General features: G+C 41.6%; 3 long non-coding RNA genes across 4 annotated transcripts; 1 reads left to right on the top strand and 2 right to left on the bottom strand.

The window, feature by feature from the left end:
• Positions 1-24619: 24619 nt before the first annotated feature.
• LOC140508617 (uncharacterized) lies at positions 24620-71280 on the bottom strand. Its single transcript, XR_011968482.1, has 3 exons — positions 71155-71280; positions 60727-60817; positions 24620-25795 (listed from the first exon to the last, which is right to left on the bottom strand). It is a non-coding gene; the product is annotated as an uncharacterized lncRNA (long non-coding RNA).
• Positions 71281-87931: 16651 nt separating this feature from the next.
• Positions 87932-105903, bottom strand: LOC140504691 (uncharacterized). 2 transcript variants are annotated; one of them, XR_011967199.1, is made up of 5 exons: positions 104286-105903; positions 103049-103083; positions 90543-90699; positions 89228-89285; positions 87932-88967 (listed from the first exon to the last, which is right to left on the bottom strand). It is a non-coding gene; the product is annotated as an uncharacterized lncRNA (long non-coding RNA). The 2 variants fall into 2 exon arrangements; XR_011967198.1 differs by lacking the exons at positions 89228-89285; positions 90543-90699 and having other exon boundaries at positions 104286-105893.
• A 13811-nt stretch (positions 105904-119714) lies between these two features.
• On the top strand, positions 119715-121970 carry LOC140508618 (uncharacterized). The gene is made up of 3 exons (XR_011968483.1): positions 119715-119813; positions 121428-121602; positions 121717-121970. It is a non-coding gene; the product is annotated as an uncharacterized lncRNA (long non-coding RNA).
• The last annotated feature ends 22209 nt before the right edge of the window (positions 121971-144179 follow it).

Below are 144179 nucleotides of genomic sequence, written 5' to 3'. Positions count from 1 at the left end.
TAAGCATGTTGTACCCCAAGGTCTTCTGACTCCCATATCAATGATCTTTCCTCAGCAACAGGTTGTTTGTTCCAGGTGTAGGCAGTTATCTCTTTCCCCCCAACTATCCTCCTTCCTTACTTCCCCTTCTCCCCATTCCAGCCAAACTGGATGATTGGCTGTTCCCTACGATTTGCCTTCCACCTCCTTGCTCTGCATGGCTGTTCCTATGGACTATTTGTGCCCAACCTGTGGTAGAGTCTTCCAAATTCATACTGGTCTGATCAGCCTTGACCCCAAAATAGTGACTTCATTTTGGTCCTCTTCAAGAATGAAGGACAACAAACACCTCTGTATGACTGGACAAGGGATCATACAGCCTTTTCTAGAAACCCTTTAAGGGGAGGGAATCTGCTACTCTTTAAGGCTACTCCAGGGCAGCTCTAACCACTAGGATTTTTTTCTTTCCTTCAAAGTCTTAGTCAGCCTCCCTGAAACATATGCCCATAATTCCTAGCTGTATCTCTGGGGCCAAGAAGAACAAGCATAGCTCCTTCTTCACATTAACACAGTCATAGAGTATAGACTCATTATATCTTTAATTAATCATCTCCAGTTCATCCAACTGGTCCTTGTATGGTATAATCACCAGTCTTCCTAATTAATCAATAAGCACAGATGAAGCATCCAGTGTGTGCCAGGAGCATTGTGGTGGAGATTGTATGGGGATGATTGTCCTTCCCTCAAGGAGCTTACATTATGCTCAGCTGATATAACTCTCTGAGATTATCTCCTATTTCCCCGGTATATATCTAGCACATAATAGCTGTTTGGAAGTTGTCTCCCCCTTCACCTCCCACTAGCCTATAAGCTCTTTGAGGGCAGGAAAGATTTTTGCCTTCCTTTGTAGCCCCAGTACTTAGTACCGTACCTAACATCTAGGTATTTAATAAATATTTGTTGACTGATGGACTATATGCAAAATAAATACAAATTTAAGGATGGATAGGGGGATCTATAAAAGGCCCTTTGATAGAGATTGCACTTGTGCTGAACCATGAAGGGAGCTACAGATTCCAAGAGGTGGAGATGAAGAGGCATGGCCTTCCAGGCATGAGGGACAGCTTATCCAAAGGCATGAAAGCAGGAACCTGAGCACTGTGTGCAGGGAGCAGCAAATTGTCCAGGATGGCTGGAATGTAGAATGGGATGGGAAATGATTTATAATCATCCTGGAAAGAAGCTTCTTGATGAAGGGAGTGATATAGTTCAACCGGTGCCTTCAGAATATCAATTAAGCAGCCATGATGTGGAGGTTGTATTAGGGAGGGGATAGCCTGGAAGCAAAGAGACCAACTGGACTCTCTTGTTGCCTTCCTCTGGATGGGAATTCAAGTCATGTCTAAACAGATGCTGGGCATGAACAAGGTGGACTCTTACAGCCAATTAAAAACTGTTTAAAGGTCTGGAGACACGACCTGACCAGGTCAAAGAAAGAAAAGGTTACCATGTCTCTCATTCTGGACTCTAGACCTTATCCGTTGTTTGCCTCATTCTGTTCTCAATGCTAGAATGCTCTGCGTCTCCCTACCTACAGGAATCCTATTCATTCTTCCAGACTAACTCAAATGCCACTTCTTCTATCATCCCCCTACCTCACAAGTTGGCAGTGATCTTTTCCTTCCTCTGAACTATTTGTATATAATGGACAGTGAGCCAGACTGGGAGCCAAGAGGCTCACTAACTGTATAACCCTGGAGGGAGGTGGGGTACAGGTGTCAGGAAAGACCAGTAGCTCTGGTGTGAGAGCTGCTAAGCCCCTTTCAGTATTGCTTTCCACCTTTGGCATCCACCTGATTCACCCACTTCTCAACCGTGGCTCAAAGAAGCTATAGCATGTGCAGCAGTCACAATGCAGTAATCTATTTCAGCAGATGGGCTAAACCAGGTTGAGGGGTTTCAACCTCATTAGTGAATTGGGGTGTATCTACCCCAAGTATGTAAAGTCTTTCTCTGGTGGAATGGGCAGATGAGAACAATTTATTCTAACAGCCATAAAGGCAACTGAGGCAGGCACTGTAGAACACTCAGAGTTTGGTCAGACATTGAAGATGCCAAGGTCATCTACTGCATCCTGAGCCATCACCAGTCATTTTGACTTTTCTCTTGCCACTGGACCCCAGTGATTCTGAAAGACAGAGTGAGACTGTGCAACTCTACTTCACTTAAATTCAATTTATGCACAAATCATAAGATATCATCCTTGTCATTTTACCAAAAGACATGACCCTGGGCAAGTTACTGAATCTTTCAGCCTGAATTTTCTATCTACAAAATGGGAATAATGATGATGATGATACTTAACCTCTCCCAGCCTCAATTTCTTCATCTGTAAAATGGAGACAAACATATACACACATGCAGAGGTTTCCAGACTTATTTGGCCTACTACCCACTTCTCAAAAAAAAAAAAAAATCACTCAGTATACTCTAGGAAATCTACTTTCATTAGCCCTTTGACAGTTTTTTTTAATTTGCATCATTTCAAAAAACTATACGGTATTTTTTTAAATGAAGCATCTTAAAATTGCTGGCATTGTAAATTTGTGGAGCTTTTCCTGCACTGAAATTTTGATAGTATCATATTGTAAACAAGTCATTACATGCATATGTCCCTGCTGGTGTGTGCTGGACTTCCCAACAATGAGCAGCACACTCACCTGCCAACACTTGCTTTTTAGGATCTGTCAGCGGACTTGACCACTGACTGATAGGTTATAACTTGGATTTTGTGTGTTTATTTGGAAAATAGTGTAATCACTACAATTTTAAATCTGTTACGCAATAGATGAAACATGTACAAACAGTTTTTCAAAATTTTCTTCTCTTCTCTTCTTTCCTTATGCTTCCACCACCCCTTTATTTTTATTCAACATTATCCTGTCTGTCGTTCCAGAGAATACTACCACCCCCCTGGATGGTTCCAGCACCCTCCAGGGGATGGAATCGCCTGCTTGGAAACCTATGGATACATGGATATAGACAGTATCTACTTCTCAAGGCCGTTGTAAGAAATAATACGTGCAAAGCACTTTGCAAACCTTAAAGTGCTAGCAAGGAGGAGGAGGAAGCTGTAATCCCTGTCCCAAAGCCCAGGGGTACAGAATTCTCTGTTTATTGATGGAGATGAACACCCTGCTCCACAACAGGGGCACTTTTCATTACAATTATTATCATCATTTTCAAATCCCACCTCCGACACTTACTAGCAAATCGGTTTCTCTGAGATTCCATAAAATGGAGAGAATAACACATTTTCCCTCTGACCCCACAGGGATATTGTGAGGAAAGAGCTTAAAGCATTATCTCAATGTGACTTACTTTCACACTTCCTATGGTACTGTTCATTCATTCAATAAATGTTAAGGGCCTACCATGTGCTGAGTGCTGTGCTAATCGCTCATTACTCCCCCATCTTCTCCTTGTCCTTACTACACTGTGAGCTCCCTGAAGGCAGGGACCAGTTCTTCCTTGGGCCTCTGTCCCTTCAAAGACCTGACACAATAACAGATCTCAGTGAATCTTTTTGAATGATTAGAGGGATGACTATGAACAATATTCAAATACTAGAATGCCAATGCTGGGGGAAAAAACTCTTCTATCATGAAATGTTAGACTATAAAATGTGAAAACTAGAACAGACCTTCTAAGGTAGAATGTTAGAATACAGAATGACAAAGCAAGGAGGGATCTAAGAATATGAATGTCAGAACTGGAAAGGGATCTTAGAACATTAGCACATAAAAAGCCAGTTCTGGGAGGGAGCTTAGAACATAAAATCTAGAATGTCAGAGCAAACAGGGACCATAGATCAACACCTTACTTGTACTAAAGGGAAAAACAAGGCCTGGGTAGAAGTGACTTGTCTGAGGTCACATAGAAGCCACTCACCTACTAGTCACTTTCAGAAGCCAGTCTGTCTTTTTTAAAAGGAGGTGGGGGGCTTTTGAATGTGTGCCTCTCATGCTAAGTGATGCACTTGGCCCAGACTAGGCCTGACATGTGGGGGCTGTCAGACTCCCAGCCATCAGGCTCAGAGACGCCAGCCTTTGATAACTTTATGCAAAGCATGATTATGGGCAGACGGCAGATTTCTCTCCTCCATACATTTGCAATTACTGCAGTTCTTCTCCACATTACATTTTTCAGCGGACGAGTCATGTAGAGTTTGGTTAAACTGATTATGAATCACTTTTTTTCTATGTAGGAGAATAATTTCTTCAGCTTGGTTGTGTATAGAGTAGTTATCGAGACATCAAAAAAAAATCAAAACCCTAAAACTTGGTAATGCAGATGAGGATGGCGCCTGGAAGAGCCTAGGACCCTGCAGGGTGGTGGAAGAGGAAGGGGCTAATAGGGTCTTGGAGCCACCATATTAGTTGTGACTTCTCACTTCTGTTTACAAAGGTTTTGTTGAGTTGGATTGGATATATTGCTGGTAAAGGGCCCATACAGAATGTGCCTGACACAAGAGCTCAACCTAGCCATTCGTAGATGAGAAAGACATGAGTAAACCTAGGGAAATGTGCCAACCTTAGGGGTCATAGGTTACATTCGTCACTTTTGCACAGGCACATACCCCTTCCTCGTCACCACAATGCCTGGCACACAGTAGTAGCAGTCGTTGCTGTTATTTATTTGTTTCAGTCATGCCTGACTCTTTGTGATCCTTTTTGGTGGAGTTTTCTTGGCAGACATACTAGAGCAGTTTTCCATTTCCTTGTCCAGTTCATTTTTACAGATGAGGAAACTGAGTCAAACAGGGTCAAAAGTGACTTGCCCAGCATCTGAGACCAAATTTAAATTCAGGATTGCACCACTGTAGCACACAGTAAGCACTTAATAAATGCTTGACTTCATTCCACCTCCAAGAATGTCAAATTTTCTTCAAAGTTCAGCTCAAGTGACCTTTTCTATGTGAGACCTTTTCTAATAACCCTTAAGTTACTAGGATCTCCACGTACCCACCCATCTACCATGACCATCATCCCACCTCACCCCACCCCATCCAAATTACCCTATATACATGTTGTATCTATTTTTTGTGTGCATGTTGCTTCCCCAAATAAAATATAATCTCCTCAAGGGCAGGGAGTGTTTTGTTTTTGTCTTTTTATTTCCAGATCTTAGCATAGTGCCTGATCCATAGTGGGCATCTGATAAGTGTTTGTTGATTGACTGCTTGATAGTTACAGCTAGAAGGAATCACAGATCACCCCTACAACCCATTCAATTTATACAGGAGGGTATAACTCAGACAGGTTAAAGACTGAAGTGGCAGAACCAGGACTGAAACCGATGCCATACTGACTTCAGGACATCCTGGCTTCTATAACTAGATAGTTCTATGCCTTATGTATTTATCTTATCTTTATCCCCCTTTTTCTCTGAAGTAGCCTTCCTAGGGGAGTCATAGAACATGAAATGTCAGTGCTAGAAGAGCACTTAGCATAGATAATGTCAAATATTAGAATAGAGAATGTCCGAGCTAGAAAGGACTTTAGAACCTAGAAAATCAGAGTTTAAAGGGGCCTTCCAACAGAGAATCTTCCTGAACAGGAAGATCTCTTCAAGGTCACCCAATCCAATCCTAACACCTCATATTACAGACAAGGAAACTGAGACCCAGAAAAACAGATTTGGTCATTGTCACATAGCTAAGAGTCATCATGCTGGACAGTAAGCCTAATTCTGTGTCCCAGTCTGTTTCTCTTCCCAGTGTAACAAATCAGAAGAAGGAAAAAGTCTCTGTCAACCTGTCCAAGCAAAAAAGGAAAAAACTACCTTTACTAAGGTCAGGCAAGGAGTATTCCCAGGCAGGCTGGGAATTCAAGAAAGTACTACAAGGCATTCTTCCCACCCCACTTCCCCCAAACTTTAGAACTGGCCGTTAGTAGAGAAAGAGGAAGGCAAGGGGAGAGTACCAGGTTAAGGGATGTAAAATCTTTCTTTGTTTTCTTCCCTCTTGCAGATAATTGCCTCAGAATCCCCAACTGCAGTCTTCTAGGAATGTCACCAAAGAGCTTCGGAGTTAGAATCAATCAGAAGGCTTGGATTCAAGTCTTGGTCATTTACTAAGAAAAATTGAATGAATCATTTTTTTCTCTTTGAAAACTCAGTTTTTCCATCTGTAAAATTGGTGATTTAGATGATATCGTCTCTAAGATCCCTTCAAGTTCTGACATTTGTGATTTTATTTCAGAAGATCTGGATTCAAATTCTCTTTACTAGCTGCATGACTAAGTAACTTCTCTTTTCTGAATCTGTTTTGCCATCTGAAAGGACTGGAATTGATCTCTAAGGTCTTTTCTGGTTCTAACATTCAATGGCTATGATTTCCCTCACAATCTGAATCCCCAGGTGAATCCAGAGTCTTTGCTGTCTTTAGGTCATCTCCCCCCAAGGCAGGGCTTTCTTCAGCAGCCTTAAGGGGGAAGAACCCTTCCCAGAGAGCCCAAGGAGGTGTCTCCCCACCAAGACCCAAGCCAGGGCTAGGAGGCACCCAGGCAGGAGTTAGCAGGGGGTAAGCTGAGTAGTGCCATCTCTGCTGGTTGAGAAGTGTCTGGGCTGGAGCTTTCAATTAACACCCTCCATTCCCCAGACGCCCTCCTGAATAGTGTCCTGCAGGAATCTGGGCCTGCTTGGTTGGCTGATGAGGGAGGATTAATTGGGTGTCAGGAGCAGGAAGCCCTGAGAGAGGTCTCCTCTCACCTCCCCAATGGGGAGAGCAGAGAGCCTGAGCCTGCTGCTAATTGGTTGGATACCCTCTGCCTTTCTCTGAGTCCTAATGCTCTTGTCATTCAGCCTCCTGTGTCTTCTATTTCAAGACTTCTAAAAAACTGAAAGTGTCCACTGAGAAGGCTACTGTAAACCTGGAGGGATTTTTTTTAATGAGAGACTCTTAGAAAAGATATTTTGGTACATTTTCCAAAACAGATTCCAATTGTCCTAGATGGAGGGGAGGCAGAGGGAAAAATCTATGAGGATGTCTTCTGTCTATGGTCCCATGCTGTCTCTCTCATATTAATGATAATAGATTTATCCCCACCATACCCAGAGTCAGTCACATTTACCCAAGAGACAAAATGTGTCAGTGGAGAGATATAGATGTGCACACATGCTAATAATTCCCATTATTCTAACATTTTAAGGTTTACAAAATGCTTTCATCACAGCTACCCTGCATTATGGGCAGTATAAGTTACAAATGAGAAAACTGAGGGTCAGAAAAGAGTAAGTGACTTGACCACAGTCACACAGCTCAAAAGTAGTAGAATCAGGCTCAAATTTAGGTCTTCTAACTCCAGATCCAGTGCTCTCTCCATTGTTGCTTTTACCTCTTACAATAGCATATTTCAGTGAGAGTCCCTCATTCTATGTAACGCTAATTTTCAAAATTTTGTATTTATGGAATTGACATTTTACAGAACCCTCAGCTTTAACTTTAAGAAATGTGTGAAGTGAATCATAAGTTAAATGGTGGTACCTGCGGGCAAAGTGTGGTACTGCAACTCAGCTCTATTAAATGCTAAATATTTATTTGTCATTATTGGTTATTATTAAGAGTTGGTGATCCTCAACTAAATTCCAATTCTGATGCTTCATTCTATCACAGAGGGCACTCTGGGTTCCCAAAAGTGATGCTAGAAAATCCCAAATTCTGTCAGAACCTCAAGCTGGAAATTCTTCAGGTTTATGACTGACAATCAGCCTAGCCAAGTGCAGAAAGCCATTATACCAGGTTCTCTCCTAAATGATGGATTTTGAGCCACAATAACTCACAAAAATCAACAACTAAGACAAAGAGAAGTTGTGACAGGCATCAGTAGGGTGAGGATCCCCAATGATGAAGTCACAGATTCTCAAAGTATGTGTTATAAAAGTGTTAATATCAGAAAGCATAATAACTTTCATGTAAGTACTTTTAGATTTAAATGTCAATTTTGTCACAACAGCTCTGTGAGTGCAAGGATAATTAACACACAAATCCACTTTACAGATGAAGAAACTGAGGTTCATCAGGTAGCAGTGAATAAATCATAGTTTAAATTTAGACCTTCTGCCTCGAAGTCCAACACATTGTGCAAAATACCAGACTGCTTCCATGCTTAATCAAAAGGAAGTAAGGGCCAAGATGGTGGAATAGAAAGATTCACATACTCTAGTTCTTCCCCTACAGCCCATAAAATACCTCTAAAAAATGACTCTAAACAAATTCTAGAGAAGCAGAAACCACAAAATAACAGAATGAAAGATATTTCCAGCTCAAGGTAGCCTGGAAAGCTAACAGGAAAGGTCTATCACACAGGGCATGGAGCAGAGCACAGCCCACAGAGCCCAGCCCAGCCCTGGACACTCAGCACCAGCAGGAACAGGACCAGAACAGGCCTCAGGGGTGGAATCCTCAGCAGTAGCAGTTGTTCTCAGATCCCTCAACCCACAAATGCCAAAGAAAGCATCAAAGGTCAGTGAGAAATCTTTTTTATCTGGATGAGAAGGGAATGTGGTCTGGCTCTGCCAGCAGCAGTCACTGCAGTGGGATCCGTTTTTTGGAGCCCTCCACCTAAAGCCCCTGGGGGAATTGAGCAGCTGATCAGAACCTCAGCCCTGAGCTGGGCCTTGGGGTGAGGAGGAGGAGTGCTGGCAGAGTTGGAGGAGGCTGTGGAGAGGGAATTCTACTACTCACAGATTCTGGGCACAAAAGTTTTTGGTTGTTCCCAGACCAGTGCGCAGGCCAGGAGAGGAGTAAACTCCTCTCCCTTGATTGTGCCACCTTGGAGGAACTGAGATCTTACAAATGCACAGAGTATACCCTCCTCTTGATAAAAGACCCAAAAGTCAAGTAACCAGATGGGAAAATGCCCCAAAAGGGAAAAAGAATAAGACAATCGAAAGTTATTTTCTTGGTTAGCAGATATTTTCTTCCATCCTTTCAGATGAGGAGGATCGATGCATGCCATCAGAGGAAGACCATAGGGGTAAGGGTCTCTGCATCCAAAACCTCCAAAATGGATGTGCAGTAGTCTCAGGCCATGGAAGACCTAAAAAAGGACTTTGAAAATAAAGTAAGAGAGGTGGAGGAAAAATTGGGAAGAGAAATGAGAGCAATGGAAGAAAATCATGAAAAGCAAGTCAATAGCTTGCTACAGGAGACCCAAAAAAATGCTGAAGAAAATAATACCTTTAAAAATAGGCTAGCTCAATTGGCAAGAGAAGTCCAAAAAGCCATTGAGGAGAAGAATGCTTTAAAAAGCAGAATTAGCCAAATGGAAAATGAGGTTCAAAAGTTCACTGAAGAAAATAGTTCTTTAAAAATTAGAATAGAGCAGATGGAGGCTAACGACTTTATGAGAAACCAAGAAATTACAAAACCAAACTAAAAGAATGAAAAATTAGAAGATAATGTGAAATACCTCATTGGAAAAACAACTGACCTGGAAAATAGATCTAGGAGAAACAATTTTTAAATTATGGGACTATCTAAAAGCCATGATCAAAGAAAGAGCCTAGACATCATCTTTCATGAAATTATCATGGAAAACTGCCCTGATATTCTAGAACCAGAGGGCAAAATAAATATTGAAAGAATCCACCAATCACCTCCTGAAAGAGATATGAAATTCCAGAGTTCTCAAGTCAAGGAGAAAATATTGCAAGCAACTAGAAAGCAACAATTTGAGTATTCTGAAAATACAATTGGTATAACACAAGATCTAGCAGCTTCTACATTAAGGGATTGAAGGGCTTGGAATATACTGTTCCAGAAGTCAAAGGAACTAGGATTAAAACCAAGAATCACCTACCCAGCAAAACTGAGCATAATACTTCAAAGGAAAAAAATGGTCATTCAATGAAACAGAGGACTTTCAAGCATTCTTGATGAAAAGACCTGAACTGAATAGAAAATGTGACTTTCAAACACAAGAATCAAGAGAAGCATAAAAAGGTAAACAGGAAATCATAAGGTACCTTTTAAAGTTGAACTGTTTATATTCCTACATGGAAAGATAATATTTGTAACTCTTGAGACTTTTCTCAATATTTGGGTAGCTGGAGGGATTACACACACACACACACACACACACACACACACACACACACAGCACATGGTGAGTAGAATAAGAAGGAATGATATCTAAAAAAATAAAATTAAGGGGTGAGAGAGGAATATATTGGGAGGAGAAAGGGAGAAATGGAATGGGGAAAATGATCTCTCATAAAACTGGCAAGAAAAAGCTTTTTTAATGGAGGAGAAAAAGGAGGAGGTGAGAGAGGAAAAGTGAATTTGGGTTAAGGAGGGAATAAAATGATCACTCAATTTGGTATGAAAATCTGTCTTACACTACAGGAAAGTAGGGGAGAAGGGGACAAGTGGGGTGGGGGGATGATAGAAGGGAGGGAAAATGGGAGGAGGGAGTAATTAGAAGTAAAAGCTTTTGAGGAGGGACAAGGTCAAAAGAGAGAATAGAATAAATAAGGGGGCAGGATAGGATGGAGGAAAATATAGTCTTACACAACATAAATATTATGAAAGTCTTTTGTAAAACTATGCATATATAGCCTATGTTGAATTGCTTGCCTTCTCAGTGGGGATGAGTGGGGAGGGAGGAAGGGAGATAAGTTGGAACTCAAAGTTTTAGGAACGAATATTGAGAATTGTTTTTGTATACAACTGGGAAATGAGAAATACAAGTAATGGGGTATAGAAATCAATCTTGCCCTACAAGAAAAGAGAGAAGATGGGAATAAGTGAAGGGAGGGGTGTGATAGAAGGGAGGGTATATTGAGGGAAGGGGTAATCAGAATGCAAGGCGTTATGGGGTGGGGGAGGAGAGAGATGGGGAGAAAATTTGGAACTCAAAATTTTGTGGAAATGAATGTTGAAAATTAAAAATAAATAAATAAACATTTAAAAAATAAAAGGAAGTAAGGAGCAACATTCTGGGAGTGTGAAATATCTGTAAGTGGGGAACATCAATGAATCAATAAATGTTTGTTAAGTATCTGCTGTATGCCAGGCACTGAAAATACAAAGAAAGGTGAAAGGTTGACCCTGTTCCCAAGGAGTTCATGGTTTAATGAGGGAGATAACATGCAAACAACTATGTGTAATCAAGCCATATACAAGATAATTTAGAAATAATCAACAAGGAAAACCCTAAGATTAAGGGGAATTGAGAAAGGCTTCCTATAGAAGGTGGGATTTTAGCTATGAGGAGACTCTAATTTCCATAATCTCTTGAGGTGCATTGTCTAGCAATGCATGGGACTTGCTACACACTCTCAGGTGAATTCCACTCAACAAGTTTTCATTAAGGATCTTCTATCCTTGGTCTGAACCTTTGACTTTCTATCAGTCCCAATGAATTAAACTATTCCTATCAATACAAACCCACACCTGACCTGAAACTTTTACTCAATTGCCTAGAGTCTGAGTGGTTAAATTATTTCCCCAAGTCAGGCTAAAAATCTGTCAGAGCTGAACTTGAACCCAACTCTGCCTGACTCTATGCACTATTATTTGATTGATTAACTAATTCAAGCAAGACATCTAGTAATCATTCACCTCTAATCAATAATGCCTCTCCGAGGAGTACTTTCCATCTAGGTACCCAGAAGAATATTGTTATTCTTATATAATATTTTATATATATAATATAACAGTATATGTTATATTATTATATGTTATATTCTTATATTATTTTATTATGTATGCCTGGAATACTAATTCTAGGTACCCAGAGAATATTAGAAATAAAAGATACAGTCAGACTCTGGATGAACTCATTGTCTAAAGCTATCCCAGACAATAGAAGATGAAAGGAGGTAAGGGCATTAGAGTTTTCTTCAAGTATTTTAACTAGAGGGATTATGTTCTGTTTGGGCCTAGAGAGCACAAGAAAAGTAAAGTTGCAAAGAGGTTCATTTCAGTTTCATATAAGTGTACTCCAGCTTCCAGGACTATTTCCTCAACCCTTACTAGCCCTTGTGAGTTGTCTCCCCAGGGGACAATTAACTACTTCTCCTCTCATGGTTCTCGGGATAATCTTGAGAAGGTGGAGGTAGCTCCAATACTGAGTCCCCACCAGTGTATTCCAAAATTGATTATCAATCAGTCAGAGTTAAGTGGCTCTTAGAAATGGGCATTTACTAAGATGCCTTAATAAAAAATCAATTGTACAGAAACATCCCCCCCCCCAAAAAAAAGTCTGAGATATATTATAGCACAAGTACACACAAAGTCTGGAGGAAAGTGGGCTCAAGTTCAGATGTGGGGAAAGAAGAAACCTCCAGCTCCTGATTACAGGAAGTCTATTTCTCACTTTGTGTAGTCCTCATAAAGGACTTTGGTGTGCTTAGCTCTCTGCTGGGCTCTGAGTGTTAAAGCACTCATAGAACCCATAACAGTATTTCTCTTGAGTTCTAACAGATCACCTCCATTAAGCTTCCTTTCCCTGACGTATGTAGTTCATCCTCTTATAGCTCTCAGATGGAGGAAATTTGTTACTGGATTAGTCTCTTCAATGACATGATCAATGACAGGGGAAGGGAGTGTGACATTTCTGGACTCATTCCCTACACCCCTCTGACTGCCAGTTTGGCTCCTTAATGTGTTTCCTTTACACCTTTGATTGATTAATTAATTCAATGGAGGGGGAGGGGTGTCTAGTAATTATTCACACCAAGCTTATACATGTGATCAGTGATTGATCCTGTAATTCAATCTAAGCTAGCAAGGTGTAGAGCATCCTGTGACTTACATTAATTGGGGATGGGGTATGAAACACCCTTTTCACACAAGGAAGAACTGTCCAAAAGTATCTAAAGAGGTAGTGAGTTCTTCATCAATTCAAGCAAAGGCTTGGGTAACTACCTGTCAGATATGTCATAGGGGAGACATATAGCAGGTACAGGTTGAACCAGATGGCCTCTAAGGTGTCTTCCAGATCAGAAATTCTAAGATTCATAGACTGGTAAAGGTAGAATAAACCTTAAAAGCAATCTAGTCAATCTCTCATTTTACTGGGAAGGGAAGAACTAATGACTCCTGACTTCATCCATCAAATGGGTTAACTAGGTGTGAACAGTTCTCAGACAAGGGAATTGATATGCCCACATCAAACAGGCAATGTTAATGTTAGAGCAGTAAAAAGGACCAAGGTGTCCAGACTCCCAGCCCCAGGCTCTTTCCAACTATATACTAACTATACCAACTATATACTATATACTAGCCTAAATATCAGTATAAAACAGAACTAAGCAAAAATAAGTGGTAGAAAAAGTAAATGCTGTAGGAGCTCTAATTAGGGAACCTTGGAGCTAGAAGGGTACATTAGCACTAAATATAGAACACTAATTACCAGAGGTCCAAGACCTTAGGCCATATAGTGTTAGACTTGGAAGGATCCTTAAAACATGGAACATAACATTGTCAGAATTATGAAGAGCATAGAACGTTGGACATCTATTCTGAAAGGTGCCTTAAAGATTATCTGATCCATTATGTTATTTTACAGATTCTTAAGCTGCCACCTAAAGAGAGAAAGGGGCTTGGCCAAGGTCACACAATGAGTCATTGACAGGAGGCCTAAATCCTTCAGATGACAGAGATATCTAATCTCTTCATCTCTACTGGGAAATATTTCCTCAGGGACTCTATTACTCATCTGTAAAAAAGAAAGAGTTGGAACTGGGTGATGCCCTTCATGGTGACCTTCATGGACAAGCTGAATTTATCTCAGTACCATCAGCCTGTGGCCAAGATCAAGCTACTCACCCAAACTGGGAGACACTTGAAACCTCAGCCTCCCTGGCCAGAAGGACTTTCCTAGTACAACCCTGATACTGCTGGGAGATCCCTCTCTTGTCAGGTGGATTTTTTTCTGTGGTCGACCTTTTTTGGATTTTTTATCTGCCTTGTTAACTGTTGAGTTCATCACTTGCACAGTTGGGCATCAGATGTCTCCTCTTTTCATTCTATGTGTGTTGAAATAAAACAACTCAGTGACACTTCAAAATAAAAAGAGAGAATAGATAATATCTTAAGTTGTATCAAGTTCTAACGTTCTAGGATTATTTCATTCTACAAAATCAGTGAAAGGCTAGATGGCATAGTAGATCCAGGATTAATCACAGGACCAGAAAGACCTGGGCTTGAACCCTGCCTCCATCACAGTCATAGCTGTGTGGGGGCCATCTCCAATTGCCCTGATCTTGTCACTGGACCAGATGGCTCTAGAGGAGAAAGTAAGGCTAATGACTTTGCACAGCCCTCCCTCACTGAACTCCAATTCACTTGCATGTCATGACATCACCTTCCTGATGTCATGGTCCTCTTCAAGAACAAAATACAAAAAACTACAAGCATAGCTGTGTGACCCTGCACAAGAATTTAACCTCTCACTGCTCCAGGAAAATTCCTAAGATTGTAAATTGCAATCAAGTTGTTGCTAGTCTGCATTGGAGGACAGAGTTTCTAAGCAAACAAATCACATTGCACTCCCCAGCCCCATAAACACACCCCAAAAACAATGAAATTAGCAAATTAGAATTCATTTCTTTCTAGAGTCAACTTGGTTTGTGGACATGGACATGATTCCAGAAAGCTAGCACTCGCTACACAAATACAGGGGTGTAGAACAAGAAACTTCTGTCACTGCCACTCTTAATACTTGCCCAGATTCATTATCAAACCACTTGTAATTATTATCAAATTGTGCTACCTCCAGTTGACCTTTATCTATGAAACATCTATATTTATAGAAAAACAGCCTTTCATAATTATCCAACTCTGGTCTCTAAAGGTCGGCACTAGACACTGCAGTCTGATGATCATGAAGAGTTCTTTGGAGGATGCTTATTCACTGGATAATCACCTAAGACTAATAACAATTAACAAATGCCAACCCCACCCTCTTTGTCCTGGGTGGTTTGGGCCAAGAGAACCCTGGGACATCATCGAAGGAACTGGTCTGTTTCTACATGTACCAGAAACCCAAGCTTAGTCAAGAATGGGAGGACCTAAGGTGACATCACACCTACACCCCTCACACACATCCCAGAGTAGGGGAATGTTTAATCTGGAAAAGAAAAGAAAACTGGGGGAAAGGGTTAATAATAGCTTTCTTTGAGTATTTCAAATGCTCTTATGAGGAAGGATTACATTTATTTCATCAGAGAAATTTAGGCTTGTTGTAAAGACACTTTCTAACAAGTAGAGTTGCCCCAAGGTAGAATGGGCTTTCTCAGAAGGGAAAGGTTACACCCCTCTGAAAAATCTTGAAAAACTTCAAGTAATGGCTAGATGGCCCCCTTGTCAGATATGGCATAAAGAAGAGTCTTGGTCATGTACAGGTTGAATTAGATGGCCACTAAGATGACTTCCAAACCTGGGATTCTAGGATTCTGGGAACAATTTGGGGATTTTCCAAAAGTTGGCATGGTTCTCACAGTCCCACGTGACACCAGCAGGCTGGGTTGGTGTGTGTGAGCAAGCCTTGGGCTAATGGGCAGGTTTTGTTCCTGAGGAATTCTAGGGAGGGCCAATATCAAATCTAGCTGATCTTTGATGAGAGAAAACAGGGGAGCAAGAATACATTCAAATATCTGAAGAGTTATTGGGAGAGTAGATGACACAATTCATAAAACACTGGGCCTGAGGTCAGGAAGACCTGAGTTCAAATCCAACTTCAGACCCTGGGCCAGTCACTTAATCGCTATTTGCTTCAATTTCTTTAACTATAAAGTGGGGTTAATAGTAGCAACTACCTCCCAAGGATGTTGTGAGGACTAAAGGAGATAATATTTGTAAAGTGCTTAGCATGGTGCCCAGCACATAGTAGGCATATATTAAATGTGTTTCCCTTGTATTTCTTGGCTTCAATAGGCAGAAACAGCATCAGTGTTAGGAAGTTATACTGAGGCAGATTTTCAATCAGTATAATTAAGGACACTCTCTCAGAGCTGTCCAACAATGGAATAAGTTCAATAACACTTCAGAGTTCTCTAAGGTTTCCAAAGCTCTTCCTACAACAACTCCATGAGATTAGTAGTGAGCTCGCTATCACTGGAGGTGTTCAAGAAGAGGATGGATGGCTATTTGTGGGGATGTTGTAGCTGGCATTTCTGCTCCACAAAGAGATTCATTTTAAGGTCTCTTCCAGCTATGAGACACTATGACTCAATGACTTGTTTCATAGAGATGAGGAAGAGGGAAGAGGGTGATACTGTAAGGGTGGGACTTTGTCTCTTGGAGTCATATGGTCATAGATTTAGAAGTAGAAGGGAAATTAGAAGGAATATCCCTGATTTTACAGTTAAGGAAACTGAGGCCAGAGAGATAACATGAGTTATTTAAAGCCACACGTAGAGTAAGTAGCTGAATTAAGAGCTCAGGCCCTCAAAATGCAATCTGCTTTTCACCTTACCTTAGACTTCCCAAGAAAAAAAGGCTAAAGTAACAACCTGATAGGGTAGCTCAATAAATATTTGTAAATTGGATTATATTGAACTGTTAAAATCAGAATGACAGGTGATGAGGCTTGAATAATTCAGCTCATCCCTCCAAGAATTACAGGTCAGAACTGGGAGGACCCTCAGCAGATAGAACACAGAATGAGCCAACAACAGATAGAGCTAAGAAGGCTCTCAAATAGAGAATGAACACCAGAGCTGGGAGGGCCCTTACAACACAGGATGTCAGAGTTGGGAGGATCCTTAGAACACAGAATGTGAAAACCATGAAAGACCTTAAAAACCATCTCTTTCAGCCTCCAAACTCTAAGAATTAGGAAAATGAGAGCCATGCAGGGAAGCATGAGTCTACCCATGTGAGGTCCTGACCCTTTAAACCACAATTCCTCCACCTCACCCCCACCAGTCTATGTACTTTGAAAGGAGAAGGCAGGCAGGAAAAGACATGCTCCTATGTAAATACTTCTCCTATATCTGGCTGACCTCAGTTGGACCTTGCTTAGGAGGTCTTCTGATTGACCTCCAGGCCTCCTCCTGCTCCAGTTTCCAGTCTGCAGGGCTGCACTACAGGGCTTGGATGAGCTGCACCCACTAACCACTTTCCAGCACCTCTCAGGACAATCTTCTTTGGGTCCCACATGACCTCCTTAGCACTTCTATAAGTGTATATAAAGTGTTCTGTAATCATGAAGTACTAGGCAGTGGAGGGGAAGTCAGAGAGTAGGGAGAATGGTTAAGGTGTTGGACTTGAAGCCAGGATGCCCTGGATTCCAATCCTGCCCCAGCCACTTACCAGCCATGTGACCTTAAGTAAAATGCTTCCCCCTTTCTGGTCCTCAGTTTCCTCATCTGTAAAATGAAGGGGTTGGACTCAATGTCCCATAAGGTCCCTTCCAACTCACAATATATGATGCCAAGATCTTCTGATATTATTAAAAACATGAATTGCTTCAGTCTGTCGGTCAACAAGCACTTATCAAATGCCTACTGTGTGCTGCAGCACCAGGCATTGTGCTAAGCATGGGGGATACCAAGAAAGGCAAAAGGCAGTCCCTGTCCTCAAGCTCACAGTCTCATGGGAGACATGACATACAATGATGTACAAACAAGCTATAGAGAGGATAAGTTGGAGATGATCTGATAAGGGCACTCATTTTAGGGGTAGATCAAAGTCCTTCCAAGTAGCTGGGTGACACAACAAATAGAGCACTGGGCTTGGAACCAGCAAGTCTCATCTTCCTGGGTTCAAATCTGGCCTCAAATACCTACTAGCTATGTGACCCTAGGTGGTCACTTCACCCTATTTGCCTCAGTTTCCTCATCTGTAAAATGGATTGGAGAAGGAAATGGCAAACCACTCCATTATCTCTACCAAGAAAACCTCAAATGGGGTCAGGGAGAGTCAGCCATAACTGAAATGACTCAACAACTCCACTAACAAAAACCTTTCTACACTTTCTCGCACAGGACAATTCTTATCTATTTGTCTCCAGAAACCCTCCGTAGAAGCCAGCAGCCGCTTCTTTTACTGTTTCCTGTGGAGAACAGTACGGCGCTCCTCACCGTCACTACTACCTCCTTCTCTGGTCAGATATGTCCACAGTGATATCTTGTATGCCGTTCCTCATTCACAGACCATATTGACACTAGCCTGCAGTTTCTTTACACCCAGACATGTCAGTTCCATTGCCTGTGGGGTCACCTGCAAGCAAATCACATCCGATTCATAGGACGTCAAAGCTGGAAGGGGCTTCAGACATCATTTTTTCCAGACCTCTCATTTTACAGAAGGGGAAACTGAAGCTCATATAAAAGGATGTGTCTTGTTCAAGGTCGGATAGCTATTTAGTGGCAGAACTGAGGCCTGAACCCAGTTCTCCTATACTTACTCTGCTACCTTCTACACAACTTGAAGAATAGTGCCTTACACAGAGTAGGACCCCAATAATCTTGGTTTTTAAGCAAGTAGAATTTATTAAGGAAGCACCTACTATGTGCCAAGCACCATGATGCATTATACCTATTATAATTACATTATAAAGGAGGTTTGGCATGACCAGGCATTTAAAAATTCAAACCTATATAGAATCTGACAAATACGAAAATCATACCTTCAAAAAGTGCCTAGTTAGTGAGTCTTTCACCCAGTGAAACTTTCTTTTAATTAAGCTTCTATTTATCAAGATTTGTGACACTTTGGGCAGCCATTAGTTTAGAAGTTTACCTTTGTTCTATTAGACCAAGGGGAAGAAAGGATTTGCTAAAAAAATAAATAAATAGGTATGGTATAAATAAGAGAAGATTGGACCAGTTCAAGTGAATTTTTCAGGCACTTTAAAAGTCCCAGGGTACAAACAACCAAAGTGTACAGGCAACCTCATCTTGTGTTATTCTGATCCTTTTATTAAAACAGGCTCATGGGATTTAGGCCCTCAGAGTCCTAAGTGGAAGGGACCTCAGAGATTATTAACCCAACTTGGTCGTAATGTATAATCTTAGCAATATATTTCTGTAAATTTTTAGCTAGTATTTTACTTTTACATCCGTATTCATTGATGAAATCCCTAAGGGAAAGCCTTTGAGGGACCAAGTCTGGGACTCAACCAGACACCTGCTGCCCCAAGGCACTCTCTCAGATGGACCAGAAACTGGAAACCCAGAGTAGGATGTGAGGGGTCCATCTAGTGCTCCTGTTTCATTCTCCTTGACTGGGCCAATGCTGGTGCTCATCCATGACTTCCCACCCTGGGCTTCTATCAGACAATCAGCAAGTACTTAACAAGTGGCTACTACCTTGTTTGCCTCAGTTTCCTCATCTGGAAAATGAGCTGGAGAAGGAAATGGTGAACCATTTCAGTATCTTTGCCAAGAGAACCCTTAATGGGATCAGAAAAAGTCAGACATGGTTGAAAAATTGGCAACACAAGAAATATCCTAGGTGCTGGGGATGAAAAGGGCCCTGACCTCAGGAAACTCCCCTTCTATCAGGGGAGACAAACAGGTATGTAGAAATGCACATACAGAAGTACATAAATATATGATTGAAGGTAGGGGAGCACCAGAAACTAAGGGATCAGGAAATGCTTCATGCACTGATTGTGTGAATGATCTGAATATGCTCAATCTACATCCATGGTGTATCCCCCAATAGAAGTGAGCTCCTTGTGCTTTGCTATTTCTAGCTGCAGCACCCTGCAAGGCACCCAGTAGGTGCTTAATAAATGCTTGCTGTTTGGTGTAGAAGGTGTCACGCATGCAATAGCGCTTAGAGGGAAATGAGAGATTGTAAGAGCAGGTGAGAGAGTACATTCTGAAACCAGAAAGCAGCAGGCCCTGACTCTGATTGGCTGGTTCTTACCAGGAGATCCATTGTACATTTACTCCCCTGGGGAAGCCCTAAATTCATTCCTCTCCAGGTGCACACTCCGGACTCCCAGGGTCTTTCCCTTTTATGTGGTCTCTTCCCTCACTAGAGTATACACTCCCCTAAAGGACAGGGACTGCCTTTCTTTCTGCTTATATTTCTATCATCAGGGCTTAGCACAGTGCCTGGCCCATTGCCATTCAGTCGTGTCTCACTCTTTGAGACCCCATGGATTTTCTTGACAAAGATACTGGAGTGGTTTGCCATTTCTCCAGTGTGTCCCCATTTTACAGATGAGGAACTGAGGCAAACGGGGGGTTCAGTGACTGGCTCAGGGTCACACAGTTAGCAAGTATTTGAGACAGAATTTCCACTCAGGTCTTCCTGCCTCCAGTTTGGTGCTCTATCCACTGTACTACCTCCCTGACCCCACACACCTGGCACAGAGTTAGCACTTAATAAATACTTCTTGTCCTGACTCAGCCATGGGTATCTACTTCCCTGGAGACACAAAGGAAAGGACTCATCTCTTCTGGACCAGAGTGTGAAGCATGAAGAGTGTGAAGTGACCAAGAGGGATGCACACATATACACACATAGACACACATATATATACACATAACACATACACCTACATACACACCTACACACACACACACACACACACACACACACACACACACACACACATACACACACACACACCTGAGATGGACCAGCCAGCCCCAAGCTATTCTAGAGCTAGAATTTCTTGGCATGTGAGCTCATGTCCAAGCTCTCCTTCCCTAGTTACACACAGAGACACTGCTCTGTATTCCTGTGTTCATTTCCCATGGAAGCTTCAGATCACCAGCCCCCATATGATTATTGATTGGGAAATGTAGCTCCAGCCACAAATGCTGGAAGTTGGCTTCCAACATGCCATAGGGTGCCATCTTCCTCCCTCCTTCCCATATCCAATCAGTTACTGAGTCTTCTCAGTTTCACCTCCACAGTAGCCCCCCCCCCTTCCATGGCTTTCTCTCCAGTTTTACCACAGCCCCCTGTCCCCTGAACCTCTACAATGGCCTCCTAATTGGTCTCCTTGCATCAAGACTCTCCCCTTCTCCAATCTTACCTCCTCACAGCTGCTAAATTGATATTCTTACAGCACAACTCTGGCCATGTCACTCTTCTGCTTAAAAAAACTCCCCTGATTCCTTGTGTCCTCTAAGACAAAATGCGCACTCCTCAGGTTCTCACTGGAAGCCCTTGGCCAGCAGACTGCGATCTCTCTTTCCAGGCTGATTGCACATTACAACATTTCCTGTGCTTTCTGTCCTAGCTAAACCAGCTGACCTGCTGTTTTCCATACTAAACATTCTATCTCCCACACAGGCCATTCTCCAGAACTGGAGAACTCTCCTTCTGCTTAGAATCCCTGACTGCCTTTGAGGTTCAGCTCCAAAGCTGCCTCCTTCAAGAGACCTTGTGGAACCTTGGACCAATTACTTCCACTCCCTAGGCTCCAGTGTCCTATCTGTAAAGTGCAGGGGTTAGACTGGATGACTTCGAAGGTCCCTCCAGGTGCTAAATCTATGATCCTATGTTCACAGATATGTAGTTACAGAATATATACAAAACTGAAAGAAATTATTTTACTATTATATCAATAACCAATTATTAATTTGGGATCCAGGCTTTTCTCCTTTATTTTCTCTTTTAGGCTCAGCTCAGTCAGTCTCTGAAGGACATGAATGATGGACAAGATTTGTCCTCGCCCACAAGAAACATGCTCTTCAGTCTTGGGAAGGAGACCTACCTGCTGTGTAGAGTGTAAACAGAATCCAGTCTGGATGAGTTCTTACCCCAGAGAAAGGAGCCCCTGTTCTTGTATGCCTCCACTGGAGTTTAGGGTGACCTAGCTCAAAGGAGAAAACCAACCAGCTGAAGGCAGCTGAGTCTCCTGATCAAGCCATGTTCTCAGCAGGAGGAGCTAAAGACTTCTAACTCATCTCCTCATTAAATGTCCACCAATCAAGGCTGGTTTTCACTTGTCAGAGGTATCCCTTTCCAAAAAAATATGTTTAAGGCTTTCAGGATCTCCGTGGGTTTGTCTGTGGTTACAGAGAGAAAACACTGACCATCAATTTATTGATTGCCCATTACCCTAATTAATAAATGTATTTATTAATTACCTAGAAACTCTACCTCTAGGAGTTTTTCATTTGTCAAAAAATAAAATTTTAGGGGAGAATACTAACATTCTCCCCTGGGCAGCTGGCTGGCAAAGTAGGTAGAACTCTGGACCTGGAGTCAGGAAGACTGGAGTTTAAATCTGACTTCAGATACTCCCTAACTGTGTGACCCTGGCGAGTCATTTAACTTCTGTATGCCTCAGTCCACCCCTGTTAAAGGGGGATAGTAATAACACCTACCTCACAGGGTTGTTGTGAGGATCAAATGATATAATATTTGTAAAGCTCTTACCCAGTGCATGGTACATAGTAGGCACTTAATTAATGCTTATTGTCTTCCCCTTTCCAAATTCCTGGGAGAATTGAGAAAGATCTCTTATGGTAGAGAGCTGGACTTGGAGTCAAAACCTGAGTTCAAATCCTGGCTCAGATAATACTAGTAGTGTGACCCTGGGCAAGTCTCTCAACTTCTGTTTGCCTCTATTTTCTCATCTTTAAAATGGGAATTAATAAAAGTACCTACCTGCCACAGTTGTTGTGACGATCCAGTGAGATAAGATATGTGTAAGGCTCCTTACAAACCTAAAAGCACTTTCTCCATGCTAGTGTTATTATTGGTGATGGCATAAAATGAAGGGTGTTGTCAACATTCTCTCTCTTCTAGCTCTAAGTCCTATAAAGTGGGTCCATCGTTTTGCCTCTGATCACAGAATCACCGCAGATCAGAGACAAAAGAGACCATCAAGATTATCTGCCAGGACTCCTGCATTTGATAGGAGAAGAAGAAAATCTCCCCAACATGTCTCTCGTCAGACTGGGCCTTCTGCAGCCAAGGAGGGGCTGACCCGCAGCCTGGCAGCTGAAGCTGCCTAGCTTCCCTGTCACTCGGGCATGACTGGCGGGAAGCCCAGGGCTGAACTCCCTGCCCCCTTTAAAATGCAAAGGCCAAGGATAACGATGCCCCAGCCCTGGCGAAAGCAGGCGGTTTCCTGAACAGAGGCCTTTCCTACCTGCTCCTGATTGGCTGCCTATTTTGGGGGAGTACAAGGGCAAAAGCAGATGTGCCCTTAATTACTGCCTTGCTGGGCTCTGGCCCAGGGGGCCTGCATTATGCAGACAGGTTCCTGTTAACTCTACCAATTATTTTGCCAGGAATGTACCACTACCAGGCTGAGCCCTTTGGGAATTACTCAGAATTCCGTTCTTTCTCAGAGTCCCCCAAATCGGAGAGGCACCATGGAGCTGAAGCTTTCACACTTAGTGAGCTCTCCCCAACAGCCCTGAGTCTCTCCTCTGAAAGGAAATGCTGTGAATCACACCCTGATGCCTCTCATTGACTAAAAATAAGCTGAAGCCAAGCTAGGATGGGGGGGGGGGGGGGGGTCGAGGCTGAGCATCTCTGCCCCGAGTTTGTAGCAAGAGGCTTCCCAACCGATTCCTCCCTGGCAGCTGGACTTTTAGATGGCCCAACTTTAATGAGTCCCTGCTTCCCAATGGGTTTTATGGGAACACAGCCACAAGTTTCACTATGTAGAGAGAAGTGGGAGCTAATAAATATCACACACACACCACACACACACACACACACACACACACACACACACACACACACACACTCCACTGGGAGTACAGTAGACCTTCCTGTAGGAGTCCCCAGGGCACAATGACAGGGTCCTGCTCCTAGCCCACTCTGACTTCTAGACTTAGTGTCCACCCTTCCCCAGAGTATTTGGAGCTCATTGGATGGGGTCCCTCATACGTATTAGATTAGGTAGTAGGACTTGGAGCAAAGCAGAGGAGAGGATGGGTTGCAATTCCTCCCCACCGCCCATTCTTTCCTTGGGATCCTCCAGTGCACCACCTGCCTCATAGAATAACTACCCCGGGATCCTGCAGGTAGAGTTGTACCAATAAAGTAGTCAATATAGCCTGCCCTCCCTTAGGGCCAGGAAAGGGCTATTGCCCCCTCTTCCAGTATTCTATCATGGGAATTCACCTGCCCTCCCCCCCCCATCGTCACAGGAATGAGGACCACATAACCTTTCTCCCATCATGATTACACCCCTGGTTCTTTGCTCCCCTATACACACACTCCAGCTGTTTTGACCCCAGGTGCAAAGGGCCTTAGTTGTGGCTCAGTGATAGAAAAATCAGATGATCAATTAATTTGGAATTATGGTTCCTTCCCTTCCCTCATCCTCAGGTGTAAAATTGGGGGTGGAGTACCTCTCCTGATCCACAGACGGGGTTGTATGCGGGAAGGGCAGTTTATAATGCACGTATACTTGAGGTACCGAACAAATACAATTAACATTCCTAAGGGGAAAGAAAAGACTAGGGTGGAAAAAAGGAAACAGAAGGAGCCCCACCCCCCACCCCAAAAGAACGTAAACTCCTTGGGAGGAAGGACTTTGATTTTTGTCTCTACCCTCAGTGCCTGGCACAAGTACAGTCCAAACAGATTTGTGTTGGATTATTATTTTTATTAACATTATTAAGACTTCTATGACTACAACAATTCTGGCCCTCAAGGAGCTGACACACCACCAAGGGAACATCACTTACAAACACAGAAGTCAGTACAGTATGTACACACAGACTGAAGGAAAGTTATTTCAATAGAGACACAACATTGACCAATGCAGGACTCAGGAGGTGGGTGGGGAGCAGTTAGGAGTTGTCCAAGGAAAGGCAGAGGTGAAGAGAGAGGCCTAAGATGGAATGGTGTGTGCAGGGAATAATTAATGGGTCCATTTGCCAGACCAGAGAGGGAAAGATGAAAGGGTTAAAGGAAGTTAGAGGATTTTAAGTGGCAGGTTAAGTTTTATATTTTATCCCTCAGGTAATGAGGAGTCACTTAAAATTTGGGGGCAGAAGAATGACATGATCCAATTTTTAAAAAAAATATATTAACTTAAAAGCTATTCAGAGGATGGATTGGTTGAGGGCGAAAGCCAGAATCAAGGACAGCACTGATGTCATTGTCATACAATAACCCAGGTGAAAAGTAGCAAAGAGGCTGTAATGATGGGAACAGAAGGGAGGGACGTCAGAGACGGTGAATTGATAAGCCTTCAAGACCCATTTGATATGGACTGAGGGAGAGGCAACAGTTAAGGATGACTCCAGGGTTGCAAACCTCAGTGACTGGAGGGATGGTGGTACCCTCAATAGAAATAGGGAAGTCTGGAGGAGGGATGGGCTTATTAACTCTTGAGAAAGGAGGGAGCACAGGTGCTGATTGATGACCAAGGTGCTCCCCTACTCAGAAATCTTCAGTGGTTCCCAATTACCTCTAGAACTATGTGTCATGGTTTTCCAGATGTTAATACTCAAGCCACAGAATTTTATTTCCAATCAATGCTGCCTTTACAACATCTGAGGTTGACAGGCTTCTGCCTCCCATAATTCCAGTGTTGGCCAAGAGTCAGGATTCTGATCAGGTACAAGCCTTCCTCCAAATTGAGCTGCTCAAAGCTCCCAGCAGATTGGAGTTCTGCGACCAAGTGCTGACTGGTGGCTTTCAGAACCCAGACGTACATGTAACCAGGAATGAGATGAAACCAGAGGACAGATGAGGCGCCTGCTCCACCTCCCCAGCACAGCCTTCATCAGGAAGGGAGGTTCAGGAGCGAGGCCCTGGGAATACAGATGAGCCAGATAGAGAATCCATCAGAAGCTCTTCCTTGTTTTTCATGAGGGAATAATTGCCAGTCCTGAGGTTGCTCTTCCACTGGGGTATCTGGCTTCGAGAAAAACAGTCATCAGGTTTAAGACAAATAGTCACCCCTACCACGCCTGGGATGTGACAATAGTGGGGGCACATATGACCATCTGACTTAAATAATCATTTTCCCTTCTCTCCTTTTCCCATATCTCTTTCCTTACTCAGTTCTATTTGTCTCAAAGGTCATCCATGACTTTCTGGATCCAGTTCAATGATGGATTATATTAATCCATTAAAGTGGACTCTATGTATCAGGTCATGTGCTGGGTGGGTACTAAGTAAACAAAGTATACAGGTTTCACTCTCAAGGATTCTGAAATAATGAACATAGTCATTTATCCCCTTAAATTCATTCTGGGTTTCATTTTCCTCAAATGTAAAATAAGTAGGTTAGATTAAATGACCTCTAAGTTAGTGACCCTGTGACCCTATCACTGTTAATTACCTCCAGTTTATCCCACATAACTATATTCTATCCTATATATAATTTGTTTGTACCTGGGTTATTTGCTTTGGTCTCCCCTACTAGACTATAAGCTCCTTGAGAGCAAGAACTGTCTTTTGCCTTTCTTTCTATCCCCAGCTCTTAGCACAATGACCGGCATACAGTAGGTGCTTAATAAATGTTTATTGACTAACTGACTAAAATGAAGACCCATCTTTTAAAATTTGTCATCCTTCTAATGATGCTGTGTGACTGCTCTTTACAAAACCCTTGTTTCTGTAAAAGTGAAATTGTGCGTTCTGGGTCAAGCCTGACTCACTTCTGGTTGGTGAAATGAAATGAGACGCTCATTGACTTTCTGACATTTAACCAAAGTTGACTTACCAATAGCATGGAAGGGACATTCAGTACTGGTTCATTTAAGCATATTTCATGTGCCTCTGCATTTGCCACAATGGTGAACCTAGTCAGAGGCATTTGTCAAGCCTAAGGCTCCTCTAATGCTTTTTGACCAGAGGACAGCAGGAACCCCTATGCCTTAGTGGTTCGAGCCTTAGTATCCGGAACCAATTAAGTCTTGAAAATAGCTTTGTTACCATTTAGGAGGAAGCTAGCTTAAATTACATTAGAGCCTTTGTTCAAGGCTGTTCCTATCACACTGAGGATTGCCGAAGGGCAATGGAGAGTTCCTTGGTGGGTCTAAGCAAACAGTAACACATTAAAAATAAGGAATGACACAGGAAAAACAGCATAAAGGATGTCTTCAGAGAAATGTATAATGGCTAACACATATATATTGTTTTAAGATTTGCAAAGCACTTTGCAAATATTATCTCACTTGATCCTCACCCTAACCCGGGCAGGTCCCCATCTTACAGATGAAGAAACTGAGACAGGCAGAAGCTAAGTGACTTATGAAGGGTCACCTATCCAATAGGTATGTGGAACCAGATTTGAATTCAGATTCTGACTCATGTCCAACACTGTATTCACTTACTACATGGCACAGCAAGAAAATGCTGGGAGGGGGAAGAAGAGAAAGAGGAGGAGGAGAGGAGGAAGAAGAAAAAGGAAAAGAAGAAGGAAGAGGAGGAAAAGGAGAAGATGAAGAAAAAGAAGGAGGAGGAGCAGATTTATATAGCATTTTAAGATTTGAAAAGTGGTGTAGATCTATCTTATTTGATCCTCCAAATAACTCTGTGAGGAAGGTACTTTTTTATTATTATCTCCATTTTATAGATGAAGAAACCAAGGCTGAGAGATGTTAAGGGACTTGTCCAGGGTCACACATCCATTAAACTATGAGCTCCTTGAGAGCAGAGATGGTCTTTTACCTTTTTTGTATCCCCAGCATTTAGCACAGTGACTGGTACTTAGCAGGCACTTAATAAATATTCATTGACTGACTGTGTGTCTATGACAAGATTAAACTCAACAGAAAATGAGAGATAATGAATTGGGAGACTATGTGTCCCACTGGTATTTATGCGCTGTCAAGAGAACCAGAGGAAGATCCACAGAATGGTGAGCAGACCTCCTGTGGTGGATTCATGGGAAGCTATGAATGAAAATTACCCAGGCTAAGCAAAGTGATGGGGTGGAGAGATTTGAAACAAGTGTTACTAGGGAGATGGTGGTGGGCAGAGCCAATGTCTGAAAAAGCTTCATCTGGAAGGAGCCACCAAGCTGAGTTGGGACTTAACAGAAAATACAGATTTCAACAGAGGGTAAGTGATGGAAAGAGGGGACAGAGAGTCTAGGCCAAGCCTGGGAGACCCAAGAGCAAAAAGACATGGCGGCCAGAGAGGGTAAGATAACAGAGCATTAAACAGTTGTTTCGGCTGGAACAGAGAATACATAAAGAAGAATGTTAGAAAAAGGTTGAAAAGGTAGGTGGAAGCCAGATTATAGAGAGCCTTAAATGTCAGGCTGAGGTGTATATATTTTATTCAGCAGGCAAGAGGGAACCACTGAAGGGTTTTAAGCAGAGGAGTGATGGGATGAATATGAAAGATTAGGGAAAATTACTCAGGCAATGGTTCAAGTTAATTCAATAAGATTTATTCAGTGGCTACTGTGGGCAAGACATTCTACTAGGTACTGGGAATAACAAAGAAAAAGACAAAAACAAAACTGTTCCTGAACTTAAATTCTACTAGAAAAAGACAGTAAATTCACAGACATGGATATGCCGAGAAAAATACAAAGAAATATGGTGGAAGAGAGAAAAAGAGACCCCATGGAATTCTGAAAGGTAGAAGTGAGGATAAAGAGCATTCCGAGCACAGGAGACAGCCTAGGCACAGAACCTGGAGATGGAACCTTGTATACAGAGAGCAGCAAGTAAGCCCATTTGGTCAGAATGTAGGGTATGGGGAAAAGTGATGTAAGGAGTCTAGAAAAAGGCTAGAGTCTGATTGTGAGGTCTATAAATGCCAAAAAGAGGAGTCTGTGCTTTATCTTAGAGCCAGTAGGGAGCCACTGAAGGTTCTTGAGAGAAGATCATGGACAGATATGATCAGAACTGTGTGCTTCAGGAGGATAATTTAGGTATGTGTGTGCAGGATAGATTGGAGAGGGGAGAGACTAGAAGCACAGAAACAAGCTTCAAGGTTACTATAATAGTCCAGGAGCAAGGTTATAAGAGCCTGAACTAGAGGTAGCAGCCAGAGCAGAAAGGTGGGGATGGATATAAGATAAATAGGACTTGAGCTACTCTGTTGCTAACCTGTAAGGCTGTTGCTTGGTAGTGCAGTAGATAGGGTCCCAGGCTTAAAAGCAGAAAGACTTGAGCTCAAAAGCTTCCTAAGATACTTCCTAGATGTGTGACCCTGGGCAAGTCCCTTAACCCTGTTGGTCTCAGTTTCCTCATCTGTAAAATGAGCTGGAGAAGAAAATGGCAAACCACTCCAGTATCTTTTCCAGGAAAACAACAAATGGGGTCAGGAAGAGTCAGAAACAACTCAACAACAAAAGGTCTTTGAAGACAGGAACCTGGGTGTAAAAATCACTCTCTCTCTCCTGCAAGTTCTCACCTGATTTTAAAGACAATGGACAAGGACAGGGGTTTGGGTAGGGATAGAATCAGAAGTTAATGTGATATAAACCCAAAAGATAGAAATAAAAAGTTTGATTTTTTTAAAAAACAGAAACAAATCCTGTTTTGACACAAATCCAGTCAAACTATTCAGAGACCAAGTCTCATGAGTGGCTAGCATCCCAGGAAGATGAGGAGCTCAGGAGCCCTCAGCTTTGTTCTGTCAAAACCACAAAGCCCCATACAATAGCAAGGATACAAGAGACTGAAGACCCAGAGCAAAGTAGACACACCGGTGTATAGGCGATAGAGACTACTATATAAAGGAGCCAAACTCATTGGATAGCAGAGACCAGGCAAACTCCGACTCTGTCCTTGTCCAAATAATGCTTTGCTCTGACTCCCCAGGAAAGCTGGAAAGGAGCTGGGCAGAATCACTTCTGTATAGGGAATATATACATAATCATATAAATGTATATATATATACACATACACAATCACTTGTATGAATGTATATATATGTTTATATATATATGTAATATATATCACTTGGATAGGGAAAGCAGCAATCTGCTTCTGGATGGGGGGATGGAAAGGGAGGGGAGAAGGCAGCTGATCTGAGCTGATGTGATCTGAGGCAGCTGAACCACGTGGGAAGCAGTTTCCAACCTTCCTCTGCTTTGTAGCACAGCCCCAAAGCCCCTCTGCCTGGGATCAACAGTCTCCAGCCACTGGGGCTCCAAGCCATCTCAGAATAAGACCCCGCTATCCTAGCACTTAGAGCAGCAAGGTGCCTTCAGAGGCCATCCTCTTCATTCTACAGGTAGGAAAACTGAAGCTGAGAAAGCTTAAGATGCCCCTTTAGGTAATGTGCTGTTTTGGCATTCATGGAGTTCACAGTCTGGGGGGTGGGGGGTTGACGCAAACCTAAATATTGAGAATACGCAGTACCACACAAATGCATTAGAGAGAAACAAGCAAAGCAGGATTCTGTATGAGGGGGCTCCTAGGGTGGAAGCTGTCCCCTTGTATTTTCGTCTTTGCTCCCCAGGGCTAAAGTGGCCCCACCAGAGAAGCACCAATTTGTCCCACTGCTAGAACCAGTTGAATTAGGACCACTTGAGGCAGCAATGTGAATAAAACAGATCTGAATAAAACAAAACAAATTCCTACATTTTGACAACAAAGGCTTCTCCCCTGGGAAGAACAAGGGATAGGGATCATGTGGTAAATCAACATTCATAATAGGGAGGGGGAAAGGACAAAACCCACGAACAAGATTTATATTTTCAAATGAGATTTATTAAGGATACTCTTGATAGCTGATAGAAGTTTCAACTTGGGAAGGAGATGAAGGGAAAGGGATCTTTTTTACTGTAAATCTCTAAATCTATATCGCAGGTGGGATGGTGATATGGCAACCCTTCCAAAGATGGCTTCCCCTCAAAATTTTACAAAAATGAATGTTGAAAACTATCTGTACATGTAATTGCAGGTAAATGATACTATTAAGAAAAAATACTAAAAATAAACACAAAGATGGCTTCCCAGTTTTCCCCATTCATACAGTAAAAGTCCCATCTTCACTGTGTATTAGGTGTAGCAAGAATGCTCTGGCCTCACTTTCCCAAAGTGAGATTGGGAAATCATTTCCCCTCAGTGCTTCAGAGTACCCTGAGATTCTTGCAGTGTCTTTTCACTAAAGCCCCCACCAGTGATGGCCCCCCTCCCACTGTTAGCCATCAGTGACTCCTCAATTCCATTTAACCACTTAACTCCAATTAGCTTTACAAAGGGATATTTACTTCAAAGCTACACCAAGAACGAAGTCACATGGTTAGCAGACTGTAACTCATTATCAAAAGTCTTAATTATTTCTATCACGTCATCCATCATGACTCTCTTGGAAGCAGGTTCCCCTGGTTCTTCCACGTGGGAAAGAGTATCAGCGACATTCTGTGTGTGCTCCAATCCCTCATTATATAAGCATGCTCCCTTGTTTTTGTCAGTAATTCCAGGGCAGTGATTGGTAAGAAAGGTAAGTATTTTCTGTTACTTCCTTTCCTAGGTCTGTGCTTTGAGATTTTTAAGCATATATTTGTCTAGTGAGGCAAAGGGAAATGAGGAGACACCATGACTCATCCCCTGGCTGAATTTGAGACTGTTCTCACAGAGATAGAGCTCTGTTCTTCCTAGCCTTGGCTGGACTTCCCAGAAACTCTTTCCTGCATAGGTGATCATGAGCTCACATAAAGAATGAAAGTCCCGGATAAGAACTCACTGTTTGACAAAAATTGCTGGGAAAACTGGATAACAATGTGGCAGAAACTGGGCATAGACCAATGCCTGACACCATACACAAGAAAAGTGCACATGGATACATGATCTAGGTATAAAGACTGATACTAAGAATGAAGGTCCCAAAGTTTATTCATGGTCTGAATTTCTGATTTAACTCTTAACTCTCATGCCAATCTCCAGAGTGAAGCAAACTGTGAATATGGTGAACAGCTTAACATTTGCTCAAGGCATTTTGTTCAGTCTTTCATGTGTTGAGATTTTGTGCTTCTATGTCTTACATGAAATGAGCTATCAGGGAATCGTCCAGAGGAAGAATAAATCCTAACACCAGGGGCCACATAATAAGTGCTTAACGTTAGTTAATGTTGTTAGACTATTGTTACCAACCAGGAAGATGTAAGGCTTCTTGGAGGAGAAGGCATTTGAATTAAACTTTAGTGAATGAGCAAATTTAAAATGGAAAGAAGCCAGAGGGCATTCCAGACACATGGAACAGTATGAGCAAAGGTCTAGAGGCAGAAAAGTAGAGGGCATATTAGGGAAACAAAGTCAGCCATAAGGACAAGCTCACTTGAACAATCAAAAAGGAGATGGAAATTTTTTAACTGAAGAACCAGTTGAGCAGGATGAGGATTAGGAAGGAGTCTGGTTGGAGAAAACCAAAAGGCTTTTGAGAACAGAGGTCTGTGGAAAAAATAAAGCTTAGGCTCTCAAGCCTTAGTGCAGCCCGAGGATGTCCTGGGAAGAAGGACTGGGAATTTGTTCACCTCTGTCAGTCAAAAACTAAGCCATCTTTCATGAACTAATCAAACACTGTTTCTCCCTGGTTCCACTACACAGGCTATAAGAGATTTTCTCCTCCTACCTCTCTGCCTTAGTCCTTACAGATTTTCATCTCTATTTCATTTATATACATGTGTGAATGCCTTTTATTCCCCTTTCCTAGATTGTATGCTCCTATTGACACACAGTAGGTGTGCACCTACTGCACAATAGATGATCTATAAACTTTTTTCATGTGAAAACAATTTTCAACATATTTTTTAATTTTTGAGTTCCAGGTTCCCTCTCTGCCTTCCTTCTCTCCACCTTCCCTGAGACAATAAGCAATTTGATAAAGGATATACAGATTCATAAATTTTTGAATGATTCTGGGCAGAGATCACTTTGTTTTCTTCGCATTCCTTCTAGCACTTAGCATGGGATCCTGCATATAACTCTTCTGCAGCTAAGATTTCATGGACAAAGACAATTTCTGATGAGGAAATTCCCTCCACCAATGTAGATCAGCATCTGTTGTGTAAGAGAGAGTTGCCTTGTGGATAATGAAAGGCTAAATAACTTACCCATGGTCACATAGCTAGTGTGCATCAGAGACAGGACTCAAACCCAGGTCTCGCTACCTCAGGATTTCGGCCCTTCTCCACATCGCCTCTCTCCTAGATATAGGCTCTTGATTAATGTTTCTTAAATTTCATGGCTGAGAATGGTTGAGACAACTTGAAACTACATCATGTGAGGAATGATTGTCTTGGGTGAGGGTATGAAAACTGTCTTCAAATAGCGAAAGAGACAATAGTCCTGTTTGGTCCCAAAGGGTAAGAATAAAACCAATGGGTAAAAACTTCATGGAGACAGATGTCTCAGTGTTCGTTAGCATTAATTCAGTTCATGGTTTAATAAATTATGGTACTATACATTAATGAAACAAAATACTATAATACAATTAATATTAACAAGCATGAGGAACACAGAGTTATAGAAAAATCTTTACAAAATGATACCTAAATAAGCAGAACTGGGGGGTGGGGGGAATGGAGTATATTCTAACTGAAATCATATAAGAAGAAAAGCAAATGAGAATAAATGGCAAGGAAAAAAGAGAGAAAGACTCCTGATGAGGATTTAGAGGGAACAACTGGAAAATTGTTATAATACTTTTGGTAAAATTGGTTAATTCAAATGTAAATAGTTACTAAGCAAGTTTATTTAGGGATATTGATATTCCATTCAAAGTTTTTTATTAAATACTTAATTTTTTAAAGAGGAAATTAATTCAATTTCATTCTGTTGAGTGGAATTGAATTGGAAAATAATGGCAGCTTAACTGGAACTGGGTAAGGTGAAGTGAGTATTGAACTTGGGTAGGGGAGGGCTAATTCTGCATGGGTTCAGCCAATATACCAAACACAGTAAGCATTTAATTAAGGTTGGCTAATGACTTCAGCATTTGCAATAGAAGCTTAATAATCCCATATCAAGGAGACTAAACAGTGAATACCTGCCATGGGTGAGAAGTCAGACTCAGTACCTCTTTCTACTTCTAAAAGTCCAAGATTTTTATTATGGCAGGAGTATGGAACCAACATGAATCACTGAGTCTAGGTAACCTGGCTCAATGGGAGTTGGAGTGAGGGAAAGATCTTTGACCTTTGTTAATCATGTGGAAAATAACTCTCAGCTGGAATCAGCCTTACGTAATGTCAAGTTAACAAGCATTTATTAAGCACCTACTTTATGCCAGGTAACTGTGCTCAGTAAGGGAAATAAAAGAAAGGCAAAAAAAATTTTTAAAAACCAGCCACTGCCCTCAAGGAGAGGTCATAGTCTAATGGTAAAGACAAATGCAAACAACCATGTACAAACAAGATACATACAGGATAAATTGGAGATAATCTCAGGAGGAGGATGGATTAGGAAAGGCTTCTTTCAGAAAGTATTATTTTAGCTGGGACCTGAAGGTAGCCAGGGAAGCCAGGAGGCAGAGATGAGGGAGGAGAGAATTTCAGGCATGGGGGACAGCCAATAAAAATGTATGAAGTCAGAAGATATATTGCTGTAGGCAAAAAAACAGCAAGGAGACCATGGTTAGGGGACAGAAGAGGGAGTAATGTGTAAGAAGACTGGAAAAGTAGAAGGGGCTAGCTTATGAAAGGCTTTGGATGCAAAAGAGAACATTTTATATTTGGTCCTGGAGGTAAGATGGAGCCAATGAAGTTTCATTAATGGAAGGGATTAGAAAGGAGCATGGCATAGTCAGATGTATAATTCAGGAAGATCACTTTGGGGGTTTAATAAAGAATGGATTGGAGTAAAGGGAAAGACTTGAGGCAAGCAGACCCAATAGCTTGTTATGGTGGCAATGGTTATTCTTCAGTTGTTTCAATCATGTCCAACTCTTAGTGATCCCATTTGGAATTTTCTTGGCAAAGATACTGCAGTGCTTTGTCACTTCTCTCTCCAGATCATTTTACAGATGAGGAAACCGAAGCAAACAAGGTTAAGTGACTTGCCTGGGGTCACAAAACTAATAAGTGTCTGAGGCCAGATTTGAACTTAGGAAGATGAGCCTTCCTGACCCTAGGCCCAGTGCTCTGTACACTATGATGCCACCTAGCTGCCCTAGACCTCAGCAGACTATTGTCAGAGTCCAGGCATGAGGTGATGGGCATTTATACGAGAGCCATAGCTGTGTCAGTGGAGAGAAGATGTTACAAAGACAGAATCGCCTAGGTAGATGAATGTAAAATTATGTAGTTAGAGGACTCAGCTAATACTGTATAATGAGTCTGTCAGTTTCCAAGAAAGATGAGTAGGTAGAGAAACAGAGATAGACTAGGTCCAAATCACATAGAAAATCACTAATCCAATCTGATTAAATTCATTAAAGTTGAAAAGAAAGGGGGTTAATATTTTGTCAATTTCTTCAAATTCCTAATTTAGCAAATCAGTAATATCATTTAGTACAATTTTGCTCATACAGAGGCCCCACACTTCTTGGCGGTCATTAGGGAATTTTCCAGCTAATGAATGCCATCAAGGGAGAAAACGTACTGTAAGTGAAATAATCCTGGACCAGGCATCAGGAGCCTGGATTCAAGAACTCCCTCTGATGCCTATTAGCCATGTGATCTTGGACAAGTTGCTTTCCTTCACTGGTCTTCAGTGACCCCCTCTACATAGTAAAAGGCTTCATTAAGGTCTCCTCCAGCTCCATGTTTCTTGCTGTTGACTGCTTTAATCACTGAAACTCATTTTTATTAGAACCATTTGGGGTTAATGTTTCCAAATCTTTCTAAATGGATTACACACATTGCTTGCTTCCTAACACAGAGAAAGCCAAGCATAATTTAATCTTCTCTGGCGACTCAGGATTCATATAATGAATATTGGTCATTTTACTGTGCAGGAATACAGTGGGGTACTCAGAGGTTGTTGGAATAAATGGGACCGTTTGCGTTGGCAAAGAATGGTCTCTGGTTGACGGGCTTTTTGAAAGCTCAGGCTCACATTCTATTGTTTTTTTCTCTGTCTTCCTTATTAGTTTACTTGCCAATTCTGCACCGTTATCAAAGAGCTTTCCTCTAACAGACTTTTTTTCCTCCCTTCTCCAAGAACTTCATTCTGATTGGCTACTTCTAATCTTCTGTAGACTGGGAAATCAGATAACCAAGTATGTTTAAACTGTTTGTAAACTAAGAATAAGGAGACTTGAATGAGGGCTTGGGTCACTGCCCTGAAGAGATTATATAAAAACTGGACATGATTTAGAACATAGAAGAGATTTTAAAGTTTTGGCTACACAGAAGGATGGGGACACAAAGGTTGAGCTGGTAAGAATTGGAAACACAGGAGTAACCAGCAAAAGGAAAAAAGGGAAAGGATGGACTTGTGGAAAAGAAGGGAGAGATTTAGGAAGGCTACCTGTTGGAGCAGGAGACCCAGGCCAAAGCCCCCATTTCTACATCTCCTATAATAAAAGGACATGGGTTTAAGTACAGGGATTTTAGGATTTCTATCCTCGTTGCTTACTGGTATCTTTTGCTTCCTCCTGAATCTCAAGTGTGTCTTTAATTATGGAGATGGTCAAGTAAATAATTTCCAAAAATGCTTTTGATGTATAATAATTCACCTTCCCATAGCACTTGAAGGTTTACAAAGCACTTTCTCCACAACCACTCTTTAAATTGGGTCAACATAGAGACAGGCTGTATGATTTTGTTGACATATGGAGCTCTCATAGGAGGAAATTCTCTCTACCAAGGCAGATCAGCACCTACTCCACAATTTACAGTCTTCGAGAGTTGTCTGGGGCTCTGACAGGTTAAAATATTTGTCAGGAGTCACCTTGCAAGCATGTGTCAGCAATGGAACCTTAATCTGGATCTTTTCCTCCCCAAGGTCAACTTTCTATTGACTTTGCCCTGCTGCCTTTGAGGTAAATACAGAACAGAAATGCTCTCAGAGAGCTGAAAGCCCAGATAAGTAGGGAGGTAGTAAGAGATCACCTAGCTACCCACCAAGATCATATCCAGATTAACCATATATATCATAATATAATGCCCTGTCATAATAATTAGCTCATTTTAAGACTTGGGACAACATAAAGTCCCTTCAGGTCCGTATTTCCCTCTTCTGTTGCTTTAGGTAACTTATTTAAGTGAAAAGTTAGGAGTATGATCACAATTGCTCTGAACATGTTCCCAATGTTGGGGAAATTTCAAACATTTAGCAGAGGTTTGACTCTGTATTAATCTGTATATATATGCATATTTATATGTGTATAAAATCTCTGGCTTCTTTGTTGTTGAGGAAAAATTCAGGTTACCAGAAACATTTGAGCAACAAAGCATATTACAGTGCTAGTAGACAAGCATCAGGAGGGTAAATCGAGAAAAGAGCTTATCTTTTCTTAGAATTTCCCTCAGTCCTTGAAGCAGCAGATAGAAGTGGGAGCATTGACCTAGAGCTTCTGCTCCAACACATCTATCTGTAGAGCTGATGGCCCTGTCTCTTTTTGATCTCTCCCTTTTTTCTACAACTGAGTCTTTCTTCCTCTTTTTTCTCTTGCTGGTTGCCGCTGTGTTTCCATTTCTTCCCATCTCATCTCTTAATGTCCCCGCTGCTTCTTCTGTGCAGCCAGAACCTTGAAATCTCTTCTCTGCTCTAACCTATCTTCTGTTTTTATACAGCCTCCCCAGGGCTTAACCAAGTCCCTCTTCCAATCAAAATATACTTCCTGTCACACCTAATTGGAATATCGTTGATTGAATCAAGGAAGAGTCCCGTTGATTACATCTAGCTGTTACAAAGTTGTTAAAGTGGGGTGTCCCTCATCCTTACAACAAAACTGGCAAGTGTGATTACTGAGCCACTGTCAGAGATATCTGGAATATCAAAGAGGATAGAAGAGATGTTACAGAACTGGAAAAAGACAAATGTTCAGGAAAGTCTACAACCTATAGACTACTGACTATGACTTTTATTCCAGGCAAAATTCTAGATTCTATTTATTAAAGGGATGGTTTTTGAAGATCTAAAAAAGCAATGATCTTTAATGCTCAAAATGTCTTTATTTAGACAAGATCATACCAAAACCAACTTCATTTCCTTTTTTTTATAGGGATGCTAAATTATAGATCAGGCAAATCTCTGGCTATAGCTTATTTATATGTTATTTATCTATATTTTATCTAGGGGTAGCTAGGTGGTTCAGTGGATAGAGTACCAAGCCTGGAGTCAGGAAGATGACTCTTCCTGAGTTCAAACCCTACTATAGACACTTACTAGCTGTGTGATCTTGGGCAAGTCACTTAACCCTGTTAGCCTCAATTTACCCATCTATAAAATGAGCCAGAGAAGGAAATGGCAAACCATTCCAATATCTTTGCCAAGAAAACCCCAAATGGGGTCACAAAGAGTCAGACATGACTGAAACAACTGAACAACATTTTATCTAAGTAGACAAAATACACATTTATAGATAGTTATGTAGGTATAAAACTTTATCTCCATATGTTATATATGATATAAAACTATATCTTTATTATACAAAGATATAAAACCATATATAGATTATAAACTACAGATAAATAAAATTTTAGCTGTATTTTAGCAAAGTATTTGACAGAATCTGCTATGTTACTCTTGTGGACAAGACAAATTCATAACAAGTTGAACAGCAGGATCCAAAGAACTATTTAATATTTTTATCAATGACTAGAATAAAGGCATAAATTTCATACTTTTAAATTTTGCAAACGGCACAAATCTGTAAAAAATACTAGCACATTTCATGAGAATCATGATTTTAAAAAGATCTTGACAGGCTAGAACATTGGACTGAAAATAATCAGATAAAATCCAATTAGGCTAAATATAAAGTATTAAACTTGTATTCAAAAATTCATTTTCACAAGTATAAGACAGGTAAGGCAGGGCCATCTGAAAAAGATCTGGGGGGGGGGGGGGGAACAGAGGGAATGGACAGCAAACTCACTGTGAATCATCCATGAGTCACTATGAGTCAGTGAAAGGATGTGATGACCAAAAAAAATTCTAACTCAGTCTTAGGCTACATTAAGAAAGACCAGGATAGATTTTAGAAAAACCTGGAAAGACTTACATAAACTGATGCTGAGTGAAGTGAGTAGAACCAGGAGAACATGTAGTAACAGCAACATTGTACAATGATCAACTTTGACGGACTTAGCTCTTCTCAGTGATGCAATAATCTAAGACAGTTCCAAACACTCATGATGGAAAATGATATCCACATCCACAGAAAGAACTTTGGAGTCTGAATGCAGATTGAAGCATACTATTTTCACTTTTTGGTTTGTTTTTTCCCCTCATGGTTTTTCTCTTTTGTTCTGATTCTTCTTTTACAACATAACTGATGTGGAAATACATTTAATATGATTATACATGTATAATCTACATCAGATTGCTTGCGATCTTGGGGAGGGGAGAGGGAATGGAAGGGGGAGAAAGGGAGAAAAAAATTGGAACTCAAAATCTTATAAAAGTGAATGTTGAAAAATGTCTTTACATGTAATTGGAAAAATAAAATACTATTAAGTTGGGGGGGGGGAGAGGAGAAAGTCCTATAGTCAAGCATTAATAAATAATTGTTCTTCTAGATCCTGACTTGATGATAACCAGTGTTTATAATTGTATTCAGTCCTGGGCATAACATTTTAGGAAGGACAGTGCTAAGCTGCAGAGGAGCCAGTAGACGGTAACCAGGATGACAAAAGATCTCCAGCTCAAATCACATAAGGATCAGAGAAAGGAACTGGGAAGTTGAGGCTAGAAAAGAGAATGCTTGGGGGTATGATAGTTGTCTGCAAGTATTTGAAAAGCTATAACATGGAAGAGGGACTAAGCTTCTTCCACTTGGCCCCAGAAGGCAGAAGTAGGAATAATGGGTAAAAACTGTAAAGAGGAAGATTTAAATTGATGTAAAGAAAAGCTTCCTAAGCAGAAGAGCTCTTCAAGAAAGGGATGAAATTCCTCAGAAACTAGTGGCTTCCCCCTCACAAGAGGTCTTCATGCAAACACTAGATGACCAAGCGTGTCACAGATTGGAGTTTTGGCCGCTGAGGTCTCTTCCAAGTCCAAAGTTCATTGATGCTGAACAAAAATTACTTTCTCATTTTACAGTTAAGGAAATCGAGTCTCATAGAAATTAAGAAACTTGCTCATAACTAACAAGCTACAGAAACTGAATTAGAATCTGAGCCTGCTAACTCCATGTCCAGGACTCTTTGGTTACCCCAAAGTAGACCAGTCTAACCATGTATTTCTATAAGCAAATACTTCTAAATGTTCATCGATGTCTGGGACCCAAATATAGTGTGGTTATCTCTCTTCATTTCTGGAGAGATCTGCAGCCTTGCTTAGAAACTATAATCACCTTCCAGTTTAGATCCCACCTGAATGCACTAAAATTCTTCCTATTAATTAAAGACAAAAGCACCAGGATAGCAGGAGACATGTCCACTGGAGATTATGTAGACCCTTCACTTAAGAGGGTAATCCAAGTCAAAGAACCACAGCTTTGGACTTATGTGTACTGGGTTCAATCTTAGGAACTTCCCACAAATTACCCAGTGGGGCTTATGCTCTCAGTCTCCCCTGACAACATCAGAATTTATCCTATTTCTTCCTGTCCCCCTGCTCCAGACACAGCATTACCCAGGAGCATCAGAATGTAACTCATATCGAGATCCCTACAGAAAAGAATAAAGTGTTCTAAGTTCTCATGCAAATATTCAGATGACCAATGAATCAAATAAAAGTTGACTATTTCAGCCAACAAAAAACACAAGGAGATTGAACTGGAACCCATAAGCCACAGAAACCATTTTTCTTCCTTCTCTGGTCAGCCTGCCTTCTCCCCAGAGATCTATATAGATTCCTATCTGACTTAGCTGGTAGCTGAAGTTTCTCCACTAAGAGAAGTCTAGAAAATTGAACTCCTTTCCTCCAGGGAGCCCCACTTCACTACCTCCCAGAGATCTATGGAGCCCTACAGACTTCAAGTCACACTACAAAGTTGAGGCTCCCTCAAAAGTGAAAACACATGGAGTCAATGAAGGGTCCACCCTTCTTTCCTCCTCTTCCCCTAGTCCTCCACCCAGACCTACACAGCTGCATAACTCATAATGCCAGTGAAGGCAAGGTCCACATGTTCTCTTCTTCATTGTGGTCCTTTCACTTGCTACTCCTCAGCATTAGCCCCTCTTTTTCTCTCTAAGAGATTTGACCCTGGGGCTTCTACTCTGGGTGGTCCTTCCTCTAGTAACTCCTTTGCCTCTCTGCCATTGCCTTTCCACTGCTACCATCCTGGGGGGAGGGGCAGATAAACAGACTTCTCATATGTAACCCCTCTTCCAATCAGTCAGTCAACAAGAATTTATTAAGTATTTACTATGTGCCAGGCACTGTGCTAACAAAGGCTGGGGATACACAGAAAGGTAATAACAATCCCCTTCCCTCAGGGAGTTCACAATCTAACATGGCAAAGGCAACATGCAAACAACCATGCACAAACATAATCTCTGCAGAATAAATTGGAGGTGATCTCTAAAACTGTCTCTTGGTTCTGTTTCCTCTGTGCCAACCTCTGGATCGTTCCCATTTAAAGACCACCAAGGGTAAGGTCCAGATCTACACACACCAAGACTCAATTGTTCATCCCAAAAATGACTTAGTCAGTCATCCTCAGTGGCCAACAACCAGGGAAAGACTATCTCCAGGATAGTCTAAAATGGGGAGTCAATAGGGACATTTAGACCCAGGAAAGGATGCCATCTTCAACAAAGATCACATCCTTCAACCTCATCTGTCGTGGCTAGGCTTCTCTGAATTGCAGCCAATACACAAAGGTCCCCAGAAAGATAGCTGTGGTATAACTAGAAGAGAACTGGTCATGATATTGGGACATTTGAGCCCTGGCTCCAAAGCCTGTGTGGCCTTCTCTCCGCTTCCCATTCCTTGTCTATAAAATGACAGGGGTGAGCGAGGTGTCAGGATCCCCCTGCCCTGATGTCCTCCATGGCTGATTGTGAAAAAAGCATTCTGTAAACCTGGGAGTTCAATAAAAACACCAACTGCTGTTACTGACATGAGGGGGTGCATGAGGAAGGGGGACAGATAACTCAGTCACAGGTAAAGTGCCTTGCTCTGCACTCAGGACAGTTATTAAAGGAAGACATCTCCAATCTCCAGAGCTGCAAACTACCAAACAATAAGGCCCATGGAATAGACATTTTGTACATTTTTAGTGAATTGAAACAGGGTCCTCAAGGAAGGAGATGCACAAATATTTCTAAACCAGCATTTTCCTAACCCCAGCGCTTGGATTCCATAGGCTCTGCAACTGGCAGAGACCCAATGGGACAAAAGCTAAGTCCCTCATGACCAGTTATGCTCTATCTCAGTAAAGATTTTATTAAACACCTACTGCGTGCATATCCCTGTGCTGGGAGCTGGGGGAGATGTGAAGTTTCAACAAGACATAGTCTCTCTCCTCAGGGAACTCATGGTCTATCAGGGGCATTGTGTTTTTTCTTCATTGCCGAAGAAGACCATGCCATCAGAAAAATGATGACATGACTTGTACTTGACTTTGTTCTGAGTGAGGGAGGGCTGTGCACGTCACCAGCCTCACTTCTCCTCCCAGTAGAGGCATTAGGCAAATACACAAAGGACTAAGATGTTGAATGGAACATTACAGAATTACAGGTCTATGACTTCATCAATCTGAGGAGCTCTTTTGATGCCAGTCACAACCTAACTATGATTTCATACCATAGAGCTGGAAAGGATGTCCAAGGCCATTTAGTCCAACTCTCTCACTTTACAGGTGAGGAAACTGAGGCCCAGGAAGATTAAATGACTTTGCCTAAGGAAAACCAGCAAAAGTAGGCTCTGAAGTCAAGTTCTCCTATTCCAGAGCTAGCCCTCTTTCCACTGAGCTGCAGCCTCTTTAGCAGACAAGTCCTAGGAAGTTACCTACTGAATTCAGAGGCTAAACGACTTGCCCATGGTCATATACTCTGTGTTTAATTTGAATCCAAGTCTTCCTGCTTTCAAGTCCAGGACTCTATCCACTCTTCTATGCTGCCTATATAAGTACGTCCATAATCATGTTCATACCTCCCAACCATGTACAATGTGCTGCCCTCACACCATCACTAAAGTAGTAGTTTTTGATCATCATCATTACTATCTGCACTTTATGGGTTAGGACAGAGGAGCAAAGTCCTTTCAGGAAGTTTAAAGAAGGTAGGACCTGCCCAGGGTCAAATGGCTAATAAGTGGCAGAGCCAGCACTTGAACCCAAGTCTCCTGACTCTAAGGTCCTGAAGGTTCTTCCTATTCACAATCCTCAGGCATTCTAGAGGAATGAATCATCAGAAGAATCCTCCCCTACTCCAGTGACCTGGTAGCATCTCAAGGATGCCAGCACTTACCTGCTTGCAAATGAATTTTAAACATCAAAAACTCTCCCTTCCTTTCAGGCCTTCACTCTTCCCAAGCTCTTAATATATCACTTTGCCTAGAAATGTTCCCCATGTATTCCTGGTCTTTAATGAGTTCACCGTCTGGTAATGAAGGTAGTGCATTATGTGTGCAATGCATTAACCTCTCACACAATTGTAAAAATAGTCTTAATAGAATCCAGCTAAATCCTACTTAATAGTAATAAAGCAGGGCCTGCAATGTTCTGGGGGTGATTGTGACCTCTGAGTCATTCTTTTTGATTTTAGAAGTTTGAACATTTAAAGTTTCCCCCACCACCACCTCCTTTTTTATGACGCTTACTCCTGGCTAATGGCTAGGAAATCACAATTAAAGTCAGGTTCCTCTTTGGAGAAAAGTGGAGAGCCAAAAAAGCTAAAATAAACTCTTTTTTAAAAATTCATTCTCCAGAACTACAGAAGTCATATGGAAAAGGAAGTAATAATGTGTAATAATAGGAACTCGGTTCAAGTCAAGAGAGAGACAGAGATAGAGAAAGAAAGACAGAGAGAGAAGGTAGAACAATGAGATTTCTGAGGTCCCTTTCACCTCTAAAGCTATGGTCTGAAAATCCTAAATCTGAGATCTTCCACCATGTAATATGTATTAACACTTTCTTTTTCTGTGCCTCAGTTTTCTCATATACAAAATTAAGGAATTTGATTAAATAATCTCTAAGGTCCTTTCTAGCTCAAAAATAGAATGGGCCTTAATCAAGTCCCTTACTCTGCCTGAGTAATTTCATTTGTCAAATGAAATTGATCTCTAAGTTTCCTTCCTGTTCAATATGGTGGCCAAAATGCAGTCTTGGGCCATCCATAGCGATCATATATCTATAATAGCAGAGTAGTATCCAAGAAGAAGGTGGTGACAGTCCCATTATCCTCTGCCCTGACCAGATCATACCTGGAGTATTGGAGCACCATGATTTAGGAAGAGTATTGATGAGATAGGGATCATACAGATGGCTACCAGAACAGAGAGTGGCTTCAAAATCAAAGGATTTGGGGGAGTTTAGCCTCATAGAAAGTGCTTTATATGACTTAGAATTGGATTCCCCATGACTTCTCCATAGTTGTCATTTATTCATTCAATAAATGTTTACCAATCCTTGCTATGCACAATGTCTTGCCTGGGTTCAGACAAAAGAAGATACAAAATTTAGATGAGATGGTCCCTGCTCTCATGTAGTTCTGTCCAGAAGGGGAATAAGCATACATCCATAACCACAATGAACAACACTACAGAAAAATGATATTAGTACATTAAAGAAATAAGAACAATGTTGTGTATGAGCTCTGAGGGGGAGAGACATTGCAAATCAGGTGAAAGTAGGGAAGTGGAATTGGAGACAGCTTCTTGGAGGAGACGCCACTTGACTTAGGCATGAAAGGTCAGGTAGGAATTCAATAAATAAAAGGGATTGAGAGAGAAAACAGTTATAGGCACAGGGAACAGCATTTGCAAGGGCATGAAGGCAAGACTTAATTATAGTGACTTGCCTCAGAGATTCCATCTGCCCTTTATATATAATTTATATATGTATAGAGTTGTGTACATATTGTCATTAGAATGTGAGTTCTTTGAGGACAGTGACTGTTTTTCCCCTTTCTTTGTGTCCCCAGAATTTTGTCTGGCACACGGTAGGTGCTTAATAAATACTTGTGGACCAATGAGTTGAAAGGACAGAATAGGAAATTTTCTTGAGGGTCAAAGACACCCTTTTTGAGCAACATAGCCTAGAATAGGAGATTTGGGGTCAGGTACGCTTGAGTTGAAATACAGTTTTGGCCACTGACTGTGTGATGTTTGTCATACTTAGTCCATAAAATGGGAATGAAAATAACACCCAACTCACAGTATTATTGAGTATCAAATGAGATAGTGTATGTAAAAAGCTTTGCAAACTTTAAAAGTCTATGTAAGTGTGAGCTACTGCTATTAGTTTGGCCAGGACTTAAAGTAGTTATAAGGGTGTGACGAAGTTAAGGCTAGAAAAGTAGGATGTTACCAAACTCTAGTGGTCTTTGGATGTCTGGGAAAGGTCCTAGTACTGAATCTTAGGGCTAAATAGAAGTTTGTTCCCACAAAGAGCATCTCTGACATAATGAAAGTCAGTGTGAAAGTTAGGTTCAGTTTTCCCAGATTTGATTTACCAGCTTTTTTGGAATACATTCATATTATTTCTTACATAAATTGAGGTACTCTTTTGATGTCAAAGGTCACATAAGGTTAAGAAAGGTTTGCAAGAGGTGGCCCAGAGTGTGTTCTCTCTTGCAAGAGGAACATTAAAATTCACCTAAGGCTCAGAATCCAAAGTCCTTTCCCAACTGCTATCATAAAGATTTGGGAAGAAGGTGTAATTGATCAGAGATCTCAGTTGGGAAGAGCTATTTCCAAATTCCCACACTCACCCCACCCTCATCAAAATTATCCAGCCCTGCAATGAAGTCGGCTCCTCAAATAAATATCCCCTGCAGATCAGTCTGTTTGAATTGCTACTACCTTTAGTCAATATTCTAGGCTCACCCCAGTTCTACCTGCCCCAAACCCCAGCAGATATTCCAGCCACGTCTCCAGACAGGGGAGGCAGTATTGATTCTTCCAGGGCTACCAGACAGAAACAAAGAGAAGAAACATAGAGACACTTTGAAAACAAAAAGGAGCTCTCCCAAGTGCTGAATATTCGGTCAGGGACCTGCTGCAAGTTGCTCTTCCTTCAGTACTAAAGGTCATAGTTTCTGTTAGTGTGTTGATTTGAAGCTTTAGGAAGTATTTTTTTATCAGAGCAGCCCTGTGAGGTAGATAATGATGGAAAAGCAGTGTGGCAAAGAAAATAGAGCGTCAGATTTGGAGTCACAGGCTTTGAGTTTGAATCTGAGCTCTGCTAGCTACCTGTGTGTTCTTAAGAAAGTCACTGAATCTCTTGGATCTAATTTTCTCTTCTGTAAAATGAAGGAGTTCAACCAGATTCTCATAGATTGTGGTTGTGATTATTCATTCTAAGAGCCCATGATTTCATCGACATGTCCTCTCTCCATGGAGGGGACCATCCCATACCTTTGTACATAATCTTCTTTAGGTAATTCAGTTTTTTAAAAAATCACCCAGCAGCCTGTCATCTCTCTGGTAATGAGAATGTATTTATAATGTAATGTAATTATAATTACCAAAACCAAGTCTGGAACCCAAGACTCTAGGAAGTCCCAATTCCTTCCATTATATCAAAGGGGATAGTAGAAATGTTTGCACCTAGATAAAGGGAGAAAAGGGTGGAGAGGGGAGGTCACTGAAGGGATGACTATCAAAGAAGAAACTGGGACCTGGGATATCATGAGGTGTCTGCTGCTAAAAGATCTGCTGCTACAGGATGGGGGAACCTAATGGTAGAACAAGGGCAAGGAAGTCAGCTACTAAGGGGAGAAAGTCCACCCTCAGGATGAGGCCATTACTAAGATCTGATGTGCAGTCACTTTGGGGCGAGGGTAGAGAAACCATATTCCCAAGCCCATTTTGTAGGCATCCACTAAATTTCAGCCCCTTGGGGCAGGGCCCATTATCCCACCCTGATTAAGCTCTGACCATACTAAGCTACATCTGTTCACCAACCTCCCTTCTATTGAGGATCAGAAGACCAGAACCTCAAAGTCCATGGAGGTTACTATTCCCAGGACAGCAGGGGAGTTTCCTGACTCAGTCTAAAGTCTTCCGTTTCCATTCTGTCATCCTTGTCTTTGCTTCCAGAGAGGACTGGCTGATGACTGTGATAGATTTTAAAATTCCATCCTCCCACGGTCCCTGTCAGGCCACCAATTCCCACAAGGCATCTTCCGTCTGCTTCCATCTGGCCACTCGTTTGTGCCGTGCTGAGTCAGCGCTCTGGAGGGCCTGGCTCACCCTCCACCACTGACAGATGGTCCCCCGTCTGTAGTGTCCAGGGCAGCCACAGCAGGGGGCACTGTGCAGTGTGGGAGTGCCAGCCCACACACAGCAGGAGCACCTGAAAGAGAGCAGCCATTTCAGTGCTGCTCTTGGACCAACCTGGCAGGTTCAGCAGGATGGTCCATCTGAAGAGTGGAAGCAGGCAGGCTTCCTCTCATCTGGCTTTCTGCAGAGGCTCTGGTTTAATCTCTAAGCAGCAAGAAAGATTTGAAAAGCTTGTACCCAGCCCTGGCTCTTCCATTACTTCTCAAATGGCACCTACCTCCAACCACTCCACTGGCATTGTATCGTACCATGGTAGGACTCAGAACCAGATGGCCTGGCTTCAAATTCCAACTCTGCTAGCTACTACCTCTGCAACCATAGGCAAAATTACTATGACCCCTCTCTGGGTCTTAATTTCTTCAGCCGTCAAGGAAGGACAGACAACATGAACTCTAATAAGCTCTAAATGTCATTGCACTCATAGAATCAGTTCCAGAACTATATGGCAATTTAGGGGCCATCTTTTTACAGGGGAGGAAGCTGAAGCACTAGGAAGTTAAATAATTTGCCCAAAATCACAGAGATAGTGGCAGAAGTAGAATTAACCTAGGTCCTCTGACTCCAAACCCAGTATTATTCATACTTCCTCCATAGGCCCTTTCTTCTGGCTAATGAAAACTTTATAGTGACTTATTGAATTCCGCATTTGCAGATGAGTAAACTGAGGCCAAGCAAATTTAAGTGACTGGCCCCAGAGTCCCACAGCTAGTAACTGAGGTGGTACAGGGTGTTCAAAAAGTTGTGTTGTTAATGTTTATTCATTCAGTTGTTTCAGATTCTCCATGACCCCATGGACTACAACATTCCAGGCCCTTCTATCCTCTACCATCTCCTGAAGTTTGTGCAAATTCATGTTCATTTGCTGCCATGATTCTATCCATCTTGTTCTCTGCCTTTCTGTTCTCTTTTTGCCTTCAGTCTTTCCCAACATCAGGGTCTTTTCCAATGAGTCCTATGTTCTCATTATGTGGCCAAAGTATTTAAACTTCAGTTTCAGTATTTGTCCTTCCACTAAGTGGTCTTAATTAATTTCTTTAAGTATTGGCTGATTTGATATTCTTGCTGCCCAAAGGACTCTCAAAAAAGATTCCTCCTGCACCACAATTTGAAAGCATTAATTCTTCAGTGCTCAGCTTTCCTGAGAATGCTATTAGAATTTAAAACTGCACTAAGAATTTAGGGACCATTTGCACCTGAACTCAAAGCTTCCTCTTTCTAAGTCCACATTCTATCCACTGCAGACTCTACCACCCAAATGCCTTTGCCATTTACTGAACTCAGAAGACCTGTGTGTGAATTCCAGTTCCATTACTTACCAGCTCGGTGACCTTTGGCATTTAACATCTCTGGATCTCAGTGTGCTTATCTGTTCAAAGAGAATTTATATTTCCAACTCTAAATCTTATGATTCCATGCTTTCACTCTTATTACCTGACCCAGACTTTCTTAGACTCTGTTTTTGCTCCAATGACTCCAGAGTCTGCCTTTGTCCTCCCCTAGAGAATGTAAACTCTTTGAAGACAGGAACGATTCCATTTCTGTCTTTGTGCCTCTAGGGTCTGCCATATAATGGGCACAATAAATATTTGTTGATTAATTTCCCCAGGATCCCAATACAGGATGTCTGACCAGCTTCCATCACTGTCTCATTGCAGTCCAATGATTTAGATTCCAGAATTTCACACACAGTGCCTGATGCATAGTAGGTGCTTAATAATTTGTTGTTGATTGATTGATAGATGTCATCCTCTATGATTTTCCCCAAAATGACCTCCCCCACCTCAGGGATCTTCCCATTTAGCTTCATGCTGATCCTTAACCACCAAAAGGCACATCCCCAGGTGACTGTAGGAGAATCCAAATCTGCAAGGTTAAAGGTCGAAGTGAAAAGTTCTGGGTTCTGTCTCTAAGACTTCCTATGATTTATTATGACTAATTATTATCTCATCGAATCCAATGTGCATACAGTGTTCCAGACACTGTGCTAAGTTCTAGGAATATAATTAACAAAGACAGTTCCTGCCCTTAAGGAGCTTACAATATAAAATGGAGACAACATACAAAGGGAGGCGTAAAAATGGAAGAGGGGGCACCAGGAGGGTATCTTGTTCTATAGAGTTGAAACCAAACATGGCAGCAGATACAGAGTGGGGTGATCTGAGAGTTCCATTTCTGCCTTCTATAAAAGCATTGGGAGGAGTTTGGTACTCTGCCCTCCAGTCTTGCCAACAGAGGGAAGAGAAGGCTGAGGGAGATGGAGTCAATCAAGGCTTGAGTTAGCAGCATGGTGGGTTTAGAAGTGATGAGCTGAGCCTGATTTCATCCCATGAAATTGAAACCAAGTAAAGCAGCAGATGCAAAGTGGAGTTCAAAATTATTAACATTATTATTTTTGTTTTTTCTCGTTACTATGGACCAGATGGGGTGGAATGGGGGGTGGGGGTCGGGGCGCAGATCTACAATGAGAGGACCTGGATTCAAATCCTAGTTCTACCACTTAATACCTGTATGATCTTAGGCAAGTCACATAAGATCTCTGGGCTTCAGTTTCTTCATCTGTAAAAACAAAGGGGTTTGGCTGTTGTCATTTTTCAGTCACATTCAACTCTTCATGCCTCTATTTGGGCATGCTCCCTATTTGGAGTTTTCTTGGCAGAGATTCTGGAGTGGTTTGCCACTTCCTCCTTCAGCTCATTTTGACTAGAATTTGATTAACTAATAACAATATTACAATAGCTAACAAAACCTAATATGTACATATACTTGTGTACATATACATATATGTGTGTATGTACATATACATATGTAACCTATTCTTCGCCAGGCCCTGTGCTAAGCACTTTACAAATATTGCATCATCTGACCCTCACAGCAATCTTGGAGAGAGGTGTTATTATTATCCCCATTTTACAGATTTTACAGGAAATTAAGGCAATCAGTTTATAGTTTACAACTATAAAAAATGAGAATGATAACATTTTCATTAACTGACTCATAGGACTATTTTGAGGAATTTGACCTATAAACCTTCAGGAACTATACAAGTGGGAGATATTATTAATTAGTGACCCCTACCAAAAAAAAATTAAACCTCAATTAATGGTCTTCTGATTCTCTGGAATCCCAGAATTGGCAGAGAGTTTAGAGGGTCTTTTGCTGCTCTCAAGCTCAATGTGAGACAAGGGTGGACCCTGGGAGATGAAAAAAGAAAACCAGACTAATGTAACCAGGAAATGTGTTAATATAATAGAAGCTATGTGACCAAAGAGTAATCAATTCATTTTCCTAGGCCAGAATCTCTTCCTCTTTAATGAGTGATCTGAGTCCCTTCTACCTGTAAGAACGCATCCCAAACCTGGTGCCCCAAAGAATCAAAATGACAGTCATGTCATCCTCTGGTCTAGTGAGACTCCACCTAGAACATTGTATCTAGTTCTGAGGGAAAAAAGGAATGAAGGAAGAAAGGAGGGAGGAAGGAAGGAAGGAAGGAAGGAAGGAAGGAAGGAAGGAAGGAAGGAAGGAAGGAAGGAAGGAAGGAAGGACAAAAGAATGACTTTGTTTCCTCCCTGCCTCAACTCAACCATGAGTGGGCCACGTATCTCTTAGGACCCAACTTCATCCAATAGGGTCTTCCTCTCTCCCACTGCTCTTCCAAGACTACTTCTTTCACTACCTGCTTTCTCCTGGGAGTTGCCCAGGGCACTTGTACTATGAGGGTCTCACCCCTCACCTGCCAAATCCCCACCCCCACTTTTCATTTTCTCCTAAAAGTTTCCCCAGTCAGACTTCACCTGATCTGATGATCTGTCTTCACTATTCCCCATCCCCCACCTTCTCTTACTGACCAGTTAAGACAAGAGGACCAGGAAGAACTTACCCCTGCACCACCTTTCCCTTTCAATTCCTTCCAGCATTGTTTGACATCCATTTTCTGCACCTCTCTCTGTTCTAAGGCCCCTTCCAGCTCTATGTTCTCAGTTTCCTCCCTGTTTTGAGATTTCCCAGCTCTGACAGTCCATATTAGATATGTAGCTCTAACAGTCATGAAAACTTCTTTAAAGATCTTCTTGCCCAATCCCCTCATTTTACACATAAGGAAACTGAGGCCCCAGAAGGAAAAAGTTACACAACCAGGCAACCTATCATTCTTTAATGTAGCTGAACACCAAGTGTGATGCTTTCCAGGACCCCATGAATCAGCCTGTCATTAGGAACACCAGCAATAGCTGGTTCAGTGCCCGAAAGGCAACAGACATCATCTCATGAGAGGATTAATGTGAAGAAGATTGTTCCTCCCCAAAACAAAGTTCAGCCCTACTAATCTACCCAGCATCCTAATCCAGGGTCTAGGTAATGCTGCCACCATCCATCCTCAGATCCTGTTCAGGGAGCCGCTGGCTAGCTTTCTCCACACTGCCATTCTTCATGATAAAAGTCCCATATGATGATGCCCAGGGATATGCTTTCTAAGCCGTGGGTGGGAGTTAGGCCCACAAACCCAGTTAACCAAATCACGTTATGAAAATTTTGCAAGAGAGGGGAATATTAAACCCTCCTGGGAAGATGAACAGAGGCAGCACCAGACGTGTTTGCGTTGGCTACAATTAGAGACTCAGGAAACGTACAACATCTCAGCATCAGCTGTCCTGCCCTCTTACTGAAGGGTGCTGTCTGTGGAGCCATAAATCACTTATCTGTCATCAGAGGAAACATGGGCATGTAATTGACGAGGAGCCATGGTTAATGGGAGCCAGCACTTGGAGGCAGAGAGATAGCAGGAATGACATTCAGTTCTGAAATACCCTTGAGCAAGTCCATTCTTCCTGTAAGCCTCAGTTACCTCATCTGTAAAATGGAACTGTTGACATCAAAAAGTCCTTTCAACTGTGGCAGTTCCCATGATGCCAGCTGCATCAGGCATGCTGCTCCTTTGAGGGAAGATAGCAAAGTGCTTGAAGAATTCTGGAGGATGCTAGATGAATTACAGAAACTTTACAGGAGTTGATGAAGAGGAAGGGGAATGCCCATCTTCTGGGCTGGATGTTTTGCTTGTGTTTTGGGGGTTTTCCCCCCTCAATGGTATTTTCAGGAATGGCTAAAACTGTTAGATATTTACACTGATATCTTGACGGGGACAGGATCTCATCAATGAGAGTACTCAAAGGACTAATAAGGGTCCAATAACTAGGTCTTTGTCTCAAGGCAGTGGTTCTAAGATGGAGCCAACAGCACTTGAAATCCTTCAGCAGCTTAGTTAGAAAGAAAAAATTAGTCAAAATAGGAAATTACCAGATGGCAGCCAAGAGTGAGCTCATCTGCCCACTGCCCACCACCACCCTCCTGTGGGGAACAGTGTCCTGAGGTCTCAGTCTCCCACTCCCCAGTCCTGGTGCCAAAATGCCTAATTATCTCATTGGGTATTCTTCCCACTGACTCTAATACCAAGCCCTCTATCCCCTCTCATCCTATGTGATTCTTGCCCATTTCTTTCTGTAAATCCTCCCCAGAGAATCTGCCCTATATGCCGAGGCTTTCCCTTGATTCTTTAAGCACCATGAACAGCACCAGTGTAGTCTATTTTAGCCTTCCACACCTAACCCACAGGACCACTCCACCTTTTTCTCCAATACGACATCTCATCTCTTTATATACATGTCACTGAGGATATTATATATATTTAATGTATGTATACATATATATTTGCTTCAATTTAATTTCATTCAATAAGTATTAATTACCCAAGAAGGAAGTAGTTCAAGGGTGTCAAGGGATGGGGTTTTCTGGGGTCCTGAGCTTGAGGGGAAGGGTCTCTGCAAAGTTATGCTTGGGAGGGTCTAATTAAATCACTGATCCAGTCAGAATGAGAAGTGAGAAACACTGGTACTGATTTCTTGTCTTGTCTATCACATCACACTGCTTTTTTGGGGGCACAGAATACCTCCTGTCTTCATCACCTATAATCTTAACAACAACCCTGAAACTTACTGAGGTGACCCTTCATCTAGGCAACTACTAAGTGCTGGGCTCAAGTTCAAATCCTGCCTCAGACACTAGCTCTGTGATCCTAGGCAAGTCACTTAATCACTCTCAACCATAGTTTTCTTACCTGTAAAATGGGGGCTGAGGTAGACACAATGACATCTAAGGTCCCATCTTAATCTAGGAACCTATGATCTGTTTCCAACATATCTTCATAGTTTTCCATGTGCTCTATTCCCCCAGTGAAACTAGATGACCCATCATCCCCCAAACATGCCCCATGCTTTTTTCACACCTTCCCCTATACTTAGAATGCCATCTCACTGATCTACAAAATGAGGAAAATAATAGCACCTACCTCCCAAGGTAGTGTGAGGATCAAATGAGATAATGCTATGTAAATACTAGTTATTGTTTTATTTGCATTCATATATGTCATATACATATATGCTATTTTCTACACTAAGATGCAAGTTCTTTAAGAGCTGGGACCATTTCCTTTTTATTTTTGTATCCCCAGCTGCTAGCCCAGTGTCTGACACACAGTAGGCACTTCAGTATTTGTTGATTGATTGATTGACTGATATTCCACCTAATTGGTAACAGTTATTTTGAAATAAACAGCATGCTGGGACATTCTTCAAGTCAAGCCAAGTCAATAAGCAACAATTAAATGTTTGCTCTGTGCCTGGCACCATGCTAAGCACTGAAGATACCAGAAAAGGTTAAGAAAAAAATCTTTCCCTCAAAGGGGCATATTATATTCCTTTGGTGGGGGAATAGTATTGTTCTTTTTCCAACTACATGTAAAGATAATTTTCAACATTAATTTTTTATAAGATTTTAAGTTTCAATTTTTTTTTCCAGTCCAACCCCCCTCCCCAAGATTCCAAGAAATCTGATATAGGTTATACATGTGCAATCATGTAACATATTTCCACGTTAGTCATGTTGTAAAAGAAGAAATATAATAAAAGGGAAAAGCCACAAAAAAGTGAAAATAGTATGCTTCAATCTATATTGAGACTCCATAGCTATTTCTCTGGATGTGGATAGCATTTTCCATCATGAGTCTTTTGAAATTGTCTTAGATCATTGTATTGCTGAGAAGAGCTAAATCAATTATAGTTGATTATCACACAATGTTGCTGCTGTGTACGGTGTTGTCCTGGTTCTGCTCACTTCACTCAGCATTAGTTCATGTAAATCTTTCCAGGTTTTTCAGAAGTCTGTCTGCTCATCATTTCTTATAGCACAATAGTACTCTATTATGTTCATATGCCACAACTTTTTCAGCCATTCCCCAATAGATGAGCATTCCTTCACTTTCAAATTCTTTGCTACCACGAATATCTTTGTACATGTAGGTACTTTCCTCATTTTTATGATCTCTTTGGGATACAGACCTAGTAGTGGTATTGCTGGATCAAAGGGGATGCACAGTTTGATTACCCTGTGGACATAGTTCAAATTGTTCTCCAGAATGATTAGATCAGTTCACAACTCCACCAACAATCCATTAGTGTCCCAATTATCACACATCTTTAACATTTAGCATTTTCCTTCTGTCATATTAGCCAATCTAATAGGTACAAGGTAGTACCCCAGAGTTGTTTTGATTTGCATTTCTGTAATCAATAATGATTTAGAGAATTTTTTATATGACCATAGATAGATTTAATGTCTTCATATGAAAACTGCCTCCTCATATTCTTTGATTATTTGTCAACTGGAGAATGACTTATATACTTATAAATTTGACTCAGTTCTCTATATATTTTAGAAATGAAGCCTGTATCAGAAACATTTGCTGTAAAAATTGGTTTCCATCTTTCTGCTTTTCTTCTAATGTTGCACCAAGGTTTTTTTTTTTTGTAATTCAATATAATCAAAATTACCCATTTTGCATTTCATAATGTTCTCTATCTCTTCTTTGGTCATAAATTCTTCCCTTCTTCACTATTCCTTGCTCTCCTAATTTGCTTATGGTATCACCCTTTATGTCTGAATCATGGACCCATTTGGCTTTATCTTGGTATACAGTACGAGATGTTGGTCTGTGCCTAGTTTCTGCCATACTAATTTCCAGTTTTCCCAGCAGTTTTTGTCAAATAGTGAGTTCTTATCCCAGAAGCTGGAGTTTTGGGGTTCATCAGACAGTGGATTACTATAACCATTTACTGCTGTGTCTTATGTACCTAATCTATTCCACTGACCCACCACTCTATTTTTTAACCAGTACTAAGTAGTTTTGATGACTGCTGATTTACAAAACAATGTAAGGTCTGGTACGACAAGGCCACTTTCCTTTACATTTTTTTTCATTAATTCAAAGGGGACTTACATTCTAATGGGGGAGACAGCATGCAAAAATTTGTACTCACAAAATACATACAGTGTAAGGAATAGATCTAAATCATTTGACAGTTAGCAAATTGTTTATGTGCAAATAAATGTTCTTCAGTCCTTGAAGATTATTCCTCTGTAGATTAACCAACTCCCCCCACGTTTTCAATATAATAATAATAATGCTTTATACTATGAAGGCTTTGCTCACCTCATAATAATGTTTACATTATCATTAGTAGTGCAAACTCAGCCTTCGGCTCAACCGGGCTTCTAGATCATCTCAAATTCCAAAGGAGTGGGGTCTGAATTAATGAGGTTTGACTGTATTCATTTGCATCCCAAATCTATCTCACCTTCCCCTAAACCTGGGTCTGTTTCTTGGAATGCCTCTCTGTGTTAGTGTGAACATCTCCCTTGGGCCTTCAAGGCTGCAATGAATCATGGGAACCCACCTTCAAAAGGTTTTTGAATCCATAGATGGCTTCACAGGAATGGGGCAGAAGGGAGATTTCAGAGTTGGAAGGGATCTCAGAAATCATCTGGTCTGACCAGTTCCTGAAAAAACATCCCCATAAATAACTGTCCCGTTTCTGCTTGGAGATCTGTAGCAAGCAAGAACTCCCATCCTTCCTGGTGGAGTGCCTTCCAGTTTTGGACAGCTCCAGTTGTTAGAAAGGTGTTTCCTTACGTTGGACTGAAACCTCCCTCTCTGCAATTGACCCTTACTCTCGACCCCACTGTTTCCCATTACTCTGAGTTCTGCCCTCTGCCAAACAGAACTACTCTGATGCCTTGTCTGCATGAATACCCTTCCAATATTGAAGAAAACTGTTGTATCCCCTCCATCTTCCCTTCTGGCTAAACCTCCCCAGTTCCAATTTTGATGGTGCCAACAGCACCTGAAACTCTTCAGCAGCTTAATTAACTGCTCCCATGACCTGGTCTAAAGACCTTTCACCATCCTAATCCATCTTCCTACAGCACTTGCTAGTTTACTCACACTCAAATGCCTAGATTTGTGATCTCTGAGCTCATGGATTTGGAAGTTTTCTCTAACAATTCAGATCACAATCCATCCATACCTGCCCATCCTATGGGACTGTTAAACTCCCAGGTCTACCTGGGGTTGCTAGGTAGAAAGAACAGTGGATAGAACACTGGGCCTGGATTTGTTATAGACCAGAGTTCAAAATCAGCCTCAGTCACTCACTAGCTGTGTGACCCTGGGTAAATCATTTATCTACTGACTGCCTAGGTTTCCTCCATTGTAAAATGGGGATAATAATAGTACCTACCTCTCAGGATTATTGTGAGGATCAGATGATATACTATTTGCAAAATACTTAGCAGAGTGCCTGGAGTATAATAGGTCCTATATAAATGCACGTTCCCTTACTTTTCCTCCCCACTCAAGGTCAACTCAGTGCTCAATGTTCTGGAAGCCTTCCTGGCTTTCTTCCAACATCAAGAGAGCACCAAAGGAGCATTTCAGTTGTTTACATGGCATTCGTCCTCCTTACCATGTGGCCAACTGGTCTTCTCTTCCTATCCTATACTTTGATGATGACATTTTATGCCTGTTTGTCAGTTTCTCAGTGGTTAGATGTTGCTGCCTGCTCACAAGCACTGTGAACTTCTCCTTTCTCCCCTGTGTGTGAGCTGATTTTGAAGTCAGGAAGATCTGATAATAGTGGCTAGGTGGTGCAGTGGACAGAGTGCAGAACCTAGACTCAGGAAGTCCTGAGTTCAAATCTAGCCTCTGGCACTTACTGTATGACCCTGGGCAAGGCACTTCACCTCTGTCTGCCTCAGTTTCCACATCTATAAAAATAGGGATATTGATAGTGCCTACCTCACAGGACTATTATATGTAAAGAGTTTTGCAAACCTCAAAGTGCTATATAAATACTAGCTAGTATTTGTTGTTATTGTTACTATTTCTGCATTAAAAATATTATTCTGAAAAGGGGATCCATACGCTCCCTCTGAGTGTCAAGGAGATCCATGACATGAAAATGTTTAAGAACCACTGATATATGGTACATAGTAAGAGATCAGGCTGAAAGATGACTGGGGACCTGCCTGAAAAGGCCTTGAATGGCAGGTTAAGAAGCCTAGAAAGCCAACACTGCCTGCCCTAGGTCATACAGCTAACATGTCATACACAGGAGCCAGGTCTGGAACTCATCTCCTGATGCTAATCCGTTCTTTTTCCTAAGGCTCTCTGACCTCCAGGACCCTGAGAGCTCCCTGCACCCTGTCACCCCCAGGACACACCTTTCCCATCTTCCATAAATGCAGAGCAGTTCCTCTCCAAGCCGACAGGCAGCATGATGGGAACCCCCCACCACCACCACCACCATGCCTTCTGCATCCGTTATTGCACAACTTGCTGGAGATGGAACATCACTAGTAATGACTGCATTTGTAAGCACACAATGCTTTTTCTGTAAATCCCACAGATCACTGCCCATGCTGATAAGCCTCAAGCCATCCCAGGAAGCCCACATGCCCAGCCTGGAATGTTTACACCCAGGTAAACTGCTGCTGCTTTTGTCTCAGCTTCTGCCTTAAATAGAGTGATCAGGCCTTAGCCAACCCTTGAGGCAGCTGGAGACGGTTCAGCATCCCTGCCGTGAAACTGTCAGGTCCAGCCCCAATCTGCACACAAATTGTCCCTTTAAGAGGCAGCAGCTGAAAAAGAATGACAGGCATTTGGAGACTACTGTACTCTGAAAGGCTTGCCACGTACGGTCAAGTGTCCAATCACACCTGCATGGTTCCTCCGGCTTCTCAGTTCAGTTCAATTCAACATTTATTAAACCCCTACTCCATGCAAGAGGACCTTTGCTCAAGACTGAGTATTAAAAAAAAGACATAGGTCCTGCTTTCAAGAAGCTTAGGGGCTAATAGAAGGAAGGACAAACCTCCTAACAATTAGAACCGTCCAAAAAGTGGAGTAGTATTTGGAGGGAGCAGGGTCCTCCTCACTGGAGGTCCTGAAACTAGGCCGGATGAGCCCCCATCGAGGGATTCCTGTACTAGACAGCTGCAGAGGTCCTTCTAACTCCAAGATACTATGATTCTGTAAGGTACAGACTTACTGACACAAGGAAGAGGGAGATAAGGGAGGTCTAATGGGAAGTGTTAGATTTTCAATCAGAAAACATGGGTTCAAATCCCAGCTCTGCCACTTAATATCTGTGTAACTACTGGCAGCTTGGAGATACAGAAGAAAGGACACTGATTTGGGAGGCAGAAACTCTGGGTTCAACTCTTACCTCTCATACTTATGGCCTGAATGACCTTAAATAAGTTGCTAACTCTGAATCTCAGTTTCCCCTCCTTTAAAAGAAAGGGATTCAACCAGATGGCCTCTGAGGTCCCTCCCAGCTCCAGTATAATGATCCTGTGAAATCATTTCACTTGTCTGGATCTCAGTTTACTCCTTTGTAAAGCAAGAGGGCAGCTAGGTGGCATCATGGTGCATAGAACAATGGACCTGGAGTCAGGAAGGCTCATCTTCCTGAGTTCAAATCTGACCTCAGACACTAGCTACGTGGCCATGGGCAAGTCACTTAACCCTGTTTACCTCAGTTTCTTTATCTGTAAAATGAACTGGAAAAGGAAATGGCAAACCACTCCAGTATTCCTTCTAGGAAAACTCCAAATAGAGTCACAAAGAGTCTGATATTGAACAAAAAAAAAGAGGGTTTGAATAAATCAAGCCACATGTGGCCTCAAGACTGCACCCCTGGTTTAATGGCTCCTGTGGTCCCTCCCAAGTCTGATGCAAAGGAGACTCCCAGGCAAAGGACTAATCTAACTTTGAGGCAGGAAAGATTGGTTTTATCTGAGATGGGCTTCGTGGAGTAGAGGTTCCTAAGCTGGGCCTTAGAGGAAGGGAGAGGCATTGCCAGGTGTAGGGTGGGCTGAAGGAGGGAGAAGCGAAGAGGTTCCTTTCCAGGACTAGGGCTGGCATAAACAAAGATCCAAAAATGGGCAGTAAGAAGGTCATAAATAGAGGATGAAGGGGGTCAGTTTGTCCAGAGCTTTGAGTAGGTGAAGACGATTTGTGGGAGACAAGGCTGAAAAAGTAGATTGGAACTGGATTGTAAAGGACCTTGAATGCCAGACTCAGCTGTTTATGTTTTATTCAGTAGACCATGAGGAGTGAAGCCCCTTAGAACTTTTAAGAAGATTTTTCAGGCAGTTTAAAAGAATAGACAAGAGAGAGGATAGCCTAGATTCAGAGCAACCTGTTAGCAGAGTATTAAAGTTATCTAGGGGAGAATAGATGAGGGACTGAATGAGGCAGTTGAGAAGAAATGACAGTGGCCCTGGAGATTGATGGGGCTGTTCCCATTGGATTTGGGCTGCATTTTATGACCACCTTTGTGGCTCCCATAATCCTTTGCCCCCTTGAAATTTCTGGGCTTCTGGCCACACCACCTCATTCACAGCCTCCAGCCTCAGGTTCATTCACATGAATCTCCCAACAACCCTGGAAGATAGGTGCAAATATCTCCATTTTAAAGTTGAGGAAACGGAGGCAGATAGTTTAAGTGACTTTCCCCATGCCAACGATGTGTTCCTTCCTCACCTCTGTACTTTCTTTCAAGCCTCAGCTAATATGCTATCCCCTACAGGAACATTTCCGATTCCCTAATTAGTTGTTAATGCTCTGTCCCAACTCAAATTATCATGGATATAATTATCTGTTTACATATTATGTCCTCCCAGGAGATCACTGGTCTCCACATTCTTTTGTTTATGGATTCTATCAGTAAAACATTTTAGAACACACCTCCATTATGTGAAACTTTAATTATTTATAAGTTATGTAATGTACTATCTAACCAATTATGTACAATATAAAACTTAGAGAAAAAATTTAAAAGGATGAGATAAAGATGGAATCATTTTTCCCCCTTAGAGGTAATAGGGAGCCACTGGAGTTTATAGAACGTGTATATAATTGGGGGAGGGCAAGGAAGGAAGGTGGTCAGACTTGCACCTTAGGAAAGCACCTCTCACCTGTGGGGAGGAAGGATTGGAGCAGGGAAAGTCTAGAGGCAGGAAGGCCAGTTATGTTGCTGTTCAGTCATTTTCCTTGCTGATTGATTATCTAAAAGAGTCAATAATACATGTTCATCAATAATCAGGATATAAAAATAATAGCTAACATTTATATAACACTTTAAGCTACGTTGTTCAATCACATCTGACTCTCTGTGACCCCATTTGGGGTTTTCTTGGCAAAGATACTACAGTGGTTTACCATTTCCTTCTCCAGCTTATCTTATAGATGAGGAAATTGAGGCAAATAGGGTGAAGCCACTTGCCCAGGACCACACAGCTGGGAAGTGTCTGAGATCACATTTGAACTCAGGTCTTCCTGACTCCACTGCACCACCTAGCTGCCTGCATTCATGAGTACTGAGTAGTTTTCTTAGGGCACCTTACCCATCCTGTACTTGGATAGTACATCCTCCATCACAACCCTGACAAACAGCCTTCTAGCGTCCTCAGACTCCAGGAATCTTTTCAGAGTGGGGGGTGGGGAGGGAACAGGACCTGTCATTTTATAAGGAACTGAATGAAGAAATAAAACAGCTTCAGCAAAACCTATTTCTGCTACTTGTCTTGAGTTGAGATTAGCAGTCAAGTTAGCAGCAGCAACAGGAAGGAGCTACCCCAGTTCTCAGGCTGCCAGTGACCACATTTGCCAACCTGTCCCTCCTACATGTCAACAAGCTATTTCTCATTCCCTTATTCCTCCTTTCAGCATTAAATAAACATTTCACAAAATCTCCGCTTTCAGCCTAGTGTCTTACACATACTTAGTTAATGTTTGTTGACTTGACTCAGAGCAGGAAAGGACCTTCAAGGCCATCTACCCCAACCCATATCTGAAGCAGAAATCTCCCTTCAAGGAGTCATTTAGTCTCCGCTTGAATACCTTTAGTGATGGGAACTCACCACCTTGAAATGCAGCTCATTCTTCTTTTCCATAGCACTAATTGTTAAGAAATTTTTCTTGGGCCAAAATCTGTTCTGCTGAAACTCCTCCTCCCACCCTTGTCTTCAATGTGCCTAGTTTATCCCTTTAGGGTCAAGCAGAAGAAATCAAATCTCTCTTCCTTAGCACAGCCCTCCAAGTTCTTGAAAAGAGCTGGCCCACATCCCCTAAGGCTTCTCTTCTCCAGCCCCAATTCTGTGAACTCTTTCCTCAATGGAGTCATCTCAGCCCCCTCATCACCCTAGTCACCCAGAATGCTCTGGAGCTTGTCAATACCACCACCACCACCTCCAAGCTGTGGTAACCAGAATTGAAAACAACACTCCTGGGGCAGTCTAGAGAAGCCAGAAGATAGGAGGCCCTGCACCTCCCCACTCAGAGAGGATGCTTCTCAATTCAGTCTGATTTAATCAGCTTTTCACACCACCACCATCACCTGCATCGCGATTCAATTTAATAAATTCAACAAGGAGATGGCAAAGTAGACAGGACTTAAAATTTGGAGTCAGGGAGACCTGAGTTCAATTTATTGTTGTTCAGTCATGCCCGATTCTATGTGGGGTTTTCTTGGCAGAGACAGTGGAATGGTTTGCCACTTCCTGCTCCAGCTCATTTTACAGAAACTGAGGCTAACACGGTTACATGACCTGTCCAAGGTCACACAGCTAGGAAGTGTCAGGTCACATTTGAACTCAGGAAGAGGAGTGCCTGACTTTGGAGCCAGCCATTCTATCCACTACTGTCTCAGCTTCAGTGCTCAGAAAAGATTTAAAGTAGGATTTGAGCTCAGGGAACAGGCAGGTAGACAGAGTGTTACCTCCTGGAGAAGAAGCCTGCAGTACAACCTTGCTGAGGAGTGAAATTCAGCTTGGTATCATGTACCCAGGAGGTAACACCACAATCCCATCTTTGAATATGGAATATACTTCTGGTCTGTATTCTGAGCACTGAAGCTGAGACACCCCCGACATTTATCTGTGAAACTCCTCTTCCTCTTCCTTCCTAGTACTAAAGAAAGAGACAGAAATAGAGACAGAAAGACTGAGATAAAAAGAGGAAGAAACAGACAGAGGCAAAAAGATAGAAATAGAGAGAAAGAGACAAACAGAGAATAAGAAACAAAGATAGGCAGAGAGGGCAAAGAGACAGAGAAACAGAGAGAGAAATAGAGACAGAAAGACAATGATAGAATCAGGAAGAAAGACACAGAGACAATGTGAAACCAAGAGAAAGAAGCAGAGAAGAGAGAGAGACAGAGAGAGAGAGAGAGAGAGAGAGAAAGAAAGAGAGAAAGAAAGAGAGACAGAGAGAAAGACAGTGATCGAATCAGGAAGAAAGACACAGAGACAATGTGAAACCAAGAGAAAGAAGCAGAGAAGAGAGAGACAGAGAGACAGAGAGAGAGAGAGACAGAGAGAGAGACAGAGAGAGACAGACAGAGAGAGAGACAGAGAGAGAGAGACAGAGAGAGAAAGAGACAGAGAGACAGAGAGAGAGACAGTGATAGAATCAGAAAGACACAGAGACAATGTGAAACAAAGAGAAAGAAACAGAGAGAGAAGAGAGAGGCAGAGAGATAGAGACAGAAAGAGAGACCAAGGTAGAGAGAGAGAGAGACAGACTGAGAGACAGAAGGAAAAACAGGCAGAAAGAGAAAAGAGACAGTGATAGAGTCAGGGAGAGAGAAAAAGAGACACAGAGAGAGAAAGAGAGAGAGAGAGAGAGAGAGGGAGAGAGAGAGAGAGACACTCCTGGAAGGGGCAGTGAAATTGACTTCCTCTCTTGCCAACAGGATGACTTCCTAGGTGAGCGAGGGCAGAGCTGCCTCATTGATTTCTTTGCTAGCACCGCTAACACTTGTCACTAGCTTGGAGGACTAATGTGCTCTCATTTATTATCACACAGCTTTTCTAAAATGCCAGTGTTTTCCTAACAGACTGTTCGTCTGACATTTTCTATGAACTGCTGAGAGTAGTGACTTTCCTCACACTATGTTTCATTATACCACGAAGGAGGAACCATTGTCAGAGAGGATAGAGGGCTGGTCCTGGGGACAGAAAGACCTGAGTTCCAGACCTTACTGTGATACATACTGTGTTACCAGGACAAGTCACAACTTCTCAGGGCTCTGGACAACTCTCTCAGACTAAAAGCTCTGGTCAGAGTTGCCAGCCTGTATCTAATCGATGACACTGATGGGATCTCAACTCTAGAGCAAGGAGAAACAATGAGATTATCTCGTAAGACTACAAACTCTTCTTACCATATACCAGAGACTTGCAGTGAGATTTCTCATTAACACTGGGGCATCTGAGCTGATGTTGAGACAGCTATTATGCCATATAATAGAGATTTGTAGTGCCTTGTTGTCTCCCCCCGTTTACACTGTGAGCTCCTCAGGAACAGACTGATTTTATCTTTCTTTGTATCCCTGTTACTTGGTGTGGTATGGGGAGGGGAGTTCTGGTGTGAGGTTCTGCTAAGCCTTTCTCAGTGCTGCTCATCCACCTTTGGTGTCCACCTTCACCCAGCTCTCACCTGTAACTCCAAGAAGCTGTAGTATGCACCATGGTCTAGGCAGACAGGCTATACCAGACTAAGGGTAACCAACAGGCCTCAAGCCCATTGGTGAGTTAAAGGGGTATCTGCCCCAAGCATGTGAAGACTTCCCCTGGTGCAATGGGTGGATGAGAACAATTTATTCCAACGGCCATGAAAGTAGCTGAAGCCAATGCCGTAGAGTACTTAGAGTTTGGTCAGACGTTAAAGATGCCGAAGTCACCCTCTGCATTCCAGGTCAGTGCCAGTCATCCTGACTTTTGTCCTGCCACTGGACTTTGATGACTCTGGAAGAGAGAGTGAGGCTGATGGCTTTGCACTAATCTGCTTACTTAATCCAATTCCAGAGCAAGTCAAGACAAGACTGTTATGTCATTGGTCCTCTTCAAAAACAAAGGACAAACAAGTTGTAGGCACTTAATAAATGCTTGTTGACTGACTGGCCAACTGCAAGCAAGCTGCGTCATCCGTCTGAGCCTACATTTCCTCCTCGGTGAGATGAAGTTAATGACACTTTCACTATCAATCTCAGAGATTTCCTGTTCATGAAATGAAATGTCAGCTATGAAAATTATGAACATCATCATCAGTGACCAGTTCTACAATTAGACCGATAAGGGCCACAGAGCCAGGGTTCAAGTCCAGTCCAGACTCTGACTCAAACCAGCTCTTGAACTGAGGCAAGCAAGTCTATTCATCTCTCAGTGCCCCCAGACAACTTTCTAAGACTCCAAGTTTCTGAGAAGGTACTGATTTGCATTGGCAGAGAAAGGGCTTCACCAGGAACTCCGTACACCAGTGAAATCGCAGGTCTGAATAACAACAATCAGACCACTATGTGCTAAAGACAGAATGTGGCATCATGGATGGAGTGTTGGCTTTGGAGTTGGAAAGACCTGAGGCCAGATTCTGTCTCTGGCACTTAATTTGCTGGAAGGATGACCAGGGAAAAATCACTTAACCTCTCTGAATCTCATGGAAGAGATGGGAAGTGGTCAGTGTTGATTTAGCTCACTTCCCTGGACTGCAAATCCAGTGCTTTTTCCATTGTACCCAACTGCCTACAGTCTTCCCTTTCCCTAACAACCTCTTCCCTCAGATCCCACATAGCATTTTGCCCCTATATAATCTCCTTATATGAAACCACATATTAGAGCTGTCTGTACTGGTATTTTATCCCTTATACACACACACACACACACACACACACACACACACACACACACACACACACACACACACACACACACACCATAAGTTTCATGAGGGCAGGACTACACACTGCTCTGCACACAACAATCATTTAATAAACATTGTATTCTCTAAGGTATTGGAAGCTAGCAATCCAAATGTCCCATGTCTACCAACCCACCTCCACCCTCACACCTCAGGCTGTCTTTTCTTAGACTTACGGCTTATTCATAAGCTCTACAGCCTGGAGGAACTTTAGATGCCATCTTGTCTAAGCCCTTGCTTTACATATCAAAGGATTATAGATTTAGAGCTGGGAGACCTTAGATGCAATCCAGTCCAACTCTTCTTTTACAGATGTGAAAAATGAGGCTCAGAGAGGTCAAGAGATTTGCTCAAGGTCACACAGGTAGCAAGTGGCAGAACTCAGATGTTCTGACTCCAAACACAGTGTTCTTCCCTATTAATCAGTCTGCCTTCTACATTCTGTACCTGTAGTTAATAAGAAAACAATCCCTAACTTCCAGAGGACAGGGAGTGCCAAAGGGGTGGAGACTGACACTACAAAGCTTCTGTTCCACTATCTTGATGATGTAACTTCTGTAGAACTCAGAGGGAATCTGGTAAGGGGAAAAGGGATGGTCCCTGTACCTCATCTTTAAACCCCAGAGATGCAAACTCAGTCAACGCTTGTTGTTTCTAATAGAGTCAGAGGCAAGAAAGTTTCCCACAGGCTGACATTTTTGGAAGCCCACATAATGGCGAGTTATTCATATCCAATCCCAGCACCCTATGAGAGACTGAAACATATTGTACCCATTACAAAAGAAATGCACAGTAGAAAGTCAGCCATTTGTGTCCATGACAACAGGGATGGGGGGAGACATATTTTGGCAAATCTGAGTTCATTTATATTCAAATAAATATTTCAGTCGATGACTCTGGCAGTTTTTTGCAGGAGAGATTTCTAGAGCCATATTGAACACGTTGCTTTGACTTTAAAAACTTGGGAATTGAAATGCTGGCCAATTCCAAAGTCTACTGGGCGCCGAGCAAGAGGGAGAAGGTATGGTCTTGTTTGGCACATTAGCTATGGAGAAGCAATTCACATACCAGGGAGGGGGTCGGGCTAAATGATCTCAATGGCCCCTTCCAGCTCTGAGAATCTGGAATTCTGTGCTTCTAACATGGGTTACCCACTGTTGTGAAAGGTTATAAGCCATGGGTTTCATAGAATCACAAACACAGAAGAGACCTCAGCAGTCATCTGGTTCTGAATAGAAATCACCTTAATACCATCACCCAGCTGCCATCTAGCCTCCCACCTGAGCCCCTCCAGGAATAGGAAGCTCACTACTTCCCAAAGCATTCCACTTTGGAATGGATGGATGGATGAAATGGCAGTTATTATTAAAGTACCAGGCACCATGCTAGGAGCCAGGCATAAAAATATAAAATGATATGGCCCCTGCCCTAAAGGAGCATATATTCTAACAAAGGAATAATAGTGGTCAGGGAAAAGAATGTTGATATAGGAAGGTGCAGGAACTGTGAGTGGAGCCACAGAGTAGTTCATTGTCATGTCCTTTCTAAAAGTAACGATAGGATTAATTTTTTTTATTGTATCTAGAGCAAAGAAGCAAGCTCTCTTTCCCCCTTTGTCCTCTACTGAGCTACCATTATCTGTGAAATTCAGATATCCAGGCTGTATCTACTTTGGCATGAATAAGAGCTGCAAAATATCAGGGAAAGGAGGGTCTTAAAGGTCATCTAGTGCAACCCTCTCATTTTACAGACAGGGAAACTGAGGCCCAAAGAGAGGACATGAAGTAGTAAATAACTGAATGAAAATCTGACCCCAGATCCCCTGATCCCCAAGCTAGCGTTCTTTCCACCACTTATTGCTGCATTACAATACTCCAACAGCCTTAGTCTTCTCTTCCAAACCACTAGCCACAACATGTCTAGAGCTGCAGAGGAAAGAAAACCTTCCAGTTCTAGAGAAAGTCAATTCTCAGATCCTATATTAAACTCTAGAAAGCTTTGCTCAGAGAATCTACAGGCCCTGGCCTCTGATACATAATCTGTCCAGTCAGAGTATGTGATCATTTAACTATTGCTGAAGACATCCCCTGCATCAATGACCTGTCCAACTATTTACCAAACAAGTATTTATCAAATTCCAGCCTCATCTTTCTGCTCTTTTCTCTTCCAGATCTCTCCTTCAGAGAATTTCTCCTCTCTCTTCATCTTTTTTTTTTTTTTTGGCTTCAAAGAGCACTCATAAGCTAAAGAACTCTTCCTCTTCATTTTCAGCCTCTCGTTCTTGAGCACCAAACATAGGTTTGCCAGCTGCCCACCAGATGTTTCCACTCACATAGCTCATCTTTGAACGCAGAAAATAGGACTCATCATCTCCCTTATGTCTCCAGTTCCCCCTCTAAACGTCCTTATTTCTGTCAACCACGTTCAGTAAAAGTTCTCCCTGGTTCAGAACCATGGAGCTGTCTTTGACTGTCACTTATAAGGTTGGATTTTCACCACCAATTCAGTGTGGGACCACTGGCAAATGGCTTCTTTCCCCCACCTTAGCTTCAGTTTTCTTGTCTGTTAAATGAGAGAGATGGACTACATTCAATTCAATCAACATTTATTAAGTGCCTACCATGTTCAAGGATTGTACTCAATACTGGGAACATGAAATTAAAAAGCAAAATAAAACCAAACCCAGACTAGTCCCAGTCTTTCAGTGGCTTATAATCTAATTGAGGCAGGAAGGTGGGGGATGGCATGCAGGAATCAATATGATAAAGAGAGAGTGGGATAGAAACCAAGGTAAAACAACGAATGCAACAAGACATTTAAGGAGAGGAGAGATAACAACTGGCACACAGTAGGAAGTCAATAAATGTTTGTCAACTGACTTGACCAAATGTCAGTGAGTCTGCATCTTTGAGATTTAATTTAACTGAGGCAATGATAGAGAGCTGGGTCTGGAATCAGGAGGACCTAGTTCAACTCCAAACTCAGAAACTTACTAACTGTGTGACCCTGGGCAAGTCACTTAACCTCTATCTACCTCCATTTCCTCAACTGCAAAATAATACCACCAGGGCTATTGTGAAGAATGAATGAGGTAAGATTTGGAAAGAGCTTAGCACAATACCGAGCACATAGTAACTGTTTAATTAACTGTTTATTTCCTTCCTTTGGAATTGACTGTGTGACATGGGAAACACTGGTGAAAGACTGCCCTGCATGGCATACCCACATGGAAGAAGTCGCTATGTTCTAAAAGCAAAGCAGAATTGCAGTAGCTCAAAAGAAACTCAAGATACATAAATTTAGAAAATCCATCCCAAATATCCATATGGATTATCTGTACCCAGCTTGCAACTGAACATTCCAAGCTCACATTGATCTGATCAGCCACAGTCAGACACACAATAACTTGACTCTAACATAGTGATGTCATGTTGGTCCTTCTCAAAAACAAAGGACAATCACCATTTTCTTTCTTCCAACAAGAACAGACTACACACCAGGCATTGTCCTAAAGTAGGAATACGAAAACAAGAATCCCAGACGGGGGGCACTTTAATAACAGTTCTCATTTCTATGAGGGTAACCAAGCAACCAATTCCACCAGTGAAGCTCCTGCCCTCAGGAACCTTACAATCCAGAGTTTCTGGTTTCTTCATCCTGCGAGAGAAACATTGCTATGAAGTAGAGAAAGCCCAGATCAGGGAAGAAGGAAGGCTATAGAAGAATAATAGTGTTAAAGAAATAAAAGTACAGTCAAAAGAAGGAGTCTTGGACTTAGAATCAGGAAGACTTAAATTTGAATCCTGAGTCTGCCACTTAGTACATGTTATCTCAGAAAAGACATTTAGGTTCCAAAAAATAATCATTAATCTCTGTGGACCTCAGTTTCCTCACCTATAAAAAGAGGACTAGAGGGTCTTTAGCAGTCCCTCCTGCTAGAAATCCTATGACCCTATGACTGGGGTTCAAGTGCCAACCCTGACCATCACTGACCCAGTCATGACTCTTGACTAAGTCATTTCTCTGCTGTACTTCCCCCATCTATAAAAGAGGGATGGGAAGCCCTACCCTGGAGCCTCACTGGAGGTGGTAGGGAAATTGTGTGGCAAACCACCACAGAAATGAGAGCTACTAATAAAGTTGCCCCCTGCTGGGATTCATGGGGCCCTGGGCACTTTGGACATACCCTTCTCCAAGTCTCAAAGGTCCACAGATTTGGGACATAAATGACTTCTACATGGAATTTTTCCACAAGGATTCTTTCTCTATGAGACATTGTTCATAACACGGAAACCTTGATCGATATTAAGCATGGTGACTTCCTACTTTCTATGCCAGGGAGACCATGGGAGCGATACGCAGGGGGTACTAAGACTGCTGAGACTGTACCTACATGGGGTCCCCTCATTCAGTGTTTGGATCAAAGATGTCTTGGGGTGTTACTTTGCATATATATACACACACATAAATACACATATATTTATATTCATATATGTGTGTATGTGTTTATATGTGTATATATTTATATTCATGTATATGTGTATATGAATATGTAAATACCACAATGTATATGGAGCAGATTAAAGTTTTAGGAAGTGACCCTCCTATACCTTAAAATTCAGTGGGACTAGCTCCCCGAAAACCCAGGAAAATAGTTCTGGGTAATTATGCTTTGTGGCATAGAGAATACACAATGCTGAGCCTGGAGTCAGGAAGACTTGGGCTCAAAGACCTCCTCTAACACTTAGTAACTGTGTGACCATGACTGAATTAGTCAATGCTGCATGTGATCCTCTAAAACTGGAAGTTTTCAGGTACTGTACTAGATGCTGGGCATCCAAATCCATGAATGAAACAAACCCTTCACCCAAAGAGCTTACAGTTTGATAGGGCAATAATAAATGATTATGTATAACATATATGTAGTTGCTGATCTGTATTGGTGGAAGGAATTTCCACACTGGGAGCTCCTCTCACTGATAAAATCACAGGTCCAGATCCTCTCCTATCCCTACTGACCCCCCCCCAAAAAGTCAGTTATCATTATTTATAGGATGATAAATTTGGAACTTGAAAAGATCCTAAGAGATCATTTTATGCAATCCCTACCCCCACCCCAGCCATTTTACATATGAGAAAACTGAGGACCAGAGAAGTTAAGTGAGTTGCCCAAGGATGCAGAAGTAGTAGGTATCACAATTAAGATCTGAAGCAAGGTCCTCTAGGTCCAAACATTTACTGTACTATATTGGCAGTGAAAATACTGTTCTGTGACAGTGGATGTATAGTACATCCATATGGTGTATAAGTTTAGTACTATAGTAAATAGTCTATTTTCATATTTTCCACTTCCAATTTGACCAAGTTCCTCTGATGGGGTTCCCAGAACATTTTTGTTGGTGCATCTGCAAAGGAGTCAATATAATGTAAACAAAGCTTCTTTGATATTGAGGAGTGGGGGAGGGCAGAGAGGACAACTGAATCCCTTTCCTAGTCAGAAACTCTTTTAAAGCAAGTAAATCCTAAGACTAAGAGGCAGAATGGCTTCATTGGCTAGAGGTCTGAACTAGATGTCAAGATAATACAGGTTCAAATTCTGCCTCTAACACTAACTGTCAGTGTGACCCTGGATAAGTCACTTAACTTACTTCTGAGTTTTAGAATTAGTCCAGAGTTAGTCTGTAGTCAAGCTGCAGTTGACCTGAAAAAGATGAGAGTTTTAGTAGAACAATACCGTTCATCAGTGGGGTGATACAACAGCTGAGATAGAGAATACCAACTTGGAATGTACTCAGTAAGAAAAAGAATGAGAAGGGAGGTGATGGACCCATTGTTCTCTGCCCTCATGACATCACATTTACAATATGGTATCAGGTTCTGAGAACTGGATTTTTAGAAAGAAGGTGATAAGCTGATGATTATCCAGAGGAGACTAACTGGGATATGGAAGGACCTTGAGACCAAGTCCTGTGAGAATCATCTGAAGGGTGGGGGTATTTAGCCTGGGGAAGGGAAGGTTTGGGGAGCAAGGGTTGCTATCTTCAAATATTTTTAAGAATTGTCTGTGGAAGAGGAAACAGACTTGTTCTGTTTAGACACAGAAGGCACAGCTAATAGCACTGCATAGAAGTTTCAAAGAGACTAATTTAAACTTGACATAAGGTGTGTGGGGGAAGCTTTCTGAGGAGGAGAGCTGGTCAAAAGAAGGTTGAGTCCTTTTTCAGGAGGGAGATTTTAGTTCAGCTAGGTGGCACAGATAGGTGATGCCATGATGCCATAGTGCACAGAGCACCAGGCCTGGAGTCAGGAAGACTCATATTTCTGAGTTCAAATCTGACCTCAGACACTTATTAGCTGGGTGACCCTGGGGATGTTATTTTAGCCTGTTGGCCTCGGTTTCTTCACCTGTCCAATGAATTGAAGAAGGAAATGGCAAACCACTCCAGTATCTCTGCCAAGAAGATCCCAAAATAGGGTCACAAAGAGTATGACTCAATAACAGTCTTCAGCTCAATGGATGTCTTCCCATAAAGATTTGTGACTATTTAGGGGAGAGGGGTATGTTAAAGAAAGGATTCTTTTTAAGTTCTGGTGTTGGACCAGACAGTCACTGAGGTCTCCCAAAGTACATGGGATCTTAGAATAAAAGCTGGAAAAGACCTGAGAGTTCTTCTACTCTAACCCCTTTGTCTTACAAAAAGGAAACTGAGGTACAGCAAGATGAAATTAGTTGCAAATGGTTACACAGGTAATTAATGCAAAGCCAGGATTTGAACTAGAGTCCTCCTATTTCAGAACTAGTGCTCATTTCCCCGCAGCATGTATAGCCAGACTGAATGAGCCCCAGTAAAAAATCAGTTCATCATTTTAGAGGCTGAAAATGAAAAGGATAAATTATGGTACTGGGATTCCGTCTTATTAGCAATGATTGCAAATGTTAGTGTATAATATGTTCTAAAGGGCTGACCAACTCTATTTGGGAGTTCTGCTACTATTCACACATTAGAAATGGGAATAAGAAGGCCATGACTGCAAAGTGACCAGGGTTGGGGGCAGTCCCATTTCCTAAGACAAATGAAAATCATTTATACCAAGCACACAAGGACTTTGCCTCGGAGATGACCTTTCAGTCAATGCTAATAATAATCTGAGTGAAGAAAACATTCAAGATCATTAGAAAAAATTAGAAAAGCCAAATGCTTGCTTTGAAATGATGGAATCTGGGGAATGGTGTTTGCTCTATCTACTTACTCTGTTAGGATAGAAAAACAATGAAACCTGGGAAGAAATTGTCTGCTCAGAAACGCAGGCTACAATTTGTTGAATGTGGTATAGACCACTGGAAAATGTGACTCCTTTGTAAACTAAATTAAAGCTAATTGACTTATTAACTAGGCTCTAAACTCTCCTACCCTAGACCCTGATAGACATTATAAGGAAAGAGAACAACCCACCAGACAGAGGTGTACGCTAAAATTGTCCTAACACCAAACCCTGAATTTAATGAAGTAGCACAGGACAACTAACAGACACAAAGGATTTGGCACTAGACCTAGAGTTAGGAAGACCTGAGTTCAAATGTGGCCTCAAATGCTGTGTGTCTCAGCAAGTCCCTTAACCTCTCTCTGACTCAGTTTCCTCATCAATAAAATGGAGATAATAACAGCATCTACCTTCCAAGGTTACTATGAGGGCATGTAAAGCCCTTTGCAAACCTTAAATCATTATATAAGTGCTAGCTATCATTATCATTACTATGATGATAGAAATAATTCACCATAGAAACTCCCCCACTCTCACCTATTAAGCCTGAATTATACTATCCCACAAATATATGCAACACCAGAGAGAAAAGTAGACAGTCAAAGGGAATACACATAGGGCACACATGTAGAGGGAGTCTACTCTGAAGGAGCAACTCACCCTTTCAGTGCAGAAGGCCTACTAGAGTCCTCTGATGATGTCATCCTGCCACTGTCCTGGGTCCTGAACCTGGGGTGCCATTATTGTGTCTGTTGCTTCTCATCTCCTTCCTCTCCTTCCTCCTCTTTCTTCTCTTTCCTTCATTCTCTCTCTCTCTCTCTCTCTCTCTCTCTCTCTCTCTCTCTCTCTCTCTCTCTCTCTCTCCCTCTCTCTCTCTCCCCTGCATTTCACCTGACACACCCCCAGACCCTAGGCATCAGTTCTTTTTGAAAGGAAGGTCACTCATACACTTAGTCATTAGACTAGGAAAGAAAGGAAGCTTCAGCTATTTTCTTTTGACAAGAGAAAAACATACATCAGGTCTCAGAGTCTTTGTTTCTAAGGGTTAAGGCCTTTTAGAACACAGAACCTCCAGTCAACTAATTAGAGCCTACAGGCATTTAGTCTGCCTTTAAATTCACCTGTTCATGCTGGCAAGATCAAAATCATTGTCCCATGCCTCTATATAACTTAGGGTTAGAAAATTCTCTTTAAGTTCTATCATTTATTGATTGCCAATGTGAATCACCCTGAACTCATCTTGGAAACTGGTTTTCAATATATTGCAAGGAGCTATCTCTATGAAGGACACTGTAGCTTTTCTACAAAATCCTTTGGGTCTTACCATTCAGTTGAATCTAAGCATGAACAAAAGCTAAGCTGAGAGGGCAAGATAGTGACCTTGTCTTCCCCTTCCCTGACTTTGCCTTTATATGTATGTGTGGCCAACAACATTCCTCCTGGCTCTTTTCTAGAACTCCTTGTTATAGAGGATGGATTTCTAAGTGGGGGAGGAGGAAAGAAAATACTGGGAAATGAAGGTGGTATAAAAGCAAAGGATATTAATAAAAATGGTCAAGTAACAGTTGCCCTGAGGTCCTAATAACAGCATTAATAGTTTCCATTTCTATACTATTTTAAAGTTGATAAAATACTTTCCTCACAATAATCCTTGAAAATAGGTAACACAATTATTATCCTTATTTTACAGATTAGAAAATTGAGATTCAGTGGTTACTCAAGACTACAGGTTTCTTCAGTGACAGAATATAAACTCAAACCCAAGTCCTTTGGCTCTAGGTCAGGTACTCTTTACATTGTTCCATGCTGACTCTAAAGCAAAGCACCTCCCAAGTTGAGCCCCCATCATAGGAAGCCACATAAACCAACCAGCCAGAGATGATATCATTGAGAGCCAAGAATGACTTTGTACCCTAAAACCCCCTAGACAAAGGGCGATTCCATCCATTGGGACACACATCCCTCAGTGGAAGGCAGAGGACACATTTATTTCAGACTTGAGGAAACAGTTGGTTCATTCAGACATATGCTGCCAAATCTCCCTCTATATTATCTTCAAACGTAGCTGAGTCAAAGGGCAAACAGGAATCTGAAAGAGATGATTGCTTCCTTTGTGGGGGATAAGGATTCCCACGGAGACGGGAACATATATGAATCCTGATTTGCAATCATTTCCACTATTTATGAGGTCATTGGACTTACTCCTGCTGAGCTCAATTTAGGAAAAGCTTTGGTTGGATCAGTGCAGAGAATATTACAATCACATTGACTTGGTGATGTCCAAAGCATCATGGGTATCAAATGCCAGTGATGTATCAATGAACTGAAAAAGGAGGTGCATGTCTCAGCAACTGGCAAATATCCACTAAGTTTGAATGAGATGAAAAAAACCCATCTTCACAAAGAGATCATCTTTCCCAGACTTCAAAGCAATCTAAATCTGTGACCAGCCCTGAGAGATTTGCAGCACCCCAAAAAAGAGACTTTGGTGAATTTTCTAAAATTAAAAACTTCCAAATCAATAAGCATTTATGAAGTGACTACCATGTGCTAGTCACTGTGCTAGGCACTTAGGAAATAAAGACAAAAACAATCCTGACTTTCAAGGAGCTTGCCTCCTACTTAGGGGATGGAAGGGGTCATAGATATAATATGTATACTAAGTCTAAATCCCAAAAATATACAAGTAAAAAAATTTTAAGTTTGAGGATTTGTATCATTTCTTAATAAGAAGATGGGTCCATGGCAGGCACCTAGCCCAACAGGTGTCTTGTCAGGAATTCCTTCTCTAGAATACCCAAAGTGGTTACACAACCTCTGTTCAAAAATCTCCAATAACCAAGAACTCATAGCCTACCAAGATCCGAGGATTCCATTTTTTGATAACTCTAATTAAAGTTCTTTAGGATGAGCCAAAATCTACGTCTTCTCTCCCACCTCCCATGCCCACTCCCTATTCCTCCTAGTTCCACCCTCAGGAGCCAAGCAGGATAAAGCTAATCCACATGACAGTCTTTCAGATACCTGAAGACAATGAAAATGCCCCAGCTAAGTTTTGTCTTAGGCGGGTCAATCCTTGTATAATGACTCTGAGATCACCCTTCTCCTGCCATCTACTCTTTTCATCTACAGAAACCCATGAAGTTCAATCTTGGATTTATAGTTGACAGAATTTCAGATTCAGGTGCTAGGATGATGCTAAAGATCTGACCTTCTACGATTTATCTCATGTTCTAGATTTGTCTTTCTTTGTTCTGTGTTCTAAGGTCTGCCCCAGCTCTGACATTCTGTTCTAAGCCCCATGTCCTCCAATAAGATGTTTCGAATGAATTCATTGGCATTTCACCAAGACTTAATTAGCTGCAAAAGAATTAGCACAAAGTCACAACACTTCCATCTGAATATCATGGTCATGTCATTCCCATTGTAAATTAAAATGGCAAAATATATGAATGTTAGAGTGAGTGTAGTAAGGATAAATAAAAAGTCTTATGTTTGGATTAAAAAAAATTCCACTTCACAAACAAAAGATGGGGTATGGAGGAGCAGAACATCTGAAAAACAGAACATCTGAAAAAGATGTGTGGGTTTTGGTGACCTATTTAAGTTCAATATATATCACAAAGTCATATAGTGGCAAGAAATCTAATGTTATATTGGGCAGCATTGAGAGCAATAGCATCCCAGAAGGAATATCCCACTGTGCTCTGCTCTAATCAGAGGTTCAGGTCTGGGCACTAAACCTTAGGAAGGACTTTGATAAACTGCAGAGTTTCCATGAGTTGGCTACCAGGAAGGTAAAGGGGCTGAATTTCATGCCAGACAAGGATGAATTGAAGGAACTAGGAATGTTGATCCTGGAGAAGAAAAGACTTCAAAGAGCTTGATAGCTTTCTTTAAATGTCTTGAAGGCTGCTCTATGGAACAGGGATTAGACATTCCATTTGTCCCCAAAAGATAGAACAGGAACAATCCATAAAAAATTGCAAGGAGGCAAAGTTTGGCTAGATGGAATCATTAGAGTTGTCCAAAATTAGAATGGAATGTTTCAGAAGGTAATTGGTTCCCTCTCACTGGGAAGGAAGGAAGGGTGCCTGGTGCTGTGCTAAGCACTTTGCAAATATTATCTCATTTGATCCTCACAACAATCCTAGGAGGTAGGCGCTATTATTATCTTATTTTACAGATAAGTAAACTGAGATAAAGAATGACTTGGTCAGTGTAACCCAGCTAGTAAGTTCCTGAAGCCAGATTTGGCCTAGGTTCTTCCTGATTTCAGTCCCAGAGTCCTAGCTACTATACTACCCAGCTACCTCTGAAGCAAGGAATGGTTAATTAGCCTCTTATCTAGTACTTCCTATAGAGAATTCTTTCTCAGGTATGAGTTGGGCTAGATGGCCAGTGACATCAAATTCTGCATTTCTAATGATCAGTTCTTAAAAGTTCATTAGGTAAAAAACAGCTTTGACTTTCTATATCCTTTACTCTAAGGTTCCTTCTAGGCCTAACATGCTATAGCTCTGTCCTTAACAATTCAGGACCTTGCAGATTCTTGAGGATACTATTATGATCCTCAATTTTTGATGTGTCTCATATTCATGAGAATTCCAGTAACTGGGGAGCATCAGGTGGTCCCTTTGACTATACATATGTATGCTATACATTGCTACAGTTTCTCCACATTCCTCAGTTTCCCTCTGGATTTGAGGAAAAATCCTACCTTTAATTCTCTTTATTTATTTATTTTTAACATTCTTTTTTTTTATTTGGAGCTCCCAATTCTCTACCTCCCTTCAGCCCTCCCCCACTCCTTTAGAAGGCAAGCAATATGATATCCATTATACATGTGAAGTCATGCGAAACACATTTCCATATTAGCCATGTTGCAAAAAAATAAAAGCAAGAAAAATAAAGCAAGTGAAAAAAAGGATGCTTCACTCTGCACTCAGAGTTCATCAGTTTCCTCTGAACATGGGAAACATTTTCCATCATGGGTCCTTTGGAACTGTGCTGGATCGTTGTACTGGATCATTGATTAGACCTACCTTTGATTCTTACTAACTGATAATGGGCAAGTCACGTAGCTTCTCTGAAATCTACACTGATGCCTAGAGTGCCTCAACAAAGTTGTTAGGAAGATCAAATTAAATGAATAATAATAATAACCAGCGACAAATATCTTAATGTGTTACATAAATATAAAGATGTTTTAGGATAATAATAAAATGATAGCTGGCATTTCTATAGTCCTTTAAGGTTTGCAAAGAACTTTACAAATACTAACCCATTTTACCCTCACAACAACCCTAGGAGGTAGGTTTTATTAGCTCCCCCATTTCACAGATGAAGAAACTGTGGCTGAGAGAGGCTAAATAACTTGCCCCTGTTCACACAGCTTAGTTCTTTCTATTTTTGCCTGATAGGAGTGCTTGATGTTGGACTTCTAAATGGTCCTTTCCATTGGCAACTAATATTCATCTGGTATTTGGACTTCAATAGTATCTTCTAATGACTTATTGAAGGAAAATATGCTCTTCTTCTTGAAAATAGTGTCTAATGACTCAGACAGCTGGGGCGCGTCTAGGCAAAACTGGCTGAAATCTGGTATGTTGGCTTGTCTGCAAACATGGTCTCCCATACTTAGCCTCCCTGGGTTCATAAAAATCTCTTTGGAAGGTAGGCACAAATTATAGTCAGAAAAGGCTTCACACCTCCCCCTGAAAACCTGCCAGAAGCCTGCCTGCCTCCCCCACCCCCTTCTGGGAGGAGCTTAGTGATCATCCTAGCACAGACTTCATTTAAATCCAATTCACTTGAGAGTCAAGACATCACCCTCCTGATGTCACTGGTCCTCTTTCAGAATTAAGGACAAGTAACCAAAGAGCCTGTTGCACCTCCTCGATGATGAATGTGACTCTTGTCCATGGGGGACCTTGTTGGGCACAGCCTATGCTTTGTCACAGTGATCTCCTATAAACATCATATGGACAGCACTCCATCATTTGCAGAGCACTCTCCATACAGAGTCTCATTTGAGCCTGACAGTCTTGTGAGATTAACTGAGTCATATACCCATTTTAAAGATAGGGAAAACTGATGCTTATATGGTGATGTAAGGAACAGATTTAGAGTCAGAAAGTCTGAGTTTAAATCCCAGCTCTCACCATATTTTAATTGTGAACTGGAGCAAAACAGTTCATGGGGATGGGGAGGGGAAGGGATTCACTTTCATCTACAAAATTCATCTACTAAATTCTCCTCTGGCTCTAAACCCCACAACTTGTCAAAAGTCACATATGTCTTGAATATCCAGTTCTTTACCAGAGCTCTGCATATATCTGCCCTAGTGTGAGCACAACTGGAGTTTGGTTCTAGATGTTACATTTTAGGAAAGGTTCAAAATCATTCAAAGGACAGTGATTCAGATGGTGAAGGGAAGGAAATGCAGATGCTTTGCCTAGAGGAGAAAAAATTAGAATGGACATTCTCTTCAAGAATTTGAAAAGCTGTCATGTTAAAAGGAGAAGAGAATGGTCCTGCTTGGTCCCAGCTCAGGGTAGAAGATGCAATAAGGTGGGTTGAAGTTCAAGATCAGAAAAACATGCCTAACAGTAAGGCTAAATGTGGAATGGACTGCCTCAGGGGGTAATGAGCTCCCCATCACCCCAAGTTTTCAATCTACTTCTGGCCACTGGACACAGATGGTTCCAGAGGAGAAAGTGAGGCTGGTGATTTTGCACAGCCCTCTCTCATTTAAATCCAATTCACTGGCAAGTCATGGCATCACCTTCCTGATGTCATGGTCCTCTTTGAGAACAAAGGACAAACACAAGTTTTCGAGCAGAGGCTGGATGACCCTTGTTGAGAATGCCATAGAGCAAGCTTCTATCCTGGGATGTCTTCCAACATTGCCTTTCTTTGGTGTAATGAAGCATTGAGAAGTAGCACCAGCCCAAGATCTTCTTGCCCACATGTGGAAGGGCAAGGGATGAAAGCCAGGTGTTACATAGCTATTGTAACAAGCAGAGAAAGTTTTTTCTTGTGTTCACTTTCAAGGTTCCTCCCCTCTAACAATTTTATTGGATTTTCCAATGGACTCATCCCTCACACCCTGCTGGCACTCTCCAACATACTTTTAAGATTCTCACAATCTCATTGGAGCCTAACAACAGTCCTGTGACTCAGGTGGGACCAAGATAAGTATGTGTACGTAGATGTTTAACAACCAGCTCTCTGAGGGGAAATTATACACATGACATTTTAAATTTAATCTGAATTATTAACATTTTGTCCATCACTTTCTTAAATCTAAATAATCAACAAAACAATAAATCAAGTCCTAATTTGTAGCATTGGCTGATTTCTAAGAAGTAAGTGCTCACATTGAAAATTTAACTCTTGGTTCTTGGAAACCAATTACAGTTAGCTCCAGCACACCTCTGGATAGGGAAGTTATTCCAATTTTGCTGTTTTTCTTGTTCAGTAGTTTCATAGGTATCCATCCCCCTCTTTGTCACCCCACTTGGGGTCTTCTTGGCAAAGATACTGGAGCGCTTTCCCATTTTCTTCTCCAGTTCATTTATTTACCCCATGTCACACAACTAGTAAATGTTGGAGGCCATATTTGAACTCAAGATGATGAGTCTTCCTGACTTAGGGTCCACCACTCTATCCACTGTACCAGACAGCTGCCCATCATGTGTTTTAGACATGGCCAAGGGGAATCATTTTACTTGACTATGTATATTTGTTACAAGGATTTCATTTTTATTTTTTCCCAGTAGAAGAGTTGAAAAAGGACAGAAGGGAGGAAAATACTTTTGTTCATTAAAAAAATAAAATTATATTAATTTCCTAAAAAGGAAAAAAAAAGGCTTCAAGTGATGGAGTATTCACTAACTCCTGAGGCAGCCCATTCTACTACTGTACAGCTCTAACAGAAGTTTTTCTTTACACTGAATGGAATCTATCTGCATTTTTCATCCAGTATTTCATCCAGCTTCTAGTTTAATCCCTTGGAGTCGAGTAAGACAACCCTTCTTCCATATGACATGTCTTGAGTTACTTGAGAATAGGAATCAAATTCCCCTGAATCAGGCAAATCATCCCCAATTCCCTTACTTGTTCCTTGGATGGATGGTACATCCCCTAGTCCTTTCACCATCCTAGCAACTCTATCTGGACAGGCTCCAGCTTGTGAATGCCATTCCCTAAATGGACATGGTACCTCATAGCTTCTAAAATTATCTACAGAGACATGAGGGTGAAGGAGACTTTCTGGATCATCCAGACTGGCACAAGACCTAAACATTCTGTTCATTTGTGTGCTTTAAATAACCTTGTCACCCCATCAGTCAACAAGCATTTATTAAGCACCTATTATATGTCAGGCACTGTGCTGGGCACTGAGGATATAATTTTTTTCAGTGAAATTCTCAGCTATTAAGGCACTCGAGTTCTCTCATTGGTGGAGACAACGTATATTTGTGTGTTTAAGAATAGTTGCATACAATAAAATGCAAAATGAATACTAGTTAGTTTGGGAAAGAGGGAGAGCACCAGCAACTGGAGGGAGGATTAGGAAAGACTTCATGTAAAAAAGCAGTGCTTGGTCTGTGCCTTATAGGAAAAATAGGGGATACATTTAGGAGATACAGGGCAGCTAGGTGGCACAGGGCATAGAACTGGGACCTGGAATCAGGAAGACCTGTGTTCAAATATGGCCTCAGATGTTTACTAGCTGGATGACCCTAAACAAGTCACTTACCCTCTCCCAGCTTTAGTCCATTCGTATAAAATGAGGATAAAGAAAGCCCCTCCCTCCCAGGTTTCATGTAAGGACCAAATGAGATAACATGTAAAATACTTTTGCAACTCTTCAAGAGTATAGCCATTACTATTATTATTATTAACCAAAGTATTTAAATAATCATATCGTTTAATCTGGGTCACACCCTACCACCATGTATAGGAATCATCAGATTTCCAGTTGGAGATCATCTAATCCAAGTCCTTTATTTTATAGCTGAGAAATCTGAGGCCCAGAGAGAGGGGATGGCGTTTGTCCAAAATCTCACAGGCTGCAGCAGACATAGGATTAAAACCCAAGTATCCTACTTCCTTATCCAGAGCTCATTCCGCAGTATTATGCAGCCCTCATTTCCACTCTTTGCTCAGAAAAATAGCAAAGCCCTGTTTCAAACATGGCTGTAGGATCATAGATTTAGAATTTAAAGAGGTCATTCGTCTTTTATGGATGAAACCCAGGAGGTCAAGTGAATTTTCTGAAGTCACATGGGTAGTCAATGTCAGAGCCAGAATTTGAACTCAGGTTCTGTTGAGTCACAATCTAGTGTTCCTAGGGCAGCTAGGTGGTGCAGCTCTGGAGTCAGGAGGATTTGAGTTCAAATCCAGCCTTAGACACACACTAGCTGTGTGACCCTGGGCAAGTCAGGTGACCATGACTACCTCCACCCAAAAAAAAAATCCAATATTCTTTCTAGCCCATCAAGCACTGAATGTCATCCCTGGAAACATCTTGCCAAAAAGGGCAAATGACTTATCTAGGTGTTATATTCAGGAACAGATCTGGGTTGGGGAAGAGGGAGTGACTCCTGACTCATAGTTAGGGTTTCTTCTTCTGGTATTCAGGAAACTCTTAGCAGGTAGCTGCAAATATCCCCAAGTCGTCATGTCCCCACGGTTTGGTGCCATCCCTGGCTTTCCTATAAACCTGTCCATCAGAGCCCTGATTGACATGGAAATCGAGTCAAGGTGGTCATGCTTACTGTGTTTGCATCTTTCCCCTCCAAATCCCCCCCCCCCACTCCGTCTCCCATTGGTCTCCAGTTTCATTATATTTAGGTATTTCTTTTATTCATCTTTGCACTAACAAAAAAAAAGGGGGGAAGGTGCCTCTTTAAGCCAAGTGTGAAAAGCATTAAGAACCTACAGTGGAGAACAATATCCCTTCTCCCTCCTGGAAATGCAGCCTATGGGGAGAAAAAAAAATCCATTCAAATAATTTGGTTTAGCTCTAAGTATAGAATAACCGGAGTCAAGGTGCCTGGGCTGTTATTATTTTTTCTGATGTTTTTGACACCGACGCTCGGAGTTCTCCGGCATTCGAGGCTCCCCCGCACCATGAGCCCCCACTTGGTCGAGCCGTAATACTCCTTAATATTTTCGTCTTGATGTAATTTGCGGCCCCAGCTTTTTAAATATCCGCTCTGTAATAATGTTTAATTTCAGGGGTCACTCCGCCAAGGAGTATATTAAAGCTTATAAAACTCATTTCCAAAGCTCAAATATCAAGCTGTGATCAGGTTAGGAAGGGCAGCATCTGTGAATATTTCATCTTTTATCATGCTGATAATAAGGAGATGACAGAGGCACATTATTACAATGAGAAAGAAAACTGCTCGTTTCGGGCCCGGCTGCTGGAAGCCAGGGTCTGCAGCGTGTGGGACTCAATAAGAGTAATTCGGATATGGAAAGCAAGTTTACCGAGCCACCACTGTGTCTTATTTGATTGTGATGAATAATATATGGATCTGCCGCTCTCCTCGGATCTCGGGTGGGGGCGGAGAGTGGCAGGGGGAGGGTAAAGCCATAAGTTTCGAGGTGCATTTGGGGAGAGATGGCAAAATAATTTATCAGAGGATGTGTTTGATTGTTGGGAAATCAAGTTCCGATCACCACGGTTTATTAGAATCATTATTTTGGGAATCCATATTTGGAAAATCGTGAGAATCCAGAGGCTTCAGCACTAAAAGATTCGAGATTCATGCCTCCACTCGGAAACTGCCTAGCAATTATCTACATGAACCCATGTCCTGAATGAATTGGATGCACATATCGATTCCTTGCGTATTTTTCATCGACAGCGTAGGCTATTTCTTTACGTCATACTGACTTTATGACACAAAGCAGGGATCACAGATAATGCTAACACACCCAAGGAGGCCCCCACACCCTCCCTGCAGATGCTATCCCCTTGAGAACAGCCCCCCCTCCTCACCGTGGGCCCTTTCTGTGTTTTCTTTTGGGTGGTTTTTTCCCCCGCACTTGCTTATGCTGATGAGATTCGCTCCCTTGGTTTTCATCAACTTTCCTTAAGGCCCTTGATCCTTGGATTACAGCGCACGCTATACATATGGTTGAGTGCGTACCTTAATATACAGCGGTGCTGGCTGGCTGGCCATTGCAAGGCCCTGGCCACGCAGAGGTGTGCACACAGAATGTGAACATAACTGGTCAGTTCCGTAAAAGGAAAAAAAAATCGGTTTAGGCTAATTTCTGAACAAAATGCTTTTTTCTCCTTCCTCGACCCCACAAATACTGCCTTCAAATATTGTCTGTCTAACTGATGTGTTCAATTTTTCATTGTTTGTGCCTAGAGAGTCACACGAATGTTCTGAGGGACTTTCCTCTTTCTCATTTCTCTCTTTTGCATTGGGAGGGCTTTATTAAGAAAGGATAGGACCTCACTCAGGTGAATCCAATTGATTTCACAGCTTTGATGTCACAGGCTGCAGGACCAAGTTTTGGTGATATCAAGGGGAAAAAAATAAATATACATAAGTGCACAGAGATTCTCCCCAAGAAAATTTCAGGCCCCATCTGGATGAGGACATCCAAACAACCACATTTCAATTGATGCCGTGGTTTTCTGGGTCTCTGTACACATATTGCTTTGAATTCAAAGGGGTTATTTTCAGATTTAATTAATCAACAAACATTTATTAAGTCCTTACCATGTTCTAGGCACTGCAGCAAAAGATGGGGGTGCAAACAAAAAGCAAAAATAGAACCTGCCCTCAAGGAGATTGTCTTCTAATGAGGAAGACAACATATGCATACAACAGGGCGGAAACTAGAAATACAGATTAGATGGAAGGAAACCTTAGCAAGGAAGACACTCACAGCTGGAGAGAGGGTTACCTAGAAAGGTCTCCTGCAGGAGGTGGTATTTGAGCAGCATCTTAATGGATGTCAGGCATTATACAAGGCAGAAGCTGCAAAGGATCCTGTTCCAGGCAGAGGAGACAGCCAGTGGAAAGGCACAGAGATGAAGCATACAGCAGCATGTAGGCATGTCCAGCTGACCACAGAGTCCATGGGGACAAGAATGTGTTAAAAGACTAGAAAGATAGAAAGGGCCCAGGCTGGGAGGATTTTTCAAAACACCTTCTCCATTTTAAAAATATTTAATGAAAAAACCTTTTTCTGTAAATGGTTGTCCTAAGTGGTCAAAAAAGCTTGGGTTTGGAAATGCAGCTTTAATGTCTCAAAGGAACCATGGTTCATTCTGTATGAACAGAGAGGACTGTCAGTCATCATAGTGAGAGGGTTTGTGTTGTGCATGGTTAGGTCACATATTTATTATTCTCAAATATAAGATTTATATTTGGTGTAATTTTCTGAGGTCACCAATAAAATATTATAATGAAAAGGGCCCTGGGCTTTGACCCAGAAGATGGGGCCTCAGCATGGTGCAGTGGGAAAGTACACTAGCCTTGAAACCAGAAGACTTAGGCTCAAATTCCAGCTTTTTACTATACGACCTTAGGCAACTGGGCCTCAGTTCCCTTCTCTATAAAATGAGAGTCCCCTCCATCTATAGATCTATGATCCTAAGTCACTTCTTTCTGAGCCTTAATTCCCTCATCTAGAAAATAAAGAGGCTAGACTACTAGATGAACTTACAATTAGAACATCCAAACATGGTCTGATATGCTTGAGGTATTTCTCTTCTGCAGAAGTCTTCAAGCAACTATGCCCAAACGGCTACAAAAATGTGCATACCCTTTGACCCAGAAACATCACTTCTAGGACTGTATCCCCAATAGATCATAAAAATGGGAAAGAGTCCCACATGTACAAAAATATTTATAGCAGCACTCTTTGTGGTGGCCAAAAACCGGAAATCAAGGGGATGTCCATCAACTGGGAAATGGCTGAATAAATTATGGTATATGAACGTAATGGAATACTATTATGCTATAAGAAATGATGAACAGGAAGACTTCAGAGAGGTCTGATAAGACTTATATGATCTGATGCTGAGCAAAAAGAGCAGAACCAGGAGAACTTTGTGCACAGCAACAACCACAGTGTGCGAGAGTTTTTCTGGTAGACTTGGATCTTCATAGCAATGCAAGGACATAAAAAAAAATCCCAATGGTCTTCTAAAGCAAGGTGCCTTCCACATCCAGAGAAGAACTATGGAATTCATTTGCAGAATGTAGCAGATCATTGTGTGTGTGTGTGTGTGTGTGTGTGTGTGTGTGTTATGTTTTGGTTTGTTATATGATTTCTCTCATTTATTTTAGTTCTTCTACACAGCATGACTATAGTGAAAATGTATTCAATAGGAATGTATATGTAGATCCTATATAGAATTATATGCTGTCTTGGGGAGGGAGAGGGGTGGGGTGGTAGGTAGGAGGAAAAAATCTAAGTTTTATGGTAGTTGTAGAACATTAAAAATAAATAAAATTAATAAAAAGAAAGAAGTCTTCATGTAAATGTAGATGATCACTAGTACAGCGTATTGTAGAAGAGACCTTTTTTCCATAAGCACAGATCTGACGATGTCACTCTTCTATTCAATAAATTCCAATGGCTCCCCATTGTCTCTGGGATCTAATACAAATTCTTGCCACCTAAAGATTTTTGCAACTTAATTCTTTAACTCCTTTCTGCCTTTCCATTCTGCCCTTTCCACAGTGCTTAATACTACCCTATTTGCAGTCCCTCATATACAAAGTTCTAACTTCCATGTCTGTCTTTGTCCTGGCTGTTGTCTGTGCCTGGACTTCTCTTCCTCCCCACCTCTACCTTGTACAATGGCAGGTTTCCTTCAAGTCGGCTTAAATTCCATATACTTTGAAAAACCTTTCCTGGTCTCTAGCTACAAGTGCCTTACCCTCAAATGGTTACTTTTGTATTTGATTTGTCTATGTCTTATATACACCAATATGTGTGTGTGTGTGTGTGTGTGTGTGTGTGTGTTGTCTTCTCCCTTGGAATGGAAACTCCTTAAGGGTAGGAACTGTTTCTCTTTTGTCCTTGCAATTTCAATGCCTGGAACATAATCAATACTTAATAAATATTGATTGATTGTTTCTATGATTCAGGAGTTGCCGTTTTCTGGTCATGTAAATTTAGATGCGTCATTTGTCCTGTCTGAGCCACAGGACTTCAAGGATTCCTTAATATCACACTGTGATATCTTATGTAAGTCCATCTGGGTGGTTTCATAGCTTGCTGCAGCTAAAGAATTCATCACCAATTAATCAAACAATAAACACCATGAAACAATGGATGGAAAGCTGGCCTAAGAACCAGAAAGACCTACTCAAGTCTCACCTCTAACACATACTGATCATGTGACCCTGGGCAAGTGCCTTTATCCCTCAGTGGTCTCAGAAACTCTCTTCATATTCTCAGTTGCAGAAAAGGTGCTGAGCTGCATTGGTGGAGGGTGTTTTCTCACCAAGAACTCCCTATATCAAGGCTTGTTGTCAAAAAGTCAACTCAGTCTTTTGCCAGGTCCTTGCTGGAAGCCTTCTCATCTGGCAGAGCCTGCCAACACTTGTGTTATAATAGCAGAGCCTTCAAGAAGCCGGGTTCACCACCATACCATGATAAGGCACTGAACTAGAATGGAATTCAAGTAATATGCCCCAGTGAACCATCCATCTTATAGAATCCATCCCACTGGCACATTCCCTAGCACATTGTTTTCAGCAAAAGAACTTCTTTCCCTCTCTGGGTGCTATAAAACTGATTATGGAACTTTATACCTGCTAAGTGAAAGGAATTATTGCTCAACAGGGAACACATCACCTGGCCCAGCAGCCATTGGGATCCATTAGTCTAATGTACTACCCTTGCCCTGAAATTGACAGGGAATATTTGAATATACCTGAAGAGGAATAAACATGCCAACTGGCTATACCATCTATTCACAGGAGCATACCTCTGGAACTGGAAGGACCTCAAATATCATCTAGTCCAACCCCCTCATTTTAAAGATGGGGAAATTGATTCCCAAAGCAGCCAAGTGACTTGTCCCATGTCGCTGGGATTCAAACCCAGGCTTGAGTACAGCTCCCTTTCCACTACATCTTCTTTATGACACCTCTGCCAATGACATTGAATAAATTATCCTCCTTTATTTTGTTCATATCAAATCAAACTTTGATGTTAAGCTTTATGGGAGTTGTCTCTTGGTGACTTCTTTGGTCACACATTTCCTCGACTCATTGAGCTCCCTACTGGCTCTCTGGAAGCACCTCTGAGCCATGCACCTTCCCTCATGTGTCATTGGAGCATATTGTCAGGTCCTTGTTATACCACATGATGAATCCTTGAAGAGTCATGGTTAGTTGTGAATACCATGCTAATGTGTAAAGAGACTTTGGCCCCCTCCCATGTCACTCAACAACCTGATTCTAAGGTGCCTCAGCTTCATGAAGCCATATCTAATTTTCTTGTAGTCCTGGCCCAGGTGTCTTGGTATTAAAGCTCTATATTCCCTGGTTTTCTGGGCTCTATCACTGCCTCACAGGACTGATTGGATTACTACCTTCTAATTACCTCTAACAGCAACTAGGCACTGTCTGTGGTCCTGAACCACCCAAGGCTAAAAACTTTTAATTCCTAAAACTGTCAGATGACCAAAATGTCTATAGTGTTTTATGATTTTCAATACCCTTTTCTCACAAAACACTGTGAGAAGCAATGAAACTATTCTTATCCTCATTTGACAGATGAGAAAACTGAGGCACAGAGATCAATTTGCCAAGGTCATAAAATAAGTGATAAAGTCAGAATAGAATTTGAACCCAAATGCCCTGACTCCAAATTCAGTGTTCTTTCCACAAGACCACTCTGCTTCTCAACAATGACCTCACTTTTGCCTCATGAGAGATGCAGACAGTTCAGTGAAGCTATAACCCTCCACCCAATCCCACATAACAACTCTGTTCAACTTGCCTAATAGAGCTCCAGTGAAAAACTGCTGCATCTCTTGAACCACATCTTGACGCTGGCTACCCTCTCAATGCTGAGGAGTTGTTCTCTGAGGTATAATGCTGGACAATGCTGCTGTAAATGAACTTCCCAGGGAACCTGGCTCCATTTTGCCCATGGTGACCTATTCCTTCCTCATACTGTAAGAGCATATGTCCTGTTGAAGAAGAGGTGAATGAAGGAAAGAAGTTATTAAGGACTTATTGTACCAAGTACCATGCTAAACCCTTGGTATATAGATAGGAGACTAAGGCAGTCCCTCCCCTCAAGATTACATTCTAATAAGAGGATGGAACAGACATAAGAGAATGGTGATTAGGGAAGGGTATTTTGATCTGGGAAGTCACAAGGATGGTGATTCTCCTAGGGGAGCAATTGATATGCCCTTTCGGGGAAGCAATGACAATACTAACTTACATAAACTAAATCAGATCCAGACCTGGAAAGGACCTCAGAAACCATTTGATTATTTTACCTAGAATAAGAGACAAAGAGTGTGGGAGAGGGAGGAGGATATGCATAGTGGAGAGGTAGGTGGGAAGAAGATGGCTGGGTAGACAGCTGGGTTGGATATTAGACATAGGTCTCATGATTTGTCCAAGACAATAGGACTGTCTAGATATAGCAGGCTACAGGAGTTTGTGCTCACAAATCAAAACAATTCAGCTCCAGGATGAGAAGTCTGAAGTTGAGTGGATAAAGTTCCCCAATGCACAGTCTCTAGCAAGTACACTTGCTGACTAGATGAAAGAAAGATGGCCAGGATGGATAGCTAGATGGGATATGATGCCTGAAGTGAAGCAAGTCTTCTTCATCCCTTGGGAAGGCAGAATTTTAGAGGCACCTTGGGGTTGGAGGAGAGTAGGGTTCACTCATCTATGTCTTTAGGATGAGGGATCCTAAAGCCCATCCCAAGTAGGCCAAATCACAATGTGATTGAGTCAGTGACGAGAAATGGCCCCACACTAACCCATCCCAGAATTATGAATGAATCCTACCCCATCTGAGGGACCACCTGTAACTCTGGCTCTGTCATTTACTGCTTTTGGAACTTTATGCAAGTCACATTCATTTTCCGAGCCTTGATTTTCTCTTCTCTAAAATAAATGGGTTAGACTAGATGATTTCTAAGGCCCCTTCCAGCACTAAATTCCATGATCACCATTAAAGAAAGCCATCTCAAGGGAGAAGCACAACCTGTCACATTCTACTGCATTCTGCTCCCTTGATTATTGACTTAAGCTCCCTTGCTCAACCGCATTACTTGGTCTGACCTACTATGGAAGACCTCAGCTCACAATGGCAACTTCCAATAACCCACTTGCACCCCAACCTCAGCCAAAGCAGCTCCCGTTTAACCTCTCACCTCCCACTGTGCCTGGGCCAGGCTCTGGCACAGGCAACACACCTCAGCAAGGCAGTTTCTCAATTAAGAGACCCAGACAGCCTTATTAGCAAGTCTATAACCTTAGGTGCTCACGAAAAAGTGCTGTTCGGTCCATTATTAGGAAGTATTATTCTAGTCAGCGGCTTTTAAAGGATTTGTTAATGGCTTGGTGACTCCATCCACCATCAAAATTAAGACACTGCTAATAAATTCAAGTTTTATGAACATAAATCAGTGGATATGCTTATTCAGCTGTTATACCTCACTTAGAAGTGGGTTTTGCACCTTAAGATAAAGTATATTTCTATTCAGTTGTAATGGCCTCGTTAATGGAATATTAACTACCTTCGTCTTTGGCTGGCAAGACGTCAATTACTGCTTTCACTTCTTGATGAGGTCTTGAGTGTTCTTGGGGAAAAACATTTTTTCCAGTGACTCTCAGCCTAGACCCCCTTCTCTCACTCCCATTTCATTTCAGAACGAAATTTGGCCCCAAATGTTCCTGCATTATATGGAAGTCAGTTATGTCAAGACTCAGGTTATTGCCGTAATAAAGTAGCATCCATCCTTTCCAAAGATGAGGCTCCTGATCCCCCAACTTTAGGACTTGGGACCATGGAATCTGAGAGTCACTGAAGCTCAGGATATAACCTCAGAGATTCCACAATCCAACCTCTTTCTGTATGCACTATTCCCTTTACAAAATGCCTGACAAGAGGTCAAGGAAATCTCAAACCTTAAAACAGCTCATTCTACTGTAGGAAAGCTCTTATTTCTGCTAAGTTATTTAAAATGAGACAAAACCTACCTCTCCATAGCTTTCCTCAATTGGAGGCATTGCCTCTAGGATAAAATACAAACTCCTCTGACTTTTGGATCCCATCACATTTTAGTTACCACTTGTATTTGGAAAGTTATTGCATATTGCTCTGTTTTATGCACTCTACATTCCAATCAGACTGGTCAACTTGCTGTACCCCATGCATCCTCCATCTCTGTGCCTTTACACTGTCATCCCCTGTACCTGGAATGCACTCCCTCTTGACTTCTACGTCCTAACCTGGCTTCCTTTGAGACACAGCTCCCAATAGGAAAGTTATCCTAATCCCCCTAATTCCCAGTACTTACCTACCCACCTACCCACCCCAGAATGTAACTTTGAATCAAATTTTTATGTATTTAATACTTCATTTCTGGGTGTATGTTATTTTTCCTGGTAGAATATAATTTCTTGGAGGGCAAAGACCATTTTTTGTCTTGGCATCCCAAGCATTAAGTCCAGTAACTGACATAGACACTTAAGAAATACCGGCTGAATGGATGAATGAACAAAGGATGGATGGATGGATGGATAGATGGATGGATGGATGGATGGATGGGTAGATCAGTGAATAAATGGATGGATGGATTATCACAGAATTTGAAGCCAGCTCAAATTGATTCAAGGGGTCAACAACTTCTTCATTTCACAGATGAGGTCAATAAAGCCTAAACAGTCAAATTGCCTCATTCATGCTTACACAGCTAAGAAGTGGCAAAGCTGAAACTTGAGAGTCCAATCAGTGGTATAGTGGATACAGCACTAGATCTAGAGTCAGGGAAATGAGATCAAATATGGCCTTAGACACTTACTAGCTGAATGACCCTGGGCAAGTCACTTTACCTCAGTTTGATTAACTGTAAAATGGGAATAATAACTGCACCAGCCTTATATGGTTGTTGTGGGGATTAAATGAGATCATGAAAAGTGTTTAGCACAGTGCCTGGCACAATAAATAAATGCTGGTTTCCTTGCTTCCAGTAGGAAGCCCTGGAGTTTAGAGCACTAGAACCTTAGAGTTGGAAGATGACCTTAGATATCACCTAATTCAACATCTGATGCTTGAAGTCAGAAGATCTGAGCCTAGAGGCAAAAACGCTTAATCTGGGATTTATGGATTTATTTTTTTAATTTGGGTAATTGTATTTCTATATAATTGGTTTCCTTCATGATCTTGTATATTTTATTATATGTATTTAACATATCCTCAAAATGGTCCACAGGCTTCCCCAGACTCCCAAAAGAGTTCATAACAAAAAAAGGTTAAGAATCCTTGAACTGGAGAAACTCTGGCTATACGTATGAAGCCAAAAGCAGGGGGACTTGGGCATAATGGAGGTAGAACATGGGCTCAGCTGCTGAGTCGAGAGTATGAGATGGGCAGAAAGGGAAAAGGTCAGTCAAAGAGGAACAAGGTTACAGAAACCAAGGTCCAAGGAAGCAGGGCCAGAATCCAGGGTGATCCAGGGCTGGAAATGTCTCCCCATATCCTCTCTGCCTATAGAGTGACAAGCTTGGTCCCTGAGATTGAGGTGAGTCTAAGAGTCCAGGCTGGGGTTGGGTAGAAGGGGCACAGTGGCTGCAGTGGACAAGATTAGAGGGAGAGCATGTCAGGTTAGTACCCTGAAGTCCAGAACAGGAACCAAGACTTGGCTTAGCTCATCAAGTTCTTTGCCCAACCATGAGAACTGATATGTTAAATGCATGCAAAGAAGAGAATTCAAAAGAGCAGGTATCCTGGACTGTCAGCTTTCCCCCCACAGACAAGAAAAAAGAAAAGAGTTGTCAGAAGGTCATTTGTTCTTCAATCAGGGAAAGTCACTTGGCTGTAATGCCCAATCAAGAGTCAGATCATTCTCTGGTTTTAACCCAGTTAGGGAATACAATGGAGAGGGGAAACCATGGAGAGAAGGGGAGGGGGGATTTTGAGGACCTAATGTCTCCATCATGCTCATTATAGATAAAAAGTACTTTAGTCTTTCTCTGGCACTTTTCTTTCTCCACCTCGGTTTCCCTACTTGGGAAATGAGGGGGGTTGGGTTAAATGACCCCTTCTAGATCTAGCAGCCCTTTAGTCTATGAGGCATAGCTAAGTTGATCCCTTCCTTCTGCCAGACAGACAGACACCCTTTTAAAAGAGCAAGAGTCAGCCAAAGTGCTTTCCACTCTTGATTTATGAAATGGATGTTGGCAAATAGAGCTGGCTGAGGAGCCAAACCTAGCACAGTTCCTCTGACCCCAGCTAGTTTCGATGAGCTTTTACTTCTCTTTTAGATTAAGAAATACTCATCCATCCTTCTAAAGAGAAGGGGACTAACACCAAGAAATAGGGAAGCCTATATAGATTATTAACCCAGAGAATTTCACTGCTGAAATTAATCTTAGATACTATCTAATCCGTAATCCTAAAGGGGGAAAGTGAGGATCTGAGAGAAGAATTGATTTGCCCAATTCAATTCATAAAAGATTTGTTAAGCACTTACTATGTACTAGGTACTCTGCCATGCACTGGAGATACAAAGATATAAACAAAACAGGTAAAGAGATAAGTAAATACAGGATAATTTCATGAGAAAGAGAACACCAAAAGTTAGAGAGAATGAGAAAGGCTTCCCATCAGAAGTGGAACTGAATTGAACTGAGCTGAACCAAGTCTTGAAGGAAGTTAAAGATTCTTAGGTCATACAGCAAGTCAGTGATGGAGTCAAAAATAGTCCCCAAGTCTCACACCTCCCAGTCTGAGCTCTTCCACTGACCTCACCTCAGTGCCCCTATGTGACCTCCTGCAGGCACGTTCACAAGGGGCTCAGATTAAGAATTAGTATACTTTCAAAATCTTGGTGGCTCAATAAAAATACAAACAAGTTTAGTCATGAAGGCAGATTGGCACCAGTTTGGTTTGCCTAGAGATTATCAAGTGCTTAGAACACTGGACAAAACACAATTTCTGGTCCTCAAGACTAGAAGGATTCGACTAAAACTTGGAAGCTCAAATTTGGAAACTCTCAAGGCAATGAGACAAGTGAGGTACTTCTCGGGCTTCCCAAAGAAAATCAGTGGGCTTAGAGTCTGAAGGCTTGGTTTCAAGTCTTGCCTCTAACAAGCTCTGTGATAGTGGATAGGTCACATCCCTCTCTGCATCTCATGTTCCTCATCTGAAAGATGGATGATAGTTGTCCTCCCTAATTCAGCGAACAAGTGTGAGAAATAGAGGAGAGAATGAAGGTAAAGATGCTTTAGGGAATCATTTGTTGTTGATATAAAGTTGGTGATCTCATCAGGGTTAAGAGTTCTGGATGACTAGCTTCCCCCACTGAGGCATATGGGTAATCCACCTGCAATTTATAGTCTTAGAGAATTGCCTGCAGTCTTTGAGAGTTTAAGTAATTTGCCCAGGCTCACTCAGTCAGTATATGTTAGAGGCAGAACTGGAACCCAGGTCTTCCTGACTCCAAAGCCTAGCCTCTACTCATTAGACTTCAATGTCTCTTTTCTGTCACTATAAAGTTTTATTGTTATTATGTTAATTTGTACCATGTAGGGCCACAGCCACGCCCTCACCCAACCAATGAAAGAAGAAATGGTCAGACAAAAGGGTCAAAATTCTGTGATTCCCAGGAGCTTTGGACAAACTAAAAACTGGTCCCTTTGAGGTCACTATGGAACACTAAGGAAATGTGGTGTAGTGCAAAGAACATTGTATTTGGAGTCAGAAGACCTGGGTTTGAATCTCAGCTCTGCTACTCTGTTTGGGTTGGTAGTTTGGAGGTGGTTGTTTTGGGTTTTTTTAATCACAGAAGTTTTGAGATAGAAGAGACCTTAGAGACCACCTAGTCCAATGCTCACTCGAGCTGGAACCCTTTTGATAATATGCCCAACTTCAATCATCCACTTCAGCGATGAGGCTGAGCTGTTTTTGTCGTGCGGAACACCCAAAAAGTTTTTAAGAGAGCAGAGATGGGCAATTTAGCTAGAACAGAGAATTTGTGGAGGGAATGAAAAGTCTTTATTTGGCAACAAGGAGGAGCTCCTAAAGATTTTTAAGCAGGAAAGGGACATGACCATATCATTGCATTAGGAAGATGAATAGAAATTCTGAACCCCCGTAGATCATCATCGAAACCCCATTCCTCACTACCCAGTTCCTTGTTCCCATCCCTCTCTCATCCATCCCAAAGACAATCAAACGCGATTTGCCCCTCCACTGTGCCCTGTGAAATGCCTATGCCATAGGCAACAAACTGGGTTTCATCTTAATCCTTTTCCTTTCCCATTCGTTCAATCTTTTGGCTCTCAACTTCTGATGCTGCAGCCTCCCTGGCCACCCTTTCCAGCACTAAATGCACTTTCATTCCTTTACACTCAGTGGTCAAGGTGGGATAATTGGGATACTCCTTGCTCTTCACTGCACTGCTAGTTTCTCCCCCTACCACTATCACTCAATAATCTCTCTTGCTTCGAGGTCCATAAAATTCATATCTATCACCCAATCAAAATCCTGCTATATGACCTCTAAGATATACAGCTTCCTTTTTCAATGAGTTCAGTACCTGGCTCATAAGCTTTCTCTCATCCCCAACTCCCTCCCTCCTTCTAGGGGACTTCAATATACATACTGGGGGCAGCTAGGTGGTACAGTAGATAGAGAACCAGTGCAGGAGTCAGGAAGACCTGAGTTCAAATATCACCTCAGACACTTGACACTCACTAGCTGTGTGACTTTGGGCAACTCACTTAACCCCAATTGCCTCATTCTGGGTCATCTCCAGTCATCCTGATGAATATCTAGTCAGTGGATTCAGATGGCTCTGGAAAAGAAGTGAGGCTGGTGACCTGCACAGTCCTCCCTCACTCAAAACGAAGTCAAGTGCAAGTCATGTCATTATTTCTCTGATGGCATGGTCTTCTTCGGCAATGAAGGATGAACACACAATATACACACTAATATGGTCTCAAACACCCTATCTCCTCATTCCTCAAACTATTCATTTCTCTTGACTTACTCCTCCAACCCATCTCAGTTCTACACAGAAATACCCTTGATCTTACCATCACCCACAAATGCACCACTTCCATGTTCATGAACTCTTGGAATTTCCTCATCTGATCAAAATCTGTTGTCATTTCATCTCTTCCTCTGCCTTACAACTCTATACCCTGTTCATCCTCACCACAACTTCCAATCCCTCATCCTCACAGTTCTCTTCCAGTCTACCATCCCTATACTGGCTATGCTCTCCCCTTTTCCCCATCTTGCCTTCTTGATGAACCAGTTCAACTGGACATCGTCTTCTTCTCTTGAATCCCTTGTCGCCTTCTCGCATCACTTACTGTGCCTTTCCAAGTCTCATGCTTGGATTACTCCTACCAGCTGTTACCTTGCTGCTGAACAAAGGTGGAGAAAATCATGTGACCATTCTGACTGGGACCATAACAGATTTATGTTACATAACCTTAACTGAGCCCTTACTCCTGCTAGACAATCCTACTCTATACCTCTTTTATCAACTCACTAGAGCAACCTCCAAACCCTTTCAATCTCTTCAAACCAGTCATGGCTCTCCCTCCCCTCTGCCCTCAACTCTCTCAGGTAAGAACTTTGTCTCACACAGTGTTTCACTGAAAAAATTAAGATTATTCACTTCAATCTTCCTCTTCTCCCTCTGCCTTCAGCTCATATCACTCAGATGACTTCTTCTACTCTCTTCTCTCCTGGAGGATGTAGGTCCCTAGCATAGGGGCATGATTAAAATCCAGAGAAAGTCAAAGACAGGGATAGAAGGGAAATAAAGCAAGGATAGTCAGACTTCTCCTCAAAATGGAGGATCCAGAAGGAACTCATTAATGGGAGAAGTGGGGTAGGCCTTGAGGAAAGAAATTCTACATTGAGTGGGCCACAAGCATAGTAAGCTGCTCCACGGTAAGGAGACCTCAAGCACTGAAGGAAGTTCTAGGAGGAGACAGCAGAAGAAATGACATGGTTTTATTTTGTCCAGAGAAAACCAGGAACAGGGCCCAGAGTAGAAATTAAAACGTCTTCTCAACTTTCACTGGGCATCCATTTTGTGTCCAGTTTCGGCTTGGTATTGGTTTGCTTTGGTATTTGGTTTTGTTTCCATTCCTGCCCCAAAGTAGTGTGAGCATTACTGCTATTAATATTTTTTTTCCATTTCCTTTCCATTTCCAACCCTCTGCCTCCAGCCTTCATCCTCTCTTGTCTTCTTTATCAAACTCCCAGGCTCATACCTATGACTATGCCTATGTGGAAATAAGATAGCTATTTAGATGTTCCCTTGATTGGTTGGTCTATAAAACAGACCATATGAGACTGGTTCCCACTGTTCAAAATAACTATTTTGGTCTGATAGTAGGATTCCCCCAGCCTCTCTGATATATGTGGTGGTATGCACTTTACAAAATGCTTTCATATCTAGCATGTCATTTGATGAGCAGCTAAGTTGTACAGTAGATAGAGTGCTGGACCTGGAGTCAGGTTGACTCTTCCTCCTGAGTTCAAATCCAGCTTCAGATACTTACTAGCTGTTGGACTCTGAACAAGTCACTTATCCCTATTTGCCTCCATTTCCTCATCTGTAAAATGAGCTAGAAAAGGCAAAGGCAAACCACTCTAAGAAAATCCCAAATGTAAGGGGCCACGATGAATCAGACATGACTGAAAAACAACTGAACAATAACCTCATTTGCAGCCCCCATTAGCCATGGGAGAGCATGAGATTTAGAGCTGAAGGAAACCTTAGAGACTCCAGTCCATATGCCTCAGAAGGAACCCAAGGCTAAAAGTGGGGAATAATTTCCCTAAAATCACATGGATAATAAGTAGCAGAGCTGAAATTATTCTCCCTGTTTTACAGAAGAAAAACTGTGGCCAGAGATGGAAAGTGACCTGACCAGGGTCACCTGGCTAGTAAATTACAGATCTAGAACTTAAGGCCAGGTTGTCGGATTCTGAGCCTAAAACCCTTTCCATGATACAGGCTGCTTCTCAGGCCCAACTTCCAGTTTAACCTAATCAATGCATATACATGCATTGCTGGTCCCAAGCTTCTGGCCAAAATGAGTGATGATCACTTCAGTCTAACCCAAAGGGTCAGTTCAGTTGGAGATGGTTTGATTGGCCTTTTTAACCAAAGTGACAGCGTTTGACTGCATGGTATCAGGCTAAGCTAAGAGTGGCTCCTAATGACCGAACCCATAGCAAAACTGGCCTGATAATATTCAGAATGAAATGGAAAGATTTTTACACAAATACAATCAATCTATCTAGGATAAGAGTACTTATGAAGTCCTTGGTATGCACCAGACACTGTGCTAAGTGCTAGGGATGCAAAGAGGAAAAAGCAGGTCCTACCTCAAGGAGCACCCATTGTAGTAAGAGAGACAATATGTAAATAGTTACCTACAAACAAGATACACAAGAAGGGAAACTGTCAACTGGGAGAGGAGAAATTCTCTCTGATAAAGGCCTGATATCGAAGGTGTAGAGGCAGGCATGATGAGGTGGATAAGACTGACCTCAGAGCCCACAAGACCTGGATTCAAGTCATGCCGATGACACATACCAACTGTAATTACTTAATCCTTCAACATTCTAGGCAATTCTCTAAGACTAAGTTGCAGAGAATATGGCCAAATGTGTTAGGAGAGGGAGCTTTTTCCTTTGGGAGCTCCTTATATCAATGTAATCACAGGTCCAGTCTCTACCCTCTCTTTCTTTCCGAAGACATAGAGACTTGACAAAGATGTATAAGGTCAACATGGTTGCCTCCATGGATAGCCATCTTATAGGTGATCCCTGCCCAGGACATAGGCCCCAGCAAACTTCCTGCTGTTCAGTCATTCCATCCTATCTAACTTTTCATGACCCTCATGTTCATGGAGTTTTCTTGGCAAAGATATTAAAGTGGTTTGCCACTTCCTTCTCCAGTGGAGTAAAGCAAATAGAGGATAAGGGACCTGCCTAGGGTCACACAGCTAGTAAGTATCTGAGGCCAGATATGAACCCAGGTCGTCCTGACTCCAAGTCCAGTGCTCTATCCACTGCACCACCTAGCTGCCTCTAAAACTTCCTAGCTATCTTTAAATCTACACTACTTACCCTGCCCTTCTCCAGCTCTGTTTCAACTTTTCCTATTAGAATACAGTCTTCATGAGGTTAGCAACTTATTGCTTGGATTTGCATCTCCAGCACTTTGAACAATGCCTAGCATATAGTAAGCACTTAAATTCTTTTTCATTCATTCATTCAGATATGATCAAAGGAGATGGACAGTTCTCAAAAAAAACAGAATTTTAGACTCTTAACTATATAAAAGATTGCTCCAAATCACTAAGAACAGAAATGAAAACTACTCCTCTGAGGTTTCTCCTCACAACCAGATTAGCAAGGATGAGAAAAGGTAAAGTCACTACAAAACTGTTGATAGGGCTGTGGATTAGTCCAGTCCTTCTGGAAAATAATTTGGAATTATGTAAGAAAAGTGACAAGTTGTTTTGTGTACTTTGATCCTGCTGGACGTATATCCTAAGTAGGTCAAAGAAAGAAAGAGAAGTTCCCATAGTTGCAAAATATTCATAACATCAAAGGAGTAGCAAAGACCTGAAAATAAAGTGAGTGCACCTTGATTGGGAAATCAATAAGTAAATTGTTAACCATGCATATAATGGAATATTACTATGCTGTAGAGGAGACTTTATGAATGAACAGAGGGTGAAGGAAACAGAACCAGGTAACCACCACATATGAATACTACAACGTTGTAAACAAAATGAACGCTAAATCAGAGATGAGTGCTGATCATTGTAATGACCAATTTTCTTTACATAGAGATAAGGAAATACCTCCTTTCTTCTTTGGAGAGGCTGGGGGCTCTGGGTATGAGTGTCTCAAAGTTGTTAGAGGAAACTGAGGTAGCAGTGGGGTTTCCTTAACTTTTTTTTCTTTATGACAAGGGAAGTCTCACAAGAGCGAGAGGAATGAAGGGCATATCCAGAAATGATTGCTATGAAAAATAAAAGCAATCCATAAAACTTAAATTGATACATGATATGTTATCTATGTGTGTATGTATACACACAACTACCTGCATGAACAAAATTCATAATGGCTTCCATTTTTTCCTTAGTGAAGAAGGCAGCTCTGGGTATTAGAGGGAGCACTGGGCCAGGTGTCAGGAATTCTGGGTTTGGAATTCTGCCACCAACTCACTGCGTCTAGTTGCTCTTTGTGGGACCTTAGATAAGACCCTTCCCCACCGCAAGGTTCAGCTTCCTTGCCTATTAAATGAAGGTATAGTTACTTAGTATCTAATGTCCTACCTTCCAGGGCCCCTCTCAATTCTGACACTCTGGGGTCTGAGGCTTTGGGACCTCAGTTAGTGGAGGATCAGAGCTGGTGCCAGATCCATCGCAATTCTGTCTCATTTATTTCCTGACTCTCTGCTAGAGTATCCCTAAGCACATATGTGTGAAGTGTTCTGAACACTTCCGTAGATAGAGGCTGTGAAATCTGAGATATAGCTCTCATTATAGCCGTTAGCTCATCACCCTCTAGAAATAACCATGAGGAGATATTTCTGAAGCCTCCCTTGCCCTTCCTTTGACTGTGTTTTCCTATGTCTAACTGCTCTTTGGGTTCTGATTACAAAACATATACTTAATGATGTGTCCTTTGCTGTTGCATCTGCTTCATCTCATAACTCAATAAATTTAAATCCTGTTTAAAAGAGAAAAAGAAAACCCCGTGGGATCACCGAAGTGCAGAGATGATGGAAAACTTCGAAGATCATTTAGTATAACCCCTATTATAACCATTCACTTCTCTGCTTAGAGCACCTCCAGTGACAGGGTCCTCACTACCTTACTAGACAGACCATTCCATTGCTGTATAACTATTATACAGAATGGTTAGGAAGTTTCTTCTTAAATTGAACCAAAATCTGCCTCTCTGTAACGAGAGTCCTAGACTCTCAGTGTTGGGACCTCAAAGGTCACCTAATCTAACCCATATCTGGAGGGGAAGGCCCTCTGTCAAGATCCCCAGTGAAAGGGAATTTGTAACCCTCCAACGTCTTTAGTTTGGGATTTTTATTGTTCTTTTTGCCTACATTTTTGTGGTCATTATATATGACTTCTTCTTTACTTCATTCTCCATTCATAAGAGTCTATCCATATTTTTTGCAGCAATATAGTGCAGCAATATTCCATTACATGCTTGTACCACAATTTACTCCACTTTATAATAGTTCTAATTATGAGGAAGATTTTTCCTTATATTGTGTCAAAATTTGCCTTCCTTCTACTCCTCCCCCTCCATTTGTGCTATTTCTTCCCTCAAGGGCCAAGAAAGAGAAATCTATTTCCTCTCCATGGGATCCCCCTACAAACACTTAAAGATAGGTTTTACATCCTGGCAAAATTATCTCTTCTCCAGACCCTAGATCCTCAGTTTTTTCAGCTGGTCTTTATTCTTGTTTCTTTCTCCATAATAGCTCTCTACTGTGGCCCACCCATCCTCACTCACACGGCTACTGCCCTAGTTCAGGCCATCATCACTCCTCCACTAGACTATTAGAATAGCCTTCTAATGAATCTGCCTGCCTCAAGTCTCTCCACATTCCAACCCCTCTTCCACACAGCTGCCAAAGTGGTACCCTAAAGCACAGGTCTGACCACATCAAACACTGCCCCCATACAGCAATATCCAGTGACTCCCTATTACCTTCTGAATCAAACATTAAAGTCTTCTGTTAAGCATTTAAAACTCTACACAGCCCTCTTCCTATCTTTCCAGTCTTCTCAGACAATGCTCCACTTGCTTTATGAGCCATTCTAGCATTTTTGCCCACACAAGTTGGTCCATCTCCCATCTCTCTGCCCGTTCACTGGCTCTCCCCATCCCTAGAAATCTCTCCCTCCTCTTCTCCACCTCTGAGAATCCCTCACTTCCTGCAAGACTCAACTTGAATGCTTCCTTCTTAAAAAGGTATTTTCCAGTCCCTCCCAGCTGTTAGCATTTTCTACTCTAAGGTTACTTTGTGTCTCTAAGTATCTTATATGTGCCTACTTCCGTACATGTTCCTTCAGGGTAGGGCCTGTTCGCATTCTTTCTTTGTATCTCCAGAACTTAGCATAGTGTCCAGCACATAATAAACACTTGCCATTGTGGGCAGCTAAGTGGTACAATGAATAGAATGCTAGTTCTGGAGTGAGAAAAACTTGAGTTCAAATCTGGTTTCAGATACTTACTAGTTATATGACCTTAGACAAGTCACTTAACCTCTATCTGACTCAGGTTCCTCAACAGTAAAATAGAGATAATGATGGCACCTATCTCCTAGGATTGTTGTAAGGATCCATGAGATATTTGGGAAGCCCCTGGATGAAAGTGGAGGAGGACTATACATGTGATAGCAAAGCACTTGGACAGATTGTGGGGGAATAAAATGTTGCATGGCTGGAGCAACTGATAGAGTGGACTACACATGAGACTCTCACCAGTCAAGACCTTGAAGATTCCACGGTTAAGCATGACTAAGTCTTTCAGGACATGGTCTCTGGTAGTTGTTGAGAAGATTGTAAGGAAGTAAAGATGATGAGATCACCAAGAAAAAGAAAAGAGGAACCACAGGGAATCCTGGAGTCCACCCATGTACAGGGGGCAAGACATGGAAAATCATTCAGTAAAAGAGACTTGCAAGAACAAAGGGAGAGGGAGGTACCACAAAAACCCATGAAGGAAAATGTGACTAGTAGGAAGTTGACTTTTATACTTCTAATTCTTTCCTCCCTAAAATCTCCACCATCTGTAAATTAAATCACACCCATCCTTCAAAGCCCAAATCCAATGCCACATCCCCCAGGAAGCCTTCCCTGATTCACCACCACCACCAACCCTAGTCAGCACAGACTTATTCTTTCCTTCCTCTGATCTTACAGAGAATTTTGTACTGCCCTTTCTTATCATTTTCTATTTCGTCCTATAGTTCTTTTCTTTTGTGTTGAGTATACTCACCTTGGCTCTTCTTTCCTGCCACTGGATTGGAAGTTCTGTGAAAATAGAGACTGTACATTATTCATCTTTGAATCCCCTTCCCCAGAGTTGTGTATAAGCCCACACACACATAATAGGTGCTTAATAAATGTTCCTAGAGACAATATAGCATCTCGACTAGAGCACTGGATTTGGAGACAAAAAATCTGGATTCAAATTCCACCTCATCTCACACCTTTACTGACTGTGTGACCTTGGACCAGTCAGTTCAACTTTTGGAGCCTCAGTTTCTCCACATGTAAAATTAAAGTATTATTACTTCTATAAAATAAAGATATTAAGTACTCTACCCCTTAGGGTTGTTGTAAAGAAAACCTTTTGAGAATCGTAAATCACTATTAGAAATGAGTCATTATGCACAGGGTCATCAAGCCAGCTGAGTCTGCTTGAACAAAACAGAATCAGGAGAGCAAACACAAGGTCAAGAAGCCCCAAATCAAAATGGTTACAGAACGTGATAAAGATGCTTTAAGAGGCAGCACGATGTAGTGCAGGACGGTCAGACGCACCCAAACCAGATTCAAATGTTTAACAAATATTTAGCAAAATAAACACACAATAAAACAAAGATGGCATTACTAAGCCAATACAAGGCCCATGGGGGTCCTCACATATGAATTAGTACCCCTGGAGTGGTGGAGAGAAAGAGAAAGAAAGAGAGAAAGCCTCAGAACCAAGAAGACCTGAGTTCAAGTCTTCCTTCTGACACCTGTTGGCTGTGTGACCCTGAGCAAATCAATTAACCACCCAATGATCCCGACAGCTCTCTAAGACTCTAAGAACAGCTAGCATCTATAAACCATTTTACAAATGTTATTTCATTTGATTTCCCACTTAACCCTGGGAGGTAGGTGCTATTATCATCCCTGTTTTACAAATGGGGAAACTGAGGCACAGTTTAAGTCATTTGCCCAGGGTCACACAGCCATTATGGGGCAGAAAAAGGACTTGAACCCGTGTTCCTAACTTTCAGACCTCCTTTCTAGACACTATGCACATTACCAGCATAAGGAAGCAGGAAGACAGTCCATCTAAGGACATGGGGGAGCTTTAGGGATTGTGACCCCCTCATGATGGGGAGAAATGCTAGCTAGAAAAACTAATAAGAAAGAATAAGAAAAAATAATAAAAGGACAATACATTTAAACCCAGAAGGGACTTTAGAGGTCATATTATCCAACGCCATCATTTTACATACCAAGAAATCAAGGCTCTGAGAGACAGGACTTGTCCAAAGGCATGCAGGCAGCAGTCAGTTTTCACACCCAAATCCTCTGACCCCAAATCCAGGATCCTCTCCACTATATTATTTTCTCTCCTAATAATGAACAACTTATTTTTTATATAGTACTTAAAAGCTTACAAAACACTTTGGGGCCATTATGTTATTTAGACAAAGGCTGAGCAGCAAATGGAGGCAGAGTTCACAGACCAGGGAGAAGAGCTAAAGAAAGATCAGAAAACAATCAATTCCATCCATTCTCCTCACAGCAGGTAAGATAATCTTCCTAATGTAACTAACTCCCCTACTCAAAAATCTTCAATGGCTCCCTACTGTCTCTAAGAGAGCATCAACCTTCCACAGTATAACTCCCACTAGCCTTTCCAGCCTTATTTCACTTTGCTGCCTTTCAAGCACTCCTACATTGTAGTCAAAGAGGACTGCTTTCTGTCAGACTGTGATACCCTTTAAGGACAGCCTGTTTTTGCCTTTCTTTGTATCCCCAGAATTTAGCACAGTGCCTGGAGCACTGTTTCCTGGTATCATCCTATCATCTCCCACATCCATGGACCTGTGACTGTTGGGTTATCCCTAGTTCCTAGTTCCACTCCTTTCAAGATCCTTTTCCTCTTTCAGGGTTCAAATTACGCATCTCCTCCATGAAATCTTCTCTGACTCCTTCAGATTTTCCTAGAATCAATCCATAAGCATTTATTAATCACCTAGGTACTGTGCTGCGAATATAGACCAAAAAAAAAAGCAGTTGTTGTCTTTAAGGGGCATATTTTGTCTGATCTCTCCTTTGCCCCATCACTTCTTAATTTATATTTATCTGTGTAAATAATGTGTTCAGAAAAATGTGAACTCTCAAAGGCAGGGACCATCAGCTTCGTCTTTGTATTCTCAGCTTTGCACATAACTGATGCTTAATAGATGTTTATTGAACGAATCAATGAGTGGACGAATTACAAGTTAATGAATGAATGAATGACTAACACGGGATGCAACCAGAGTGCAGAAATATGGGACATCTACCACGCTGGTCTTCCTTGCTCAAAGATATACTATTCTCTAGCATGCAAGAAGCTAGCCTGAGCCCCCACACACTCCCAGCTGTGGGCTGCTGTGGGCTGGACAGATCCTTCCATACTTTCATAGCTGGAGTTGTTGGTTAAGGATTCCACAAAAGAAGTCAACATGATCTGTATTTCCAGGGACCTTTGGGTGTTTGTTTAACTTGGAGAAGATATAAAAAAAGACTTGAAAGCTTTCTTCAAGTATTTGAAAGGTTGTCACCTGGAAGGGGGATGAGACATGTTCTGCTTTGTCCCAGAGGTCAGAACCAGGAGCCACAGGGGAAAACTGAAGTAGATATAAACTGATGCCAGAAAATTTACTCACAGTTTTTGTTGTTCGGTTGTTTCAGTCTCACCTGATTCTTCGTGACCTCATTTGGACTGTTCTTGGCAAAGATACTGGAGTGGTTTGCCATTTCCTTATCCAGTTCATTTTACATATGAGGAAACTGAGGGAAATAGGGTTAAATGACTTTCCAAGGGTCACACAGTTAGTAAGTGTCTTCTCAACTCTATGCCCTTCCACTCTATTCACTGCACCACCTTCCCACAATTAGATTCCCCAGGCAGCCCATTACATTTTTGGATAAGACCTCACACTTAAAGTCCCCTGCCTAGGAGCCTTCATGTAGTGGTCATTTGTCAGGGAGTTAAAAGGGGGATCCCTTTTCAGAAGTGAGTTTGACTAGATGGTAATAAAAGAGTCTAGGGTCCAGTGAAAAGTATGCTGGACTTAGGGTCTACAAATATGGGTCCAAATCCTACCTCCAGCACCGACAAGCTGGGCACCTCACCTTGTCTCCCTAAATCTCAGCTTCTCCATCTGTAAAATGGGAACATAACAGCATTTGCACCACCTACCTCCCAGGACCCTGTGAGAAAATCCTATTAAAATACTACGGCCATGGAAAGTATTATTAATTTCCTCAAAGTCCTAATGGCAGCCAGAACATATTCCTGCTCCTTCAGCTTCTGGAGGCCTGGGGCTTAAGGAAGGGGAGACTCCACCAGCGAGTGGTTCCAGAGGCCAAAGCAGAGCAATGAATGTACAATCGCCTTTGTGGCCCTGGGGAGCTAGTTTTAATTTTGCATTCAGAGATGCATGCTGTTCTCAGGTTGAGGCCAGAAACCCACTCCCTCCTTCCAGAGGTAGCTTTTTTTTCTTCTTTCATTTTCTTATATAGTGAAGGGCATGATGGGAGCAGACACAGGCTGGACCTCCAGTAACGCTAAACCCAGACAAACCAAATCCACGCTGGCACCAAGTCTCGCTCGGGGAGGACTCAGTTCTGAAGATACCATTGTGGTCTTGGCCTTGAAGACAAAGAACCGGTCTTTCCATGGGGCTCTTTCCTCCCAACCCCACCCCCACCCCCTAACCACCTCCACCAGCCTCAGCCTGGTAATATATGCCAGCTCCGGCTGCAGCATGAGGTGTTATTATTCATTACGATTTTCTATTACACCGTGATAAATGACGCCCCCAGGGCCTAGGCTGCCCCCTCGAATGCTTATTACCGCTCACTTAAGTAGGAGTTGATTTAGTTTAAATAGGTTGTTCCAGATAGCACAGGCCGGCTGCTACCTTCAAAGTCATTCTTTTCCAGCCTCCTCTAACTAGGCTTTAATTGAATTGTAACGACTCCACGTACCCATTAGGGCGGAGCGGCTGATTAGGCCTTGGGATGGCTGGCACTGCTGACTAACTCTGTGTGGTCTAGACAGTCATTTTTTTTTAATCCTAATTTCATAAGGGTCTTTTCTTCCACTCCAGCTCGCAGGGCTGATGAATGATTAAAGCATGCAGGCAGCAGAGAGAGCCTTGAATGGGAATCCAGCTCTGCCTCACAGCCTTCATCCTGGGGAGTCATCCTTGGGGAGCTGGGGTCTGGCAGCAATGCCTGCCTCCACAGCAGCCAAGGCTACAGAAGACAAAGAAAAGATGGCCCTTCCCTCAAAGTCATTGGCACAGTCAAGTGGTTCAGAATGAGAAGATAATATGGCTTTATCGGTGGAAGTCATATTAAAAATAATAATAATAGCTAACATTTCCATGGCATTTAGGATGCATCAGGCATTAAGCTAAGCACTTTAAAAATATGATCTCATTTGACCTTTCCAACAAGCCTGAGAGGCAGGTGCTATTGCTATCCCCATTTTACAGATGAGGAAACTGAGGGGGAAAGGGATTAAGCAAATTGCCCAAGGTCTCATGGCTAGTAAGTGTCTGAGGTCAGAACTGAACTAAGGGTTATTATTCTCTTTGCTGCTATACCCTATAAGGACAGTGGGGCCTTTTCATGTGACTTGCTGCTGAAATACATTGCCTCCCCCTACTACTACTTCTAATAATAATTCTCACATTTGTATCACACTTTAAACTTTGCAAAGCACTGTACTTATATTACCTCATTTGAGCCTCACCTCGAAAAAGGGAAGTAGGTGTTATTATTAAACTGATTTTACAGATGAGGAAACTGAGGCCGGTGGAGATAGGTGCCATTATTTTCCCAATTTTATAGTTGAGACAACTGAGGCTAAGAAAAGTTAAGTGACTAGGGTCCAATTATTAACTGGATTTGAACTCAGCTCTCTCCTGACTCCAAGTCCAGTACCCCTAGTGCCACCTATTAGGATGTGAGTGCCTTGAGCACAAGGATTGTCTCACTTCTCTGCTTGTAGCTGCTGCATTTTGCATAAGTATTAAGTTAAAGCTATCTCTAGTCATATGAAAAATGGTCTAAATCACTATTGATTAGAGAAATGCAAATTAAAACAACTCTGAGGTACCACCTCACACCTATCAGGTTGGCTAAAATGACAAAAATGAAAAATGCTAAATGTTGGAGAAGTTGGAACACATGCATTGTTGGTGGAACTATGAACTGATTCAGCCATTCTGGAGAACAACTTGGAACTCTGGCCAAAGGGCTATCAAACTGTGCTTTTCCTTTAATCCAACAATACTGCTACTAGTCTGTATACCAAAGAGATCATAAAAAGAGGGAAAGGACCCACATGCACCAAAAATAACTTCAGCAGCTTTTTTTGTGGTGGCAAAGAATTAGAAATTGAGGGAATGCCCATCAATTGGGAGATGGCTGAACAAGTTGTGATATATGAATGTAATGGAATACTATTGTGCTATAAGAAATGATGAGCAGGCAGACTTCAGAAAAATCTGGAAAGACTTATATGAACTGATGCCAAGTGAAGTGAGCAGAACCAGAACATTGTACACAGTAACAGCAACATTGTGCATTGACCAACTTTGACATGCTTAGCAATGCAAAGATCTAAGACAACTCCAAAAGACTCATGATGGAAAATGCTGACCACATCCAGAGGAAGAACTATGGAGTCTGAATGCAGAGCAAAGCAGACAGTTTTCTCTTTTTTTTTTGACTTTTGTGGTTTTTCCCTTTTGTTCTGATTCTTCTTTCACATGACTAATGTGGAAAATATGTTTAATATGATTATACATGTATAGCCTATATGAGATTGCATGTTCTACTGGGGAAGGAGGGAGAAAAAAATATGGAACTCAAAATCTTATAAAAGTGAATGTTGAAAACTAAAAATATATTAATTAATTTTTTAAAAGAAAAAGAGATCTAAGTTGTTACTTTTCTCATATATAGGATTATGGGTCTAGAACTGAAAGGAACCCTGGAGGTCATCGAGTTAAACCACCTCATTTTACAGACAGGGACATTGAAGCTGAGAGAAATTACACACAGTTAGTGTCTGTAGGTGAACTCTAGCTCAGGTATTGAGATTCCAAGCCCAGCACTTTGTTCACCGCATCACTTTATTTTAATTGGCAAAATTAGAACCAATGGCAGAAGTAGCCAGGAAGCAGATTTGGGGTTAATATAAAACACAACTTCCTAGCATTAAGAAAGGCAGTATGGTCTCTTGAAATGAAAGGAAGAAGAGGAGAAAAAGAAACGAAGAAAGAAAGAAAGAGAGAAAGAAAAGGAAAGAAAGAAGGAAAGAAAGAAAAAAGAAGGAAGAAAGGAATGGGGAGGGAGGGAGGAAGAAAGAGAGAGAGAGAAAGGAAGGAAGGAAGGGAGAGAGGGAGAGAGAAAGGGGAAAAAAGAGATAGAGAAAAAAAGAAACACAAGGGCTAGCATGTATATAGAACTTTAAGATTTATAGAGCACTTTATAAACATCTCATTTTATCCTCACAACAACCCTGGGAGGGAGGTACTATTATTATCTTCATTTTACAAATGAGGAAACTGAGGCAGACAATGTTTAGGTGACTTGCTCGAGGTCATGCTGCTAGTAAGTATCTGGGACCAAATTTGAACTCAGATCTTCCTGTTTCTAGGTCCAGCTCTCTGTCCACTGTATTCTCTGCAGATTCATTCACAGGGAGTCTCCTCAACTCAGTCCCACTCAAATATAGTTCACCCATTACTCTGAAAGCTTTCAGTGATATAAGGATGAGTGACTCAGGATCTCTGCTGATTCAAGCACATAGTGATGCCCTCACACCCACTGTGCAGCAAGCTAGACCTATCCTCACTCCAGCTGCCCACGGGCTTGACCTTCCATTCCAAAGGCAGACTGAACACTAGGTCTTGGCATTTGTCCCTTTCTCTGCCCTTTTGTTGAAGGAAATATGATGATGACGATGACAATGATGATGATTGCTCACATTTACATGGAACACTAAGATTTTCAGAGCACTTTAACTCATGTGACCCTCACAACAACCGTGTGAAGCAGGTACTACAAGTACTGACCAGAACACCTCTGATCAAGGCTGTGCTGGAGCCAGGTCCTACTGGCTCAAGAGAGCGGACTGTGAAATTTTCAGTATGAACGCTTACATCTCAGAAATCAACAGCTACAAATAAGGGCTCTTGTTTTGTTTGACTTGGTCTTGTTCTCATTGTCTAATCTTGAGTGACAGAGAAAACATTAACAATACAGATTAAACTTAAAAGTGTGTCAAGGGCTATTGTTTTTTTCTCTTCATAAAACCAGTTGTTAAATATTTACGGACTCACCTCTGCCTCTCAGTCTTCTCTTCTCCAGGTTAAGCACTCCCAGTTGCTTCAGTCTGGCAAAATGGAAAGATCACTTGCTCTGGAGACAAAGGATGTGAGTTCATATCCTGTCTCTGACACTCTGCATGTGTCTGATAACCCGTTTCCTTTCCTCCGGTCACATTTTCCTTATTCACAAAATGAAGGGGTTGGACTTCATGGCCTCTGCAGGAAGATCCTAGGAAATGATTCTTGTATGGCATGGGTTTCAGTTCCCTCCCCAAACTTGTTGGCTTCCTCTGGATGCCCTCTAGGCTGTCAATGACCTTCCTAAAATGGAGTACCTAGTAGGGAATATATTATCATCTCTTTTTGAGGGTGGGGGATTGCAATTTCTGACTTCACTGATCTAGGGATCTCTTGGTAAGGAAACTCCCTCTGTCAATGCAGATCAGCAGCTCACAGACTAACACAATTGTCTATGGGGCACTGAGACCTAAGTGGTTTATCCAGGATTATATATTCAGGTTGTGCCAAAAACCAAACTTAAATCCAGATTTTTCTGACTCCAAAACTCTTCTCTATCCCCATTTTACATATGAGGAAACTGAGGCTAGCTTACAGAGCTAGTAAGTATCCCAGGTGGGATTTAAACCCAAGTAGCTAGAGAAGTAAATGGCAAACCATTCCAGTATCTCTGCCAAGAAAACCCCAAATGGGGTCTCAACTGAAAACAACTGAACAACTCTCTTTGCCTCTGGAACTCTTTCAACTCTACCACAATACAGTTCAAATGGTAAGTCCCATGGAAACACTCTTCTCTCACTGAGAATTCAGAGCTCCCTTTATTTGATCTAGATTTCAGTTCAAGGTGAAGTCAAACTAATGAAAGGCTAGAATGTGAATCCTGTGGCTCAGCCCTTCATCCTCTCATAGTGCTCAGAATTCCTTTGTGGCTGGAGGGGCTGTGGAAGTTGGAAGGGGAAAGAGTGAGTCATTTAAATAATTGTGTTAAAAGTATTATTTGAGTGTTTCAAGCTGCTCCAGTGGGCAAAGCGCCAATACCAGTGAGAACCTAGATCCATCCATGAAGATAAGTGAAAATTGCTGTTATTTTTATCATAATTATCATTATTCCCAATATTTTATAGTCTCACACATAGGTACTCCAGTAAATGTTTAACAACCATCTCTCCAAAAAAAAAAAAAGTGTACACACAGCATCATTATCATTTTCTTCATCGCTTTCTTAAGTCTAGACAATCAACAAAGCAATAAATTCAGCCCTGATTTGTAGCCATTTACCAATTTCCAAGGTGTGAATGCTCACCTTAAAAATTTAGCCATCAGTTCTCCTGAATTGATCTAAGCTGGCTCCAGCACACCCATGGTTTCAAAGCAATTTCTTCACTTTCATTTTATTTGTTCCTCACAAGAGATAAGTATGTGGCACAGCAGTGGATAGAGCTCAGGGACAGGAAGAACTGAGATCAAATCCAGATTCAGATACTTCATAGTGTTATAACCTTGGATAAGTCACTTAACCTCAGTTTCCCCAACCCTAAAATTGGGTGTGATAGCAGGGTTGTTGGGAGGATCAAACGAGAATATTTGCAATACGCAGTGCCTGGTACATAGTAGGCAACAAATAAAGGATCGATATTCTCATTAAAAGGGAGGCTCTGAAGGCAGTCAGGTGACATAGAAGAAGCTAGAGTCAGAATAGATCTGAACCTTGAGGAAGATAAGGATTCTAAAAGACAGAGATGAGGAAGAGTGTCCAGATAGAAGTGCCAGCTTATACAAAGGTCCAGGGGCTGAAGATGTAATGGAAAGTTTGGGACATAGCAGTTAGGTTAGTTCAGCTAGTCTGTGCAGTCAGTCAGCTAACAAGCATTATGTGCCAGGCACCGTGATAAACCCTGGGAATACAAGGAAAGACAAAAGACAATCCCTGCTCTCAAGGAGCTCACAATCTAATGGTAGAAACAACATGAAAACAACTATGAGCAAGAAGTATGTGCAGGATAAATTAAGGATAATCAACAGAAAGAAGGCACTAAGATTAAGGAGCCAGAAAAGGTTATTTTAGAAGGTATGATTTTAGCTAAGACTCGAAGGGATCCAGGGATGTTAGGAGGCAGAAATGAGAAGAGAGTTCCAGACAAATAGGACAGTCCCTGAAAATGCCCAGAGTCAGGAAATGGAATATCACATGCAAAAAAAACAGGCAGGAGGCTAGTGTATCCCACAAAGACTCTGGGGTCAGTTAGGTGTATGAAAATTAGAAAGGCAGGTGGGGGCGAGATTACAAAGTGTTTTAAAAGCCAAACAAAGAGTTTTAGATTTGATCTTAAGGAGCAATAGAGATCTACTAGAGTTGATTTAATAGAGAGATGGCATGGTCAGACTTGTGCTTTAGGAAGTTCAATTTGACAGCTGAGTGGAGAATGGATTGGAGTGAGGAGAGACTTGAGGCAGAAAGAGGAAGCGATGAGGGCTTGCTCTAGGGTGGGAGCAGTGTCAGAGAAGAGAAGGGAGCACATTTGAGATGTGTTACAATGGTAAAATTGACAGGACTTGGCAACACATTGGATATAAGGAGTGAGAGAGGGAATGAGGAATAAAGAATAACATCTAGGTTTTGAATTCAGGTGATTGGGATGATGAAGGTGCACTCCACAGTAATAATGAAGTTAGAAGAGGGGGTACTGGTAAGGGAAAGATAATGAGTTCAGTTTTGGACATGTTGAGTTGAAGATGTCTCTAGGACATTCAATTAGAGATGTCTAATAAGTAGCTGGAGATGTTAGACTGGAAGTCAATTTATGGCTGAACTGAGAATTATCTACATAGAGGTGATAGTTGAATCCATGATAGCAGATGAGATTACCAAATGTATTAGCCTGATAGGGAGGATGAGAACCAAGAGAGGGTAGTATCACAAAAATCTAGAGAGAAGAGAAAATCAAAGAGGAGAGAGTATCAGTACTGGCAAAGGCTGCAGAGAGGTAAAGAAGCAAGAGGACTTGCAATTAAGAGATCATTGGTAACTTCAGAGAGAGAGTAGTTTTGGTGGAATGATGAAATCAGAAATCAGACTGCAAAGTTCTCTGAAAAACAGAATGAGAGTAAAGGAAGCTGAGGTATCAACTATAGATGGGCTTCTTAAGAAGTTTAACTACAAAAGGAAGGAGAGTGATTGATAATTAATAGGGATGGATGGATCAAGTGACAGTTTTGTGAGCATGGGGGAAAAATATGGAAAGTTTTGGGGGTAGTAGGGAAGTATCCAGGAGACAGGGAGAGACTGAAGATAAGTGAGAAACTAGAGATGAAAGAAGGGGCAATCTATTGGAGGAGATAGGATGGAAGGGGATCACTTGTGCACAAAAAGGGGTTTGCCTTGACAAAGAGAAGAGCCACCTCTTCACATGAGGTGGGTGAAGGAGGACATGGCGATGGAAGGCATCTGAGTAAAGTGAGATGACAAGGAGGGGAGAAGAGGGAGCTCTAAGGGAATTGCCTCAGTCTTTTCATTGAAATATATGACAAGGTTCTCAGGTGAGAGAGTGGGTAGGAGGAGCAGAGAAGTTTTGAAGAAAGACGAAAAGGTTCAGGTGAATGGGATAGTGAGTCAAGAAGATGTAAAAAGATTGAATGCCTTGTCACGGCAAGGACTCAGTTAAGATTGTTGTTCAATCATTTTCCGTCATGGTCCCTTTGGGGTTTTTCTTGGCAAAGATCATGGACAGGTTTGCCATTTCCTTCTCCAGCTCATTTTTCAGATGAGGAAACTGAGGTAAACAGGATTAAGTGACTTGCCTAGAGTCACATAGCTAGTAAGTATCTGAGGCCAGATTTGAATCCAAGAAGGTGAGTCTTCCTGATTACAAGCCCAGTGCTCTATCCACTGCCAGTTGAGATTATGTGGCATAAATTTGTAGTGAATCCCTTCATCATGGTTTTGTGGCTTTCTCCAGCTTCATTCAGCAACATATAAGCAGGAGCAAAAACTGCATATGATGGGAGTAATCCAAGGCTGAGAATTAGCAGAGCAATATCTTCTGTAGGTTAAAGAGGAAAGGTGCTCCAGAGAAGGAGAGTAGAATGTTAAACTGGTTCACCAATGAGTCAAGATGGGGAAAAGAGAAGAGCACAAGGATGATAGACTAGGAGAAAACTGAAGAGAGGAGGGAGAGGTGGAATGACAATAGACTGTCATCAGTCGGGGGAATTTCAGAATTCATGAACACTGGAGTGGTGCATTTTGGGGTAATAGCAAGATCTAGGATAGAAGCATCTCTGTGTGTGGCTGAAGTGAGTTGGAGGATTAGGTCATGGGAAATGAGAAAATTGAGAGGGTTAGAGGGAGTGCCAATATGCAAGTTGAAGTCCATTAGTATGAGGCCAGGTTTTGGGGAAAAGAGAAAAAGTGTGAGTCAGGCATTGAACACACTGAGGAACCTGCCCAAGAGGTCAGTGGAAAAGAGCCACTAGAATCTTGATTGGGTCATAAATATGGATTGAATGAATCTCAAAAGAGGAAAAGTTATTGAGTAATGGGAGCAGAGAGAAAGTCTAGAAATGACAAGTGGGAGCAAAGAGTATTCCAGTTTCCCTACCAAGACCAGTGTGCAGGAAAAGGAGTAATATGTCAGGAAAGACAGTCTGAAGCCAGATTGTAAAGACTTTCAATGCCTATCTGAGGAGTTTACATTTTATCCTGGAGTCAATGGAGAGCCACTGGAGACTTCTGAGCAACAGAATGACATGATCAGAACTGTGCTTTAGGAAGATCTTTTGGCGCCCATGTGATATTCTCTTCCCACAAGCACTCCCACTAGAGTTACATTTGGAAGCCTCTCCATGCCTTAGCTGGTGGTGTCAATGCAATCCAACATGTATTGTTCAGGCCAAAAAATAAATTCATCACCTGGGGGCCCACCCTCTGGTGATAAAAGTAGTAGAAGTAATAATATTATTATGTGACAGGAATAAAAGCAGATGGCTATGATTAAGCCCTTCCCTGGCTCTTACATTGCTTTATCTGTATTGGTCTCTTCATGCTTTCTCCCATAAAGGGAACTCAAAAGACTATGAGGGTCCTGGGCCATAGACACTTGCTACATTTACTACCTACAAGAAGAACTTTGCCCCATAGGAGGGAATGTGAACTAGCAATGTGAACTGTAAAAGAAAAGCCATCCTTTCCTTTAGAGGAGAGATGTAATAACGTTAAGTCCTTGATTTCTCTCAAAGATCATTCAAAGTATAGAGGATGCTTGTGGGCTGTGCTCCAGCCCCTTCTTTCATCAACCTTCAAACTCAGGCAACACGCAGCAATGCCATTTTTGAAAAGAAGAGATGCTATATATTTTTTCCTGTCATTTAGCTTGTTTTATTTTTCTAATTCAGCAAGTCCCTTCTCTGGACCTCAGTTTCCTCACCTGGAAAATAAGGCATTAGAATAGTCTCTAAAGTCCCTTTCAGCTCTAAAATGTTCTGTTTTGTCAGCTGACATTCAATAGTCAGATTCTAAAGTCCTACCCAGTTCTGATATTCCATTTTCTCAAGTCCCTCCCAACTCTAATATTCCATACTTTAAGATTCCTCCTGGTTCTAGCATTCCATATGCTAAGATCTCTTCTAGCTCTCACATTCTATGTTCTAAGATGCCCCCCAGTTCTGACATTCCATGTTCAAAGACCTCGCCCAGCTCTGACACTCAATGTTCTATGGATCCTTGCAGCTCTGACAGTCGATGTTCTATGATTTCTTCCAGTTCTAACATTCTGTGCTATTATTTGCTTGGGAATAAAATTAATTGATCTTGGGGGCAGCAAAATAAGAAGACCCCTTAACCCCAAAAAATGTTCTCTGGTCCCTCGAAGTCCTACAAGTCAAGCAAACTTATGGAGTTTCTTGTAGAAGAACCAAGTTATTTCTTTCCCCAAGGTTCTAGACTGAATTATTGTAGCCTGAGGGAGCTATTCATCAGCCCTGACACTGCAGGAAGCTTAGTAGGCAAACAGCTTTATTGCTCTATGAGATTAACCCAGCCTGTAGTAATTTGTAACAAAGATAAGAAAATTGCAATGGTCTCTCAGAAATAAATCTGCAATCCAGGGTGGACAAAGGGGACTTCAGCGAGAAATCTGCTATTTCAGATATAATCAAATTTATAACATCCGCTGCACAGCATAAAGACCCAAGCACCACAAGTGTCGTCTGGACCTGTCACCAAATGCATCAATTAGCAGGAGCTCCTAACAGACCTCAAGGAAAATTCCAATGCAGCCCCAGCTCCCACCTTTGAGAGAATTCTATTGTCTTATTTGAGAATTTCACAGGGCTCCAAAAAGGCCAGTGCTCCCCTAGATATTGGCCAAAGTTTTACCTGATAAGCCTAGCTGTCAACATCTCAGTCTTTGGTAAGGTATTCACAAGGTCCTGTCCTAGGCACCATGGACAGAGAATGGTGAGGAAAACCCATTCCTGCCTTACCAATCTCACACTCCAATGGAAGAAACACAATTCATACACAGATAACGATAAGGAATGGAATATATGATAGTAATAGGGTGCCGTGCATAGGGTCCCAGTATTCCTCACTTCCCATATCCCTGGGCTTCCAGTAAATCTACCTCCTATTAATATGGAAGAAAATAAATTCTAGAGTTTACCATGCATATGTACATATGGAATATAATTAATTTCAAGGGGATGATATTTACTGCATATTACCCATATCCTTTTGACAAGCTTCTTCTACTCCCTGGAAATATAGGTACCTCAGATTAGAAAACCTGTAGCCTTGGATGACCATAGACCTAAAACTGGAAGAAACCTCAGAAACCATTTTGTCCAACCACATTATTTTACAGATGAGGAAACTGAGGTATGGGTTGTACCTTGGCCCATACAAGGTCATACAAGTAGTAAACTTGAGAGACAAGATTTGAACTCGGATCCATTCCTCTGACTCCAGAGTCAGTGTTCTTTCCATTTTAGTGGAAAACCAGACTTGGCATCAGGAAGAAGTGAGTTGAAATCTTACCTCTAGTGTGTCCTGGCTGTATGACCCTGATCAATTCATTTAACCTCTCAGTGCACTCAGGCAGTTTTCTAAGACTATAAGAAGTCTGACCTGTATGAGTAAAAGGAGTTTTCTCACCAATGAAATCATCAGGTCTGGTTCAAAAAAGTTCCAAATATCTAAGGGAAGTATGAAGAGAATTCTTTGTAACATATGGGAGGAAAACAAATGTTTCTAACTTGGAGCAGGGAGTCAGAAGAGGCTTCCTGGAGAAAAGTATCTTGTACATAATAGGTAATTAATAAAGGTTTCTTGAATCGAATTGGAGGTGCCATTTTTGGGCTGGGTCTTAAAGGATGGGCAAGACTTCCACAAACCCAGACCAGAGGAGAACAAAGAGCATGGAGAGTATATGGGGCAAAGGAAATGACCTGAACTGGACAGTGGAATGCAAGCACAGGAGATGCCATGTTATCTAATGCAAGAAGCAAATACAGATAGCATGAAAGAGACACCAGGATGGATAGGTTGTTTTGTTTTGTTTTAATTATGAAGTCTCCTTAATACTAAGTCACCTCTGAATAGTTCAGAGAAGTTCTTTGACTTACCAAAGAGTACTAGATTTAAAGTTGTGGGCTTGCATCCTGGTTTTGCCATAACCTTGGGTGAATCACTTAATCCAAGCAAGTATCAGTTTCTTTATCTGTAAAATGGATATAAAATACCCCCCCCCCAATTTACAGGGCCATTGCCTGAATAGAAAATGTCTGTAAAGCATATTCTAAACCCTAAACTTTAAAACATAATACAAATATGAATTATTTAGAATCAGAAAAGTTGGCCAGGTGTAGATAATGAGAACTGGAATGAAAAGACCACGGAAGGCAGGATGAAAACAAGCAACTATACATGCCAATTACTAACAAATATTATCTCACTTGATCCTCACAACAGCCCTGGAAGATCAGTGCTATTATTATATCAGTGCTATTACTTTTCAGGCAAAGAGCAAAGGCAAAGACCAAGGCAAAGAGCAGTTAAGTGATTTGCCCAGGGTCACCCAGGTAGTATAAGTCTGAGGTAAAATTTGAACTCAGGTTTTCCTGACTCCAGGTCCAGCATTCTGTACACTATGGTGCCACCTAGCTGCTTCTAACTGTGTAGGAGAGTGGCCAAGACACCCAATCTGGAAGCAGCCAATCTAAATTTGAATACCAACTTTGCAATTGAATGTACTATATGTGTGACCTTGAGCGATTAATTCTCTTAAACTCTCTGAACCTGCTTCCTAGTCCATCAAATAAGGCAATTGGAATATATGATCTCTACAATCCCCTTCTAGCACCATAGTGATTCTATGAATGAATATGAATGACATTTATGTGACATCTACCTCCGTGCCTTGAACAGAGATAGTTGAATGAAAGGCTGGAATGATACTTATTTCTCATTCCCACTCTGCCCTAACTAGTGACCTTGAGCAAGTCCCTTCCTTCTCTCTGGGTCTCAGTTTCCTTACCTATAATATGAGGATCTTGGTATAGATGACCTCTGAAGGTCTTTCTCATTCTAGCTCTATGACACTACGATCTTTGAGGACTTTTTTAGCTTTGAAATGATATGATTTTGCCATTCACTCTGAGGTTGTCTCCTCACCTGTCAAATGAGGATCATAATCTCTACATCCTTCTGAGGGGTGTTGGAAGGTGAGAGAAAAAGACAGAAAGAAAGAAAGACAGACACAGAGAAACAGAGACAGACAGAGAGACAGACAAGAGACAGACAGAAGATCCAAGTACTGTCCTAAATCTTCAAAGCACTATGGTGTTATGAGACACTTGTGCTACATTGGGAGGATTCTACCCACACCAATACAAGTATATACACACACTAACTCACCTCATACCCCGAAGAAGACTTGCAGACTCACAGTACACCCAGTCATTTTCTGGGTTCGGAGATGCTGCTGCTGAACTTGGGCCACAGGAAGGTGACTCAGCTCCATGAAGGTGGCCTGAAATGTCTTAAAATAAAAGAACAGGGGCAAGAAAAGGCAGGCACAGTGAGATGGGTTGACTCCACACTCTGGTTCCGAACTTCCTGGCATGGTGACTGCATCTCAGGGAAAGACTTCCTTACTCATTCCTGTCAGTAGGCTGAAGGTGGAGGACAATCACCCACAACCTTGACATGGCAAACAGACTATCACCCAGGCTGCCACGGTGATTAGAAAGCTCAATGGAATACTCTGTTCACTTAGCTGGGCAGACATTATGACCCGGCAAGCACACTGGGCATCAGAATGCAGCCCAGCATCACAGAAATGTACTAAAGCTGTTGCCCATCATTGCTAGTCCAAAACAAGGCCAATGGAGTAGGAGACCGGAGTGAGTTTTACAATGAAATTTTTAACTCAAAACCCAAAAGAATTATAGACTCTCAGAGATAGAAATTTCCTCAAAGCTCATCTAGATCAACCACCTACACCTATTCTATGCGAGGCATCAAGGTGGTGCAGATAAAGAACCAACCCTGGAGTCAGGAGGACCTGAGTTCAAATTCAACCTCAGACACTTACTAGCTATGTGACCCTGAGCAATTGCCTCCAAGAAAAGGCAGGGGGGGTGGGGGTGGGGGGGGGGGGGTTGAATCTCTATAGTTGACGGTCATGTAGCCTCTTCTTGAATACCTCCAGTGATGGGGAGCTCACTATCTTACCAGAAAGGAAACCCATTTTGTTTTTTAATACTTCTGATTACTAGGAAGTTCTCCTGTTGAGCTGAAATCTACTTTATTGCAATTTCCACCCACTGACCCTAGGTCTGTCCCTTGGGGCCAAGTCGAAGGAATCTAATTCCTCTTCCACAGAGTGGGAGACCATTTTGCATAAGGGGAAAAGTACTGATTTGGAGTCAGAGGAACTGGGTTTAAATCCTGCCTCTGCCCTATGACCTTGAACAAATCACCTACCTTCTCTGAGCCTCAGCTTCCTCATCTGTAAAATGAGAGTTGAACTGATTCAGATGCCTAAAGTCCTTTCCAGCTTCTCTGGTCTCAACTTAGCTTCATACCAACAATCTGAGAGAAATGCTTCAGGAATATTGTCCCCATTTAACTGCTAAGGAATAGGTTCAGAGAGGCTAGGTGACTTGCCTCTGGTCACACAGCTGATAAGTGACAGGCAGAGAAGCAGAGATCTCTCTCCACTACCTGACTGTTCTTTTTCTGATGCCCTTTCCCTTTCCCCAAGCTGCTTGGATATTACCTTGATTATTCTTTTCTCAGGATAAACAGTTCCTTCACCAGGTCCTTTTTTGGCCTGATCTCTAGTCTCTGCCCTAAAGAGGTGCCCTCTGGATCACCATCCACCCTACTTAGAACCCCTTCTCATCCCCTCAGGATCCTTTCTCCAGTTGTTTCCTCCTGGGACCTGTGCTCTCCCAAACCCAAACCCAAGCAGTCGGGGGAAACCCCGCACCCACCCTCTATGCCCAGTACCCTCCCCAGAAGCAGAGTAAATATTTTTCCTGTGGCGCCTGGCGCTCAATTAACCACCAGCTCCCTCTAATCCCCACGTTGCGCCAACAGCCTGTGGCACGGGGGAGATGGGGGAACATTTAAGGCAATTAAACTTTAGCTACTTTTAAAACAAAATTCTTTTAAATGCTAATGACCATTGTTTTCCAACTTGATAAGTAAAATTTTGTGTCAAGCAAGGTTAGATGATTGGGAAGATTTAATTGTACTTCTCCCGGGAAGAAGACTGTTCCTCCAACAGCTCCACGGACCTCTCCCCGCGCGCCTTCAGAGAAGTGTCCTGCAACAATAGAGCGGTGATTTGCTGAAATTAAAATGCTATTATGGGGAAATTAGGCCTTCAATATTTTTAGCAGCTCTAATAGGCCTTGCATTTTAAGGGACATCTGATAATAGATAATTACATTTCATCTTAAAGAAACTGAGTTGTTTTCTTAAGGAAAATACTTTTCTTTCTTCGGCAGAGGTTAAAGCCGCAGCCATCATTAGCAGGAGCAATAAGCAGTAGGTGCCTCCTTCAGCTTGGGGAATATATATTAGCATATAAATAGCCTTCGGTGGCTGCCTGATTCCAGCTATTTTGCGTTTCAATGTGGCATCAGAATGCACTTAGCGAGAAACGTGGGAGAGGAAAAAGAGGTTTGTAATATGTCGCTTTTAGAGAGGGGGGAACTGCAACCATGAAAAGATCATCCCATCCTCGATGGGGCCTTTTTATATATATATTGTATCCTTTCAATGCCCCAATGACAGGCTCCAAAGAACAATCGGAGGCCCCAGAACTGGGCTTCGCCTTGCGCTGGCCGCCTCGTCGTCGGGTGCCATTGATGTAAGTCAGCGGTGCATTGAAAACAAGAGAAATGCTGGGGGGTCTCGGCTTGGATTTATCCGGCAACCCTCGCCGTGTTCCTAGGCTTCTGAGTTTTGGTCTCCGCCCTCCTCTCTTTCCTATCCCGCCAGGCCGCTTCCTGTCTATATGTTGGGAGGGGGCGATAATAATAATAAAGCTGATGATGATAATGAAGGTGATGATGATAATGTTCTACAGAACATTAAACACAGAAGAGGGTGGCAGGAAAACATCTTGTCTTGGGACTATTTCTATCTGACCTCGGAAGCACAAGATGAGAAGGGATAATACCAGAACTGACAATGGGATTGCCCTTTCGAATCTGCAAAGTGCTCTGCATACGATAGACGCCTAACCACAACCCTAGTATCTAGAGGAGATAGCGTCCACATTTTACTGACCTTTACTGAGGTTCAGAGAGGTCCAGTCAATCAATAAATATTTATTAAGCGCCTGCTATATGCCAGACTCTGTGCTAAGCTCTAAGGACACAAAAAGAGGCAAAAGAATGTCCCTTCCCTCAAGGAGCTTCCAATCTAATGGGGAAGGCAATATGCAAATAAATATATACAAAGCAAGCTCTACACAGTACAAATAAAAAATAATGAGCAAAGGGAAAGCATTAGAATTAAGGAAGGGTTGGAGAAGGCTTCGTGTAGAACGTGGGATTTTAGTTGGGAATAAAAGGAAGGTCAGCAGTCAGAGTGGAGGAGGGAGAACACTTCAGGCCTGGGAAACAACGAAAGAGAATGCTCGGAGCTGAGAGATGAAGTGTCTGGTTCATGGAACAGCCAGTTCCATGTGTCACTGGATGGAACAATATGTGTTGAGGGGTAAGGTGTAAGAAAACTAGAAAGATTGAATGGAGCTAGATTATGAAGGGCTTTGAATGCCAAATAGAGCATTTTGTATTTGCTCCTAAAGGCATTAGGGACCCACTGGAATTTATTGGGTAGAGGGAGAGGGCTTGATGTGATTGGATCTGTGCTATAGGAAAATCACTTTGGTGAATGAATATAGGGTGAACTGTTGTAGGGAGAGATTAGAAGCAGGCAGACCCACCAACAGGCTATGGCAATAGTCCAGGCTTTGAAGCGATGAAAGCCTGTACCAGAGTAGTGATAGTGTGAGATTAGAGAAGGGGGAGTATTGGAGAAATGGTGCAAAGGTGAAATCGACAATCCGTGGAAATAGATTGGGTGGGGGGAGGGGATGATAATGAGGAATTCAATATTACTACTAAGTTGTGATCCTGAGGGACTGGGAGGGTGGTGTTGCCCTCTACCAGAATAAGAAAAGGGGGGAAGAGAGAGGACAGGAGGGTTTGAGTTTAAGCTGTCTACTGGACATCTAGTTCAAGATGCCGGAAAGACAGTTGGAAATGTAAAATTGGAGGTCAGTAACTTTTGACGTGGCCATGAGGCTAGTAATCACCTAAGAAGGCCCCAAATCTCAATTTATTCATCTTTTGAACGCAGGGATTGAGCTCGATAACCTCTGAGGTCCTTGTCAGCTCCAAGTCTATGATCCTAAATGTTGGAGGTGAGGTTTGAACCCAGGTCTTCCTCTCTCCAATCTAAATCTGGAGCAAGTTGTCCTGACCCCTCTGCTCCTCACTTTCTGGAGTAGATCATTAAAAAGAAGTTCTAAAAGTACAGAATCACAGTGCACTCTCCCACCCCTACAAAACTGCTTTGTACTTATTTTGTGTGTACTTATACATAGGGGCAGCAAGGTAGTAAAGAGGATAGAGTGCCAGATCTGGAGGCAGGAAGATTCATCCTCCTGAGTTCAAATCTGTCATTAGACAATTGCTAGCTGTGTGACCCTGGCAAGTCCCTTCACCTTGTTTGCCTCAATTTCCTCATCTGTCAAATGAGCTGGAGAAGGAAATAGCAAACTACCAAAGCATTTTTGCCAAGAAGACCTCAAATGGGGTCACAAAGGGTTAGACAGAACTGAAAATGACTGAACTATAATATATGTACATGGAACCCTCATAAAATGTAAGGTTCTTGAAGGCAGGTACTATTTTATTTTGAATTTGTATCCACAGACCCTAGTACAGTGCCTGGCATATAGGAGGCACTTATAAAGTATGTGTTGATTTGTTGACCTCAGGGTTAAGTTCAAATATCCCATCATACAAATATAGAACAGGGAAGGTACTTGTCCATGGTCTGAGACCAGACTAGAATCTAGGTCTTGGGACATCTGAATTTTTTTCCTTTCCCACTTACTGAACTCTAAGCCCTATTTTCATTCAGAACATTTTGAGCCAGCACTAAGAAACCAGGACTTCCAACCCATAGTCCAGTATTTTCTCTACTACACTATGTTATATCCACTTCTGGAAGGGGGTCTGGATTGGACAATCTTCCAAGATTCTTTGTATATATCAGATTTGGGGGTGGGGGGTGAAGGGGAAGTGTTTTGTTTTCCTAGTCTATGTGCAGAGAATCAGCCTGAGTGAGCCTCATCCAAATAGTGAATGATTGAATGAAGACATGACACAGACGAGTGTGAAGGACTCACAGCTCTGAGCATAGAAATAACAACTCCTCCTCCTCCCCTTCATCCTCCCAAGCAGGGATTGGTGGTCAAGCATGACCTACTGCTGTTACAGTGTAGCTTTTTGTAGTCAGGGATACTGATTGGCAAAGCAAACTCCCTTATGGCTATTACACATTAAGAAGCCAGCTGTGGTCTCCTCCGGCACATGTCCAAGAAGAAGGCAAAGTCTCAGGCAAATGAGGGAGTTGTACTCCAATGTCCTTCCTCTTATGTTCTTTCTGTGATTCTACCCTGTCCATCTAGTAGAAAAATGAAAAATCTCTCCATCTCAGTTTTCTCATCTGTAACATGGGGCTAAAAATATTTGCATTAGTGGTATCACTGAGGTTTTTCAATAATCAAATGAAATGATAGAGAGCACTTTATAACTGTAAATGTTGTAGAGATAGTACCAGTGATTACCAAGGAATTACTGAACAGAAGGGTCTGGATTCAGTCTTCCCTTAACCTCAGCCAAATCTAGGGCTCTGTCCATACCACAATGCTATCTCTTTTATCTCTCCATTGCTTATAATGTGTTCTTTAGAGCATCTCCCAGTATACTTTGAATCTTGACACAGGCTTCAGAATAGAAAGGGTACTGAGTTTGAAGTGAAAGAACCTGGGTACAAGTTCTAGCTTTACCACTTACTCCTTATAACATGGGCAAGTGACTTAATATCTCTGGGCCTCAGTTTCCTCACCTGAAAAATGAGTGGGAGTTGAAGTAGATTAACTCTAAGGTCTCTGCCAGCTCTAAACATATGATACTATGATCTTGGTGTTTCCATATCACTGATAAAAGAAACCTAGATACTATTGTGGCTCTGAAAACTTATACACTAAGTGATTAAACTTTTATGCTGTCTTCGGAGGACTCGTGTTAAGTCTTACTTGGGGCCTCCAGCTTCTTTAATGGGAAGGGTGCTAAATAGAGCTGCAAGTCATCAGAGCTAAGAGAGACCTTAAAACATCTAACATTGATTGTCAAAGTTAGAAGGGACCTTAAAAGTATCTGTACTTAAGTAAATTCCTTCCCTCTCTGGACTAGAGTTTCCTCCTTTAAAAAATGAGTAGGCTGGACTAGATGGTTTCTAAGGACCCTTCCAACTCTTATGGTTTGTGATTTTAGTTAGTGCTGGGGAAAAATTACTGATTCCAAGCATTCCTCCTGCTTTGCCAGAGAGCTACAGCCTACATTCTCTGGCCATGGTGCTGAAAACATCGAATTTGCTTACTGCTTGTTAGTACCTGAATTCAACCCTTTCCTGTTTCCTAATGCTTTCCTGATTCATACAATCTGAGTAATGGGACATTCCCAAGGCATCTACTTATTTTTCAAATGACTGGAGACTGGTCAAAAAGGAAGAAGCCAAAGTGCCCAAGTAGCACATGGTATGTATCCAGCAGTGAGCTGACAAATGTTTAATAATTGACTTCCCAGGAAAAAGAAATATATACACAAGACACTCTTGTAAGTTCAATCTGTATTATTAATATTTTCTCCATTCTTTCCCATACACTTTCTTAAGTCTAGACAATCAACAAAACAATAAATCAAGCCCTGATTTGTAATATTTATTGATTTCCAAGGTATAAATACTCACACTGAAATTTTAACAATCAGCTCTTGAGATGATCTGAACTGGTCCCAGAACATTGCTAACTATGGGAGGCAGCAGCATGGTATAGTAGGAGGAAGCATGGATTTCAAGTCAGGAGATCTATGTTCAAATCCCAATTCAGTCAGTTAGACATGTGACCTTGAAAAATTTTCTTCCTCCAACTTGGCCTCTATTTCTTCATCTATAAATAGGAATAATAATGTTTTAACCATCAAGCACTCAAGAAATGCCAACTCTTGTTATTACTGTCATGGGCTGTATGTGTGTACAGTCAAAAGAGTCCTAGATTCAGAATCTGGAGACATGAGTTGAAGTCCCAACTGTACTAACATCTGGCTTTAGGTCATTAGATGAGGAAAAAAGCACTAGATTTTGAAGTCAAAGGAACTGGGCTTGAATCTCCATTCTGCATTATTACCTAAGTGATCTGGACAAGTCTCTTGACTTCACTCACTGGACTTCAGGACCTCTAGGGTCTTTTCTGGCTCCATTTAAGGGTCCTATGATCCTAAATCCCTTTTTCTTTCTGAGCCTCAGAGTCCTCCTCGATAAAATAAAGAGTTAAGTCAGAGACTTTCCAAGGGTCCTTCCAACTTAAATGACATGGATTCTAATGATCCTACATGATAACAAGTGGAAAGAAAACAGTCAAAGTAGTTGTGTATCATCATTCAGACTAAATCAGAGGTGTCAAATATGTGACCCACAACTTCACTCCCAAATGCAGCTCAAACCAGATTAAAATGTAATTGGAAAATGCTTAACAAAATAAACAAAAATACAATACTGCATAGATAACAATAACTTGTGGTCTTCATCATCAATATGCAACCCACAGGGATCCATTTTTATTTGAGTTTGACACTACTGGACTAAATCATCCTCTTCCTTTGCTCCTGTTCACATAAACAGACCTGGAAAAAATCACAGTGTTTATTGGATCCAAACAAATTTTTGTTTTCTGATTTCAACAGGGCTCTCAGCATAGGAAGGCAATCATTCCACTGCATCCTAACCTATTTGCAATCCTATTTTTCAAAGCACTGTACCTGAATGTCTTCTCTCTCATTAAACTTCCCCTGATACTCCTTCTCTCTCCTATGGTAAGAACCTGACTTCATACTACACTTGAAACTAACCACCATGAGTTCCCTCTTCTTTCCTCCTTACATCACATCACTCAGACTTCTTCCCCATTATTTCCTCCTTGACTTTGGTCTCTGATAAAGATGTCACCCTTCTTACTAAGACAAATCCCTCTAAAAACACTCTTGATCCCTTCACTTCCAGTCTTCTCCAGCAGAGTGTTTTCTCCCTCCCATTTTCATCACCACTTTCTCTCTAATCTTCATTCTCTAACTACTGACTCCTTCCCTCCTTCCCATTTCTCCCCCACCCTCAAAGAACTGACTAGATCTATCCATCCCCACTAGCTATCATCTCATATCTCTCCTCCCCTTGTTGGACAAACACCTTAAGAAAGCTTCCTACACTCACTGCCTCCACTTCCTCTTTTCTCACTCTCTTCTAAACCTTCTAAAATTGGACTTCAAATCTCATCCAAACAAAACAGCCACTCTAAAGTTACCAATTTTCTCTCTTAATTGCTAAATCTAATGGACTTTTCTCAATCCTCATCCTTCTTGACATCTCTGCTATATCTGACAATGATGATCACCTCCTAAATATAGTTAGTACATTCAAGTTTTCATGACACTCTTCTCTCCTTGTGTCAGATGCCCTAATATGCCCAAAACAACACTCATTATCTTTCCCTAAAAATGCTCCCACTTTTCCAACTTTTCTATTACTATCAATGGTATCACCATTCTATCAGTCACATAGGCTCACAATGTCAGTATCATCTTCTGCTCCTCCTTCAAACCCACTCCACATATCCAGTCTGTTGTAGTAGTATTGCTTCTACTTTCATATCAGCTAGGTGGTGCAGTGGTTAGAGTGCCAGGCCTGGAATCAGGAAGACTCATCTTTGTGAGTTCAAATCTGCCATCAGACACTTACTAGTTATGTGACCCTCAGCAAGTCACTTCACTCTGTTTGCCTCAGTTTCCTCATCTGTAAAATGGGCTGGAGAAGGAAATGGCAAACCACTCCAGTATCTTTGCCAAGAAAACACCAAATAGACTCACAAAAAGTTGGATACAAGTGAAAAAAATGACTGAACAATAACAACACCTTCATAACATCTCTCATATATGTCCCCTTCTATCCATCCTCATAGCCACCACCCTGGTGCAGGCCCTCATCACCTCCCACATGGACTATCTCAATAACCTTCCCACTGATCTCCTAACCTCAAATCTCTCTCCACTTCGAACCATCCTTCACTCAGCTTCCAGAGTCATTTTTTCCTAAAGTGCAGATCACACTATTTCATGCTACCACTCCCCCATTCAATAATTCCAGTGGCTCCCTATAACCTCAAGGATCAAATAAAAATGCTCTGTTTGACATTTAGAGGCCTTCACAACTCCTTCCTGTCTTTATAGTCTACTTATACCTAACTTCCCTCCACAAACTCTATGATCTTGCTATACTGGCCTCCTTGCTGTTCCTTAAACATGACCCTCCATCTCCCATGTCCATGCCTTTGTACTGTCTGTCCCTCATATCTAGAATGTTCTTTCCTTACCTCCACCTCCTGGTCTCACCAGATTCCTTCAAAACTCAGTTCAACTCCCATTTATGCAGGAGGTCTTTCCTAGCTCCATCTCACAAAGAGTAGGAAATATCTTCAGTAAACTTAGGCTCAGTTTAAAGGGTCTTTGGAAATCATCTATTCAATTCCTTTATTTTACAAATGAGGAAATGGGGACCCATAAAAGGTTATCTACATTCCCATAATAATATTCTTAGGATAATGGATAATTGAAGATACATTCTTTCAGTGGAAGAAACCAACCACAAATAATGTGAAATAGGAGAAACCTAAATGATTTAATGATAAGTGGTCCAATCAGAAGGATAGTACATTTAGAGATGGCCTCAAGTCAAGAAGAGAATCTGGGTGTGAGTCCTATCTCCCACATGTCCTGACTGTCTGACCCTGGTCACGTCACTTATCTTGTCAGTGCCCCCAGGACACTAAGGCTCAAAAGTGCAGAGAAGATACCAACATGAACTGGTAGAAGAGGAAGAATTCCCTCATTGGGAGTTCTCTACATCAATAACATTCAGACCCAAACTTTTGAAAATGGGATGATGTACAGTTAACTTTTCTTTAACCAAGAAATATATTAATAACAGACATTTCTATAGTGCCTTAAACTTACACAATACTTTCACACACATTGGTTTTTTTTTGACCCTCACAACAATCCTATGAGGTAAGTGGTAGATGATGATATTAATAGTTGATGTTTATAAAGTCCATTTTAGCTTCACAATAATAGCCCAGTGAGGTAAGTATTACAAGAATTACTGGGGATAACTAGGGGGCACCATAGTGCACAAAATGCTAGACTTGGAGTCAGAACTGAGTTCTGCGAAACTGAGTGGCACTGGGCCCTGGAGTCTGTCAGGAGGACCCGAGTTCAAATGTGACCTCAGACACTTTGTAATCCTGGGCAAGTCACTTAACTCTGATTGCTTCTGAAAAAAAGAAATGAAAGACCTGAATTCAACTTCAGATTCCAACACTTACTAGCTGATTAACATCAGCAAGTCACTAACCTTTTGCTGGCCTCAGTTTCCTCATCTGTAGAATGAGAAGAATAATGAGGTTATTGTGAAGATCAGGTGAGATATATATAAAGTGCTTTGCAAACCTTGAAGACTATATGAATTTTAGCTATTATTTTTATTGCTGTTGTTATTGCAGATGAGGAAATTGAATGTCAGAGACAAGGAATGACCTGCTCAATTAAAAATCCTAGAATTGTGACCATCCATCTCTAGTTTCTGATGTAATTCATCCCTTGGCTATTTCTTTCCCAATTTTTCTCAAGGCAGCAAAAACAGAGCATCCCAGAACAAGAACTCACAGGGCTCTGGAACATTCACTCAGATGTATAATGGATGTGGGACAGGTTTGGGACAGGTTTGTGATTATGCCCATCAGATTAACCACTTTCCATTTTTATTATCTTAATTATAAACATAAACTGTTGGAGGAAATCCAATGGGGGAGGGGTCAACTCTTCATTTCACAATTAACATCTCATTTCAAGAGATCCATCAGCTCAAATTAAGGTCAATGACCTTAATCTTCTACCAGATACAGTTCTTGATTTGTCATATTAGTTGGAAAATTCCAAACTATAAAATATATGGATTAACCCCATATTTGCATTATTGTGGCCATTACCACATTTAGATCTGTCATTTAATCTCCATGACCTTTGTCTTAGCAATGATATTGACGAAAGCGAGTCCAGGGCTCTGTACACTGAGGAGGAAAATAGTAAGGCATCTTAAACATCCTTCCTTTATTTAAAAAAATGGAAAAATAGACAAGGAAAGTGTGAATCAGTAAGACATTTTGCCACCGATTAACTAAAATTAACCCCAGAGCAAGAAAAAGCAGAGAAGTCATAGGAGTCTAATTTTAATCATAAAGGTTGGATGAAATCCCATTTGAAATATGTCTTTTCCTTTGTGCTGTGGGAAATCACCGTTTCTAACAAAGACAGAAATGGAAAAATTAGTCTTAGCAAACAAGCTACTCCTTGTCCCTCACATAAACCTCCTATCAGGATTTAGACTCAAATTCAAGCCCCTTAAGACATCAGAGGGGGCAGGGGCAGGACCCACAAACCACCAGGCTCTGTCACCAGACAACTCATCTCCATAATGAACAATTCATGCATTTCCCCTACAGATGCACTGAGATTCTGAGCAAAACACCTTTGATTCCAAGTCTTCTCTTTTCTCAGTCCCACAATCATGTCACTTTCCCTCTCTATGCCTCAGGTTTCTCATCAGTAAGTTGGGGATTTGCACTAGATTGTGTCTAAGATCCCTTACAGTTCTAAAATTCTTTGATTTTCTGTTTCTGTTTCTTTTCAGTACCAAAAGCAGAAACTTGGATATTGTTATCTACATTCATTGTCTGCTTTGGGGGATCTGATGCTTCATGGGGTCATCAGATCAAACATCTAGAGTTGGAAAGTGGTTCATCTTTGCAGAGGTCACCTAGCCCAGACCCCTTAGGTTCTAGATGATGTTCTGGAGAAATTCAGTGATTTCCCTAAGATTACATAGGCTGAACCAAGCCAGAGTTGGAAACTAAGCATCTGACTCCACATTCAATGTTCTTTCCATCTCACTATGTTGTCTCCAGTTCCTCCCCACTCCCCAACTTTCCCAAATATGACCAGACTACTTCCCAAGCCCTGGTGATGACCTATCATAATACTCCAGTCCCAAATATTTGTTGGTCATTCCAAACTAGATGTCCTAGAAACATCTGAAGTTCAATGTGTCCAAATTGAATTCATTATGTTTCACCCCAAATCCTCCTCTCTACCAAACTTCCCTACTGAAGGTACCACCATTCTGGTGGCCAACCAGGTTTATAATGTCAGAGTTGTCCTTGACTCCTCACTCGACTTTATCCTGGTCATTTGTCATATATTCTTGCTATCCCTCCATAATATCTCAATTGCTCTCTACTCGCATGGCTACAACCTTCGTTCAGGTCTTCATCACTTCTCCCCTGGACAATTTCAATATACACCAAACTGATGTCCCTACCTCCCTCTCTAACCCATCCTACATACAGTTGCCAAAGTAATTTTCCTTAAAAATAGATCTGACAAGGTCATTCTTTCTCAACTCCAGTGGTTCTCTATTGTATTTAGGATAAAATATAAACTACTCTGTTTGGCTTTCAAAGCCTTTTACAACTTAACCTAAACCTATCTTCCCAACCTCTAAAATCCAGCAAAACTGACCTCTTTCCTCTTCATGCACTGCACTTCCCATATCTTTGTTCTGGCTACCCTTCATGCCAAGCATGGACTCCATCAACCTCTTGCAGAATCCCTAATTTCCTTAAAGACAAAGTTAAAATGCCACTTTAAAAAAATAAATCTATTTTTTGTTATTCTGAATTTGGCAAATGTTAGCAAACAGACATTTTCATGTACAAAAAAAAATAGAAAAAGTATTGAGTATAAAGCCACCAATCTCTATTATGTACAGCATTTTTAAGATCAATATATCAGTTCGAAAGTTGTCCTGCTTGTCTGTGTCTCTCTGAACTAACTTCTATTCTCTTTGTATTTGTTTAATTCCTTCAAGGACCCTCTTTTCTTTATTTTCTTCATTTCTGGGTATCTCAAATGTATAACCAAGATAACCAAGAAGGACTTATTATCCTCTTATGAAACAAAGCAATAGATGGTTAGGGCCCAGGGATGGTTCTACCCTGTGAAAATTAAGTGGTTTAATAGAAAAGTAATCTTCTGTTGGTACTGCTGTATTGGGAACATTGGCAAGGACACTGGACTGGTATGATAGAAAGAGTTTTGGTCCAGGGGTTGAGACTCAGTTTTTAGCCCCAGTTAAGCTACTTAGTAGCTGGATAATCTCAGACAACTCACTTTCCTCTCTCTGGGCCTTGATTTCCTCATTTATAAAATGAGAGATGAGAAGGAAGGCTCCTTAAGTCCCTGATTTGTATATAAGGGTCTCTCTAAAATATCTCTTTCATCTGTCCCTTCCTATTCACACTGTCACCACCATGACAGAGACCTTCATTGTTACCTCCTTGGACTATTGCAATGGCTTCCTAAGAGATCTTCCTGCCTCCACTCTCTCCATCCCATCCTCCAAACCAATCTTTCTCATCCAAAGATCTGTTCATGTCACTCCTCTGCTTACAACCTCTGTAATGAATCTCTGCTTTCCACTGAGTAAAGTTAAAACCTCTGAGTTGGACAGGACCCATCCAATCCCATCTATGTACAAATGTCCTCTACAATAATGTCATACCTTTTGATCTGATATTCAAGACCTTTGACAGTCTAATACTACCCTACCTTTCAAACCTTTATATATTCTCCTCCATGCATTCTATGCTCTAACCAGCTGGACTCCTTTTTCCATCCCCCACCCTGCCTCACCTCCTATCACCTCTCCATTCTCTAGTCTCTCTGTCTTTATTCACATTTTTTCCCTAATTCTGAAATGTTCTCCTTCTTCTTCATCTACTGAATTCCTACCCTTAAAATCCCAACCCAAATCCCACTGCCTACAGGAAGCTTGCTTTAATCCCCTAAATTGTTACCAGTGGATAATCTTCCTCTCTGAAATGCACTTATCCAATATTATTGTGTTAGAGTGATCTTGACAGTAGCCTACCCCCTATTAGAGTAGAACAGGGGTGGGGAACCCGTGGCCTTCTAAATCCTTAAGTGCACCCTTTTCACTGTTCCCTGTTTAAACTTTATCTCTCTGCCTGTGTCCATTGCCTGTATTCAGCATGTATATGCTGTAAATGAACGATTATTGAATTGAATTGGTCTGAGAAGGCAAACTAAGAGAAATCAGCAAATGTCCAGGGGTAGGTTACAGGTCAATATAAGAAAAGGTCTCTGAACAATCAGAGCTGTTCAACAGTATAATGTAATGCCTTGGGAAGAAGGAGATTCTCCATCACTAGAAGTCTTCCAACAGATGACTCCTTGCTGGAGATTTTATAAGGGGGATTCCTGTTTAGGCATGGGTGGAACCAGAAAAGGAAGGGAAATAGACATTCATTAAGTACCTACTATGTGCCAGGCACTGTGCTAAGCACTTTATAAATATGATCCTATTTGAGCCTCAAGCAATCCTGGGAAGTAGGTACTACCATCATTCCCATTTTACAGATGAGGAAACTGAGGGTAGACAAAGGTTAAATGACTCACCCAGGGTCATTCAGCTAATAAGTATCTGGAGTCAAATTTGAATTTATAACTTCCTGACTCCAGGCCCAGCACTCTAACCACAGGATGTCTCTGATAACATAGTGGATGCAGAGTGGTACCTTGGATTTGGAGTCAGAGGTTCTGAAATCAGACTTGAGCTATGCCACCCACTACCTTTGTGACTTTGGGCAAGTCATGTAACCTCTCCCAGCCTTGGTTTCTTCATCTATAAAATGAGGAGATAGAATCAGATAACCTCCAAGCACGCTTCTAGCATTTGATTTATATGCTATGCTCCTAAGATTAAGTGATGTCTAAGGTCTTCCCATTTCTCACATTTTGTGACTCTGTCTTTTGTATTTAGTTCCTCTACCCATACCCTTTTTGTCTCTACTACATTCCTACCCTTGAAGTTGAATTTTTTTTACTGCTTTTTTATATGTCCCCAATTGTGGTTCATTGTCCTACTCTTATACTCAGATGCTTGAAAAGTAATAATGTCTCAAGACATTAAATTGAATGTAAGTCCAAAAGATACTCATTGAATTTTTGTAAGGAAACCACCATGTCTCTTTGTTTTAAAACTATTATGTTTTATTATGTTTATTATGTTTTAATGTGCTTAAAATGGTCAAAGAAAAACAAAAGGTTTGCCCTTTGAAGAAGTTTCTGGCAAGGAAAGGTAGGTTTTAGAGAAACTTCTGGAAAGGCTACTTTGGTAGAGAAAGCCAATTCATTTGGAACTGGGCATTCACAGGTAGGGACACATCCAAAGAGTGGGTGATATGGTTGGCAAGGGAACTCTACTATTTGGAAAAAAGACAATCATAGGAGGAGCTGACATTTGGGAAAATGGCACATGCCTTCCAAGATTTAGAGGAATCTCATCTCTCTTGGCTATGGGAGTCTTTTATGTTACTTTTGCATTTTTCTTAGGATGGAATAAAGACTATCCCATACACAGAATATGCTTTGTTACCCTGAATGCTTGTACAGAACCTAGACTCTTTTGCCTACATCTGTGGATATCTACATATGAGCTATATTATAACTATATGTGCAGATTTCTGAGAAGAGATTCTGGGTTGGGGCACCATGAGCCAAAAAGAAAGTGATTTGGGGAATTTGACCCCAAGAATTAAACCCAGTGCTTACAAGTCCAGAATTTGAGGCATTGGGCCATAGATGACATAAAAGCAAAGACTGACTAATCTTTGATGATTAATGTTTAATCTAATCTAATGATTAATATCTGTACTGTTGTTTTTGTAATACTTATTAAAATCCTATTATTAAAATGCCTTATCTTAACAGGGTGACAAAAGAAGTCTCAAAAGCTATAATAGGAGAACCCAAGCTCTGACAGGTCCTACCAAACTGAAAAGAGTTTGAGGATAAGCCTACTTTGTCATCTGACAACCAGTCAACCAAGATTGAAGAGACTTATCATAAGTCAGGCAGGAAATTATGGGGGTTTTGGCTACAACAGCTCTTGAAAACTGTTTTCTGAGTTGTGGAAGGAGTTCATATGCATCATATCCACACAAATGAATTACTGAAGTAGAATCAAAGATTTAGAGCTGGAAAGGGCCTCAGGGGCCATCTAGTTCCATCCTTTTATATTACAGATGAGGAACTGGGGGCCAGAAAGTTTGAGTTGACCTGTCTAAAATCACATTACAGCAGAACCGGGATAAAAATGCAACTTCTGGGGTTCCAAATCCATTCTATCTGCTTCTTTTTCCATAGAAAAAGGATAAAGTGACTAAATTATGTCTTTCTGACTTTGGGCCAATTCATTCCCTTCTCTGGGCCTCTGTTTCTTCTTTTGTAAATGGAGGAAGCTGGATAAGATGATGCATTGTAGGTGAAACACCAGGTGGTTCCCTAAGAGGAGGAAGTGAAGTGCAAGGGGAAAGGGGCTGGGTTTGATGTCAGAGGACCTGGGTTCCAATCCTGGATCTATTACCACTTACTCCCTGTGTGATCTTGGATTTGGTAGCCTAAAAGTTCCCTTCAAGTACTGGAAATACTTGTAGATATTCTATAATATTTTCGTTCTGCACCAAATTCCTAGGAACTTTTCCTTCTTTCTCTGGACTCTTTGAAAAAAAAAGTGTGTATGCATATACATATATACATACATATATACTAGATAGATAAATGGACAGATTGATATAGATAGATATAATGTTTTGTGTATATATGTCCATATATCCACATATATATCTAGGCACACGCAGGAAAATGTCACCAATTACAAGCTGCATTCAGGTCTTCAGCTTATATTCAAACCAATGCAATACTATCCCATTTTTATAGGTGAAGAAACTAAGACTCAGAGAGGGACTTACCAAAGATCACGTAACTACTAAGTGGTGGAACCAGCACATGAGCCAGATATTCTGTTTCTAGGCTGTCCTCTCATTTCTGCTGGTGGGATAATTTAGACAGAAGTTTTCAACTTTTGTGCCATGAACCCCTTGATCAGTCTGATGATGCCTATGGATCCTGTCTTAGGATAATGTCTTTATTCATTTGTATAAAATAAAATACACAGGATTACAAAAGAAACTAATTATATTGGAGTAAAGATTTAAATTTTTCCCACCCAAGTTCACTGACCCTTGGAAATTTGTCCTTAGGGGGATAGTGGGAAGGCAAGTATGGACAGATCTGTAGAACTCAGGCCAAGAACCCCTGGGTTAGATGGTCATCTTTCTAGAGGCAGAGGGCTGAACCACATGACTTCTCAAAATCCTTCCCAAGTCCATGAGTCTACAAGTTTCTGTCTCCAAGGCTATAGGCAATTGGTTAAATGTCTGGCCAGACTCTGAGCCCCTTTGGCCATGACTGCTCTTATATAATAAATTTTACTGGAGTACAATCTACTGTGTTTATCATTAATAGCTATTCTTAAGACTGATTTAAGTATCATTTAGCTTATTTCAATTACTTTATCTCAAGAAAGAAATCCTTTGAGCAGCGAGCTCAACTGTTCTATCCCACACTGTTTCCATTAGCACTTCTCTGCCTGGACTAGAAACTTGGAGAAAAGTCAATCCTCAAAGCCAAGACCAAATACCATTTCTCTTCACCTTAGATGGTAGTAGAAAGACCATAAAAGGCTACTTTGGGGTTTCCTGCATTTCTTTAAAATTTGTTTAAAAGGCAAAATGGTAGACATTCATTTATCCTTAGAGTTGGGAGAGCACTTAAAGATCATTGAGAGTTCAATCCTGATATTTTGCAGACTCGGAAACAACTAAGGGGGCAGGGTCTTAGAACTGTCATTGAATGTAGAACTGTCAGAAACTAAAGGCCCATTAATTAATACATGGAATAAAGAATGAAAGACCTGGAAAGGACGTCAAGTTGCAGAATGTTAGAATAATAAGGTGGAAGGGATCTCAGAGTCCTCTTGTAGAATCTATCACTTGTCCAAGAATTTGTTCAACACAATCCCCCATCAGACTTTACCTGAAGATCTCTAGTGTGGAGGAGCCCAGTTTCTCTGAAAGCAATCCATTTCACTTTTGGATTGCCCTCAAAATATTTTTTTTCTTACATAGGGTCAAAAAATCTCCCTCTCTTCCACCTATTCCTCCTAGTTTTGCCCTCTGTGACTAAACAGAAGACGAATAAGATTCCCACCCTCCCTATGACATCCCTTCTCAAATACTTGGTTTTAGCTATTACCCCTCACCCAAAATGCCTCTTCTTCTGACTGAACTTTCCCATTTCATTCAGGTAATCTCCAGTCCTCTCACAGTCTTGGTTGCTCTCCTCTAGACATGAATCCTGTTTGTCAATGTCCCTTCTCAAAAGTGGGGCCTAGAATTAAACACCACCTGCCAGATGTGGCATCACCATGGCACAGTCCAGGAATACTCATTTCTCTCATTCTATCTTCATGCCAATCTTAATGCAAACTTAAATCTCACTAGATTTTTTTTTATTGCCATGTTATATTGATGACTCATATTGAGTTTGTGAAATGAATGAATGAATGAATGAAAAGCACTTTTTAAGTACATACCATATGTCAGGTATTAGACTAAGCACTAGAGATGCAAATTTAAAAAATTTCTTGACTATAAGGGAAAGACAATATATATAGGGAAGTTGTGGCCAGGGAGGGTTTTTTTTATTTGAAAAGTCATAGGGATGGTGAATGGACTTAAAAGGTAATTAATTTACATATATTGTAGAGGGATCCTGGGGTTATTTTAATTACTGTTCCAAGAACAAGTGGTCAAGAAAACAGGAAAGAGAGGGAAGGAAACAAGAAGTCAGTTAATAAGTATTTATTAAGTGTCTATTAGATGGCACAGTGGATAGAGCACTGAGCTTAGAATCAGAAAGGTTCATCTTCATGAGTTCAAATCCAGCATCAGACACGTGAGCTATGTGACCCTAGGTGTCTGTTCCTCATCTGTAAAATGAGTTGGAGAAGGAAAAAGGCAAACCACTCCAGGATCTCTGCCAAGAAAACTCAAAAAGGAGAGAGTCAAGAAAAGTTGGACACTACTGAACAACAATGACTATATTTCAGGCACTATGTTAAGTGCTGGGAATGAAAACAGAGACAAAAGACAGTCCTTACCCTCAAGCAGCTTATAATCCAGTGGAGGAGATAATAAGCCAAAAATATGTACAAAAAAGCTACATATAGAATAACTAGAAAATAATTAACAGAAGGAAGACACTAGAATTACAAGAGATTAGGAAAGGCTCCCCAAAGAAGATGGGATTTTAGTTGAAGGGAACTACAGAAGCCAGGAAGTAGATATGAAGAGGGAGAGCATCCCAGGCATGGGAACAGTGAGTAAAAATGCCTGGAGCAGAGATAGAGTGTCTTGTTTGTGGAACAGCCAGGAGGCCAGTCACTGAATCAAAGAGTATGAGTCTGGAAGTAAGGTGTAACAAGTCTGGAAAGGTAGAGAGGAGTTAGGTTATGAAAGACTTTGAACACCAAACAGAGGATTTTATATTTGCTCCTAGTGATAATAGGGAGCTATTGGAGTTTGTTGATTGGTGGGGGTGAGGAATGACATGGTCAGACCTATGCTTTAGGAAAATCACTCTGCCAGCTGCATGGAAGATGGATCGGAGTAGAGAGAGACTTGAGGCATGTCTGCTACATGCGAGGCCCTGTGCTAAGCACCTCACAAATGTTATCTCATTTGATCGTCACAGCTCTAGAAGGCATGTGCTCTTGTTAGTCCCATTTTACAGTTGAAGAAACTAAGGCAGACAGAGGTTAAGTGACTTGTCCAGGGTTGTACAACTAGTAAATGTTTGAAGTCAGATTTGAACTCAAGGCTTCCTGACTCCATAACCATCTACCTCTCTACCCACTGTGCCACCTAGTTGGTCTTGCATGGCAAGAAGATATGTAAAGTAATAGAATAGAAATTTTGAGCTGAAACACACCTCAGAGGACATCTAGTCCAACATCTGCTCAAAGCTTGAATCTGTTCTATAATATCTCCAACAAGTGGGCATCCATCCAGCCTCCATTTGAAGACCTCCTGCAATATGGAGTTCATTACCTCTACAGGCAGTTCATTATGTTGTCAAACAGCTCTAATGGCTGCAAAGTTCTATATATTGAAGGAAAATCTGCTCACCTGTCACTTGTACCCATTGTTCCCAATTCTTCCCTCTGGGGCCAAAACCCTACCTCCATACAACAGTCCTTCAAATATTTGAAAGACAACTATTAAGTACCTTTAAGACCCTTTCTTCTCCAGACTAAAAATCCCCAGTTCAGCCAGTCCTCATATGACATAGTCTACAATCCCCTCATCATTCTCAGTGCCCTCCCCTGCTCAGCCTCTCACTGCCACTTCTAAAATGTGGGTCTCAGAACTAAGCACAATGCTCCAGATATGGTCTGAACGGGGAAGACTCTCAGAATTTCACCACCACCCCTCTGCCTTCTTCTGGACTCTCTGATTTTATTGTGTTTATATATAAATAAGAGAACACTGAATTTAAGGGCAGTCAGTGAGCTTCTAATGAGCTGACTAGAAGACAAATGAGAACAAACAATCAGGGGAATGGGGGCTGATCTAATTCTGGGAGGGTTATTAGAATGACGAGGAAAGGGCCTCAGGCTTTAAAGTCAAGTCACATTTTGACCATGGCTGTGTAGAGATGCCGGGCACAGACACAGGGCCTAGGAAAGGATGTAAGAAATGCTATACCATTTAGGTCAGGATTATCATCTTATTGAGCTCCCAAGCCCACTTAATAACATGGGGCAGAGGCAGTAAGAGGACCCTTGAGAATTTGTCTACAGAAATTTCACAAGAAAAATGAGAAGTCAGGAAAGAAGACAGCACAGCTTGGGAAGTCAAGGCAGTGAACCCCACTAGGCACTGTCTATAAGAACTCCTCATAGGCCAAAGGGGACTCAGAGTATGTTGTGATTTAAGTGTATAGGAATACTACCTGAATAATTTGCCCCCATTACCTTCAACTAACCCTCAAAAGACATGGTTTCCAGTCCTTCACCATCCTAGTTGACCTCCTAAAGACACACTCCAGTTGTCTACACCTGGGTCTTCACACAAAATTGCCATTTTCGAAACTGGGATTATCTAGGGCAGATGTATGCCAAAATCACCTGTGTCTACAAGGTAAAGAACTATAGCCACTCCACAGCTTGCAGTGTAGATACAAATATAGTTATTTCATTTATTTCTGTGAAGAGAAAAGCAAAAACATCCCTCCATGAAGTGAAGGTACATACACAAGTCATTCCATTGCCTGCAGTATAGATGTAAATGCAATCATCCCTTAGCTTACAGTGTAGACAAAGTACAGTAGTTTCTCTGCCTGAGGTGTAGACAGAAATAATAACTCCTACTTCCATAATACTATATGGTTGATAAAGAATTTTCATTGCAACAAGCTTTTGAGTTGGAAGTATTAGTATACTTACTCCTATTTTACAGAATAGGCACCTTAGCGTAGCAAAAAGATCAATGTATTCAGAGCCAAAGAAACTGGGTTAGCTCTGCCACAATAGCTGTGTAGCATTGTAAAAAGTCTTCATCTCCTCTCTGGGTGTCAGCTTCCTCTTCTGTAAAATGAAGGGGTTTCGACTAGACCAGGAGTTCTTAAGCCTTTTTAAATCATAGACCCCTTTGGGCAATCTGGAGAAACCTATGAGCCCCTTCTCAGAATCATCTTTTTAAGTCCATAAAATAAAAACATAGAATCACAAAGGAAACCAATTCTGTTGAAATATAAAAATATAAAATAAGTTTACAGACCCCAGGTTAAGAAAAACTGGCACTAGATGATCTCTGAGGTCTCATCCTTTCTATGATTTTATGAAATCATTTCATAAGATAAAAATCGTGATAATACAAAGGAGGAAGCTGATGCCCAGGGATGGGAAGTGATTGGCCAAGATCCCATAGCCTCCAGGAATAAATAAATAGTCCTCTTTTTGACATTTAAGACTTTTTCATTCCATGGAGGCTTCTTAACTTATTTCTTTCCTTGAATTCTCTGATCCAGAGATGCTGGCCTCTTTGAGTTTCCTTAAACAAGACATTACATCTCCATACCTAGAGAAAGAGGAGGTGGCTAGCAGCATGATGCAGAGTTAAAAACAGTGACTCTAGACTCAGTGTGTGGGTTTAAATGCCACCTAATCTCTTAATCTCCTTCTGCATGTAAAATGAGGGGGTTGAAGTAAATGGCCAAGAAGGTCCCTTCCCTTTCTAAGTCTATGATCTATGACATAGCTATCTCTTTCAGTCTAACATTCTGAGCAAATAATGAATGAGCACATGTCAGGAATGTTTTAGAGGTATGATTGTTCAGGCATGATTGAGACTAGATGAACCCTGATTGTGGTTTTCAGTCATGTCTGATATTTTGTGACCCCATTTGGGGTTTTCTTGGCAAAGATACTGGAGTGGTTTGCCATTTTTTTCTCCAGCTTATTTGACAGATGAGGAAACTGAGGAAAAGAGGGTTAAATAACTTGAACTTAGGAAGATGAGTCTTCCTGACTCCAGGCCTGACACTCTATCCAACTGTGCCACCTAGCTGCCCCAAGACTGAATTTGACCAGCTGAGGTCTTTCCCAATTCTGAGATTATAATGGTCCCTCCCTGGAGCTGGAGGAGACATAGATCAAGGATCTCCTTCCAATACACTGGGATCCAATCATCACACCTGGTGTCTTAGTTTAGATTTCTCTACAGGCTGCATTTGGCACCCCCTGCCTCCCACAAAGATATGATTCTTCTCCAAGATTAGCAGGGCACTCCAGCAGGAAGGACATAGATCTTTGGGTATCTGTTCTCTGCTCAGAAATGCTCAGCACCTCACTCATTGTACCCACCAGCTTCTACCGTCCAGGGAAATGAGAAGTTTGTAAATGAATGAAACCCCAGAAGCTGAGAGCTGGAAGGAACTTCAAAGTACATGTGGTCCAAAGTATTGGTACTTAAACAGGAATGTTCTCTATAGCTTCCTCAACAAGCCCTGGTTGAAGACCTGCAAAGTTGGTGAAACCAACAACCCAAGACAGACCATTCCACTGCCAGACAGCTTTAATTATGGGGAAGTTGGGGGGGGGGGGGATGTTTCCTTAAATCAAACCAAATCTACCTCCCTGAATCTTCCCTGCATTGTTTCTAGGTTTGCTCTCTAAGGCCAAGTCTAATCTCCTGCATTTCAGTCCTACCTGAAGACAGCAGACACACCCCACTCAACTTACCCAAGTCTTCTCTACTCCAGGCTAAATGTCTGTAATCCCATCAGTTTCTCTCCAAAAGACAAGGAAAGGTAAGTCAGTATAAGTTATGCAGTGTTTTCAGTAGAAAAGAAAATGTCAAAGGATCATTGGATCCTAGATACAGAGCTTGGAAAGACCACCTAAACTACCTAGTCTAACTCCAATTTTATAGAAAAGGAAACTGAGTCCCAAGAATGTTAAGAGAAAATATCAATGGCAGGATTTGAATCCAGGTTCTTTAAAAGAATTTCTTTTCCCAAATTCCACCCTCCTCCACCCCTCCTCTTTCCTTTTGCTCTCTCCTCTCCTCCTCTCTCTTCTTCTGTCCATCCTTCCTGATCTTGAGTATACCTGTTATTAGTGACAACTAATCTGGAGAGCATTCTGGCTAGCGGGGGCAGTGCTGGGCCAGCCAGGGGATGAGCTGAATGGCAGTGCCAGACCTCTCTCATCAAGAATCACATCAGCATCCTCATCTACACAGTAAGCTGAAGAGCTGGCAACTTTCCCATTCCCCAGCCTCTCTCCCCACTTCACCTAGGGAGAGAGCCCAAAGAATGAGAAGAGCCCTGGCTTCCTCCAAGTCAGGAGACCTGGATTTAAGCTCACTTCCCTGAACCTTAGCTTCCTCTTCTGTAAAATAGGGATAGCAACCCTTGCCATTTCTACCTCACAATGGTATGGTAGAGAAAGTAGCTCATGAGCAATATGGAAGAAAGATCTGTGAACCCTTCTCAAACTTAATAATTAATTAGTAATTAAGAGTGAAAGAAGTTAAGTGACTTCTCCATGGTCACACAGAGAGGGATCAATCATTGTCAACAAACAGTTGTTAAGAGCCTACTATGTGCTGGGCTTCATGAAAGGTACAGAAGATACAAATGCAAATCAAACAATCTCTACTCTCATGGAGCTTATAGTTTAATGAACCTAAGTTGGGGGGAAAGCTTTGCAACCCAGATCTTTCCAACTCCAAGTCCAAACCCTATCCATTTGGCCACATTGCCTCTCTTTGAGACTTCTACTACCATGGAAAGGGCCTCTGTTACCATAAGCTCTCAACTGGGCCACAGGAATTGTGCCATATTGTTTCTGATGAAATCTCAATGAAAAATACTATTCCAAGCAATTAGACAAACACAAATAAATTGGCCCCAAATCACAGCTCCCTCCAGCTTGGGGCTTTCCTCCTGAAGCATACTCAAGCTTGCAGCCTTGTCCATCTTAATCAATGTAACTCTGATGAGAACATTACCAACAAGGCGGCTGCTGCTTCATGCTTGAGCTACTGAATATTGCTCAATTGGTAACAAGATAATTAGTGAAGGAGGGATGCCAGGAGAGGGCAAGGGCAGTCCCAGGCATTCTTTCTGAGAAAAAAGGATTTCCAAGGAACTGTTACCCACAGGCAGCCCTGTGCACAGAGGGAATAAGGTGAAATAAATATGGTGGCCCTTTGGGCATAATAAATCATGAGGGGCCTGCTTAAGTAAACAATAGGTAAAACTGGCCTGATTTTAAAGAGATGATTTTCTAGGGCAGGGAAC

This window comes from Notamacropus eugenii, chromosome 5 (assembly GCF_028372415.1).
Source record: "Notamacropus eugenii isolate mMacEug1 chromosome 5, mMacEug1.pri_v2, whole genome shotgun sequence".
NCBI lineage: Eukaryota > Metazoa > Chordata > Mammalia > Diprotodontia > Macropodidae > Notamacropus > Notamacropus eugenii.
Note: the sequence above shows the minus strand (reverse complement) of the source record. Positions and strands in the feature narration are given on the sequence as shown.